The 144,179-nt window shown below is 41.4% G+C and overlaps 2 protein-coding genes across 6 annotated transcripts in view; both read right to left on the bottom strand.

Moving 5' to 3' along the window:
- Positions 1-38,332, bottom strand: part of ARHGAP44 (Rho GTPase activating protein 44) — a 171,424-nt gene extending 133,092 nt beyond the window's left edge. For all 4 annotated transcript variants that reach the window (XM_063112890.1, XM_063112887.1, XM_063112888.1 and 1 more), the window contains exon 1: positions 37,925-38,332. In XM_063112890.1, coding sequence (XP_062968960.1) covers positions 37,925-37,977 — 53 coding nt within the window. In that variant the 5' untranslated portion in view covers positions 37,978-38,332. The remainder of the gene's footprint in view (positions 1-37,924) is intronic.
- A 25,865-nt stretch (positions 38,333-64,197) lies between these two features.
- On the bottom strand, positions 64,198-116,182 carry MYOCD (myocardin). Of its 2 annotated transcripts, XM_063112358.1 has the most exons (13): positions 116,125-116,182; positions 107,083-107,138; positions 105,497-105,572; positions 101,523-101,684; positions 87,701-87,876; positions 84,970-85,095; positions 80,110-80,366; positions 79,127-79,280; positions 72,247-73,182; positions 69,526-69,669; positions 68,398-68,526; positions 66,400-66,457; positions 64,198-64,769 (listed from the first exon to the last, which is right to left on the bottom strand). In XM_063112358.1, exons 3-13 carry the CDS (start codon positions 105,510-105,512, stop codon positions 64,198-64,200), a joined length of 2,730 nt encoding a protein of 909 aa, XP_062968428.1. In that variant the 5' UTR covers positions 105,513-105,572; positions 107,083-107,138; positions 116,125-116,182. The 2 variants fall into 2 exon arrangements, with proteins under 2 accessions (XP_062968428.1, XP_062968429.1); XM_063112359.1 differs by lacking the exon at positions 69,526-69,669.
- Between the last annotated feature and the right edge of the window lie 27,997 nt (positions 116,183-144,179).

Below are 144,179 nucleotides of genomic sequence, written 5' to 3'. Positions count from 1 at the left end.
ACACACACACTATAGGTTCTGTTTCCCTGGAGAACCCTGACTAATATAGTCCCTCATGTCACTAAAAATATAGTAACCAAATTATCCTATAAATGAGTATATATTTGGAAACTAAGATAAGGCTACAAAAAGAAAGAAATCTGGTTCTGTAAGAACAACATGAGAGGATCTGGCCTAAACTGGAGTTAAGTACTACAAGCAACCTTCCCTCAGCCATATTTCAGCCCCAACTCTGGAACAAGAGGAGATAAGTGGTAACAGCGGTCAGAGTGGCAGAGAGCAAGGCAGGCAGAAGGGAGAGCTGCACAGACACAAGAGGAGTGGGAAAGGAGGCTGCAGAGGCCCACCGAGGCCAGACTGTGAAGAACCTCACCTGGACACAGGAAGATTTTTCAGCCATCATCCTCAGAGTGACAGGAAGCACTGAAAGGAATTAGCCTGAGGATGCCATCAGATTCATATTTTGAAGACTACTCTGGCTACTGTTAGAAACAGAGTGCATAATGAGGAACTGGAAGGAGAAAGTGGAGTCAAAGTTTCTTTCTTTCTTTCTTTTTTTTTGTTGTTGTTGGCTGGCCAGCAGGGGGATCTGGACTCCCGACCTTTGTGTTAGCTCTAACCAGCTGAGCTAACCGGCCAGCCCTGGGTCAAGATTTCTGACCCATCCAACTGAATGAATGGTGATGGCAGACACTGCAATAGGGATGTCTGGGCAGAAGATTGTGAATCAGGTCTTGGACAGGTTGAGTTTGAGATACCTTTGAACACCTAACTGGAGATGTCACCCTAGACCAAACCCTCATGATTCTTCCATAGATATTAGCCTCCTAAGAGGTCTCCCTACTTCCAAGTTTGCCCCCTGTTGTTTATTCTACACAAAGCAGGAAGAGAGAGCTTTATAAAAAAAAGTTGTAAATGAAAATCATATCCTTCCTTTGCTCAAAGTTCAAACTCTTCCATGGAGCATAAAGCCCTGTGCATTTACCATCTACAGCTCAAAGGGGGCATAGGAGAAGTAACTTTGTGGGTCATCTGCATAGAATGGTCAGTGAAGCCAAGGGCATGAAGGAAATTGCATAGGAAGAGATTATGGAATGATCCATGAGGAAATCCATTATTTCCTGCAATGGAGACAGATAAGTGGCCAGAAAAACAGGAAGAACCCCAGAAGAATGTGGTATCACTCAAGCCAAGGGGGGGAAAAAGCACTTTGAGAAAAAGTGATCAATGATGCCAAAGGCTGTTTGAAAGTCAAATGAAAAAGACTCAAATACATCCACTGGATTCAGCACTATGGAGTCTGATGACCTTAGTACTTCACTGAGCTTGGGCAGAGGGGGCTGGACAGAGCAATAGGGCTAGAGGCCAGATAGAACAGGATATGCAATGAATGTGAGGCAAAGAATGGAGACAATTTGGCTCTAAAAGGGAGGGGAGAGAAGAAGCAGTGGAAGGAATGTCAGGGGAGCTTTTGTTGTTGAGCTGGAGATTAAACATGTTCAAATGTTGATGGGACAAACTATTTGAAAGATTGTTAAATACACAGGAAACAGAATAAGGTTCAGGAGAAGAAAGAGTTGGGGAAGCAGCGCAAAGATGGAAGGATGGATGGATCTTGGATGTGACCGGTGCCACTGTGCACACAATAAGCACAAAATAGCCACCGGCCTTGCCTCCCACTCCACCACCAAACCCCTTCCCCCTTCCCTTTATGAGAAGCCTAGTGACTTCTGCAAAACAGAAACCTTTTTGCTGCCACAAGGGTGCAGATCTCCACCCTGGTCGCATAGCTTCAGCATTAGCATAATGCTCCTCCTTGACGGTATCAGCCAACCCTTGGCACCCTGTATAAGCTCCTCACCCCCACATCTGGGGCTGTCCTCCACTTTGAGCGCACCCCAGCAGATTTTTTTCTTTAATAACGCTTGATTGGTACCTAGCGTCTCGGCTCACTTTCTTTCATTATGGTGCCAAAACCCGGGAAGGGTCCTGGCCGGACCACCAGATGATCCCTTCTCTTGGGTTGACTGGCCCCTCCCAGTCGCCCTTCCCGGACCTGCTGAACCGGGTACTCTCTCCTTTTGCTGTTTCAGACCAATGCATCCAACATCAGCCTCAATTCAGGGTGAGTCAGTGGGTCAGTCCTCTCTCGCCTTGGATTCCCCTGACTCTCTCTCTCTCATTTCGAAGCCCTGGCACCTGGCCGGAGGAACTCCTCTCGTGCCCCACAGCTACTGGAGGATGCTTCATTAGCTGGTCATGGCTTTTCTCCGGAAAAGAACATGGACAACAAAGAGGATGCTCTTTGTTGCCACCCTTCTTCTACCAGTACCGCCCGTTTCCTTTCTCACCCTCTACACAGGATCCTCACGATCCAAACCTCCACACTCTATGCCTCTGGGCTGTCTCCTGGCCAGTTTACCCCTTGGCCTCCAGGGAGACATTAAACCTAAATGTCTCATTTTCTACTGTACTCCGTGTTCTACGCCTCCAGGCTGTCTCCTGGCCAATTTCTTGGCTTCCAGGGAAATATTAAACCCGAACGCCTCGTTTTACAATGGATCCCAGTGGCCACAAGATGGCACTCTCAATTTAGATACTCACTAAAAGGGAAAAAGCTGGAGAAATTTCTTATGTTCAAGCCTTTTTTTCTACCTCCTACTAGAGTCCTTCTCTCTGTCAAAACTGTCCTACGTCTCAAATTCTCCTAACTCATGCCCAACCTCCCTTTCCAGACACAGATCAATCTTTTGATCTGTCAGACTACTCTACTCCTATACGGGCCACCTCAACTACCTCCTTATGCTCCAGATCCTTCACCAGCCCCTCCACCTTTTCCCTCTCTTCGATCTCAGCCACCCAACCCCCATCTCTTTCTCCCCCTTCATCAGGTGACAACCCCACCTCAGCTCCAGCTCCTTTATATGCCCTCTGTGAAGTGGCTGGGATGGAGGGATTGTCTGAGTTCATGTCCCCTTTTCTCTTTCAGACCTTTCCCAAATCGAAAAATGACTTGGATCCTTCCAGTCCGATCCAGACACATATCTGTCCCCTGAAGACAGGGATCAGGTCTGGATGGCAGACCAACAACAGGCAGATGAGGTACATGCTCAAAATAACAGGTGGCCTGTGGGAGCCCTTGCAGTCCCTTACACGGACCCAAATTGGGACTACCAGGCCCACCATGGGGACCAGGATCTCTGGGATAACATGATCACACACTTGATTTACAGCCTTCAAAAGGCTACTAATTCCTGACCCACCTCTCTGAGGCTTTACGTAAATACACATGTATAGATCCAAACTCCTCTGCAGGCATGGCCCTTTTACACTACCTCCTCAATGCACCTTTCAAGGTTTTTAACAATAGAGCCAAAAAAAATGATCATTACAAAAGAGATCAGAACAAATACCAGCTCCTGGCTAATGCCATCCGAGGCTCACATACTCCTAAGCTGGCTGCCTCTAGGGGCAAGCCACCCGGGAACTGCTTCAAATGCAGTCAACTGGGCCACTGGGCATGGGCCCATTCTAACCCCAGGCATCCTCCCAGGCCCTGTCCTCACTACAAACAGCCAGGTCACTGGGGGGATTGACTGCTCCACTCACCAGAAAGGAAGTGGTCCAGTCCCCAACCCACAGCCTTTGGCTTCATGGTCATCCTTACCAGGGCTGCTTGGCTTTGCCCAGGAGGAGGACTGATGATGCCCAGGGCCCAAGGCCCCCGCAGAGATCACCATGCATGAGCCCAGGGTAAATTGCTTCTTGGCAGGTAAGCCAATCTCTTTTGTCATCAATACAAGGGCCACTTAACTCTACCCTTCCTGAATATGCAGGACCAATAACTCCATCCTCTATCACAATAGTAGGGGTCATGTGATCAGAATACCACCCACGGATCACTCAACCCCTTTCCTGCACCATACATCACACTCAATTCACACACAAATTTTAATAGTGCCTCAATGCCCAGCCCCCTTACTGGGATGGGACATTCTTTTCAAATTCAAAGCTACTCTTACCCTAAACACTTTAACTCCAGCTACAATACTCCTGTTACAGGCCGCACCCAGACCTGGCCCCTGGGGCTTCCACCTTCCCCTCCCCCTCAGACAAGGTCAATCCCTAGTATGGGACGCTTCTTCTCCCTCCATTGCTACACACCATTCCCCATCCTTGTTAAATTCTGGAGCCCCTTTTTGTTCCCTAATTTCCCACAATACCCCATGACTAACAAAAACTTAATAGGCTTAAAACCCATCATACACAAACTCCTTTCTTCTCATCTCTCATGGCCTACCTGCTTGCCTTTCAATATACCCATCCTTCTGGTTATAAAACCTAATGGCTCAGACCATTTAGTACAGGACTAATCCTGACACTCACCGTTCCCAACAATTTACTTGGACAGTTTTGCCCCAGGGATTTCGAGATAGCCCCAGCTTCTTCAGCCAGGTCTTTGCTCAAGACTTATCTGAACTTCCCCCAACCTCTAGCACTTTAATACAACATGTGAATGACCTCCTCCTTTGTAGCCCCTCCTATGAGGATTCACAGGCCCAAATTGTTGCTCTCCTTTAATTTCCTAGCTTCCAGGGGATATTGAGTGTCCCCAGCAAGGCCCAAATTTCTTCTCCTTCAGTCACCTATTTGGGAGTCCACCTCACCCCCCAACACCAGAGAAAAAACGGTGGATCACAAGAGTCTAATTTCTGAACTCCCTCCTCCTACCACAAAGGGTGAAATCCTTTCTTTCTTGGGGCTTGCAGGGTATCTACACCTATGGATTCCTAACTTTGGCGTGCTAGCAAAGCCACTTTATGGGGCAGCCAAAGGGAATCCTGTCTTTCCTTTAGATCGCACAAAGCCCATTCATTCTCCCTTCCAGTGATTAAAAGCCTCTCTCCTTGCAGCCCCAGCTCTATCCCTCCCAAACCTATCTCATCCTTTTATCCTATTTGTCACTGAAACCCACGAATTGGCAGTCAGGGTTTTAGACAAAAGGCAGGAGATATTTTCTCCCCAGTTGCATACCTCTTTCAACAACCAGATACCACAGCCTGGAGATGGACCCCCTGTTTACGGGCCTTGGTGGCAGCCTCCCTTTTAGCACAAGAAAGCTCTAAACTAACTTCTGTACAACAAACAGTCAAGACCTTCTCAGCCATAAGGCCAAGTCAATTCTCTCCCTTCCCACCTACAACTTATTCACCTTACTTTCATTGAAAACTCCCAGTTCTCCTTGAAACTTTGCCCTCCCTTATAATCCAGCCACTCGCATCCCAAAACACTCACTACTCTTTGGACCTCTTTCTCAATCCCTTTCCACACATCTCCCACATCCCATTACACAGCCCCAACATACATGGTTCATAGATGGAAGCGCCATCCCCATGCCCGCCCTGCAAGGCAGGTTATGCCACAGTAAATCTAACACACCTCACCAAGCTGTCCGTGGAATTTCACCTCCCTTGGACCCAGCTTCTCCCTTTAGCACTTGCTTGTGAGCTGCCTCCCCCCTCCGCCCCAGGCCCACAGGCCTCAGCCCCTTTGAACTTATTTATGGCAGACCCTTCACTCTCAGACCTCTCCCTTCCAGCTCATTGCCTTTAGGCCAGTATCTCCCTACTCTTTCACTCATTAGGGATCTTCTTAGGGAACAAGCCAACCTTTTATTACCTTATCCTTTCCCCACGACCTTCTCAGACTTTAAACTGAGCCTGGGACAGCAAGTGTATATCAAGACCCGAATCCCAAAGCCGCTCTCACCATGTATAAGGGCCTTATACAGTACATCTCACCACCCCCATGGCAGTAAAAGTACTAGGAAAGGCCCCTTGGTCTCACTTATCCTTGGTAAAACTAGCACCTGAGACTTTACCCAAAAAAATCTGTTAACACCAAGCCAGAGGGGTCCCTCTGCTCAACCCCCAACCCAACATCTCCTCACACTTCATCCATTTTAGGACCCACAAAACTGAACATCTCCAGGACCTCCGCTCTTCCCCCAATCCCAGAAGAAGGATGATCTTTCCCCCAGCGATTATCCTCTCACTCCTGCAGGCCCACTTCACATCCTTCACACAGGAGCTGCTCCAAGACTGGTCCCAACCTGCTATTGTGGTTTGTCATCATGGCACATGATAAGTATATGCCACCCTGTTTCCCTAACCTTTATTATACTACCTGTTCTAGTACTTGCTACAGGATTGGTCAGTGCTGCCCCAAACGAGTAATATTATGGGAAGATTTCTCCTGGCACTTCTTTACCTCCTATCGGTAGAATGCTTCTTAGCGATGTCCTCGTGACAATGTCACCTTTAAATTCTTTTGGCTCCTAACCCTTTATATCCTTCCCATGTGTTTCCTCCTATCTTAATGCTCCCCCTTACCTGGAACATGGAGGTTCCAGGTCTGCAGGGACAATGCAGTCCTCAGCGAATCAGACTGGTCCCCGAGTGACTCATCTGTCTCCTACTTCAAGAGAAACTTTTTGTGGCCACCCCCCACCGTCAATGCAGCCTGCGATGTTTCCACAAACGTCTCTTCACTTTCCTCTAATCTCACCTCAGTGGGGACTGTCAGCGTTGTGTGGGGCCTGCCCACACTCTGCCTCACTAACACCAAACGCTGCCACTCACTTACCCCCTCCTCATCCATGCCCTAAAACTGGAATATATTCCCTTTTTAAAACTATGTTATCCTGTTGCCTGCCCCCTAACGTGATTTCTTACATATTTGATTGGCTAGTCCCCACATCACCATCCAGACAGTTGGAAGGATAGAGACAGGACTGGGACTAACTTCAGCCCCCCCACCCCAGGAAGTGCCCACCACTCCATAAGGCACTAATTGTACCTTTTTAATTGGAGCAGGGATCCTCTCTGCAACTGGGACTGGTATAGCGGGGCTTGCTACTGCCTCTCAATTCTATCAAAAACTCTCAGAAGAACTAAGTATAGATAGTATCTCCTCCCTCCAGCGACAGGTCACCTCACTCACGACAGTCACTTTACAGAACCGTTGGGCCCTTGACCTCCTTACAACTGAGAAGGAAGGCACCTGCCTCTTCTTGGGGGAGGAATGCTGTTATTATGTAAACGAGTCCGGGGTGATCCAAAACAACTTAAACGATTTAAAGGCAAGCATTGATCACCGATGCAAAGGGTTACAAAACATAAACACACCTTGGGGGTGGCCCCAGTCACCGAATCCTTGGATACCCTGGCTTTTGCCCCTACCAGGACCCCTAACTCTGCTGGGACCCATCCTACTTTTTGCTCCCTGTCTCTTTTTGTGTTTCTCCAATTCCTTGCAGGAATGAACGCAGGCTTTCACCAACCAAAAGGGTGCCAAATTGTTCCTGCAAGGAGGATATCAGCCCCTCAGAACCAGTGACCCTTCCCTGAAAGAATACAGCCTCCCCACACAAAACCAATACTCCACCACCTAATTGTTTTACCTGCTAACATAAATCTTTTACTTTTTCCATATCTTTGCCCATCTCCACCAGGAAGCAGCTTCAGAAGAATGAGACCTTTGCCCCTTTTCCCTTCTCCCTATACTTAAAAGGCAGGAATGATGGATCTTGGACGTGACCAGCACCATTGTGTACACAATAAGCACAAAACAGCCACCAGCCTTGTCTCCCACTCCACCACCAAACCCCTTCCCCTTTCCCTTTACAAGAAGCCGACTGACTTCTGCAAAACAGAAACCTTTTTGCTGCCGTAAGGGCGCAGATCTCCACCGTGGTCGCATAGCTTCAGTATTAGCATAATGCTCCTCCTTGATGGTTATCAGCCAGCCCTTGGTGCCCTATATAAGCTCCTCACCCCCACATCTAGGGCTGTCCTCCATTTTGAGGGCAGCCCAGCAGATTCTTTCCTTTGAATAAAGCTTGATCGGTACCTGGCGTCTCAGCTCACTCTCTTTCAAGGATAGAGAGAGAAAAGGTACCTCCTTTATCAGAACAGGTGGGAAGGAAGAGGGGAATGGTTATAGATACTGTGGTCTTTTGCTTCTGGAGCGAAAAGTTAAGGTTAATCCCATCCGACAGAGGTTCGATTTTCTCTAGGAAGTAGAAGGTGGAGTCGGCCATGAGAGAAAGGGCTGGGGAGGCAGAAATTTGAGGAAAGCAGATAGGGAAGAAATAGTATTGTTTTGGAGAATGAAGGAACAAACTGATCTGACAAAGGGCGACTTGGAGGCAGCAATGGGTGCCCATTTGAGTTGAGTGGTGATGAATTCACAGTGGTACCAACCTGCCTAGTTGGATCACTCCAGCCGGGTTTACCTGTTCAGGTGCAGGCCCAAAGGTCATGGGAAATATTCCAAGAGAGTTTGATAATGAACAAGTTGATTAGAAGTATTAAGAGAACCTGGGACTCTGAAGATTCCTTTTTGGAAACAAGCTGTTGGTGAGATTCACTGTCAAGAGAGATTGCCAGGCAGAACATTACTCCATACTATAGACGCTACACTAAACCAGAGGTTTTACAAAGGCAGATTTCTGAGTTCAGAGCCTCTGCAGACGAAAGAATAGAAAAAACCTATCTGCACAGCACCATGAATAAGGAGCAAAGTCTTCCAAGAACCACTACGGTCTTGATACTTCAACAGAACACAATCTGTCCAACACGTCCTGTTGGCTCTGAGATCAACCTGTGTAGACAGAACAATGGCCCCTTTTACAGACCTAACATTTCATTACCTAAGCCCAGTCTCAGAGCCAGATATGTGCCTTGGGAAGGGGAGGAAGACGCAGGGAGGGCAGCCAGGAGAAGCAACGCTTCCTTATTCAACTTCTCTTCTTCCCACGGTTGCTGGACGCGGCTGTCTCTGTCCAGCTCTCATCACTTCCACTCAAGACCCAAGACAATGAGACAATTCTATCCTGGTTTGCAGATGGCTTGAGTTCTAGACTTCAGTGTCTTTCTGTGAATAACAATAAGGGTTTATTGAATAGAGTATGGGCCTTACTCATGCTGCATAGATCTCCTGGTACTGAACTCCATGAGGCATTGGAGTTTTCACCCAGGAACACAGCAGAAATGCCACCACTCTCCCTTCCCAGCCAAGGGCAGTCAGTGACGATCCATTGTAGGGGATGGAAAATTATGGCCTGCTGGCTAAATCCAGCCTGTTGCCTGTTTTTGTTTGGTCTACACACTAAGAGTAATTTTTACATTTTTATTTTTATTCTTTATTTATTTATTTATTTATTTTGGTCTTTTTCGTGACCGGCACTCAGCCAGTGAGTGCACCGGCCATTCCCATATAGGATCTGAACCCGCGGCGGGAGCGTCGCTGCGCTCCCAGCGCCGCACTCTCCCGAGTGCGCCACGGGCTCGGCCCAACTTTTACATTTTTAAATGGCTCGAGAAAAACTAAAAGAATAACATTTTATGACACGTGAAAATTACATGAAACTCAAATATCTGTCTATAAGTAGTTTTATTGGAACACCACAATGCTCTGTCATTTATGTATTGTCTATGACTGTTCTCACTCTATAACAGTAGAGTAGTTTCCCACAAAGCTTAAAAGATTTGGCCCTGCACAGAAAAGTTTGCTAACCCCTTATTTATTGCAGCCCTCTTTGACAAAATCCAAGCTCAGATTCTCTATACTTTTAAAGACAGTGCCCTAGCAAAGTATCAATTAATTGGAACTGGCACCTAGAGAAAACAAAATCCCAGGGCCACCCCAGGATCAGGACCCCAGGTTTTTACATGTAAGTTGGTAAGGTGGTTTATAAATCTTCTAGTGGTACTGTCAGAAAGATCCTGGAAGGTGTCAATCAAAAACAAAGCAAAACTAGGCTGCACTTTCCTTCCCCTATAGCAAGTCAGTTGATCTATAATACAAAGCTGAGGCATTTGTTTTAATAAGCAGCACTGTAAAAGTGAAGTCAAAAAGGCTGTGATTCATATTGCTCAGAAAACATACTACCTAAAGGAAAGGCAGATAATGCTCCACTTCCTATCTTTTGCTTTTCAATTTTCTCTAGTTGGTGTTTTGGGATCAAAGTTTGAGATCAACGGTCAGAAACCCATTGAGACAGCTCTTTAGTTCATGGTAGGCTAGGGAAAGCTGTTTACCCCATCAAAGTTGTCTGTCCAACTCCTGTGTAACAAGACTGGTTTTCTAATATTGCATTACATACAATGAAATGAACTTTGTTTGCATTAAAAATATTAAGGCTGAGGTGGCTGCATAAATGTAGTTGTGCAACTTACAAGGCTCAAGGCACATTTAGGACTCTTTTTTTTTTTTTTTTTTTTTTTTTGTCGTTTTTTCGTGACCGGCACTCAGCCAGTGAGTGCACCGGTCAGTCCTATATAGGATCCGAACCCGCGGCGGGAGCGTCACCGTGCTGCCAGCGCAGCACTCTACCAAGTGCGCCACGGGCTCGGCCCAGGACTCTTTTTTTTATGAGCAACCTTCTGACCAGGTTATGAACAAAAAACAAAGAAACAAAATAATAGAGTTTTAAAACCTCAGCTGCACTGTGAATGCTGTTACCTATCATTGATATCCAGGTAAATGGAAACACCTGAAGACATAACATCCCTTAGTCATCACTGTACCTACATTTCTTATTTTGTCTTTAATCCTTGTTGGGTTGCACAAATGTCCTGTTTTGATTTGAGTCAGATTCGGCCAGTTCCTTCTGTTAGCTACAACATCATTTCTTCTGACTGAAATGTTTGTTCAAATAAATTCTATATCCTCCAAATTGGTGAGATTGTCATCAATGTCAAACATCTTTCCAACTGCCAAACTAAAATCTAATGGGCACACTTGGAAAGAGCATTAAGATTAGAGCAGTAAACCACAGTTAAAACCTTTGTGATGTCTTCCTCTTCCAGAAAGCCAAGAGACATTTATCCCTTCTAAAGAGCTTTAGACCTAGTCTTCAGAGTCTGACTATCGGAAGAAGTGAAGGAAACAAAGATTCCTCTTCCCTGATTCATACATTCTTAAGTCTTCTATATCTATCACATTGGCATAATATAATATCTGTACCAGTCAATCTTCTTTTCCAAGCTCTATCCTTTAATTCTAATGCTTGATAGCCATATCTGCTTGGAAAACCTGTGACCACCTGATTTGGCACACTGTACACCTCCTCAATGAAGAGCATCCATGTGATGTTGAGACAACACTTACTACATGGTCTCTCTCACTCGTCCATATGTTCCTCAAAGACAGGATCCATCTTACTCATTTTGTATTCCCACGACAGTGCCAGGCACACACTACAGCTCAATGATAGTTTATATCAAATCTATTTCCCAGGTCATAACCTGAAGTAAACCTTCACCTTAATTTTATTTAAACCTGGAAATAAATACTCTTCACCTACCATAACCAGCAACTTTCTTCTTCACATTTTGAGTTGAGGTTTTTAAAATTGTGTTATTAAATACTGAATTAACTACTCAATGTTTATCATTGATGATGATCTCACTGATTTGGAGGATTTGGGATCTATTTGAACAAACAGCTGAGTTAGAAGAGGTGACACTGTAGGCTAACAGAAGGCACTGGCCAAATCAGACTCAAATCAAGACAGGACAGTCGTGCAACTCAACAAGGATTAAAAAGACTATTAAAAACATTTAAAAGATGAGTAAAATGGAACAGAAACACTTGCAGAAACAGACCTATGTATACTGTCAGTTGATCTGTGATAAAGAACAGCATGGGCAAAGGATGGGCTTTTCAATAAATGATGCTGAAATCCAACGGACATTCATCTAGAAAAAAGAGAAAATTGACTCCTATGTTACAACACACTCAAAGACTTATTTGAAGTGGATTCTTCTATGGGTTAGGCAATGATTTCTTCAACAGTATACAAAAACTACTGCCATAAAAGAAAAAGTGATAACTTGAACTTTGTCAAAATTAAAAACTTCTATTTATCAAAAAACATTAAGAAAGTGAAAAGGCAAGCAACACTGGGGAGAAAGCACCAGTAATGATATAACTAGCAAATGACTCATATCCGAAATATATAAAGAACTCCTGCAAATCAATCATGAAGAGATAAAGAAATCCAATTTAGGTATGGGCAAAAGATTGAACAGGCATTTCACCAAAAAAGATATCCAAATGTTCAATAAACTCATAAAAAGGTGTTTAACATAATTAATTGCTAGAGAAATGCAAATTAAAGCCATAATAAAATACCATTACATGCCCACTGGGTGACAAATATCAAAAAGATGAAGAATATCAAGCATTGACAAGGGTATGGAACAATTGAACATAACTGACAGAAGTATAAAAGGATACAAACATCTTGGAAAACTGGCAGTTCCTTATAAAATTGATGCAGCAATTATACTCCAGAGTACTTATCCATATAAAAAGATGTTCACAAAAAGACTTGTTCAGGAATAATTGATAGCATATTTTTTTCAGAAAAGCCAAAACAGGAGACAATCCAAATGTCCACCAACAGGTGAACAGATAAACGAAGTATGGAATATTTGAGAAATGGAATACTAAAGAGGACTGAAAAGAAATACACTACTGATACATGCAACAACGTGAATGACTCTCAAAAATAATATGCTGAGGAAGAAGCTAGACACAAAAGAATACTTGCTATATGATTTGATTTATGTAAAGTCCAATTGTTCCAACACCATTTGTTGAAAAGATAATCCTTTTTCCATTGAATTCCCTTTGCACCTTTGTCCAGAATCAATTAGATATATTTTTGTGGGTCTTTTTCTGGACTCTCTACTCTGTTCAATTGATCAAAATGTAGAAGACATCTTCAAAAAGTTCATGAAAAGATTCATATTATCTTTTCATTCCATATGTCTTTGTCAATACCACACAGTTTTGATTACAGTAACTTTACAGTAATTACTAAAATTGGCCAGATCCCTGTGCCAGCCACCCACAAAGCAACAGCAACAACACAAGCTAAAATTGGGTATGTAGCACAATCCCTCCAACTATATTCTTCTTTTTCAGAATTGTTGTGAGTATACTACCTCCTTTGATTACTGCAGTGGATTGGATTATGTCCCCCCAAAACTCATTGAAACTTGCATTGTGTCCCTTAAGTTTTATGTGTTAGAAACTTAGCCCCTACTGTGACTGTTAAGAGGGTGAGAAATCCTATTATGGTAATCGAAAGGTGGGGCCTTGAAGAGATGATTAGACTATAGGATCATGCCATAGTGAATGGATTAAAAATTGTGGTCAGGGTTGTGGTTCTGAGAGCTTTAAAAGAAGAGGAGAGTCTGTCCCTTTCTCTGCTCTCTCTGCTTCACCATCTTGCAATGTGAGACACTTGGGTTGCTGTCGCCATCACCAGATGGACTTTGGACTTCCCAGCCTCAGAAACTGTAAGCAAATAAATTTCATTTTCTTATAAATAACCCAGTTCCATAATTTTGTTATAAGCAACCAAAATGGGCTAGTACAGAAAATTGGTATCAGAAAAGTGGGGTATTGCTATACAGATACCTGAAAATGTGAAAGCGACTTTGGAACTGGGTGTTAGGCAAAGGTTGGAGGAGTTTGGAGGATTCAGAAGCCAAAAAGACAAGGGAAAGTCTGGACTGTCTTAGACACTGGTTAAATGGTGGTGAGCAGAATGCTGTTATAAATATGGACTGTAAAGACCATTTTAAGGAGGTCTCAGATAGAAATAAGGAGGAGTTTATTGGAAAGTGGGGCAAAGCTCAACCTCGCTATGAACCAGCAAGGAACTTAGCTGCATTGTGTGCATGCCCTAGAACTTTGTGGAAGTTAGAACTTAAGAGTTGTGAACCAGAGTATCGGGCATAAGAAATTTCTAAGCAGCAAAGCATTAAGGAAGCTGCATGGCTACTTGTAACAGTCTATACTGAGTTATGGCAGAAAAGGCATGATGTAAAGCCAGAATTTAAAAGGGAAGCAGGGCATAAAGATTTTAAAAAATTGCAGCCTGGTCATGTGGTGGAGAAGCAGAGAGCATTTTCAGAAGAAAAAGCCAATGGTGCTAAGAAGATTAGTGGGGAAAAAAGGGATTATCAAGAGAAGGGGAAAAGGCCCAAAAGACACAGCAGAAGCCTCTGGGGCCAACCCTTCCATTTCAGGCCCAAAGGCCTAAGGAGACAGAATGGTCTTGGGGAACAGGCCTGAGGTGCCTTCCATGGGCTTGCTGCCCAGGGCCACCTCGAGAAGCTGCTTCCAGCACCAGCACCCCAGCTGCTTTGGCTGCTCCAGCTGTGGCAAAATTGGCCCCAGGTGTGGCTAGACCTTCAGCTTTGGAACACAAGCCGGAAGCCTTGGCAGCATGCACATGGTGTTAGGTCTGCAGGATCGCAGAAGCCAGAGCTGTGGAGGCTTGGGAGCCTCCACCCAGATTTCAGAGGATGTATGGAAAAGTCTGGGGGCCCAGGAAGAGATCTGTCGCAGGGGCAGAGTCACCGCAGACAACCTTTGCTAGAGCAATGCCGAGTAGAAACGTGGGGTCAGAGTTGCAGCAGAGAAACCCCATCAGTGCCATGTTACTAGAGCCATAGGAGCGGGACTGCCATGGAGACCCCAGACCTGTGGGGGTACCAGAGTGGAACCCCAGCCTGCAAGAGCTAAAGCATCACCTGGGACAAGGAAAGCCATAGCAGCAGAACTGCCCAAGGACTTGAGGACCCAACCCCCACACCAGGGAGTAGAGGACATCAAACATGGAGTCAAGGTACCCAATTCACCAGCTTTGAGATTTAATGCCTGCACTGCTGGGTTTCAGACTTGTTTGGGACATGTTACCCCTTTCTTTTGGCCTATTTCTCCCTTTTGGAACAGGAATATGTACCCTATGTTTGTCCTACCATCGTATCTTGGAAGTAGATAACTTGTTTTGTTTTCACAGATGGGACTTTGAGACTTTGAACTTTTAAGTTGAAACAAGACTTTGGGGATGAAATGAATGTATTTGCATGTGAAAAGGACATGAGTTTTGGGGGACCAGAGGCAGAATGTAGTGGATTGAATTATGTTCCCCCAAAATTCACTGAAACTTGAATTGTGTCCCCCAAGTTTCACGTATTAGAAACTTAGCCCCCACTGTGACTGGTAAGAGGGTGGAAATCCTATTATGGTAATTGAGTGGGGGAGCCTTGAAGAGGTGATTGGATTATAGGACCATACCATAGTGAATGGATTAAAAATGGTGGTCAGAGGCATCGTTCTGAGGGCTCTAAAAGGAGAGGAGAGACTGTCTCTCTGCTCTCTCTGCTCTCACCATCTTGCAATGTGAGACACCTGGGTGGCTGTCACCACCACCAGATGGACTTAGGACTTCCCAGCCTCAGAAACTGTAAGCGAATAAATTTCATTTTCTTATGCATTACCCAGTTCCATGAATTTTGTTATAAGCAACAAAAATGGAATAATACACCTATCCATACAAATTTTAGAGACGGCTTCTCTGTACCTACAAAAATATCTTGCTGAAATTTTGATAGAATTGCATTAAACCTATGGATCAATATGGAAGAACTGACATAACTAGATTGAGTCTTGCTTAAAGTATACTATGTTTCTGCACTTAAAAGTCTTTACATACTTTCTTCAATGTTTTGTAGTTTTCAGCATATGAGGGTACTTCAAAAAGTTCATGGAAAAATAGAATCAAAATATAATATGAATCTTTCCATAAACTTTTTGAAGTTCGTGGATCTTGCATGTTTTGCTACATTTATATCTAAATATAGTTTTCTAAATTGTTCACTGCCATTATATAGAAATATAATTGACTTTTATATGCTTCTGCATCTTGAGATTTTGGTAAATTCGTGTATTAGTTCTAGAAGCATTATCATAGATTTCTCAGTACTTTATACACAGGCAATCATGTCATCTATAAATAGGGACAGTTTTATTTATTCCTGTCCAATCTGTGTGTCTATTTATTTTTCTTGACTTATTGCATTGATTAGAATCTCCACTACAAGGTTAAACAGAAGAAGTAAAAGAGAACATCCCTGCCTTGATTTCAATCTTAGGGGAAAGCATTCACTGTCTTTCACTATTAAATATGATATTAGCCATAGTTTTTGTTGTTGTTGTTGTTGTTTTTTATATTCCCCTTAAAGTTCCTAAATTTCTAGTTTGATAAGATATCATATCAAAAATGGATATTAGATTTTGTCATATGCTTTTGCTTTACCAGTTAATAAGAGCATATGGTTTTTCTTGTTCAGTCATTTTTAAATGGGAGATTACATTGATTTGTGAATATTGGACCAACTGTACATTTCTGGGATAAATCCCACTTGGATATAGTGTTTTACTCTTTTTATATATTTACAGCATTTGATTTGCTGATATTTTTGAGGATTTTTGTATCTATGTTCATAAAGGCTATTGGCTATAGTTCTCTTTTTCTGTAATGTCTTTGTCTGGTTTTACTATCAAATACAGGCCTCAGAAAATAGGTGGGAAGTGTTCTCTCCTCTTCTATTTTCTGAAAGAGATTGTGTAGAATTGATGTTATTTCTTTAAATGTTTGGTGGAATTCACTAGCAAAACCACCTAGACCTGGAGTTTTGTTTTCAAAAAGAACTTGATTTATTTATAGATATAAGACTATTCCAGTTATCTCTTTTCAAGATAAGTTGTCTCTTCTTTAGGTAGTTTTGGTAATTCGTGGCTTTCAAGGAATTGGTACATTTTACATAAGTTGTCTGATTTATGTGCAGAGTGGGTTGTAGTATTTTTTAATCCTTTAAATGACTTGTAAGGTCTGTAGTGATATCCCCTTTCATGCCTGATACAATCAACCCTCTGTATCCATGGGTTCTCCATCCATGGACTCAACCAACCATGGATCAAAGGCCATGTTATATAAGGAACTTGAGCATCTGTGGATTTTGGTATCTGTGAAGGATCTTGGAACCAATCCCCTGTGGATACTGAGGGACAACTGTACTATTTGTGTCTTCTCATATTTTTTCTTAGTCAGTCTGATTAGATCAACTTTATTGATCTCTTCAGAACATCAGCTTTTGGTTTCATTTACTCTCTCTAATGTTTTTTCTGTTTTCTATTTCACTGATTTCCAATCATCTATTACTTCTTTCATTTAGCTTGATTTGAGTTTACTTGGTTCTTCTTTTTCTATTTTCTTATGGTAGAAGCTTAGATTATTGGTTTGAGACTATTATTCTTTTTTAACATAAGCATTTAATGCTATTAAATTATCTCTATGCTTTAGCTACATCCCACAAATTGTGTATATTTTCATTTTCATTTAGATCAAAATATTTTTTAATGTCCCACGAAATGTACACTTTGACCTATAGATTACTTATAAGTGTACTGTTTAACATTTGGGCTATCCTAGTCATATTTCTACTGATTCCTAGTTGAATTCCATTATAGGCAAAGAACACACTTCATATGATTTCATATTTTTTAATTTGTTAAGATTTATTTTATGACTAAGAATATGGTCAAACTCTGTGAATGTTTCATGAGTGCTTGATAAGAATATGTACCCTCTTACTGTTGGGTGAAGTGCTCTATAAATGTCAATTAGACCCAGTTGGTTTATGGTGTTGTTCAGCTCCTCCAGGTCCTTGCTGATTTTCTGTGTTCTAAGTCTATCAATAACTAAGAGAGGAGTGTTGAGTCTGCATCTATAACTGTGGATCTGTCTACTTCTCCCTTCAGTTCTATCACTTTCTGCTTCATGTATTGTAAACCTCTGCTCTCAGGTGCATATACATGTAGGATTATTATTTTGTGTGTGTGAATTGAACCTTTTATCATTATGCAATATCTTTCATTCTCCACGTAATTTTCCTTGGTCTGAAGTTTACTATATATGATATTAATATATCCACTCCACCTTTCTTTTGAATTGAGCAAATATGATAAACTCTTAGTAATTCTAATTATTCATTTGCGGGGATTTTCTACATAGACAATCACATCTGAAAATATGGTAATTTAGAGCTTCTTTCCAGTTTTTGTAACTTTTTATCATATTCAAAAACTTTTTATGACTTATTTATTATCCTTAGAATGGTAGATATGAATATATCACATTCCTACCCTATACAATGTCTCAGCACATTCTACTCAAATTAATTTTAAAGCTTCCTCCCCTGTAGCTTAAAACCACATGCAGCAGTTTTAGCAGAGGGGGGTATGGTTACTTTTCTGCCTTCTCAATTGGGGAAGATCATCTTCCTTAATCAGGCTCACAGCTTCAAGATGAATAAAAGAAAAGTGAGAACAAAGAAAACCATTACCTCATCACCCAAATATACCAAAAAATCCAGAGGCTGAACCAGACCTGCCTTCTATTTGACATTTTCTTTGCTGGCTTTCTTCATTCTAGGCTCCCCTTTTTGAATCCACCCAGTATACTGCATATCGAGTATTATTCCGTTTTGTTTTAACCACACCTGTAATCACACTCTCAGCTGCCTTCAGTAACTCCCAGTACCTAACAGATCACATCTCAAGTCCCATGCTCAGCTTCTGCAGCTCTCCAAAGTCCAGTCTCCCCAATATCTGACCTTCCATCAACCTCCACAATACCTACTTCCATCTAAATAGGTCCACCTGTCCCACTGACTGTGAAACACAAAATCTATTCCCACCTCTCTGTACTTGGTTCCCTTCCTACAAACTGCCTGCTCACCTCCTTATTTAACTCTGAACTAATCTTAAAGGGTGACTTTCAAGTTCCCCCTCCTCCATGAAGCTTCTCAAGCAATAAAAGGATAAGAGAGATTTCAAAAATTTTGCAGTGTTATTTGTATCTGGCCCATGGACACACCACCCTCTGGCCAGTTCAGAACTGGGCAGTGCCTAGATTCAACTGCCACTTATTTGCTTTTATTTGGGGCAAATGTATTTTTCTCTCGACTGGTTTACTCTCCTACACGTTGGAGTCATGGGGGCTCTAACTGCATTATGGTTTATACATCTATCATAGTCCTCAGTGACCATTCCATTCCTCCACCCAAAATCCTTCAGATCTTTTACTCATTATCTCTTTGTTATATACTACATTGTCTTGTTCTCTACTCCAACTATTTCTGTATTTCTCCCAGTACTGAACACAATAAACATTTACTGACTATGAGGGGAAACTGCTTATTTCCCTCACAGAATGGGCATAAGGGGGTATGTTTGCAAGGAAATACAATAGGCACCTGTGTATAAGATTACACATTCTAAATGCCGAAAGGATAATTATTAGAGGAACGCTACCTTTCTTCCCTCCTCTATTATATTCTACAGGATCCCAGGAGACTAGGGAGAATCAAAAAAGGCAAAACAAGGATCTTTTTAAAAATCAAAATAACAACTGGTAGCAGAGTCTTTTTGTCCTCTCTTCTCTGTAAAACCAGGAGATATGGAAAATAAAGGCAGGTGAGAGGGGTTTCACTGGAAATGAAACCTGGGTTCCCAACATACTGCATGCGGGTGGGATGGGGTGTGGGGAGTGGGAAGGAAATTGAATGGTTTTCTCATAACAAACTGACCCCAACAGTTAACCATAATTCAGCATATCTACCACTTCAAGATGTGTGAAAAGTAAAGGACATTTTTAACAAAAGGTAAAGAGAAAGAATAAATCAAGCATAAAAATAAGAAGCAAGCAGGAGATAAAAAGGAACAGAGAATAGCGAGAGCAGTACCTGGGGGAAATGTGTCAGGTAGACATGAAGGATTAAAACCATCAAAACTAGTTGTTATATGCATACTGGGGTATAACATATGTAGGCTTGTATATGTGCACATATATATACACGAGGTTACTTCAAAAAGTTCATGGAAAGAGTCGTATTATCTTTTAAGTCTATTTTTCCACAAACTTTTTGAAATAGCCTTGTATGCACATACGCATATGCATACAATACATATATTGTTATATATATTTATATTTGAGTTGCCTTATCATCTTTCATTCTGGCATGAATTCAAGTAAGGAATTAATCTATATCAGCTCAAGGTCCAGAAAAGTTACCAAACAAGCTCCGTAGATGTGTGCACAATGACAGGAATGGGTATGTGACTTGGCATGTCTCCCACCACCCAAGGGAGGGTCAGAATCTGAAAAACCCCAATGAAAAGAACATACATACTTTAGGCTTATCAAAAAGAGGCATTGATTAAGAAAGCCTGAAAAACACTGCTGTAGATAATTACGCTTTTAGCCAGGAATAAAAAGACAAAACATAACCCATAGCCCTGATAGAAAAGGAAGTGACTGCTCTTCTGAATATTAAGAAATCCCCAAATCTGACTCCAAAGGGATAAGGTTAAGGTGGCTGGTGAGCCCCATGGGAGAAAGTTGGAGTAAGTGAGTCCCAACTCTACACTGGTACTTGCCATGGGCCAGGAGAAACATCAGCCTCCCTGCAGCAGACTGGGAGTAACTTGCCCATGGTGGGTCTTGGTGGTGGGTGACCAGACCTCCCGTAACCATGTGTGTGTGCATGCTGAACCATGAAGTTATTTCTGCAGCTCCTTATAGCATGCAAAGCACATTCATAATATAAGACATGGTATGGGCAGGATGGTACAGAGCAGCTCTAAGGAGATTAGCCTGAGTGCAGCCCGGGCCAATAGAGGGAGGTAAGGAAGTCTGGGTAAACCAGGGTCAAATTACCAAGGGCCCTGGCATGTGTGCATGGGACCTGCCACTGTTTAGCGAGCAGATCAATAAAAGCAATACTCCAGATAAGTAAGGGCTTTTACAGAACATAATATGATTGTGATTCTCCAAGTACGAGGCTTTTGTTAAGAGAAATGAGGTATTTCAAAATGCAAAAATAAGTTCAGTTAGAATAGTAACTTGTTTTAAAAGAGCTGAAACTAGCACACCTGTGCAGTGAGAAATGCAGTCTCTCCTCTTCCCTGTTCCCAGTCATCCAGAGGCACTGTTGGCAATTTTTTATTTTCTTCCAGAGATGTTCTATGCATTTACAAGCACACTAACTATATGCGTTTGGAAGACTATTTGCCCCCATACTATTTTACAGAAATTAGGTCAAATACCATATATGATGTTCTGCATCTTGCTCTTTTCACCTGTCAGTATAATTTGGAGATGGCTGCATATTGGTGCATTTAGATCAGATTCAAATCACATTCTATCTATGGATGTCTCATAATCTATTTATGGAGCTAATAATTTTTTGAGGAATAAATCCAATACACATCCAGATCCATATCCTAGGTTTGTATGTTCTGTTTGCTGTAGTGCACTTGGTGATCTTCAAATCCTTACTTATATTTTTCCCTCCTCTCCATCTGTCAAAATCCCATGCTTTTTTTCCAAAATTCCACTTAAATCATCTTTTGTTCTTTGAATCTTGGCTGATTACTGAAGCCATAACTGATTGTTCTGTCCTCCCAATCATTCTAGCATCTCATACCATCTTCGGGCATAAGTAAAAACCAGCCTCAAAATATCTGCAGTGTTTTTATGTCTGATTTTCCTACTGGAGTATAAGCCCCTGAGGGCAAGCTCACTGACTTACTCATTTTTTTTGGCCTCACAGCCCCCACCACTGAGCTTGACATGAAGCAGGCTGAAAAAACAGTTTGTGGAATGAGAAATGTGCATTTCGTGGGTGTTGTGGGTTGAATTGTAACCCCCAGAAGATACGAAGCCCTCAACACAGGAGCCTCAGAATGAGACCGTAGATGGAAACAGGGTTGCCACAGATACAATTAATTAAGAGGAGGCTGTACTAGAGTAGGGTAGACCCTTAATCCAATATGGCTGGTGTCCTTATAAGAAGAGAAGAGACATGGAGACAGAGACACACAGGACCGACACCACTTGATGGAGGCAGAGATTGGAGGGATGTGCCTACAAGCCAAGGAACACTAAGAATTGCTGCCAACACCAGAAGCTAAGAGAAAGGTATGTCTGTTCTGACACTATTCTCTCATACCAACTGGGTGCCCTACAATGCAATGTTGACACTAACTTCCCAGAGTTAACACAGAACCAACAAGTTAAGGACAAAGTACTTCACAAGACTGCCCCCAATTCAGATACCATATACAGGCGTACACAGGCTTCCATGCCCTTCCTTGTGGAATCTGGGTGCATCCCCCTACCAGCACATCAACATGTTCTCCAACTAGGAAGCTCTACTGAGCTTCAGTGTCCAGAGTTTTTATATGGGGTTTCATTACACAGGCTTGAATAACTCACTGGCCACAGGACTAAACTCAATCTCCAGCTCTCTGACCATCCCCAGAGGTTGGGCTGGCCCAGAGTTCCAGTCCTTTATTCACACGGTTGGTGTTTCTGGTGACCAGCCCCCATCTTGAAGCTATCTAGGCAACTACCCCCACCCCACCTCCTGCCATGAGTCACCTCATTAGCATAAGAAAGACACTCCTATCACTCAAGAAATCCCAAGGATTTTTGAAGTTTTGTGCCAGGAACTGGGGACAAGAATAAGATATTCCTTATTATACTAAAGCATGGAACAGATTCTCCCCTAGAGCCTTCAGAGAAAATATGGTCCTGCCAACACCTTGATTTTGGACATGTAGACCCCAGAACTGTGAGAGAACAAATGTCTATTGTTTTAAGCCACCCAGTTTGCAATGATTTGTTATGGCAGCCCTAGCAAACTAATGCAAAAATAATGGTAGAGCAAAAACTTCCCTTATGGGTAACATTCTAAGCTACAATGGGAGCCACCAGTGTATTCCCTTCTCTTCTGCATCACCTAGTATTTTCTAATACCCCTAACAGGCCATTTCTCAGCCCTCCTCTCTTCTCAGCACCCTTCTCACTTCAATGCTCCAACTCCACCCACCTGCTGATGATTCCTACCTCCATCACCTCCAAGACCTTTCTCCCAAGCTCTAGACCCTCATTTCAGCTGCCTGCTGGACTTCTCCCCTTACATTTCCCACCAGCTCCTTCTCAGTGACTAGCACAACAGTCTACCCTTTGCCCAAGCCCAGCTTCAGCTGCAGCTTTATCTCCTGCTACTCAAGTTCCACCAAGGCCCCGTGGTCCAACATCTTATCTCTGGAACCTCTCCATGTCTCCTTTCTTTGTGGCCACAAATCTGATCCAGATGACCATCATCTCACTTTGATTACCTAACTAGTCTCCTGTTGAACACCCTCATATCCTAACTAGTCTCCCTGGCACCAGTTTTGCACCCCTCCATCTGGTTGCCTACTCTGCATCCTGAGTGATCACTCTAAAACCCAGGTCTGACCTTGCTACACCTTTTAAAATAATAACAGCAGCAGCTCACATTCACTGAGGATTTACTCCATCCCAGGAACTATTTTAAGTACTCTGTGTGTATTAATTCATGTAAAATAAGTGTCAAAAATTAGTTGGGAAGCCATTAGGCTGAGATGGCTCCAGCACCTTGGGTTCCTATGTAAGCAAACCAAAAAACCCAACTCAATGTAAATAGTATAATGAAGCTTAAGCTTAACCAATCTGAAACCACCAAGTAGCTTATAACTAGAGACTTTACCAATCAAGAAGCAGCCAACTAATCTCTAACTAGGGACTTTCCACTTTAAACAATCGAATATTTTCTGTCTTGCTTCCTTGAACACCTTATATAAAAGTTTTCTCCTTGGTGGAGCCCTGTACTGCTGACGGTCTGGTGCTGCCCAATTCTTGAATTGCTGAATGCTCAAAAAACTCATCAAAATTTTAATATGCCTAAGTTTATCTTTTAACATGAGACAGGAATTATTGTTATCCCCATTTTGCAGATAGGAAAATTGAGGCTTAGAAAACCTAAGTGACTTGTCCAAGATTTTTACAACTAGTAAGTGATGGAACCAAAATATGCACCTATAGGAATCTGACATCAGAATCCATGCTCATAACCCAAAATCTCTAGGGAGAGGCCAAATAGGCACTCAGTAGTTTACCATTGGTCCTTGGATAGAATCCAAATCTGCTTAATCATGTCCCATAAGTAGAGTGACCATATGCTTTTCCCAGGTTTCCACCTGCTGTTCCCAGAATTATTAATTATGTAACAACTCTTACAAATGTCATGGTCTGGACAATAAATAAGATGGTCATCCTATTTACAAGGTTTACTCCCACTCCCAAGGATATGTCAAACATAAAGGACTTATTTTACTTCCTTAAAAGAGACACACTCTACATCCCTTGGCACTCATGCATGCCATTCCCACTTTCCACAGCCTGCTAACAATGCTTCATCCTTCAGCTCTCAGCTCTCCTGACATCTTCCCAATCCCCACTCCAGCCAAACTCCATTCTCTTCTCCTCACACCAGGAATACCCCATCTGCCATCAAAGATACCACCTCTATTGTAATGGCCTGCTTACCTGCTTTCCTACGCACCCTTGTATTTCTAGCAGAGGACCTGGCACATAGCAGGTGTAGTGGACACCAGATTACCCTTCAGGATGAAGGACTTATTCCCTACCTGCTAGGAATACTGGCCAAATGACCACCCTTGGCTATCAGCCCTTTGGCACTGCTTTGGCTAAAGGTCAGACCATCTTCCAGGGAAAGCCCACATCAATGACTGATCAACGCAGAAGTGTAAAGGCTCAGATGCTTCTCTCTAACTCAGGACAATTCTGAACTCATCCCTAACATGGAACCAACTGAGGCCTTCATGGAGACTGCACCACAGCTCAACTCCCTCTGCCTAGTCCTGCTTCCTTTCACTCCCTTCCACAGGTACTGATGCTAAAAGCACTCCCGAATATACATTCTGCATGTTATTCATAGAATATGCTTTCCAGGGACCCAACCTGTGAAAGTAGATGGTCAATAAATATCTGTTTAATAAACGATGTCTTTACTCTGTAAGCTGTCACGCCTTACACATTCCTCCTGGCATGTATGACTATACAATGGCATAGGTACAGCTAGAGAATGAAGAATCATACCTCGGAGTTAAAGACAATATACTAGGGACTAATTCTAAAGCTATCTCAGATTTTTGCTAGTATGAAAAACCTTGGAGATCATGAAGGCATGATCGTAAGCCTACAGATACAAGGAAAATCTCAATTTAGTGATGATAAAAAATAAAAACTATCTTTGACACTTTGCAGAGAAGCAAATACCACCTCATCTCCATATTTTTGATTAGGATGTGCTCCTGATATTTGCAAAGCACATAACGACACAGACAGGACAAGTGGCAAGGAAGCCCTGATCCCTGCAAACACATACAGCTTCCAGGCTGGTGAGGAAAACAGAACCAACAGAAGTGGAACTCATACCAGTATGAAGTGAGTGATACAAGAGAACAAGCAGAGTGCTGTGGATGCACAAGGAAGGAGAAACCATGGGGAGAGACTAGAAGGGGTGATGCCCAAATTGAATTCTTTGATGTCAATGGTTAGAGAAACTGGTCAGTACCTGGGTGCATTGAATGTCATCATCCCTTCCCCGTCCTTTGGACAAGAGTCTCTGATTTTCCTTTTGCAAATTGCCTCTCCCCATTGCTGTCTTTGTAGACTGTCATCAAGAGAACTTCCTGTCCTCCCACTGTCCCTAAGGGATGGTTAGGTGACATGACCAAAACTTAACCAATCCTCTGTGAATCACCTGAGTGACACAATGACAGAAAACAATAGTGAAGCAACCCTTTTGTTGGTGTCCTCTGAAGAGACCGTCCTGTAACCCTGCAGCACAGTGTCCTGTGGTCACTCTCAGGCTGCACTGTCCAGCTCTTCCTTTGAATTGTGAGCTACCCCCACCCTTCCCAATACCCCTTTTTATGCTTAAATTAGTCAAAGTCTATTTCAGCTGATACAATCAGAGAATTCTAACTGACAATGGGAGAATCACTAGTCCTCAGCTATGTGTCATGCAGACCAAGTTTCAAAATATTATGTCTTTAAGATTAGCAGAAATGACTTAAACGGCTGTTAGCATATCATTTCCTAGTAGCAGACTATTTTATCCTATAAAATGAGATCTGACATCACGTCCTTTTCAGAACATTGAAGATAAGAGGTTTCCCATGTTTGAAACCAAAGCCCAAGAGAATTTCAAACATATTTGTATTTAGACCTTTTAGGACCCCAAAGTTAAAATATCATTATAAGAAATTCTTACTACAGTTTCCCACTTTGTTTTGTATCCTGAGAGCCTTTTCTTTTTTTATTTTTTTAATAAAATGTTTATTTTAAGGAATTTGGAAGTTAAAGAAAAGTACAAGCAGCAGAAATCAAATCACTCATAATCCTACCCAGAGATAAACACTGCATGCTTAACCTTCCAGTCTTTCCTGATTTCCTTCCAGTCTTTTCTATGCAATTTTAAAAAAATACTGTGCAATCTCAACTCCGTATGCACTTCTGCATCCTGTTTTCTTATCTTAAACATTTCTCTCAGCTCTTAAACATTTTTTGAATATTACGAAAACACTAAAATACAAGGGTACTTGAAAAAGTTCACGGAAAGAACTGTATTATCTTTTAATTCCATTTTTCCACCAACTTTTTGAAGTATCCTCATAGTTACAACTGTGTACCAGAATTTATTTAATCATTCCATGAATATTAGACATTTAATTTTTTCCACTTTTTCCTGTACTGCAGAGTCATCAAAGTATAGCCACGAAGAGCATCGACCTTGGAGACAGAAGGTCTGAAAGCAAATCCCAGCTACTTTCCTCACCAACTGCGCAACCAGCAGCCACAGCGCTCACCTGCTCTGAGAGTTGCATAGAAAATGGGGGAAACAGAGTTGTTTTGAGGTCTGTTTGGTACGGCACAAGTGTCTGTCATAGCACACACTAGTAAACGGCATCTATGAAAACAAAGTGTGCACACGTATCTGCACAGGCAACAGTGTGCATGGATTGTTAGTGCTCAAAGCTCTGTCCACCTTTCACATTTTTTTCTTAGCTGGATGTTGTCTGGATCCTGTTAGTAATAGGTTACATAGGAGGTTTTAGGGGCTTTTGCAGATATAGAAACTGCTTTCTTTCAACATAGAGCTGAAAAGAACTTTCAAAGGTTACTGTTCCTGCTCTCTTACCCTTTCTGCTGAAACTGCAAAAAGAAAACAAAGTGAAGAATATTCTATTGGCAGAAATGTCATTTTATGCCCCTTGCGGTTAAGGCTACACACAAAATACTCCATTCTCCTAAATGAATGTGACATTTTTATTTTTATTCAAGTCAGAAGCAGTTAATTAGCATTTCTAAAACCACCTAAACTGAAGTAACTTGAGGGACCCTGAGGCTGCAGAGATAACAATGTTAGAGAGAGCAGTCTGCTGTGCTTGACCTCCTTAGGAGCAGTTCAAATGTGACTCTGCCCTTTTAGCCTCCACTTCTCCATCTGTGAAATGGGGCTGTAAATGGCACCCAATTCATATAGATGTCACAATCAATACATTAAAATAATGCCTGTAAAGTACATAGCCCAGTTCCTGGCAACAGGTGACGCAGATGTGGCTTCTGTGGTTCCCCTCCTGCCAGGCTCAGGGTAGGATTGCATTTCCCTGCCCCATCCGGAGTGGGGTGTGGCCAGGTGGTTTGCTCTGGCCAATGAAATGTGAGTAGAAGTGTCACTTCCAGAAGAAACATTAGGAGCCAGAGTGTGACTCAGCACATCCTCATTTACTGTCCCTGCCACACAAAGGCATGTGTGGAACAGAGACTATGGTAGCCTGGGTCCTGGAAGGGCTGCTCCTACCCCTCCACTAACCAGTGCAGTAAGCCACTGAGATTGGGTTTGTTTCTTTTTTGTTACAGCAACTTAACCTAGACTGACCTGAGTGAGACAGTAACTATTAAGCCATTACAATTGCTAATCCCTTGAGGTATTTCCTTCACTCATGCTCCTGGCTAAAGACAGAAAACTGAGGTTTGATTGGGGAAAAGAAGATAAATGGGTTATCAATGTCAAGTTGTAATTTTCAGGTAGTTAGCAATATAAACAAGGTCAACATAAATGCTGCGTGTCAAAGAGACTTACAGCACAGCAAGAAATGGTGGTAAGAACTGTAATTTATTGAGTGCTTATTATAACCAGGGCTTAAGCTAAGCATATTTCATTATCTTACTTTAACCCCTGCAATAATCCCATAACAATCCCATAAAGTAGGCATTATTCCAGTATAGCAGGATGGGAATTTCTGTTCTCTTCATAACTCTTCTCCCCATTGCAAGAAGGGCTTTGAAAAGAAAAAAAAAATCAAAAATTAATGTTGACATGAGAGGCAGTGGATATTTTAGTAAGAGAGAAGTTGTCCTGAAGATGCTCCCGTCTGAAGGATGTGACCAATTCCTATGGAGGACCCAATTCCTATAGCCACCCTCCCGTGATGGAGACAAAGAACGACCTTCTCATATGTGGACTGAAGGGAAGGGCAGAGCAGGGGGCACTGGAAAGTACTAGAAGGATTTAAAAGATTACAGGCAGTGGAAGAGGAGAGAGAATGCTCCTGCTGATTTAACTGTGGTAGAGGTTCCCTCCTCACCAGCCATATGCTGCGGAGCTTTGTCACTACTACTGGCCGATGAAATGTGAACACAGTGACCTGTGTAAATTCCAGACCATTGCCATCCCTATATTCTCTCTTCACCTTCAGCAGTGACTGAAAGCCACATACTGAGACTGGGTGGAGAAGGAGATGACAGATACAGACGAGATTTCCGAATCACGCGTAGAGGAGGACTGTCCTTGGGAGTCCCCTGACTCACATCACATTTCACATGAGCTTAAAATAAACTTTGGCTATGTTAAGCCATGGAGATTCCAGAGCTCAGCACCATAGCAGAGCCTAACCTATCCTAACACAATACGGAAAACTGAAGACTAGGGGAAAAGAATAAAGTAAACCCAAAGAAATCAGGAGGAAGAAATCTGAAAATTAAAAACATAGAATGTACAAGAAAAAAAATACACTGATCAAGTGCTAATGAGAAAAAAATCCAAATGGAATGGATTACACCTAACAGTTCATTAAAGGGTGGGGGTAAAGAATCAGGGGGAGAACCCTCTGGGGCAAAGCTAGTCAAGGGGAAAAAAGAGAAAGAAATGCAAATTAGAAATGACAAAAGAAATATGACTCTTTATTCACAAAGATTCTATTAAAGTTTAAAATCATAACAAAATGGATGCTTTTCTGTAAAATATATGTTATTCAAAGTGACTCAAGATAGAAAACATAAATAGTCCAATGACCATTTAAAAACTTTGGATAACTGTCAAAAAACTACATCCAAAAAATGTCCTTGAAAAGTTTTTTTCAGCCTTCAAAGAATGCATAATTTCTCATCTCACCATTCCATTTCTCACCAGAAAAAGGACGTAGACCAACTCATTTTACACTGTTATCAAATATGGCAGGTAAGGCAAAAGAAAAAAGCCAAATGCTGTTACTTATGAATATTGAATGCCAAAATCCTAAACAGGACAATAATAAATTAAATCTAGAAGTACAGAAAAAAAATTAATAAACCACAGTCAAACGAAAGCAAGGACAGCTCAATACTAGAACATCTATTGAGATTCAATCACCTAAAACACATGCTCCTTATGGGTAGAGATTCTATCAGCAATATATCTCCAGCTCAGAGAACAATGTCTGGGACATAGCAAGTGCTCAATAAGCACTTATGGAATAAGTTATTGAGTGAATATTAATAAATTAAAGGGATAAAAGCCACATTATGATTATCTGTAAAGGCCAAAAAATAGTTAATCATATTTAACTTCGATGTCAAAGAAAAACTCAAAGCAAAATAATAAAAGTATGCAATAGGCAAGATGATTAAAAAACAAAATCTCTGAAACCAACTATCAAGCATTTTAACTGAGGTTCATGAGAAAATATAGATGCTCACATATTGTCACGATATTTTAACACTGTGCTACAAATTCTAGATAATTTAATTAGACAAGAAAATAAGTATAAACAATGGAGAGAAAGATATAAAATTGTTACTTGCAGAAGATATGACTGTCTACCTGGAAAAGCCCATAGATTCAATTTTTTTTAAAAAAAGGATTTAAAAGTAATAAGATAGTTCTTGAAGGTGACTATTGAGATAATTATATAAAAATTCACAACTTTCCCACCAGCAATAAAGAGTAAGAGAAAATATAACTTAACAAAAGATTCTAATTACTGAGGCTACAGTAACAACAATGACAAATTCCCTAAAGATAAAAGCAAAATTGTGTAGGACCTAAACAGACAAAAACTAATTTATAGGATCATAGATTTGAATAAATGTACTCTATTCCCAGATGGGAAGAATTCCTATTATATTCAATATTGTAAAAACATGAATTTTCCCCATTTTAATATATACATTTTTAAAAATACCAAGGGAAAATAAACAATTGAACATAACCATAAAAAAAGTGATCAACTTTCTTTCATAAGGGAGCAATGTGGAGATTTGCTGTGGTTCAGGCACAGCAAGATCCTTAGGCAAAGGCTGTTGAGTTCTAATTACCAAGCCAAAGAGGGGCCCTGTTTGAAGCTGAGATGAGGGACCCCACCCACCACTACTGCTCCTCCACCCAATGCGAGGGGTCTCACCATAAGGATTAACCTACCACTGCTTATCCGAGCGCATCTCAAATTCCTGCCAGAACCAACAGACCGGTCAAGGAAACACACTAGAAATCCTAGAAATAGATACAAGTAGATAAAATCTTTTAGTGCATGATAATGACGATATTTCAATACAGAGGGTATGAACTGCACTATTCAATTTAATAGCAGGGTAACTAATTTAAAAAAAGAAAAAGAAAAATGAAATGTGATACCTAAAACTTCATGTCATTTGCTGAAATTAATGACTGACAAATTAAAGATTTGATGGTAAAATAAAAGTACTATAAATAGTAATGAAAATGTCTGAACATTTATATAATCTAGGACTGGGAAAAGTGTTCCTAAACATAACATTGAAGCACATACCATAAACTGACAGACTTAAGATCACAAAATATTAGACTTCTATATGGCAAAAAAGAAAAAAAAAACGTAAAACAAAACTTAAAAAGAAAAAAAATTATAAGCTATATGTGGCATATGATAAGGCATGTATATGCTTAATATATTTTAAATTACTTAAAAATCACTAAGAAGTAGTTGTGAACATGACTTTAGAAAAGTGGGCAAAGACAGATGCAGGCAATTTAGAAAAGGCAACAAATGTCCAAGACACATAAAAATGCTCAAGCTCACTACAGATTAAAAGAGGTGAAATCAGAGGTTTCTGTTCAGGCTCAGCAGAAGAAATGGACAATTCTACTGAGGATGAGAAAATAATGTGTGTGTGTCTATATATATATATGTAAAATATACACTCACATAGTTTTTAAAAACTCATATTCTCTTAGACCAGCAATTCCACTTCTAAGACTTCATCCTAGGAAAGTAAATCGGTGAGAACTATTTGCTTACCAATCAGCAAAAGGAAATCAGTTAATCACAGTAGAATATTATATGGTGTAGAGCTCTTTTACCTGCCTGTAATCCCGCACCAACTATGCCAATTGTCAGGCTAGGGCTGGATCTGGAACTCACAGACCCCTCAAGCCCATTCACGGACTGGGTCACAAACCCTTCACATGCCAGGCTAGGTCCCCAGACCCCTCACATGCCGGGCTGGGTCCCCAGATCCCTCACACACAGGTCTATGAGCCAGGTAACTGGCAAAAAGGTCCTTTGAAGCCATAGGTTGGAGAGCATAGCCACACACAGCAGACTCAGCCAAGCCGTGCAGCCGCACAAGCACGCTAACTCCACCCGCACACAACTCGTTTACAAAGAATGCTCCGCACCACCCCCAACTGTCCCTAAGGCGAGGGGGCCTGATTAAATTATTCTATTTTCCCAACATATGGCCTTGAAAAATTATTCTACAGATACATAGTTACAGAGATGGGATTATATTCAAGGTATAATATGAAGAGGAAAAAAACAGATTACAAAATAGTATACATAGTATGAGCTCTACTCTTTTTAAAGAATATATATATACCTATTAAAAACTTAGAAGACTATATCCAAAATATAAACCGTGGTCTCCAGGTAGTGAGATTTTTGGTTACTTTTTTTTTTTTCTTTTTGCCCATCCATAAGTTTATAATTTTCTACAATAAACAATATTACTTACATAACCAAAAAGAAAGTTAAAAAAAGTAAATCGAATTCTGTGGGAAAATAAACATTTATCCTAAAAATAAGCTCTAAAGTTGGAAAATGAAAGCAAAAACATCTGCTTCCTGGACAGAAAGAAGAGTTTTAAATTGCTAGACAGCCACAAGCTTCCCAAAGGCAGTGGGGTTCCAGGTGTCAGCTCACTAGGGTGCCCAGAGCCTGAGAGGAGGGCCCCTCTCCTGCTGTCTCCCCTCCACCTTCTCCCTGACCTACAACTACCTCAACGCAGAGCTGAAGCATAATTTTATTATTTGCCATCTTTATCGAAATAGCATTTGAAATAAGCTGCTCTTGATTATTAATAAAAGGGATACTTACTAATCCTCTCTAAAAGGGCAAGCATAAATGACTGTTGTATTCACATGGCTACTAATTCACTTTTCCTAGAGGAAAAGAAATGGTCTTTATCACCCATCATAAAAAATACCAATTGATGTTGATAAATTTCTTCGGTGGAGACAAAGTGGGAGGGGAAGTGATTAATTGCTGTTTAAGAGAATGGCTTCCTCACAGTGACTTGCAGGTCTGGGAAAACAGAATTCTGCAGGAGATCCAGTCAGCCTCAGGCTGACTGCTGAGAGCAGCCCAGCTGAAAGTGAGACCCACAGACCCACACAGTAAGGGTCTTAGAAGACACAAGCAAAGAATACCCTGTCCAGATTTACTAGCTCAGTTGTCAATGGGTTAGTACATTCTTTTCTCTCTCACACAGATACCACCCCAGGAGGTATGGACTCTGCTCTGAGACCTTAAGCAAGGTGCATAATGCTCCTTGGGGAACAGGTTTGGGTCTGCCCAGCCCTGCTGGGCTTACAGGAAGCCCGAGGCTGTGCCTGTGTTAAACTGACAGGTCCAGCTCACAGTCAGGGAAACAGCAGGGAGAGAACAAAGCGGTTCAATGACTGATTGGGAATTGGTTCTGACTTTTCTCTGATGTCCTATTGGTTAGGTCATGGATCTTAGGAGGCCTGCTAAAGGGCAGGGCCGTGTCTCAGAGAAACCTTCAAGGAAAAAAGCCTCACTAGCTGTGGCTTCTTTGGCCTGGGCAAAAATGCCTGTGGTGCCAGTGCTCCTGGAGGCTGCTGCAGCCTCAGCATCTAGCTCTGAAGCGCCAGCTGATGCCTGGACCTCTGCAGTGGAATTTGGAGAGGCATACAGCAGCAGCCATGCTCAGCAAGGCTGTGCACCAGAAACCAAACCTGCTCAGTGCTGCACGCTGAGCAGTCTAGGAATGGAAAGCAGGGCTCTGCAGACAAAACCTTGCCCTCATCCCGCAACTCAGCCTCTGAAGCACATAATCCATCCCAATCCCACCAACCTTACTTCCTCCCAAGCATCCACAGCTTCTTGCCTACTCTGAGACACCTTGAACATCAGACGTTTTTTTACACAAGAGCACAGACCCCAGGTGTGCTATTACTGGCAGTGCCCATTGGAATCCATTTCTAAGAAGCCCTTTATATTTAGGAGACTAACATTTCTGGAAAAGTGAATGGGCAAGCAGAAGAAGAAAATGGCAGTGAACCACATAAACCATGTGTGGAGCACTTCTGATGGACCAGGCTCCCTTCAACCTGATGACAGCCTCTGACGAGGGGGCTACTGTAACCCCCATTGTGCAGAATAAAAAAAAAAAAAAAAATCCTCCTTGCCAGAGTAAGCTGCCAATTTTACTTCCTCCATTTTCTCTTTCTCTTAGTGCTAAATTTCAGCACAGGGTTTTGTTCCACTCAACATAAACCAAATGTCACTTCCAAGAAAAATACTCTATGCCTTTCGGGATGATTCTCACCACAGCAACCAGTAGACTCTCTTGAAGGTAAAAAGTGGTGCCGTAAAGCAGATATGAACTAAATCCTCACTTAAATCTTGCGCTATCCTTCCCAAGCCCAGTGGTGCAACTGTTCCTCACCCCCTTGAACACCCATTCCCATCACGAAATTGAAGCAGCACTGTGTCAGGAACTTTCCCCATCTGTAAACTACTCCACAAGACTCCCTTATCTGGAACATGCAGATCATCTATCCACTTACTCACTCACTTGCCAAAGAGTTTTAGAGAAACTACTATATACCAAGCATTAGGGCAGCTGTCCCTGCCCCAAGCACCTTAAAGTCTAGAGGAGAAAATGAATGAGAAAAGATAAAAATCACAATACAGTTTAACCTATAACATGCCTTTAGAATGCAGGTTCCTAGAGAACAGGGACTCTGATTGCTCTGTACTGTAATATTCCCTGAACCAGAGCAGTACCTGGCACGCAGCGGGCACCCAATAAATATTTACCAAATCAATGAATGTGTGCATACCATAATGCATGCAATCCAATAACAGTTATGACATTGGCCCAAAGATACTTGCAGCTACCATTTATTAAGCACTTCCTAGTGCTGAGAACAGTGTTAGGCACTTTTCACAGGTAATCCCATGTCATCATGACCACCATGACCACATTACCATGGTGCAATCCTTATTATTTCCATTTTGCAGAGAGGAAATTAATGTGCAGAGAGTTAAGCTCAAGATTCCGTAGTCAGGGAGCAATAAATCAAATCTGTCCACTGAAAAGCCAGTGCTCCTCACCATTAGGCACATGGTGGCCGGGGACTACTTCTCAAGGGATGGATTGAAGTGAAGGGACAGACAGGGAAGGTTCAAAGCAGAAGGAAGATGGGCAAAGCCTGGAGAAGTAGACCAGGGAGAAGATGACACTCTTCCCAGTTAAACATCATGCGTCTTACCAGCTGTTTTCATAGTCACTGAGGCCCTCGCTACTCCTTGGATGTGAGAGCACTTCAAGAGAAAGCACTAGACCCCCAACAGAGGACATTTAAGTAGGGCAATTCCTACATTGTTAAAATGACTTGAGTGAATCTCTAGCAGTTTTCTATTCTGAAGAACTCCAGAAGCTGCAACTTATGGAAGGCAGGCAGGTAAGGCGCCATGAGGGAGAGAAAAATCAAGTCCTCTCTTAGCCTTCCCTCCCAGAGACAGAGGGAAGTCACTACTTCAAAACACCAAGGACAGAATCAAGCCGCCTGCTAAAGCAACTCGATGAAGTGCTTCCAATCCTTTGTGCTTCTACTGATTTAAGATATAAAAAAGCAAATTCTGGCCCTTTTACTCCAACAGACATAGGATCAGGACTCACAACATTCTCAATAAGATTCAGGAAATACTGCTCCTTTCAATTGGCCTCATGGATCTGACAGTACCTCTTTTAATCGTGGCAATAAACATTGATTGAGCATCAGTTGTCTACAAGGCATCATGGCATATACACTAGGCATACGACAGTAATCAGTCCATTCTACTGGAGGCGGACAGACAAGAAAACAGAAATAACAGATAAGAGTATTTCAAACAGTGCTGAGTGCTATGAAAAAATGAACAGGATAATGATGGGTTGGAGAGCCATTGGGGGAGGGAAGGCGTCTTAAAGGCCTCTGGGCTAAGAACTGAAAGGAGGCATGTGAGCAGAGTACATCCTCAGCCAGGCAGGGAAAATGGCGAGATGGAAATGAGCTTGGTGTGCCGGGGCAAGGAGGGGTCATGTGGCTGGAGCTCAGTGAATGAAGAGAGGTTAGAATAGGATGAGTATGGGCAGACAAAGAGAGTCCACATCAGGCCTGATGTTATAGGTCACTGGCAAGACTTAGGATGCTAAGTGCAATGAGATGCCCCCATCAGAGGCTTTTAAGCAGCAAGGTAACATGAACTGATTTGTGCTTTAAAAGGCTCACTCTGGATTTCATCAGAATAGATATAGGTTGGCCCTCCCTTTACCCGATGCATGACACAATAGACGCTCTCTGATAGAGATGGAATTCATCCATTCGCCAACATCCACCAGAGTCCCAAACAAATGGAAAGTACCTTGTGGTGACCAGCTGCTTGGACTTTCAAGAATGTGCTTGCTCTCAATAAGTAAGACCACTTTTTCTGAAACTCAACTTCCTTTCTGTGGATGAGGATGAAAAATAAGGTATGATGTCCATGGCTCAAAAATCTTACCTCTTAAAAACAAGTCCTGAAAAAAGGCAGGAGAGCTGTATGTCAGGAAGGCCCGGGAGAAAGCATAAACATTTTGTCAACATTTAGATTCTAGCACTGAACTGAAACCCCAAGACCAAGAGAAACCAGATATCCAAGTCTAGTGTCAGGGGCCTCCAGATCACTTGGTTGGTCTGATGTGATGACAGATGCCAACCTGCAGGGTAATGCAGAAGCCAAGACACTAAAGACTGGTCAGCTTGACTGTCATCCCTTAAAGGTCGAGTACCAGAAAAACACCATCTCAGCATGCAACATATGAAAAGGCAGTCCACGTGAGGCTATATTTGTGGCAATACCATGCCAGAAATCTGGGCTAATCTGACTCCACTATTCATAAATTCCCCCTCATGTTAAAGCACATGTGTTTGGGAAAGAAAAATGAATCTAAGTCAATTTTAGACATTGTTACTTGGAAACCATCTGGAGTCCCTGGAAGCATAAGAAGCCATCCCATCCCCTGCCCTCGAATGCCCACTGTAACTAGGGCAGTATGCTTAGACGGGAGTTTAGATGTCCCCTATTCCCCAGGGACGTCCCCACCCCCTTCCTACCAGGTGCCAGTTCAGGCTCCACTTCCAACCCAAGAAAGGTATTTGGTTTCTTGATAAACCTGGTGGAGAGTCATCGATGTGTTGAGCTTGCACCTGAATTGCATCCAAGGCTGGGTTCTTTGCTCTCCGATTGCTTAAGAGCTGCATACCTGAAATCCTTTGCCACAGAAGCAAGGGAATTCCCTCCCCAGGAGCAGGAGTTCCACAAAATAAAATCCCCTCTACCTAACAATCCTGTGTTCAGAGAATGTCTAGCTTGGAAGAGACCCACCAGAATCCTTATGTAACCTTAATAGATGTTGGCATCCCGCAGAGCCGCTCCTGGAGACACTAGCCCAGATGTAGCCCATTTTCACCATGATGACAGCAGGCTGGGTCTTGCCCTTTCCTGGGGCCTGGCTCTTCCTGACGGTGGGGCCTCTGTCCCCCTCCCCTACCTGGCTGCGATCCTCTGTTTATCTCATCGTCCAGAGGACTTGGGCCTCCCTTGCTACCGCCTCCCTCCCTCCTGAAATCAGTCCTAGGACCAAGCCGACAGCAGCGCCATTCCACCAGCACCTTCCCGCCCCTCCCACCGCCCACCCTCTCCCCACCACCAAACAAACGCCTTAAGAAACCCGGCCAGGAAAGTGATCCCGAATCTCGTACAGTCACAGTCCCCGAACACAAACACGGCGGGAGGGGCAGGCCGAGCAGGCCCAGCACTTCCCCCGGCCCCCAGAGCAGCCCTCAACTCGGCGCAGGGGAGAGCAGGGGAGGGGTCTCCGGAGAACCGACTGCGGTTCGGCCGCCTCCAGCACGATCGGAGCAAACACCTGTTTCCAAGAAGATACGCGGACCCGGGGAGAGGGGAGTCCCGGGCCAAGGCGGGCAGGACGAGGTGAAGGGGCAGCCGGGGACTCGGGTCAAGGATGCGTCACGCTTCGCGCTTGGCAACCGGAGCCCCGGCGCAGCAGGCAGCCGGCGAGGACGGCTCCGGGGTCTGGGACGTTCAGAGAGGAGGGGTCGCGACCGCGGGCGGCGGCGGGGAGGGCGGCCGGCCAGGTGGCCGGGCGGGCTGCATCACCTGCGCGCCCCAGGGATGCAGCCTCACGGGCGCGCGCCGGTCCCCCGGCCGCCAGCGGGTGACCTACCTGCCCACCGTCTGGTTGGCCAGCTGGCGCATGCGATTGAACTGCTTCTTCATCGTGGCCCCGCTGCCGCGCTAGCCCGGGAGCTGGGGGAGGACGGAGCAGCCCGGAGCCCGCCGCAGGGTTACATGGCTCCCGCGCGGAGCCTCCCGGGCGACGGCGGCGGCACTGCAGAGCCTCCGGGAGCCGCCTGGCCCGCGCGCGGCTGCCTCCCGAGGGCACCACCGCCTACTCCTGCCTCCGCCGCGCCGCCTCCTGCCGCATCCTCCTCACTCGCGTCGCGGCGCCCTCATAGCAACGCCCGGAGCCGCCCTCGTCGCCGGCCCGCTCCGCCGGGCTGCCCGCCCCAGCCCCAGTCCGGCGCGGGGACCCGGGAGTCTCCGCAGGCAGGCTGGCCGGCTGGCCGGGTGGTCCCTGTGCGCCTGTGCGGAGAGCGCCGTGCATGCTGGGACTTGTAGTTTAGCGCCGCGCGCCCACCTCTCCTCGGTCCAAAGTTTGCAGGGACAGTGCGTGAGCAGGTGGGAGAAGGCGGGGTCGCCTGCGGCTTTACACGTTAGCGTTCTAGTAAGGAAAACGATTGCCTGTGTTAAAAATGACCAGGTGGAAGCAAGATACAACAGCAGATAAAGTGAGCATCTGTTGTCTTGTTGTATTTTAGTGAATGTGAGGCACCACTGTTCTGAATTCACAGGAGGAAGATTAATGCTCTCAGGTATGTGGCTCATGAAATTGCATAAGGTCACCTGATTAATGTTAAGCGTGGGGCACAGGAGTTTACGGCAGATTTTGAACCAGGTAGAGCAGGTATTGCAGAAGTCCGATCCTTAATTTTCATCAAACCCAGTAGTTAACCAGAAGCCAATGTAGGAGAAGGATATAATCATAGCAGCATCGTGTCTACCGGCCCGATCTGACTGGGACAACTTTCTTATATGGCTTAGACTCCAATCTCACATCTATTCCCATTTTCCTTCCCCCGCCGGGAACCAAGGGGCATTAGCTGCGGCAGGCCTGGAACACCCTACACAGCAGCATCCCATTGGCATCAGTTGGCTCCTTGAAAGGGGTTGTGGCTTTCTGGTGATTGCAGTTGGGGTTCATCGTTATATATCAAGTAATAGCAGTATTGTTGGGTAGGAGGAGCTTTGGATCAAATAGGTATGCGTTCCTGTATTTCCACAAGGAAAATTGCTTAACCTCTCTAAGCCTCAGTTTCCTCATCTGTAATAAAGAAATAATGCTACCTGATAGATAGCAAAGAAAGATTTGTTAAATTACCAATAATCAAATTACATATAAATTTCTTTGCAATGCATTGCCTTATTCATTTGCCACAAATATGATTTAGTTAGCACAATAGAGAAAATTCTGTTCCTACAACAATTACTAATCTGATAAATGAAAGAACTTTTTTGAAATGGAATATTTTGCATATGGTGATTATAGTTGCAATATGTCCTAAATTTGGCTCTAAGAGTCTTGCCAGCCAGCTGAACAAAAGATGGTTTGAGGCAAGTCTTGCCTGAATGCACATGAAATCTTTAATTAATTGTGAGTTTAGCCTCTGCTTATTAGGTCAGGCAGCTCTAGCCAATTAAAAAGTGAAGGTATTATTTTAACCAACTGGGTTATCCTATGATGTCAATATAATGTTTATGCAAAATGAAATTATTTCCATTTTGAGATTTTTAAAAAATGAGACATAGTATGGCTTTTATAGCTTTTATATGTATAAATAATAGTGAGTTATTAAGGGCACTATATGACTTTTAGCAGCACTATCTCTCGTAACATCTAGAACTGTATTGTCCAATACAGTAGCCCCTAGCCACATGTGGCTATTGAAATTTAAATGAATTAAAATTCAATAAAATTAAAAATTTAGTTCCTCAGTCACCCAAGTCACATTCTAAGTGCTCAATAGCCACACGTGGCTAAGGACTACTATAGCAGACAGCACAGATATAGAATATTCCTATCTTCTCAGGACATTCTATTGGACAGCAGTAATCCTGGAGAACGGTGGTAAACAACTCCAATATTATGCCAGACTTTGCCTTCTATTCCAAGGTATTTCAGTTTCAAAAGGGAAATCCTTGCTTCTCCACAAAAGACCCTGCTAGAATGTAGTCTAATAATATTTTATTAACTGGTGGTTTCGCCACATATTTCCTGTTCCCCTAAGAACACTGCCTCCATTCAGGAAGCAGCAGGTGCATTTTCTGCGTCTACCCCAGGGAAGGGATGACAGTACGGAAATAAGAGCTTTAGAAACACATGTGAAAGAATAGAGTTTTTAAAGAAAAGAGTTTTGAGTTTCAAGACTATGGGCTATGGAGATTTAATAGTCTATGTCATAAGTAGTAGATTAAGAAGAGTATATTATCTCACTTAGTCTAGAAACGGAATCCACAGGCTGTGGGGCATTGAAGATGGTGGTGGGGACTGGGAGAGGAGAGAGAAAGAGAGAAGAAAAGTAGATAATGTATGTGTAGATCCTATTAATTTCCAAAAATTTCACTGCCTGTCCTTATGGGAGGGGATTATACATCACCTTCCCACTGAGGTCAAGATCAGTCATGTGATTTTCTTTGGGCGATGAATGTGCACAGAAGTGACTTATGCCACTTCTGAGTGCAGAAATTTTAAGAGTCATTTTGTGATCTGCTGCCTTCTTTTTTCACTCTATCATAACACCAATGAACTAGTTAGGGCTGCTTTAAAGCAGAGTTGCAGCCATCCAGCTGGAGTGAAAAAGGTACCTTTGCTGTTTTTTAAGTCAGAGGCTCAGGCATTGTTTGTTGCTGCAACCTAATTAAGTCTCAGCTAACTGCTACAGCATGTATCTCTGAGAAAGTGGCTTGCACCTTCCCATGGTCAACACTTAGGCTGGGAGCAGGGAGGCTGGAGGAAGAAACATAACATAGCTTCAAGGGATCTGAGCACAGGAAAGGAATTGGGCACCACTTCTGGAGTGAGGACTAGGAGTGGCAAATATCACAGAGATCCTCTGCCTTCTAAGGCACAGGAGCAGTAAAGACGTCTGCATGGAGGGCCTGAAGTGCCTGCACGGCAGTCTTGCAGCAGCCCCAGAGTTGCCTGCACCCAAGCTGTGTGAAATGATTTGGTGTATGTGTACGTACCATGAGGGTGTTTGTAAACGCACCTGAAAGGGCTGGATGGGAAAGCTGCTGGGATCAAAGAGGGAGAGAAGGAAGCAGCAATGGCCAGGAAGTGGACTGGAGATACGAAATTGCCCAAAATGTAATTTTTTCCACATAGAAAATGGACTTAAAATAAAAATTGAGTTAATTTGCAAGAGAAGAAGAGGAGGCAGGGGAAGGAGAGGAAGAAGGAAAAAGAAGAAAGAAAATTCTATTTCCTCTATACCTGACTTTGACCTATGGGAGGATCACACTCCTTGGCTCCCACTGACCTTCAGTTTGGCCATATGTCTTGCTTTGGCCATCAAAATATGGGCTACTTAGTTGCTTCAACGATGTTGTACTATTTATCTGAGATATGTTTCCTTAGAAATCTGATATTCACCTAAGAGCCCTGAATTAGAATGGTTTTAGTCTGTTCATTCTAAGTGCAAGCTTTCACTAGAGCTACCCTGTCCAACATGAGTCACTAGCCACATGTGGTTATTCATATTTAGTTTTAAATTTGGTTAAAACTAAAAATTCAGTTCTACTACTAGCCTCATTTCAAGTGCCCAATAACCACATGTGGATAGTGGCTACCATATTAGACAGTGTAAAATAGAAAATTTTCATCATCACAGAAAGTTCTATTGAGCTAGCACTGATCTGTAGAACAAAACTCAGAATACAGGGTCCAGCGGAAGAGAGAGAGCTGAACAGGAGGGCACAGGCTCAGGATAATTACGGCCAGTCATTTTACTTGACCTCTCCAGGCTACTCTTTCCTCACCTACTATATGGGGGGGTTATAGTACAAGATCTCTAAGCTACATGTTTTAGAGAATCAACTAATTGACCAGTCCATTTGCTTAATATATTGCTATTGGTGTAGATATGTTGAAGCCTTACTGTATTTAATGTGCCAAAATGAAGTTCAGCGCTACATACAACTGAAGAATATTATGCATCCTTTTCAGATTCCAATCACCTTTACACCTGCAAGTATCAAACTTGTATCGTTAAAACACATCTGTTAGTCAAGGGTATCTTTTAAACAGAACGAGGGATGTCCCCATCTTTAGGCGTGGAAGATTGCATTATCAACTCCAGTTTTTCAGCCCTCCTTGGATCTGTACCTTTATGTTGGCCACATCATGAGCAGAGTGTATTTCCCACCAAATAATGTAGGGCTTGACATTGAGGCTGCTTTGGCCAATGGCATGTGGATGAAAGTGACATGTGCCACCTCCAAGCTATGCAGTAAGAGGCTTTGTACATTTTCCTCTTGTCCTCTTGTATGTCTGTCACCACCATAACAAGAACTTTCCCTAGGTAAACTACTTGCCTCTCATCTTGAGCTCCATATGAATGCTTGTGCAGCAGGCCTAATACAGACCTTGGAATAAATTAAAGGAGTCATTGATCAATTAATTTCAGAACTGGTTATTTTTAAAAGATAGATAAAATAAATACATCTAAAGAAAGGGAAACAGAAGAAAAATGTGAACACAACTTGAGGAATGAGAAAAAACATTTAATCACAGATGGAAAAAAATTAAAAGTTAAGTAAAGAAAAGTTAATTATAAAAAGAATGTCTTTGCAATGTTATGTTTACTTATTTTAAAATAAGCTCTTTAATTCTCTAAGAAAATATAAATTGCTACAGATGTTTCAAAAAAAGGTAGGAAGCAAGAATAGACCACAGATACCAGAGAAATTGGAAAAATTGTCAAAGAACAACACTCCCAGAAGTAGACAGGCCCAGATGGTTTTACGGGGAGCTCTTTCAGAGCTTCAAGGAACAGATAATTCCTCTGCTATTTAAAGTGTTCCAGAGCACAGACATAAAATGAAAGCATCCCAATTCATCCTATGAAATTGGTATAACCCTGTTATCAACCTAATGGACATAGCACAAACCCTAAACAACAAAGCAACAGCACTGCAAGAATAGATATAAAAATTACATAAAATTTACAGACTTTATATAAATAAAATCTGACAGTATATGTGTTTATATGTAAATGTGCATGAATTTTAATGGTGTTGAAGAAAAATTGGAAATTGTAGATAAATTTAAAAAATGAAAACCATTCATATTCTCACTAACCAAGATAACACTGAATTTAAAAATACATTTCAAAAATGGAATCAAACTGTTGTTAGGTCAATATGTTCTTTCTTATTGTTTTAGTCTGTTTTGTGTTGCTGTAAAAGAAATACCTGAGACTGGGTAATTTATAAGGAAAAGAGGTTTATTTGGCTTATGATTCAGGGACAGCTGCATCTGGCACAGGCCTCAGGCTGCTTCTGCTCATGGCGGAAAGTGGCAGGCAGCCGGCAGGTACAAGCAGATCACATGGCGAGAGGAAGCAAGAGAGAGAGAGAGAGAAGTTGCCGGGTCTTTTTAAGCAACGAGCTCTCGCGGGAACTAATAGAGCGAGAACTCACTCATTAATCCCCCCTCCTCCAGGGAGAGCATTAATCCATTCATGAGGGATCCACCCCCATGACTCAATCAGTTGCCAACACTGCCACATTGGAGATCAAATTTCCACATGGGTTTTGGAGGGGACAACACATCCAAACTCCATCACTTATCATCTGTTATTCTTCTGTAAATAGCTCTGTGATCAACATGTTAGTGGTGAACAATTTTCACATATACTTATTTACTTAAGATCAAAATTAAAGAATTTGAATTTCTGCATCAAAGTGTGTTATGTTTTCAGGCTTCTGACATGCACAAGTTATCCTGCAGCCAAAAAATGGACACATTTTCCAGGCCCACCTACCATGTGTAAGTATGTCCTTTTCCCCACACTGAGTATTACCACTTCTAATAATCTTGCCAAATGAATAGATGAGAAATAGCATTATAGTGCTGTTTTAATTTGCTTATATGTTTATCACATTAAATATTTTTTTACAACTTTCATGGCCATTAGTATTTCTTTCTTGGTTAATTAATTCTTCATGTCCTCAGCCTATTTTTCTGTGGTGCATTCCACATTTTCTTATTGATTTTTAAAAGCTCTTTAGTTATATTAATTATACTAATGCTATTGTGTCTTATGGTGAAGGTTTTCTCTAGGTTAGCTTTTCCTTTATAACATCTTTAATGTTGGTTTTCATTTTCCAGGGATTTTACTTTTTTTTTTTTTAATCTTGCATTTTTTAATGTGGTCAAATCAAATCAATCTTTTCCTTTATGTTTTATGTGTTTGTTCGAATGCCTAGAAAACTTTCTTTATCCCCAAAGAATAGAAATATTGGACTATATATTTACTTAAAACATGTGTTAATTCCCTTTATTTGTAGCAAATTTTACATTCAACTTTTGGTACCAAAATGTTAACCAAAGCCAGTATTTTTGCCTCATTTCTCCTTTCAATATTAATTTGAAATAACTGATCAAATATAATAGAAAAATTCTGTGTCACTCATGGAAATTAGAGAAAGGTCCCACTCTCAGTCTTGGCAAAAAATGGTACAGATCATTTCTGAGTGAGGGGAGTACCGGCCAGGCAGAATTTACTACGTGTGGTAACCCTTCGGGGGAAATTAAACTGAGATCTACACCATCTCTGACAGACCACCTCTCCTACCATGTCAGCCACCAAATCTGGACTAACCAGACCTCTTTATATGAGACTAAACAAACAGAAAAGACTCAGTAGTTCAAAATAATAATGATGATGATGAAGATAATAATAAACCATATAACCAAGTACTAGTATAAGTATGTTAACATACATTATCTTATTTAATCTTTAAAAGAACTCTGGGATGAGGGTTTTATTATACCCATCAAATAAATGAAAGCTCAGAAGTTTAGGTAAATAGTCATCCAAATGTCAGAACCAGAATTCAAACCCAGGTTTTTCTAGTTCAAATGTCTGTGCTTTTATTACAAGCTATTACTTCCATAAAACAGGGAGTCTAACCTGAGCATTCAGAGAAGATGGCCTCCAGTGCAAAAGTTATTCAGGAAGGAAGGGAAATATATTTTTTTTTACTCTCATTTGTATTCTTGGTGAGAACCGAGGGAGCATTGCTTTAATATAACAGGAGCTGGTTGCCATGAAAAAGAGCCACATTAAACAAGAAAGAGTTCTTGGATAAGAAACACATGACTTCCAAACTCATGAAACTCAACAGAGGCAGGAAATAGCAGATCTGGCACTGCCCAAGGTGGAATTAGTGCAGTAGAAGATGGGCGGAAGAATGCTACCAAAATTCAGAGGGAAAAAGTAAGTAATGCAATGAAATGAGGAGGAACAGGAAAAGAAACATGAGATCATTTTTCAGAACACCCAAAAAACATGTAATAGAATTTCCAGAGCATATAATGAAGAAGAAATAATTATAAAAATACTAGAAAAACATTTTGCAGAGCTAAAGAAAGGCAAGTCAAAATTAAAATAATTCACCAAGTACCAGGAAATATTACTGTGTGGGGAAAAAAACCAACGGGCATAGCTTGGTTAAACCTCTAAATTCAAAGGTAGGTACAAATATATATAAGTACTATTCAGAGAAAAGAAGTTTGTCTCTGGAAAAGAGAAGCTGATTTGCCTCATGCTTCACATCTGCAACACTCGATGCCAGTAAAATTCGGAGCAACATTTACAGAGCTTCAGTGGAAATAGATTGTAACTCAAGTGCCACTCGAAAAGTCTACATCTGCCCTAACATTCATAAACAAGGGGGAAAGGAAGTTGTTTTTAGACACGTAGTGACTAGAAAAATTTATTAACTACCCATTTCTGAGAAAAAAAAACTACTACTCAATTTTTTTTTTTTACAAAAGAAATAAAAATAAAAAACGGAAGAGAAATATTTCTTTATGACCTTGTGGTAGACAGTGATTTCTTAAACACAACACCAAAAACTGTAACCTTAAAGGAAATATTGATAAATTGGACTACTTAATTAAAAACTTTTGCTCATCAGACAATACCATCAAGAGAATGAGAAAGCAATTCTCAGAGTGGGAGAAGCTATTTGCAATACAAACACATACAACTGTCAAAGAACTCAACTCCAGAGTATATAAAGAATCCTACAAATCAATAGGAAAAAGGAAGAAAACCTAAAAGAAAAATGGGCAAGACACTTGAATAGGTACTTTATGACAGAGACTCTCCAAATGGCCAAAGATCATTTAAAGTGCTCAATCTCATGAATCATCCAATATTCCCCAATTGATATTACAATGAAATACCATCGCACACCGACAGAATGGCTAAAATGTATAGAGACTGTCTAACTCAAGTGTTGGTGAGGATGCAGAGTAACTGGAACTCTCATACATTTTGGTGGGAGGGAAATCAGTACAAACACTATAGAGGACTGTTTTGCAGTATCTGCTAAGGCTGGGCAGTATGTGTATGCCGTGACATAGCAATTTCACATGAACAACAGAAATGTTAATGTATTTGCAACAAAAGGTATGTACTACAATGTTTATATTAGCAATATTTGTAATAGTAAAAAATTGGAAACAATTGAAATGTCCATCAACAGCAGAGTGGATAAATGGTGATATATTCATACATCAGAACACTTTCTGGCAGAAAATGAATGCATCACTGCTTTACCTAACAATGGATGAGTCTTGGAAACAAGGCCAAGCAAAAAAAAGAAAAGCCATATTTAGAAGAGTACAAACTCTATGATTTCACTTACATGAAGTTCAAAAACAAGCTAAACAAATCAATGGTAACAGAAGTCAGAATAGGTCTTACATTGTGGGGTTAGGGAAGAGTGTAGTCATGCCTGAGAAAGGGCACTCAGGGGGATTCTACAGTTCTGTTCATAGAAATGTCCTATTTCAGTCCTGAGGCATGGAGCTCCAGGAAGCTACACAGCCACAACCAGGCACGCTGCTCCCACCACCCTGGGGCCCTGCCAAGGTCCTGAGGCAGGAGCTGGGGGAAGCCCAACCCAACCACAACCAAGTAAAGAGCACACCAAAAACACCATTTCCACGTGGGTAGCCCACCACAGCTACTGCATTTGCCACAGCTGCCACAAAAGTGGTGACTGTGCAGATGGCACGCCAAACATTTGACTGCATTGACACAAGAAGAGTCACCAGGAGAGACCAAAAAAAAAGGAGAGACTCTCTTTTTCCACAAAGCACACTCCACAGTAATAGAAGAAGCATCTGCTATACGATAATAGTAGGAAACCTGATCACACCTGTCTCAGTGCTGGACAGATCACCTAGGCAACAAATCAGCAGAGAAACAGTTAATCCATCAGATGGAGAGAACAAATCTACAGTTTTTTGGGGGGGATGGTGAGAGATTGGATGAGGGGCTTAAAGAATAAATATAATTTATAATAACGAATATGCTAATAAAAATTTTTTTTTAATGTCTCATTCCTTGACTGAAGTGATGGTTACACTGAGTATATTCACTTTGTAAAAATTCATCAAGCTCTACACTTATGATTCATGCACTTTTCTGTATGCACATTTTAAAAATTAGTGTTTATGTATGAATTAACAAATAGAAGCTTAAACACTTGGAAATTGTAGTCTTCTAGTTATCTTTCATATCAATGAGGAAATCAAGACTAAAATCATAGAATATTTACAAATATATTACTACGTGGACATCATATAAAAACCCATAGTTTTATCTCAAAACTGCACTCAGAAGAAAGTTTATAGACCTAAATATTTTCAATATTAGTGGGAAAAAAATGAATTAAGCTTTCATCTCAAGAAGCTCAAAAAGAGGAAACATATTAAATCAATATAAAAAAACATGGAGGAATAACTTAATAAAGGTAATAGAAGAATATGGATAAAGAAGTAAAAATTATTAATAAATATAAAAAGTACTGTTATGATAAAGCAATAAAAGAAACAAATAGATGACACTTCCTAGAGAGAAAACATAAATGCACAACACTAGGATTGAGAAAGGGTAGTAGATTCAGATCTCAATCTGCAAACTCAGGTGTATTTGCTATACTGGGCTTTGTATTTTGAGATCCATTCTAATGAGTAGCAGAAACTTAATTTTAGGCATTTGAGAGTTATTCCCTTTCCCCTAGGTTGGGATTCAGTTATCTCAGGGGCCAGGCGATGTGCCATATGTAGTACCATGGCTGGAGAGTGGAGGAGAGAGAATTGGGCTTCAATTCTGGGTTATACTTCTTTGCCATCATCTGCTCAGAAGGCTGTGTATCCATCCAATTTATGGATGTTAGTTATCCATAATGTTAGTTATAATCATTAGTTATGTAGGTTGCTGTTGACTGTACGAGGGTTACAGACCACGAGGCTTTTTCACGAGTCTCTCTCTGTTCCACCTCACTCCAATTCGTGCTTCACAAGTGCTGGGCTACAGCTTCCATACCACTCTAGGAGATGAGCAATTGATTTGCACCTGTCAGAGATGCTGAAGCAGGTACACTGTCTGTGTGCCCAGAAATCCTCCTATGGTGATTGAACAGACCTCCAAGGCTGGCTCAGGTCTGTCTGTCTACCTGCCTGGACCTAGAATAGCTTTTTCCATTATAAGGGCCCGTGCCTTGCTGGCATGTTAACCTTGGACACCTTTCCTCTCCTTAGGGAATTTTTGTGGTGGAGATAGAGTAGGTGCTTGGGGCAAGGAGCAAAAATACCCAGGAAGTAGAGGAGTAAGGGAATTCATCTGCTGGTTGATCATCCAAATTGTACCTGGCAGAGGGCAGGAAGATAACTAGGAAAATGTTATGGACTCCATTGATGGAGCAAATCTTTATTGATATGTACTGTTGTGGAGGAAAATGAAGGAGAACCCATATTAAAGATGGAGGCACTTTTGCTCTCCAGGACGTAGACTGTGTCAGCAGAAATGCAAAAAGACTGGGTCAGCAAGAATTTGCAAGAATTTGCTTAACTACAAACCACAGACTTCCTATTGAGTTGCCTAGGAGATGAGGAGTTATGGAAAGGGCTCACAGCTGGCTAAAACATATATAATACATGCCTATAGACAATTAAGTTGCTTAGTGTGTGCCCTGAGTCCCAGAACTTTGTGTCTGGTTTCTGGTTGCCCACTTCCCTAGGCGGCAGCCCCTAGCTCAAGGCGTGCCCTGAGCAACTCACCTCGCTGCACTCTCTGGGCAGGGCTATGTGTGGCCCTGCTCCCTGGGGGACTCCTGGCAGAGGCTACGTGTAGTCCTGCCTCCTGAGGATCAAGAGAAACGTGCACTGTTGGGCAGGCTCTGTGGTAGAGGCAGGGGTGCATAGATAAGATAGCCAAGAATCACTCTTGAGTCCTCCCTCTCTTACCTCTTCTCACCCCTCCCCCGACCTCTTCTATCCATGTCTAAGTCCTTTTGTTTCTACTAAGAGCTACTGAGTGTCACTGAATCTGCTCATCTTCCTCCCCTTGTGTGCTCATCACTCTGGTTTTCTGTCTAGACACGGCAGCAGCTCTCCCTGTTCCTCGCCCACCCACCCCATCCCCATCCCAGTCATGCCACCATCTGAAATTCTCCAGCTTCCTACAACGCACTTCATCTCTTTTGCCCATAGGTCTTCACGTGTGTCAATTCCTCTGCTGGGAATACTTTGACTCCTCCTCTTTCATGCACAAAATTAAGTAACTGGGAACCCCCCGCCCTTACCCGCTTCTCCAACTATGATATTGCCCCAGCTATATACTACACTATCACCTTATATTTCTTCTACCATGGCCTTTATCATCTTTTACTGTAAATACAAATAATAAGAGCTAACATTATTGAGCGTTTACCTTTGAAAAACTTTGCAAGTCCTTTGAAAATATGAACCCGTTTCATCCTACCACAGCTTCGAGACATTGGTACTATTATTAATCACTCCATTTGTCTAAGGAGGAAATTGAGGCTTAGAAAGATTTTTTTTTTCATTGTTTTAAGTTGTAGAAGTAGTGGCAGTAGGATTCAAACCCAGGTCTGTCTCATTCCCAGCCTCTGGCTTTGTCTCTCATTCATAGACCGCTCACCTGGACTAGGACTCCCTCAGAAACAATCAATTCAGGCTGTGATTACTTGTTTCTGGAAGGCTCTCCTTCATTAACATCCACTCAGACATCAGTAGGACAATTCTGGCAGCCCTGTGGCTAGGCAAAAACACCATGGCTCATGTCTCTGATGTTTGTGGTTCCTGCCCATGCTGTAAGCTCCAGCAGACCACATGTTATCTCCGGCCCTTTCATCTCCATGCTGCTCTGTGCCCCTCCACTGAGGTCCCAACTCTCACTGCTCCCTTCGGTCCAGACTTCCTCTCTGCACCATGGTCAACCGACATCCCTGCACCCACAACATCCACGCCTGGTTCTCATCACTTCTGCAACACTCTCAAGGGCGGGCTGCTCCATCTTCTCCTCCCCATACTCCTTGGGATTTGGCATTGGGGTTGAAATCCTCCATACCCACATCCTTGCTTCTAGACTATTATTAACCCACCTTCATGCAAGAGCTCCTGCTTGTTAGAGGCTTATGCTCTGAGGCTCTGGGGCTCCACCACTCTCCCTCCTTTCCTGCTGTCATATTCATAGTCCCCAGTTACTTCTCATTCATTGACAAGTTTTGAACTCGGCTTGACCTACTTCTGCACTCCACATCCTGCTGTCATTTTGGATTATGTTGACATCCACGTGGCTTGGCCACCAACACACTGGTTTTTCAGCCTTTTTACCTTGTCCACCCCAATGATTTTCACATCTGCTTCATTTCAGCTGTTCATCCCCAAGGCACCCTTCCTGGAGCTCCTCTTCTGCAGAATCTTAAATTCAGGCATGTTCCTCTGAAACAGCCTTCTGACCTGAAAATATTCTTGCTTATCACCTACCACACCAGTAGAGCATGGGGGAGGCAGAATAGCACATGCACCAGAATCAGGCACACTCAGATTCAAATCCCAGCTCTACCACTACTATTTGCTCCTGGGCAAATCATTTAACTTTCCCCATCTAGAAAATGGAGGTTATAGTAGAATCTAACTCTCAGAATTTAGAGAACTAAATGAGAAAGTGTATGTAGGGTTTTCTTATTTGGCACTGTGAAAGTCACATAGTACACATTAAATAAATGTTAGCTGCTGGAAGAAGGTGCCTCATGACAAGCCTTCCGTGCTAGAACGTTCTGTTTGGGAGAAGATTTTTATTATTATGGAGAGTTCTAACTTTAGTGACCTCATTTAGTTTTGTAGAGGTAAAGCAAATAGGTCCCTTTTGTTCCCAAACCCCCAGATCAATATAGCCTGTTTCTCCAAATACCTATTGTTGTAGGGAATACTGAGGAAGGGTGGGCCAATATGTATATGGATCCCAGAGGCTTTAAGCAGGGAAGAGATAAAGAGGCCAAGGCCTTGACTTAAGATTTAAAGTTAAAAGGACCTTTTAGGGAGTCCTGGTTTTGTAATCTATGTATTTCCTATTAACGAGACACCATCTTTAGCATTTACTATGTTCACTGAGCACAAAATTTATATACATAAATCATTAGCTTTTCTATGTAAATATAACACCCAGTTAGAAAAGATAATAAAATAAAGGATGCTAAAAATAATAATAATAAATACCTCCATTAAACTTAGCAGGAAACATGAACTCTATGTTCCAAATGAATGTATAATTTCCCTCAATCCAAATAAAAGATGTAATTCATCATAGCAATAAAAGTATTTAAGGGTTAATTTTTTTTTTTTAAATGCATAAGATCTCTAAGCATATATTTTATTTTATTTTTCAATTTTTATTATTTTTTATTTTTATTTTTATTATGTTTTTGAATTGAAGTGTAATTGATTATACTTATTTTGGGGGTACAATGTTGATTGCCAGTATTTGTGTATAATATGTGTTAATCAAATCAATATTACTAGCATGTTCATTATTACAAATCATAATTATTCTTTGTGTCCCTTACCCAGTTTCTCCCTAATTCCCCTCCCCCTCGCCCTTTCCCACCTCTAGTAATCATAGGTTTGTTCTCTCCTTCTGAAAGTTCAACATACTATTGTGGCCTTCCTTCCTCCTTTCCTTTCCTTTCCTTTCCTTTCCTTTCCTTTCCTTTCCTTTCCTTTCCTTTCCTTTCCTTTCCTCTTTCCTTTCCTCTTTCCTTTCCTCTTTCCTTTCCTCTTTCCTTTCCTTTCCTTTCCTTTCCTTTCCTTTCCTTTCCTTTCCTTTCCTGTTCCCACCTATTCGTGAGGACATGTGGTATTTCTCTTTCTGTGCCTGGCTTATTTCACTTAATATAATTTTCTCCAAGCTCATCCATGTTACTGCTAGTGGCAGAATTTCATTCTTTTTTATGGCCGAGTAGTGTTTCATTGTGTATATATACCATATTTTCCTAATCCAGTCATCCATTAATGGACTTTTAGGCTGGTTCCTTATCTTGGCTATTGTAAATAGATCTGTGATGAACTTGGAAGTGCAGGTATCCTGCAGCATGATGATTTCCATTCCTTTGGGTATACATCCAGAAGTGGGATTGCTGGACCGTCTGGTAGTTCCATCTGCAGTTGTTTGAGAAACCTCTATAGTGTTTTCCATAATGGTGTACTATTTTACAGTTCCATCAAAAATGTAGAATATCATTTTGGACCCATAGGTCATTCAGGAGCCTGCTGTTTGATTTCCATGTATTTGTATAGTTTCCAGAGTTTCACTTGTTATTGATTTCCCCTTTTAATCCATTGTGGTCTAAAAATATACTGAAAATGATTTCAATTTTTTTACATTTGCTGAGACTTGATTTGTGACCAAACATGTGGTTCATCCTGGAGAATGTTCCATGTGCTGATAAGAGTTTATATTCTGTCTGTAGTTGTTGCATGAAATGTTCTATAGATACCTGCCAGATCCAATTTATCTAAAGTTTAGTTTAAATCCTGTGCTTCTCTGTTGTTTTGTTGCCTGGAAGATCTGTCCAGTGCTGAGTGTGGGGTGTTCAGGTCCCCCACTATTATTGTATTGGAGTCTATCTCTTTCTTAGGTCTAACAGTGTTTGCTTTATATTTCTGGGTGCTCCAGTTTGGAGTGGACATGTGTGCATGATTATTATGTCTTCTTGCTGGATAGATCCCCTTTTCATTATTTAGTGACCTTCTTTGTCTCTTTTTATGGCTTTTGGTTTAAAATCCGTTTTATCTGACATAAGAATAGCTACTCCTGCTTGGTTTTGATTTCCATTTACGTGGCATATCTTTTTCCATCCCTTCACTTTTAGTCTGTGTGTGTCTTTACAGGTGAGGTGATTCTCTTGAAGACATCATATAGTTGGGTCTAGCTCTTTAATCCAGTCTGTCAATCTGTGTCTTTTGAGTGAGGAATTTAATCCATTTACATTTAGGATTGTTATTGACAGGCATTGTCTTATTCCTGGCATTTTACTACTTTTTGTTTAATTGTTTTAAATATCTTTTGTTTCTTTCTTCCCCTTTTATTATTCATCTTCAATGTTTGTTCTTTTATTGAGGTGGCAAGATTTAATTTCTTTCTCTTTCTTATTTGCATTTTTGTTTTACCAGTGGGTTTTGTTATTTCTTGTGTATTCATGACAGTGATTATCATTTTTCAGACTCCAGATGCAGGTTTCCTTTGAGAATTTCTTATAGGGCTGGTCGTGTGGTGGTGAACTCCAGTACTTTTTGTTTTTCAAATAATTGAAACATTATTTCTAAGAATATTTATTAAGAATTATTTTTAAGAATACGTTATTTCTCCCTCATTCCTGAAGGATAGCCTTGCTAAGATATCTTGGATGGCAGGTTTTTTCTTTTAGTATTTTGAATATATCATTCTATTTTCTTTTGGCCTGTATATTTTCAGTTGGGAAGTTAATATAATAGGGGGTCCCTTAGAAGTGACTTGATGATTTTCTCTTGCTGGTTTTAGAATTCTCTCTTTGTCTCTGAGCTTCTCCAGTTTGACAATAATGTGTCTCAGAGAGTATCTTTTTGGGTTGAATCTGTTTGGAGACCCTTGAGACTCCTGAATCTGAAGATCCATGTCTGTCACTGTACCTGGGAAGTTTTCCACTATTATTTCATTGGATCAGTTTTCAATGCCTTTTCCTTTCTCCTCCCTTTCTGGAACATCCATGATTTGGATGTTTGTGCACTTAAGGTTGTCTGCTAGCTCTCTTAGCTTTTCTTCATTTTTAAAACTTCTTTCCTTTTCATGTGCCTGGGTTATTTCTTTCTTTCTTTTTTTTTTTTTTTGTTGCCTCCATTCTTTTTATTTTAAACACATTCTTAACAAGGACCACATAAAGAGCTACTGAGAAATAGACAGAAATCTGGAAAGTCTAGCTAGCCAACACTAGTTTTACCTCTGAACATCCTGGTAGCCCAGGAAAAAAGGAAAATACATGGTACTTTAGGAGTCCTGATTTTGGAGGAGGTTGGTTGGTCTCTTAGAGCCAGAACCAGCAAATCTCAATAACTGTATGTGCAAAAGGGTCACATCTGACTCTCAGCAGAGAGCCCCTCCACACTTAGTCTCCAGACACACGCACCCCACACTTTCACCATCAGCCCACCGTGGATGCAATGGTGCTTATTCCCATCATTTCTCCTGTGATTCTATTGAGTTCACTCATCTCTCAAACATGGATGCTCGGTCCTAGAGATCTTCTGTTTCTTGCCAGGGGAGTCAATGCCCTTAAGATCTCCCAAACCTCCAAACCAGCTGTGCAACTTCGGACAAGTTACCAAATCTCTCTGTGCTTTAGATTCCCCTTCCATGAGACAAGGATGATAACGACGTCTGAAAGAGGGCACCAGCCTCAGATCCACTCTGCAGGGAGCTGCGGGCAGTGATGAGCTGGAGTATTTTAACAATCAGCTCTCTGGTTCCAGGCTCTTCTGAATGTTACTTGCTTATAAAGGGAGATCCTGGCTGTTCCCCAGACACATTTTCCTGGAGAGACCCAGAGGCAAGTTGAGGACAATCAGGCCCTTCTAGAACCTCAGGCGCCAGCAGCTTGGAGGCTTCTTGATACTTCCAAGATTACCCAAATGCTGAGGATCACCTGCCATAATTGCCTGGGTTATTTCAAAAAGACTATGTACAAGATCTGAAATTCTTTCTTCTGCTTGCTCTAACCTGCTGCTTAAGCTCTTGGTTGTGCTTTTTATTTCATTGAATGAATCTATCAGTTCCAGAAGTTCTCCTACATTCTTTTTTAAGGTTTTAATCTCTTTGGAAATTTCCTCCTTCATATCCTGGATATTTTTTCTCATTTCATTGTGTTGTCTAATTGAGTATTCTCTCATCTCTTTGAGTTTTCTTAAGATTGTTCTCAGAATTCCTTTTCAGTCATTTCGAGGTTTTCCTGCTCTGTGGGGTCTGGTATTTGAGAATTACTGTATTCCTTTGGTGGTGTCATATTTTCTTGTTTATTCATATTTCTAATATCTATACATTGATGTGCCAGTCATCATCTGGTAGAGCAGTTGCTGCTTCTGTTACTCTGGAGTGGTCTTTGAGGAGAAAGACTTTCTCCTGTTTTTGCAGGTTCTGCTGGTGACTCTCCTTGTGTCAGTGCAGTCAAGTGTGAAGCAGACTGCCTGCAGGGTGGTCCTGGCTGCTACTTTGGTGGTGGGCTGTCCTTGCAGCAGCAGTAGCTGTGGTGTTGGCTGTGGTGAATCACCTGCATGGAGGAAGTATTTGCAGTGCACTCCTGCCTTCTGTTTGGGGCAGTGGGGGTCTGCCCAGGAGCCTCTGCCTGTATCCCAGGTCACTCTCCTGATGTTAATGTAAAGTGCCACCATTGTGCAGAGGGCATGGTCTCCAGCTAAATCTTCCAGCTCTGCCCAGGCATCCTTTCATGTCTCCTAATCAGTTCTCTCTCCCATTCTGCACAGCTGGTCATGCAACCTTTCTCCATTTTTATTAAAACTTTCACCCCATACTTCTTCTGTCCCCATAGATAAGCATCATCTCTCCATCCTGAGAACTCCTCCGTGTCCTACCACCACACCTGTACAACCTGCACATGTACCTGCATCTCCCCCCACCTTCCTCTTTCTCTCCTGCCACAACCAACAGTTCTCTTCTTCCCAAAGGCAGACCAACCTGGATCTCATTCTCTGCCACTTTCTCTCTTTTCTATACCACCTAATTCTCACTAGCTTTTAAATCAGCTTATAGTTCTCTCCTCTTGAAAAATCGGTCCTTAAAATGTTTGCCTCTCTGCTATGGCCCTGTGTGTCTTGCTCCACACATTGCCATACCTGAAAGGCACACCTGGATTTACCATCTCCACTTCCTCATCTCCTTTTAATTTCTCAGTGTGCACCCACCTGGTCTCACCATTGCACCCAAGTTGCTCTCAGTGTAGTTACCAACCACCTCCTTATTGTAAAATCAAACAAACACTTTTCAGTCCTTAACTTAGTGGCTCACTGTAGCATTAGACAGGATTAAAGACTCCCTCTTTCTTGAGATTTTCTCCCACCTTGGTGATAGGAATACCATCCTCTCCTTTGCCAGTGTCTCCAATGTTGGCATTCGTCAGGACGCTCTTTCCTTCTCACTCCACACATTGTGTAGGCCATAGCTCGTCCTGTGATTTCAGCTAATGTCTGCATGTTGACCACTTACTTTCATATCAATATTTCCATGCAAAGCACTCTGAGCTCCAAAACTCTCTAGTGAAGACATTTGACTTGAGTGTCCCATAGGCACTAGACACTCAAGAACCAAATTCTTCGTTTTTCCTATCAAGTATCTATTCCTTACCCTGGGTCTTTTGTTCATGTAAATGGCACTAACATACACTCAACATCTAATTCTCCTTCCCCCAAATCCAAAGCCTCTTACTTCTCCACCATCTGCATCCAATGATCAAGTCCTACACTTCACATTCCTTTAACATGTTTCAAACCTACCTTCACTTTCCATCCCATTGCCACTTTTTCAGTAGGTGCTACCACCTGCCCCTTGGCTGAGTTACTGCCACAGGCTCTTAAGTCACTTAACCACTCTTGCCCCTGTCCCCAACCCGTCATTCTTCATGTACTAAATCCAGTATGTTGGGTTACTCATCATTCCCCTTTAAGTTCTCATGTCAGTAAGATAAGAAGGCACCAACAATTTATCAAACTAATTCACAAAATATACCAGTTGCCCTTCCCTTCCCCTTGACACTCCAATCCACACCGTAGCCAGAGTCATGTTCTTAAGCGATAACAATAATTACAGCACGTCCTTGCTTAAAAATCTTCAGTGATACCCCAGTGCTTTAAAGATAAGTTTATACTCCTCAACATGTCTTACGAGGCCCTTCGTAATCTGGCCCTTGCTTGTCTCCTGTTACAGGTTGAAGTGTGTTCCCTCGAAATTTATATGATGAAGTCCTAAGCTCCAGCACCTCAGAATATGATCTTATTTAGAGATAGGGCCTTTACAGAGGTGATCATGTTAAAATGGGGTCATTAGGATGAGCTCTAATCCAATATGACTGATGCCTTTACAAAAAGGGGAAATTTGGACACAGAGACAGACTGTGCAGAGGGAAGATGATGCTACGATACAGAGAAAACACCACGTGAACATGAAGACGACCATCTACAAGCCAAGGAGGGAGGCCAGGAACAGACCTTCCCTCAGAGCCCCGAGAAGGAACTAATCCTGCCAACACCTTGATTTCCAACTTCCAGATTCATGAGAAAACAAACTTCTGTTGTTTAAGACACTCAGCTTGTGGTACTTTCGTACAATAGCCCTAGCAAACTAACATAATTCCCAAGTTTTTCTCTTTTCTTTCCTAAATTTCCACCCCCCAACACCCCTACCCCCTTGTTTACTCTCTGGCTATCCTGATCTTCGTACATTCCCGAACATGGCAAATTCTCTTTTATCTTCAGGCCTTTGCACAGGCTGTCCCTCTGCCTGGAATGCTCTATTTCCTCAGCTCTTATCTTGCCTAACTCCTGTGTCATTAATATCTTGACTTAGTGGTCTCTTTCTCTGGAGAGCTCTTCCTGACCATCTCCCCTCAACCCCAGACTTTACTATATGCCCCCCACCCTTTTTTTAGCACAGAGCACACACTCACCAGACAATGTGTCATTCCCTACTCACTTGTTGGTATCCTCACTAAATGGCAAACTTCTTGAAAGCAGGGATTATGTAGTAAAAATCTACTGTCTCTGCCTTCTCAGCAACTCCTCCCCACTTTTGGTAATATCACCAATTTTCCCTTTGAAAAACTCACCTTCTCTATTGCCAGTCCATGAGATTCAAATAAGCCCTCTCCATAGCTCAGGGCTCAGCAGTGGATCTGAGTCCCGTGAATGAATTTGTACCTCCTTCTCATGGCCACAGGGATGGGTTCAAGGATGGTCATGACCTGCGTGGACCACTGAGAGCCTGCTACGAGATGTCTTCTGGCCTTTAGGAATGAGAAACTCTCTTGTCACTGAAATTGCTGCCACTGTGGCTGCGGGAAACCTAAGATCTTCTTGCTTCTATGCAAGGAGAGCCTACGAAAGGGACAATGCAGGGAAGACAGAGCCATGGTATGGAGAAAGACTAATTCTCATCTAAACAAGGTCTTGGGACCCCTATTCCAGGGCCCTTTAAACAATGTCAGAGTTCTCTTTGTGGTTTATATATTCACCGATGAGAAAATGACAGGCAGGAATAAATTTAGGAGAGAAAAGCAAATAAAAATGGGACCTTACTTAAGGAATCTGTACATATCATATAGGTCATTTTGATGTTCAATTTATTCTACATTATTATTCAGTTTGCTCAGTTGTGAAACTAATGAAAACATTGGGTGGGTTAAGTTGTGTGTGTGTGTGTGTGTGTGTGTGTGTGATTTTAGTGAGCATATAGGTAGCTTGAGAATCTGTTTTGCAAAAATTTTCATTTTATTCGTATGACCAGTAAGAAATGTGGGCCAGATGTGCAATACTTAAGATAAAGGACTTTGGATGTGAGCAAATCAAATTTTGACTCTGCTCTGTCATTTTTTTAGCTGGGTAATCATTTTTTTAGTTGTGTAATCTTAGGCAATTTATTTAGCCTCCTGAGCCTCAGTTTCTTCATTTGCAAAGTGGAGATAATACTAGTACCACTTCATATGGCCATTTTTGAGGATAAAAGGAAATCATACATACACAGGGCATAGCACAGGGCCTGGGTACACCACACAGTCACAAAAAAAGGTTTACATCTCTTTTTAAAATAAACATTTTATTTAAAAATATATGCATTTTTCTTAAAAAAAAAAAAAAAACACATGCCAACTTTGGTATTTTAGCCATTGCTTGTTTTTTCTTCCTCGTAAGCCACATTTCTTTCTGATTATGTAGCAAAGAGTTGAGCAAAGGAGACCGATGTGAAAACACCACCACACAGGGTCCCGCAGAGAATATGTGCTCTTATGTTCTTTACAAAGCTTCTTTGTGTTTCACTAAAGGAGGATTTTAAGCACCCAGCAATACATTGCCCCAGGTCCTCATTACGGGGCCACTGGAAGAGCTCTGGGGAGCGTGTGGGTTCTGTTCCTTTGGAAAACATTAGAATAGCTTCCAGGATCCCCACAGTTATACTTTCTATTTCCATAAACACTCAGAAGCTATTAAACCATTTATAGGAAACGCATGCTACCAGTGTCCATGATGGGAGCAGGTGGTTAAAATAAGCATAGGAGATGTTCGGGGCTTTGTTTGTTTTGATCACAGGGAAAATTGCTGAATCCTAGAATCAGAAGAGAACTGACTCATGTGTTATTGAGCCCAATGGGTCCTAGTATAATTTCCCTTGCATATGATAGCAAAATTCTTCCCAGATCCTTTCCTGTCTTGAAATCATCTCCTTATGGATAGTCTCAACCTAGTCTCAAAGTTCTTAGAAGCCTGTCTCTTAAGAGATGGAGGCTCACCATGGACACCTCCCCCTTGGTCCCCCTCTAAGTGTCCCTTTCTTCTAGAGAGCTTATTATGATGATTGAGCATAGGGGTAGTACATAAACAATGTCTCTTCCACTCTTCCTTTATTTTCAAGGAGCTTCTGTATCTGGCAGTCAAAACAAATCCTAAAACTCTCACAGATGTTTTAAATGGTGGGAAATATTAAAAGATCTGCAAGTAATAGACTACTGCTGTTTGACCACAGAAAAATAGACAAGAATCTTGGTATGAGAGATAGCATTTAGCTAACAAGGGCCCTTCATTCTCCCTTCTGCAAAAACTACCACCCCTTTTTATCATAGGTAAAATGTTTCCAGGTTGAGGGTTGGTGAGACTTTCAGTGTTCTTGCTTATAGGAGCTGTAGCTCCGCAGTCATTAAAAATCTGAACAATCAGTGCTGAATCAATTCATTATTGGATATGAGGATTTGTGTGCTTTGAGCATGGGAGGCATCAAATAATTATCCACTGGATGAGTAAATTTTATGTGGGAGTTTTCAGCCCAACCAGAAGCATCTACTGGAAGAGCTGATTTAAAATAAATAATTTTTGAAAAAGACTGTCTGAAATGCTTGGGATAAGTTTTATCGATTTTTATTTATTTTTTTAATTTCAGGTTGGAAATAATGTTTTTGAATGGCAAGAGGCTGCCAGTTCACAGACCCTTGACTATTCAGGTGGAGGTTTTCTTATTTACTGGTGATGTCATTAAGAATGGCTTCTCATTTAAAAGTTTGTGATTGAGCTGAATTGAGAGGCTCATTCATCAGGATGTTGAGCCCTTTTATTCCTTTCCTCCTCCTCTTTCTCTTAGTTCTCTTCCTCCTCTCCTCTTTCCCCCTTTCAACAGACTGTGTGTGTTGCAGTAACGTTGTCAGAAGCAGGGCCACTACCAGTGATCTCTGGCTTCCTGGCTTACTGCGCAATGATTTCTGACCCCCTGGGGAAGCATGGATCTACTGGACTGCAGTGGCACTGGGAATGTCTGCAGTTCTGTGTCACCGTGAGGAGCCCAGCGTTCTCATGAAAACTGCATGTGGTCATCTTCAGGCTCTAAGAGCATTAAGAAACTTGAATGTGGCCATCTCCATTAGTCTCTATCTTTTAGTCATGCCCAGTTTGTCACCATAAAAGACAAGACAACTAAGAGTTTAAAAGAATTTAAAATAATAATCCCCAATAGGAGACAGATGAACTAACATAAGCTATCTTCTCCGCTGGGAGCAGCCAACTTCATCTGTCTTCTGATTATCTCCAGTTTGTTTTCTCCCCAAATCTTGCATCTGAGCATCTGAGCTATGAAGAGAAAGGGCGAACCTGGTGTGTGGAGATGGCAGGTGGAGGTTGACCAGTTATCCAAGGACCTGCTCTTCTAATTATGTTGGTTTACAATAGTCACAGAAGCCACCTTATCTGTTTTGTCCACTGTGAGGCATATATATCAGTTCTGGGTAATATCCTTAAAAGGTCCCATTGGAGAGGCACAGTCTGGCAAAATACAGAGGCCTCCTGAACAGGTCTAGTCCCTCAGATAGAAATACCCAAAGGAAAAAAATAATTAACACTCAGACCAGGGGTCTCAGAGTAGGGACAGCATGTGAGTTTGTTTTCCAAAGGAAGTAAGGGGGAAAAATAATAACATACAAATAGCAAAATGTGGCACCTGAAAAGTGTAACCAGCAAGCTTTGTCAAGACCCAAATAAAATGTCAACATCTAAGGAATAAACAAATGTGTGGAATGTGTCAATAGGGTTTTCTTCCTCATAGCTTTATCTTCAAAGAGAAACTAGCAATGTTCCCCTCTAGATTTTTGGTTCTGATGATGACATAAAAGCCAAACAAAAAATTTACCATGTGGATCTTTTAAAGCACAATGCAGGTCAAGGAATGTAAACCGATGTTCGTGTTCCTTTTACGCTCTTCTCCAAGAGGGAGATGCATTCCCATTTCCAGCTGCACATGGTGAAGCCGTTCTGTCTTTACACATCCATATTCATTGCCAAGATGAGCCTGTTTGTGGTAAGCAAGTGTCTGTGAGTCATTGGGTTGGAGCCATTAGTCATACACAGAGAGGCAATGTGTGGTCTGGTTGATTAGTAAGGAACTCGTAGTGAGAAAGGCCAGGTATCATTCACAGCAGATTGAGGGTTAAAGGCTTTTGGTACAGAACACTGTAACACTGCTTTTCAAGATACACCCAAACACCCCTATATGTGTGTGCATGTAGGTATACATATATGTGTACGATATATGTATATGTCATGTGTGTACACACACACACACACGATATACACATATGTCTATGTCTGTACACGTGTATATATACATACATGCACATGGATGTATATATACATGTATATTCCACCCCCAATAAGATCTGGCAGCTTTCAGAGTAGCAGTCACCAAAAACACTGTGTTCACACATTTTTACAAGTTAACAATGGAATGACTTCTAAATCTTTGGTTTACCAAAAGGAGAAATTCTAAAATCACAACATTTTTGATTATTTCCTCTATAAGTGCACAGTGAACAACATTTTTTACAAAAGAAGAAAACAGTGCCTTAGTGATTTAAATTAAACAACAGCAATAGCTACTTTCTACAGCATGCAACACTCTAACATGGTGAACTGGAGCTACAGTGAGCCTTAGAGAGACCATCCTGCAATCTGAGTTTCTTTTAACTCCCAGCCAAAGCACAAGAGATAACGAGGAAGCGCTTGAGACTACTGTCTTCTTTCCTTTCATCGTTTTCAATGTGCAATTGTGTTTTCTTTCAGAAACCCAGACCTGAAGTACTCTGTCCTGTAAATATCATCCATATTTGTCTTTACAATGCAATGATTTCCAATTTCCCCAGAGCAATACAAATCAATGATTGTATATCAATCAAAGGAGAGTAGGATGAGCTTTGTGACTGATGGGCCAAGTCACCGGTTTCTCCCTAAGAAAATTCTTCTGACTTCCTTTTGCAGCAAACTATGCATATGGAGACTGAGTTCTCCAGGAGAACCTGGATTTTTAACTTTTTTTTTTTTTTTTTTAAATGGCTTCATTAGAAGTATGGCAGCTTGTTAGAGCTGAGAATTCCTCTCCTCCCAATACTGGGGCAGAAAGAGGCAGATGATTAAAAGAGGAGCAAGAAAGGATTGGCATCTTGAAAGAAAAGTGGAGTGGGAGAAAGATAAATTGACACCCCCCCCATAATAAGAAAATAAAAAAAGAAGTTGGACCTCCATAGTAATAGTCTTGTTATAGTAACCCATGGTATTTATTCCCAGGATACGTGAAACGATGTTTCCTAGTTCTGTCTAGATGATCCCTGGTATGGCTTCCTGTGCCTAGACACATCTTTCTGTCTGCCTATGTGGACAGAACTAAAGGGGGTTATGTCGGAAAATGTGAGATATCCCTTCCGTGGCAGGAGATTTTCTTGCTTCAGGGTTCTCACTTATCACACAATGCTTATCAGCACTGAGATGGTGGGAATGATTGAGCTACTGATGGAAAAAAGTTCTGGGTGGAGTTCTCTGGACTCACAGCAGGTTAGTTAATATCCCTGACCACAAAGAGTCCTGGATACACAATCCGAACCACTCCAGCGAGGCAGTCTTGTGGTGAAAGGACACTGAGTTGATTCTGCTCCCCTGGGCATGGGACGGGTTCCGTCCCTCTCCTCTGTCTCAAGAACTCCCTAACTGCAGCTGGGCCTGACTTCTCTTTTGAAAGGCAGGTCATGGAGACACGGGAAGTGGCCTCCACCATGGGTATGTCTTGGAGGGACTGGCTTCCCTGTACTCCCAAAAGACTTTTTGTTTCCTCAGTACCTCTAGTAAATTCATGAGAAAAGCTTACAGTGTGAGCTTATGCTCCAACAATGCCTGAGAAAAATGATGGGCTAGAAAAAATATTGGTATTTGAAGGGGCAGTGAAAGAATGTTTTTTGGCATCCTTCATCTGAGAAAGCACATTTTTGAATGCATTGCTGAAATCATGAACAGTTACTGAATTTTGGTAAATTTTACATTACATATATGTTTTTTTAAATGACTCATTTGTTTTTGTCGATTGTCACGGAAGTCTCCACTGGTTCTTTTTAATTCCCTTCTTCTTTTTTCCTTGGGTCATATCAGTATGTATGGTGTGTGCTTCCTCTATGGAATTCCTACCAGTCTTCCTGAGCACTATTGCATCTGGCATTCTACCACTGTTGCAAGTGAAGGTCCATGGGGGAATTCAAATTGAGATCCGTGACATCCAGGAAATCAATGTTGAAGATGCTGGGGCCGCTCGTGGTGAGGGAGCTAAAACCTGGTGTGGAACTTGGTGGCGTGAGGTCCAGCCACTCCATGGTTTCCCAAGGAGATTCAGTGAAGCTTAACTGCAGCCCATGGCTGTCCACAGAAGAGGGTGAAAACTGTGTCTGCATCGGGGACAGGGGGCCTGGCAAGATCTCGTGAGCACTGAAGAGGTCTTCTGCAGCCTTCCCCGAGAATCCATCCATTATCCCCTCAAAAGGAGGCTCCTCGTTTCCAACTTTTAGAAGGGTGACATCGCTCACCTTTCCTAAGGGGCTCTGGGAATTTAATAAGACTTCCAGATGCTCCTCGTTATCGGTGGCATAATGGTCAAAGGGGAGCTGGCCTCCAGAGGACGCTTGTTCGAAGGAAGCTGAGGGCTTGGCAAGGACAGCAGCAGGGCTTCGGGAAGGCCCAGGTATCTTTGGGACTTTTTGAAGACATGAGTGATCCTCTCTGGCATCAGCTGGCATTTCTGCAGGTAAAACACAATGTGAATTGTTAAATGCCACTCTGTGATGATCAAACTCTCTTCTCCGAAGGTTTCTTTGTCATCCTGTTGCCACTTTCTGATCGTTACTGAGCATCCTTCTTACAACTCCTCTGTGTTTTTGAGGGACACGCTGTTCTGCTCATCCCCTGCCTCCTGGTCACTCCTTTTTATACACCGAGAACTACCCCTACTTCATTGCCTTTTTCCCACTTCAGCACTTCTCACCCTCGGAGACTTCGCATCCCCAGGAACGACCTGGTGTTCATGCTGGCCTCAGTTCCTTGACCGCCCCCTACACTCCAGTTGCCTCCATCCCCACCCTGAATCTTGTCATCCCCAAATACTGTGCCCCTCTGAAAGCTTGATTTCATGCAGAATTGCCCCCCCCTCTGCCCATCCACTGCCATTTATCAAGTACTCCAGGACGATAATTGGACCTTATTCTCTGCTTTTTCTGAGCCTGCCCTGGATCAGGGGACATTGCAAGAGAGAACTTACACAACTAGGCCAACTGGTTTCACTTTAAATTAATGATGTCAAGCCTACAATTGACATTTAATACCGCCTAACAATCCTACTATGTTTCTCCAGAAAACTCTATTCATTCCCGATTAATGCATAACTGCTCTTTCCTTTAGTCTCCCATACCCCTGTCCTGCACCCTTCCTCTCCACTGACCTTGTCACATATTTCATTTAAAAAAGGAAGAGCATCTGATAGGAACTCTCTCATTTTTCTATCACAAAACTTATATACATACAGACACCATACCCATCTCTTTTTCGTCCCTCTTGTTACGATAAAGGAAATGTCTGTTCCCTGGTTTGCTGTCCATCTCCCTTGTCAGACTGTGAACTCCAGAAAGGTGGGCACTTTGTCTGTCTGGTGCGACACTGAGCCTGGCATGATGCCCGGCCTCTCTTTCTCTGGTCCTTTGCTGCCTCCTTCTCTGAAACTTTAAATGCCATTGCTTAAGGGTCAGCCCTGAGCTCTTTTCTTTTTTACCTACACATTTTCCTGAGGGCATCTTACTCATTTGTGTGTTTTCACATTCTAGGCACACACTCCGTAACATTTCTTTAAATCAATAAATGAATGAATTAAAAGGAGGCAAAAAGAACGTGTTGATTATTTTTTATTGCTAGCTTGAATAACATGGAAACATGACTGGACCATATAGTGGAAGATTACGAATTGAGTTTCATTCTGAGTAGGTAGCACAAAACTTTCATTATCTGCTTTGTTCTTTTTCTTAAAATAAAGAAGACAGGGGCATTGAGATTAGATGGTAGAAATAAATGGTGTAGCAAGAGAAAACATTTAGGGAAACAGGGATTAGGTTGAAAAATGAAAACTATTAAAATGATTGGTGAGAACTGTTCCTAGAATGAAGGCAGTGAGACATCACCCACTACGACCTTCTTTCATCTGCTTGAAAAGTGTGCAGGAAGTTCAGAGGAAATGACCTGTGACTATCTGGTGCACTCGATGCACAGTGTGCCCTGGACCTTGGTCCTGGTGCACTCAATGCACAGTGTGCCCTTGACCTTGGTCCTAAGAGTTTGTTCGCTAGAGTGGGTATCGTGATGGACAGGACTCAAGGCAGACTTACCTCCACTTTCAATGAGGACGTCCAGGAGTTCATCCATCTGCTGGCTCCGAGTCATTTGCTATTGCAAATTAACAAAAGGAAAACAGAGAAGTTAGAAGATGGTTACTTTGTAGGAAATTATTAGAAGCAGCATTGCAGGTTTTGGAGTAGGTTTGATTAAGGTGATTTTTTTTTTTTCTAATTGTGGTAAAATACGTACAATATAAAATTTACGATCTTAGCCATTTTCAAGTGTACAGGTCAGTGGTATTAAGTACATTCACACTGTTGTGCTACCATCACCACCATCAGTCTCCAGAACTCTTTCCATTTTGTAAAACTGAGACTCTACCCACTAAACATTAACTCCACATTTCTCCCTCCCTCAGCCTCCACCCGACCTGGCATCTCTATTCAACTTTCTGTCTTTATGAATTTGACTACTCTGGGTACCTTATATAAGTGAAATCATAGTTTTTATCCTTTTGTGACTGGCTTATGTCTCTAAGCATAATGTCCCCAAGGTTCATCTATGTTGTAGCATGTGCCAAAGTCTCCTTCCTTTTTTAAGACTGAGTAATATTCCATTGTATGGATATACCATATTTTGCTTATCTATTCATCTGTTGATAGACACTTGGGTTGTTTCCGCCTTTTGGCTGTAGGTAATAATGCTGCTGTGAGCAAGAAAAAACTGATTGAAGGTTTTTGAACCACGTTTGATTGAATCTCAGTATTAATTTTAGGCAGGTAAACCACTGAATGAAACAATATCCTACAACAAGAGGAGGGGGAAAGAGGGCAGAATCCTTGCCAGCATAGACTACATTAGTATAAGTTCAGTGGTTTGAGAGCTTTCTATCTTGGGAGCAGGGCATCTTAACATACAGAAAATATCTTTTTCTCACTTTAAAATGACCTGAATCTACCTCTTGTTTGGCTGCTGGGGATGTGGCCCAAGACCTTGGCTCATATTTCCTTGGGTCCTCATGGGATTCCTGGAGGAACCTGTAGACACTTGCAGGGTATTCCCTCTCCTCTCGGGCTCATCTGAGTTGTTAAGTAGAGTCTTAAGTCTGGAAGTCCATTTTGCCTGGCCTTTTTTTTTCTTTTTCTTTTGAAACTGTGAAGGACCCGCTGATGTTTATAGATACCAGGGGAAGGGAAGATGCAGAACAAAGCTATGTATCCATGTCACTCCTCTGAGAGCCCTGACCTAGTAATCATCAATCATCAATATGGATGGGAGCACTGCCGAAAGAATAAGTCATTTGCCAGTTCAGAAGGCACCATATGCCTACAGGGTCTGGCAGGTAATACAAATGAGCCAAAAACAGAATTAGAATCAGAGAGGTGGAGTGCAGAGCATAGCTGTGGCTCAGAGAAGCAGTGGATACTTTGCTTTAGGCAATCATTGTCTGGCAGAAATGTGGCTCCCTGGTTGCCAAATCTCCAAATTTTTCAGAAATGAGAAAGCCCACATTTTGCACAAATTTCTCTGATATTTAAAACTGAGCCAAGTGAAACATGTCAAACACAAATGAAAGTAGAGGGTATAATGAACCTCCCTGCATTCAATACCCAGCTTCCATCACTATTTTGCCAGGATCACTGCCTTATAAAGCTAGGAAGAACCTTAGAAAGTATTATCCTGACAATCTCTCTTACATAGTTGAGTACATATCATGTGCCTGACCAAGGTGATAAGTGCTAGATTATCTAGAATCCTTACAAAGTAGATATTGTCTCTGTTTTATATGTGGCAGTGGCAGCTGGTGGGTGGTGGAGGTGGCTGTAAGGCCAGGCGTCTGGGATGTGCCACCAAACGTCTTCTCCCAGCCTCACACGGCTTCTGCACACATGCCGCCCCTTTCCACAATGAGCATCTAGACACTGCTCATTCTAGAGACACTCGAACACTCAACATCAGAATCTACAAACCGCATGAAGTTTAATAATTTAAAACAATGTCCCCTTAGTCACCCCTATCCTTCCATGCAGAACAAATCATGTGGTTACCTGCTTTACGGCATCTTCATATGAGGGAGGCTGTGTTATCTCTGACGCTGCTGAATTTGACTTAGGAAAAGTTGGGGATGGAATTGGAAACTTTGGCCCTGCCTTATCAGCAGGGTGTAAACCAGCCATCTGTGTGGATAAAATACAGAGAAAGACATTCAGTTCATGGGTCAGAAATGGTACTGCTTCTGTTCTAGAAACTACAGACAACATTTTGGAAAAATTAATCAAAGACCAAAAAAAGACCAGGGCTCAGAAAATAACTCCAATATATGAACAATAGCATATACCATTGCTGATTTGTTGCTGGCAGCATCTTAGAGTGGGAACCTCACAGATTTATTTTTCTCTCTAAGATGCACGCTCTTCTGTTAGGAGTAAACAAGACAAGTAAATGAAATAAAGTCAGAGTCCATTCCAATACAAAGAAGTTCATTGGCACAGGAATTTCCAAAGTAATTTATCGCCCGGTCATTTTATTCCAAATGGGGTCTATATGCAGAGATTTGGAGGCATTGCTTGAGTGTCTCTTCATGAAACCGCTTTATTTATTATGTGTTCTCTTGTTGAGTGCTTGGCCCATCTCAGGGTCTCTGTCCATTCCATGATTTGTAGCATGTGGCACTTTTATGTCATGACTATTTTATGTTTGCTTTCTTCCTACCACCTCTTCATCGTTTCTTGATCCTGGATTCTTTACACCCCTGATTTCAGCTGACATGTGTCATCTCTTCCTTTTTCCATGGAGATATTACACTGTGACCCCAACTTTCTGCGCCTTTCCAGCCCTTTCCATGGATCCAAGTACCTCCCTCTTTCTCCAACATTGTTTTCCAATGCACCCCCATTTCAATCTTCAACTTCACAGAAACTGGTTTGTAGTTTTGCAAACATACCATGGTCATTTTACTCATGATTTCTGGAATGACCCTGGGAAATGACTCCCTGGGATACCTCCTAACACATATTTCTACATCCATGTCAATGCATATCAGATGGACTTGTTTCTCTCTGAAATGAAATTTACTTCTGCTTCTGAACCTCATCATTCACTTTGGAGGACAGGGGCCACAGAAGAGAGAAGAGGCAAAGTTAATCCCAGGTTTAAACCTTTTTCCAGGTGCCTACCTTTTGCTGTATACCTGGGCTTTGGGGACAAGGGTTGCCCCCAGCACTGTGACTGCTGTCTGCCTGGGCTCCAGAGAAATGAGGGTGGAGGCTGGAAGACTGCGGAGAGAAGCTTGGAGGATGGCCATTGTGCGCCCCTGAATTCTGTGGAAACAAAGAAGTGACAGGTGAAATGACTTGCAGCAGTGGACTCTGCTGACAATTCTGGTGCTGCCCTGTGTCCCCTGGTGCCTTATCTTTATAAACATTCCTAAATTCTATTACCAGATGGACTTGCCTAAAATTTCGCCTTGTACATATCACCTACTGCTCTCAATCTTCCCCTGGCTCCCACGTACCCACAGCATAGGGTCTCTACTTCTAACCTGGATGTGTATTCAAGACTTTCAACAATAGGGTTCTATGTACTTCTGCAAGCTTAAATTCTACTATTCCTACCATAAACATTCCTCAACGTGCCCTGTGCATTCTACCACCTTATCTTGGTTCTCATGGAATGTTCTTTTCCTGCTTCTTTCTTTATAATGCTACACTTCCCATCAAGTGCAACCCCTTCACAAAACTTTCCTGGATTTTTCTAGCCCTTTATGATCAATCTGTTCCTCCCCCTAGCAATGTTATGCAGCATTTAATGTCATAAGCACAGATCAATCATGTTATCCTATTTTGTTCTTTATCTTTTTATCATAAAATTGTTCATGTTTTCAAAGAGTCTTTGTAAACCATAAACCACTGTACAAACGTTAGTTCTTGATAGTACCGGTATCATCAGGATTGAAAGTTATGGTCCCAAGCTACGTCTCAAGAACTGTTGGGCCGAGCCCGTGGCACACTTGGGAGAGTGCAGTGCTGGGAGTGCAGCGACGCTCCCACCGCGGGTTCGGATCCTATATAGGAATGGCCAGTGCACTCACTGGCTGAGTGCCGGTCACGAAAAAGACAAAAAAAAAAAAAAAGAACTGTTTTTACCTGTGTTGCCTAGGACACTACGTGTGTGTGTGTGTGTGTGTGTGTGTGTGTGCGCGCACGCACGCACTCAATAAGTGTTTGTTAACAATGATGATAATCCATTTAATTCCCAATTCCCCACCACTGCCTAGTGCCACTCAGGAGTGGGCATCATTCATTTGAATGTGTTGTTCTGGTAGGTTTATAAAAATGTGTTCTCATGGTCATCAGCCATACCTCACATTCCCAGTGTAAAGACATTCACTGTGAAAGGGGCATGTACTTTAGGATCAACTAATCCTGGGTTAGTGTGATCCAGGGCAATTGTTTAACCTCCCTGAGCCCTGTTATCCTCAAGGGCAGTTAAAGAATAATAAATTGGAACTCATAGGGTTGTTGTGACAATTAATAAGATTACTTACATGCCTCTTAATACTTGACAATAGGCTAGGTATATAATTAAAGTGAGTTTTCTTCTTATACCCTTTCTAGTCATATAGATTTTAGAAACTATCAATAATGTAATTTTTTTTTAAACCTCAAACAGACTTACGTAGACTTCCCTAATAATTCTTCATCTTTATGAGCAAAAGGAAAGTCTTTGCTGATCACCTTGGTCTAGTCTTTGAATGAGTCACTCTTCTAAGAGGGTCATCTCCTAGGACCCTCCTGTCATTCTGCTCTAGCCACACAGGCCCCCTCTCTGATCCTTGCATGTTCCACATGTATTCCAGCCGCAGGGCCCTTACATCTGCTGTTCCTGCTTTGTCTTTAATGCTTCTACCCCAAATATACACAAGGTTTTCCCCTTCACTTCTTTCAAAGTTTTGCTCAAATGTCCCTGGCCCTTCTATTTAAAGTTGCAAACTTTCAGCCTCCTTGCACATGTACTCCTCTGCTTTTTTTTCACAAGTTGTATCAACACTAGTACATTATATAGTTTGCTTTTTTATCTTGCTTACTGTCTGTCTTCCCACAAGAATAGGGATTTTTTGTTTGGCTAGTTCAGCACTTATCCCCAGATAATAGAACAGAACCTGGCACACAGTAGGTGCTCAGTAAATATTTGTACTATATAGACCATTGCACAAAAAGAAGAGTAAGGTCTGGTAACTTCATGTTCTTTGATACCAAGGAGCCCTGAGAACAGTGGTTGGCAAACTACAGCCCATCAGCCAAATCTTGCTTCCCACCTGTTTTTGTAAATAAAGCTTTATTGGACCACAGCCATGTGCATTAGTATACAAGATGTCTATGGCTGCTTTCCTGACACAAGGGCAAAGTTGAGTAATTAGATTCAGACAGTATGACTCCAAAGCCCCAAATATTTACTATTTGGCCTTTTACAGCACAAGTGTGTCAACTTGTCTTAGAAGATCAGTGAATTTGCCAGAGGAGGGAAAGAGTGTGTGGGGGTGGGGTGGGGGGAGGGGAGTTAGCAAGAAATTGGTAAAGGGTCACAAAATAATGATTAATTGTGTAATGATAAATACAGTAACTATCCTGATGTGAGCATCACATATCGCACACAGGTACTGATATTCAATGCTGTACCCCACAGATACGTACAATCAATTATGTTTCAAAAAAAAAAAAAAATCAGTGAGTTTGGTCTATGGGGAAGTTTGTGGATCATATTGTCAGGGAGTTGCTGCTGGGCTCCTGGTAAATCCTTCACATTGAAATTGCCAACATCAGCTCTTCAGCACTTGGAAATCGCCATCCCACCTGCAGATAGAGGGACGCTCCGTGCAAGGTGCAAAGCGTTCTTACCTGTGTGGTGCACACCTGGCTGCCGGCGGGTGAGGAGACCTTGTGGCCTTCCCCCTGCGCCCCGGAAGAGGCGGGTAGGAAGTAGTGGTTGTTGGGCGACGGGGGCAAACTGATGTGCTGCGGGCTCTTCACAGCCCCAAGGGGCGAATGCTGGGGGGAGCACTGGGGGCTGAGGAACGTGGAAGCAAGGACGTTGCTTTGACCTGCGGACTCCCCGCCGTGAGCTTTTCCAAGGGGCAGGAGCGGAGCAGCCTCGCAGGCCGGGGGCTGACTCTCCGAGCAGCTGTTCTGTCTTTGCACAGATACCTGCTGGGACGCAAAAGGACAGCTGGAGACGGCGTCCTCCTGCTTGATGGGTGCAGCCAAGAAGGGCGGCGGCTTCTTCTCCGCGCAGCTGCTCCTCTTGTGCTTCTGCAGCTGCATCCTCAGCTCCTCCACCTGCCTCTGCTCCTGCTGGAGTTTCCAGGTGAGCTCGTTGATCACCTTCTGCTTCTCCACCAGCATCTTGTCCTTCTCGGAGTCCAGCCCGTCCAGCTCGGAGGGGACAGAGCCCCCGTTGAGGCTGCTCAGGAGACTCTCCTCCGTGCACACGTGCGCCGGGGACGCGTGCAGGCCGAAGGACGGGGACGCGTCGTTGAAGGTGTCCGGCAGGGACCCGGCCACAGACAGGTCGGACGAGGCCGGGGAGATGGGGGGGCTGGAGCTGGTGCTGCCGAAGTGGTAGAAGCCATTGGATAAGGCCCCGGCCGAGGGGGAGGACTGGTAATTGGGCAGCGTGTTGGGTGTCACGGGGAAGGTGACCGTCGTGATGTCCCCGAAGTTCGGCACGGTGGTGCCAGAACAGTCCTGGAAGGGTCGGAGCCGGTCCATGAGGGCCGTTTTGGTGCCTGACACGGGCAAGCCTCGTATTCGAAGCTGTTGTCTTAATTCGGAGACCTACAGAAACCAGCACGTTGTTAGTGTGCTGTCCAGTGACAGTATTTTTTAAAGTATATTTATTATAAAATTAGTTTTAAAACATCACACGTGGAATTTTACAGTTCTCCACTCTCTGTCATACTTCTTCCCAATTTCCTCTGCTACCTCTGGTATAAATCGGTTTTGCACAGCTTTACCAATTCTTTTTAAATTTATGATGCACCATGTTTTCATGGCCTTACAGTCATGGAAATGTAGAGCTCAAGTGAACTGTCGAAGTCACCTAATCTACTGCTCTCCAACCCCCACTGGGGGCCCTGTCCCCATTCTAAAGATGAGAAGACTTCTATCTACCTGGGTTGAGACACAAGCCCTCACATCATAATCCTGAAGTGCACTGAGTCTGCAGGTGTGCTGGCTTCCTAGGTGAGGGCTCTTCCTACCACGTTCTCTTCCTCACACCTGAGCGTGCACCAGAACCACTGGAGGGCCTGCGATGGCAGACTGCTGGATTCCACCTGGAGTTTCTGATTGGGCAGGTCTTGAGTGGGGACCGAGAATGTGCATTTCTAACAAGTGCCCAGGTGATGCTGTCACTGCTGGTCCATGACACACACTTTGAGAACCACAGCTCCGCATTAACATTTGTGTCCTAATGGCTGGATACTAGTTATATATTGAAAGAGAGTATGTGGTGATAAAATCAATCCAAATCCTGGCCCTGCCTGTTCCTAGCTCAGGGATCACTACGTTCCTGAGTTCTGTGCCTCAGTTCCCCTGCTGTGAATGAGAAATAATAATACCTATCTTATATATTGTTGTGGGGATTAAAATGACTTAAAGTTTGTAAAGCACTTGGAATAGTGCCTGGCAAATGGTTGTACAGTGGAAGGGTTTACCATTATTATTACATTGATTTACATGCCATTATTTTATCCTTGCATTTTTTTTAATGTCTGTAAATTGGAAACTATGGAAATCCATAAATACATGAACCGAGTAAGTAAATGATAATGCACGCAAACCCACTACGGAATACTATAGATACATTCTAACTAATGCTATAAATATTTGTTGACATTAGATAATAAATAATTGTTTATGGTATATTATTAGGTGAAAAAAGTTTGAATTGATTCTATTTTGATAAAAATTATATAAATAATATAATACATAAATTAATATAGTATAAAAATTATACAAATATGTATATGTATATTTAAACCTATGCTTGTGTATGAGAATATCTAGAGAAATATACCCTAAAATTTTAACAATGGTTCTCCTTATCTGTATTTTCTAAATATTCCACATAAACCTACTACTTTTATAATTAAAACAGAAAACATATTAAGTACTTAAATTTCAATAATTCCATAGAATAGAATATTATAGGGAAATATTCTTCTGATATTCTGTAGGGAAAGATCTTTTGATCATAAAAGCAAAGGAAGTAATCATAAAAATATTGATGACAAAAATTTTAAAACTTCTGTAAGTCTAAAAACAATAAGCAAAATGCAAACACAAATAGCAACTTTGAAAAATATTGCAGCACAAATAATAAAGTGTTAAAAAGGTGAATGTAGCAAGTGTGCTTACAAATAAAAAAGAAAAAGATTGATACCTAATATAAAAATGGGTAAGGAATATGATCCAGCTGTTCACAAACAAGAATAGAATTTAAAAATGGCCAACAGTGTATGTGCACCATCATTAATAATCCAAGAAATGCAAATAAAATACTTATATTTTTGTATTCATCAAATTGACAAAGAAATGAATAGTACCACTTCATGTTAGTGAAGTAGCCTCAAAAATGAAGCAATAAAAATGTTTTTAAAAAGGAAAAGCTCTGGGGCCGAGCCCCTGGCGCACTCGGGAGAGTGTGGCGCTGGGAGCGCAGTGACGCTCGCGCCGCGGGTTCGGATCCTATATGGGAATGGCAGGTGCACTCACTGGCTGAGTGCCGGTCACGAAAAAGACAAAAAAAAAAAGACAAAAAAAAAGGAAAAGCTCTTTATTATCAAGCATGGTTCTTGGACGAGACCTACTGAATCAGGGTCTGCATTTTTAACAAGAGCCCAGGTGATTGGTTGAACATGTTATTGTTTGAGAAGTTCTGCTCTAACATGCTGCTTCTGGGAATAGACTGGTATAAATGTTTAGGATAGAACTCTGACAATATGTATCAAGAACTTTAAAAAACATTACTATATTTTAGTTCAAGAATTTTGTAGTTAGCCTGGAAAAATAATCAGAGAATTAATAAATATATGTACAATGGTCAATGAAGTTGTATTTTCAATAACAAAAATTTGGCAGCTATGTAAATGTCCAACAGTGGAATGTTAACTAGGTGGTGTAATCATATGCTGCTATTAAAGATAAAAATTTTATTGAATATTAAAAGCAATGAAAAATGTTCATGATGTGTTAAAGAAAGAAACATGGCAGAAAGTTATGTAGACATAATTATTTTAAAACAAAATATGTTCGTATGCATTTTAAGTCTAGAAGGAAATATAATCTGTAATTCTCTCTGTCTTAATTATCTTTTAAAATACTGTTTACTTTTTTATACACTATCATATTTTAGCAGTGAATATATATGACTTCATAATCAGCTAAAAGTTATCAAAAAAGGATTGTATCAACTTACACTAGCAATAAATATGCTATTTCCCCCACAGTCTTGCTGCCATTGTTTTATCATCTTCTTTTAAATTTGCTGGTTTGAAAAAGTGCAAAATGGCAACACATTATTTTTTAAATTTTGAATTACTTTAAATTAATGAGTTCTACATTTATTTTTAGAATTTGTTCTGGTACTGAATAATTTTAAGTACTTTATTAAATAATGCAGCTCATTTCCAAAGTAAAATAAATACTTGTTGAGTTCCATTGACCTTATATTTCAGAATGCCATGCTGTGTGGGTTTGATTGGGACAAAGGTTTATATACACCTCTTTCCTGCATTCACTGATGTTTTCGTCATTGATAATGCTTTAAAGCATCTATTATGGGAAAACGCATATGCTTTCCTGAGTTATTTTGAAGGAAATCATATAATTTCATCTGCAAATGTTTTGATATCTATCTCTAAAAGACAAGTACTTTTTTTCTGAAAAAAAGCATAGATACAATACCATTATCACACCTTAAAAAATGAACAATTATTTCTTAATGTCTATTAAACGTCCTTCCAGTTTTCAAACTTCCCAGTCCATGTCTCTCTCTCTTTCTTTCTCCCTCTCTCTCTCTCTCACTTTTCCTCTCTCCTCCTCCACCCCCCAATCTCTGTTGCTCTCTAGTTATTTACAAACAGGGTGCAAATATATATACACACTGTGCTATAACCATTAATAATTTTTTAATGAGAGATCAAGCTCTTTTCTCAGTGCTCTTTCCCTTTTATTTACACGTAGCAAAACATGAACATTTCTTGCAAACATCACCTTTGTTTTTTGCCTTCCTGATTCATTTTTTAGGGCTCACCTTTCTAAATTCTTATTTTTTCCTCTCTCAAAATGTGGTTGCGTCATGTGCTTTCTAAAGTTCCTCTTCTCTCCTTCCTTCCCTCCCACTCCTTCCATTTTGCTGTCCTTCGATTTCATTTACTCTTCTAGTCTCGACTTCTGAAATTTCTGTTCCGATCCCTGACTGCACAGCTGGGCTGAACTAGTTGGCTTATTTCTTACTGATAGACACTGGAAAGGCTTTTTCTCTCAATGATCCTGCCGGTACCTGCCACTCAACTTTCCCAAACTGAGTGACCTTGCCACCGTCCCTTCAGATCAGCTCCTCATTCTAACCTATTTCTGCCATTGGTATAACTCCCCTGGAACTCAGGTGACACCTCTCCCCCCACACAGTTAGTGGTCAAGCCCAGCCGAGGTTTATCCCTTTCCATTCTCAACTCATGAAAATGGCAAAGCCCTTGAAAGCAGTCACTGAAGTTCAAGCCCCAGTTTTGTCATTGATAAGCTGTTTAACTTGCCTATCATTTACCCTCTGTAAGAGTCTGTTTTCTATTTTCACTTTTTAAATTGGGAAGATGAAATTTACTTTACAGGGTGAAAATAAAAGCAAATCTATAGAGAATGGCTCACTGATAGTTTATACTCAAAAATGGTAGCTGCCCCCACCATCACTGTCATCTCCTTGTACCTATTCTAATTATTACGGTGGTCACTCTCCGATGATTCTGAGCATGTGCATGTACAGAGAACCACCTTTGGGACTCTGACAGATGGCACCTCCATATTTATAACCATGTTTCACTGGGGCTAAGGCATCTCCAGTCCTACCTGACTCAGGGCACCCATCCAGAAATAGCCTACTTAATTTTTTTTATTATGGTAAAATAAACATAACATAAAGTTATGCTGAGTGCATAGTTCAGTGGTATTAGGTACATTTACAATGTCATGCAATCATCGTAACCATTCATCTCCATCTCAGACTAAAACTCTGCTAAGTGAAGTATAATGTTTTCAAGGTGAGATGGCCTGCTTTGATCTCTGTGGATTTACGATTTGGGGAGTGGAGGGTGGGTGACCCATGGCTCCAGAGACCATTATCATAAGCTTGGCATCCTTTTCTAGGTTTATGGATGCCAAATTGAAACAAGCCTAATAAAACCTAAGCATTTTAAGTCCAAATGGAAGAAATAGAGGAACATTTGAAATCAGGACCAACGATACATTTTATTTACTGGTGTTGGCAGTGGCAGCCGTGGAATTTTCTTAATTTGAAATAATCCCAACCCTACCTTCTGCCCCAAGAAAATGATGACTGAGGACTGAGAATGGGACTGAGGGTGATGAGGACTGAGGGCTGAGGAAGGGCCATAAGTTGGTACCATGAAGACTATGGGGAAAAATTATAAGGTCCTTTGTGGAAGATCATAGGTGTGGGTAGAAACCAGGTAAAAAGGTGTCATCACTGAAAACGTGGTGAAGAATTGAATTGTTTCCGTACCTTGGAGAAGCTGAAGAGCAGTACATTCATCTTTTTTTGTTATATTGTGAATAATGGATGACTATGCCAACCCTGAAAATTGCTTTGAAATATACCAACCCTGAAAATTGCTTTGAAATATACCAGCCCTGAAAGTTGTTTTGAAACATATCAGGTTCAACTTAAAGTTCAATGTCATTTCTGTGAACTGAGTTCCACCTGGACTGTGATCCAGAGTAAGTTGCTAGCACGCAGGTATCATTTAACAAGGTGCTGCTACGCCTCAGGGTAGAAGTTCCCAGATTTGGGGATTTCACAAAACAGTATGTTGTTTTAAATCATGTTATTGACATCAGGTTATCAACATTTTATCTTGTTCAATAAGGACTAAGATCCTTATGTAATAATACCCTTATTCAATAAAGAGGGAAACTAAAACCCAACCCAAACCACTCAACTTCCATCCACTACCGTCATTTCCTAAAGGAAAGGGTGTTTTAAAACTCAGAGCATTGGGAGGAAATATATATCGAATGAAGGTTAGTCAGACATGTGGAACACACTTTGATTTATAAAAAAGCTCTTTACATGGTTCTTATTTTTCTCATTTCACCAGAGATTTGTAAAAAGTTCATCATGGAATTGACCACTGGTTTAGAACATTCTGGAAGCTTATATCGATCTCACACCTACTCCCTGTACTATCACATATGCTATACTTTTAACTCTCACAACTCATTTATGCAAATGAGGAATCTGAGAAGCAGAGAAATGTAGCAACCAGCCGAGGTCACATGGCCTGTGAAAGCTAAGCTGAGTCTTCTGCTGCACTGGGGTGTTCAAACACAGCAGCACACGTTCTCTCACCACCTTGAGTCTCTTCTATACTCCTCTCCCCTTCCACTTTTTTACTGAAGAAATCAATGGGCAAAGATGCTCTTAACAATACATTGCTGTACTTGTAAAAAAGAAAAAAGAAAATCATGTCAAATCCTATACCTTCAGATCATCCAGGTTAGGTGGGAGTGGGCCTGGTTTGAGAGAAGAGACACCAGTTTGTCCAGAAAAAGTGTTTTTGACGGGAGACAAAGGGGTATTGCTCAGCGGTGTTGAAGAAGAGTTTGGATTTCTGACCATCTGTTCGTTTGGTTCTCTAAAAAGCAAACAAAGAGGCCCTTAAAATATGATCAGATATAGCTGGGGTATCTTGCATTTTGATCAGATCACAAAGTCATTGCCTGTAAGGATCAGGCAGGTAGCAAGTCAGCAGACATACCACAGTATGTCGGGGGGAGACAACAATCCCGGTTGGACAACAAGTGACAAGCAAACCTCAAGCTTCATTTTGGGGCAACAGGAGGGAGTGGTAGAGACTTTGGCATTTGGGAAAGTGCACGCCCACCTATGATTCAGCAGATGCACTGCCCTGGGGAGGCATGAGCATGCCCTGTGAAGCTCGAATGTGTTCAGCAGTCAGCATAATTGCCAGCATAATCTGAGGGTGACCAGAGATAGGTGAGGGAACCCACATCTCAACTTGACAGGTGAGGATCTTGACCATTGAAAAGGTGGCCTAGCCATGTGGTCACAAAACCTAGGCTCAGGAGTCAGTCTTTAAGGCTGTCATTCAACTCTTCAGCTCTGTTGTTTCCCAAAGCAGAGGTGTATTGGAACTGTGAGCCATTCCGATATTACATTCTTACACATTCCACAATTCAGTTTAGAAGTGCCAACCTTTTCCTTTTTCCCAAAGGGGCCTCTTATCAAGGGCATGGATTTACTTGCTTTCTCCCAGCCTTAGGGTCCTGAAAAGGTGTGCATGGTTTCTAAATAAAGTCATATTCCAAACATACCGGGTGAGGATAACCATGGTGCAATGCGGGACTTGCTGGGTCCCCAGGTGCTGGACCCACGTGCCTCAGACAGAGAGAAGACATTCCCAACTTCTGCCCACAGCACCCCCCTGGGCTCCCCTGACTTACTTCAGCTGAGCTTGGTGCATCCCGGGGTAGCTGAATCGGTGCTGCTGCTGCTGCTGCTGCTGCTGGCTGAGGATCTGGAGCTGCAGGAACAGCTGCTGCTGCTGGAGCAGCCGGGCGTAGGCGGAGTCCATGGGCGGAGGGGACTTCTCTGCCTTCTGGTCTGGGGGAATGTACTGGTGGTATTTGAGCTTCTTCACCTTCGGCTTGGGGTCCTTGGGCTTTTTGTGGCGGTTCTTACTGTCAGCCAAGGACTTGGCCTGCAAAGAAGGTGAGGAAACAGTATGTGCATTAAGTGATGGGTGAGAATGACTTGGCATCCTGGATGCACTGTGAGGAGGTTTTCTCCTGATGGACGTTCTTGAATTCCAGAAACGCAGTATAGCAAAGGCACGATGCACCAAGATCTCCTAGGACATTAATGTAGCTAATGAACAAATCTACTGCAAACACAGCACACTGGAAGGACATGCCTCAGTCAGGGAATCTTGAATCTTAGAAGTAGCTCTGGGATTTTTCCATCCCTGGAGTAGAGTGAGATGTGAGCCTGAGTTTCAATGAGTGCATTTTCCTAATGTAAAATCAAACGATTGCCTAAGAAAGGATGCATTTTGATTTGGGGATTATTCATAAGAAAGTTCTTTCATACGTACGTGGGCAATCACCTCTAGTAAAGCACTTAATAAGCTATCTTATTGATGACATAAACTTAGATGAAATTAAGACTGTCTTTGAAAATCCAGAATGTGGTTCTTTATTGCTCTGGGCTGAAAGTAAGATAGACTCTCCTTACCTGCCTGCTCATACCCACTCCCCTCACCCCAGATACTGCTATAATATCAAGAAGTGACCCCCTCTGAAATAATAACTTATTATGGGATGGGTTAGCCACCTACTGGAACCCTTCCCAGAAGCTACCCATTGTAGAGCATGATTTGGACACGTGGAAGAAAGTTAAGGGTACAGGCTTGGAAGTTAAGACAAAGTTTTGAACATGATGCAATTACTTCATTGTACTACATCTTAGTTCCCTCATCTGAAAACTGTAAAAAACATTCTCTACTTTCTATCTCAGTGATCAACATAAAGACTATAAAATACAATATTGAAATAATAGGTGCCCATGTACAGTGTAATTATATCTGTAACCTGCTCCTGACATCAAAAGGCTTCCATATATTAGGAAGCAATGGGACTGTTAAAACAATACTGTTATTAGTTAAGACAATTTTCAAAACTTGACTTTATGACAGAAGATGAAGAATATGGATGTCACACCGAAGATTATTAAGGGTCTGGGGAAAAGTTGGAGGAAAAGTGTGGTACCAGCAGTGTCCAGAAGAGGGGGCTCCCGAACAGCTGGCAGGCATAGTCTGACTTGGCAGCACCCCCTCCTTAACCACAAAGTACACATCTGAACATGACCTTACCCAAAGGAGCCTACTACTCGCTTTTCTCTGACTCAGCGCATCCCACCAACGAAGGCTTTTTTGTTTTCTCAAAGAGATTTCATCCTGGAGACTAATGACTAATGAGCACAAGTATTTCAACGTGCTTGGTGGTTCCATGTCTCCCTGCTCATGAATCAATTAGCATTCTAGTTAATTAACCAGTCTTCGGAGCCTGGAGAGTTTTTGCGGGTCTCCCGAAGCCAGCTGTGCCCTGCCTTGTTCCAGCTCAGCTGCTGTTCCCACCTCTTCCTGGGTTTGCCTTGTCTGGGGAGGACGGGAGCTGCAGCCCTGGGCCTGGTGGCTAAGGCAGGCTTAAGGAGTATTCTTCAAGTATTCTTAGCACGGGGACTGTGAGCATTCCAGAAGATACTGAAATCAGATCATTTTCTCCGGATAGTGTGGGGCAAATACTACTAAATCTATGGAAATGTGTAGTTTCATTCTCTTTTTCAGCCCAGGAGATACTTAGGTTGTGTTTTTCTCTTTACAGCCGTGTGGTCAATGGAGGGAGAGCACATTCATCTTCCTGAAGATGGATCTGAAGTGGATCCACTCCAGTGCTTGAAGACCCAGGCAAAAAGGTGTGGACGAGGTTAGTGTAAAGCAAGAGGGAAGGGTGCAGCCTGTGGCTAGAAAGTGCGTGATTTCCTAAAGCCATTCTGATTCAAACATGCACACACACACATGAGGCTTTGCCAAACCATACACCACCCCAGCAGCCTGCAATCAATTTGCTGGTCCAGTTCTGCACGATGAAGTCCAAACTCTGTAGTCTGCAGAGAAAGACAGTTCACCAAATGGCCTGGACCTCTCTTCTCCAACAACATACACCTCCTGCCTTTTTTTCTTGCAGTTTTCTGCTGTCTGCAACAACCTACTCCCCTTGCTATCTGACCCTGGCTCATTCTTTAAGGTTGGCTCACAAGGCTTGCTAAACCCCAGCTCACCTGGGAAGACTTTTCTAACTCACAGCGATGTCCCCTGTCTGCACTCCTCATGTGGCATTTTGAGGCTGCCTGATAATGGTCACATCAGTGTATACTCTGCTGAGGGGGTGAGGGAGACTGAAATCCAGCCCACATTCTCCTTCCTAGGCTACCTTGTAGGGGCTGTGGCTGCCTGGGGAAGGAGAATCTCTTTTATTATCATCATAAAATACAAGTAATGCAAAATTCATCATTGTAACCATTTTGGTACATTCACAATGTCGCACAACCATCACCACTATCTAGTTCCAGAACATTTTTATTGCCCCAAAGGGAAACCACTTACCCATGAACAGTTACTCTCATTTCCCCCTCCTCCAGCCCCTGGCAACCACTAATCTACTTTTTGTCTCTATAGATTTGCCTGTTTTGGATATTAAATATAAATTGAATCAGACAATATGTGGCCTTTTGAATCTGGCTTCTTTCACCCAGAATAATATTTTCAAGATTCATTCATGTTATAGCATGTACAGTACTTCATTCCTTTCATGGCTGAATAACTTCACATTGTATGGGCTACCACATTTTATTTATTCATTCATCAGTCGATGGATATTTGGATTAGTTCCAACTCTTAACTATTGTGAATAGTTCTGCTATGAATATTCACACACATATTTTTGTTTGAACACCTGTTTCCTTTTGGGTATAGACCCAGGAGTGGAATTGCTGGGTCATATGGTAATTCTGTGTTTAAATTATTAAGGAACTGCCAAACTGCTTTCCACAGAAGCAGCACCATTTTACATTCCCACCAGCAGTATATGAGGGTTCCGATTTCTCTACATCCTCATCAACACTTATTTTCTCTATTTTTTATTAAAGCCATCCTAGTGGATATAAAGTGGTATTTCATCTACGGCCATACCACCCTGAACGCGCCCGATCTCGTCTAAAGTGGTATTTCATTGTAGTTTTGATTGGCATTTCCCTAGTGACTAATGAAGTGGAGAACCCTTTTATGTGCTTGTTGGCAATTTATATATCTTTGGAGAAGTATCTATTCAAGTCTTGGGGCGCGTCTTTCTTTTTTGTGCAAAACACTGTTTGGACTAGTGGTGGCCCTGATAACCCAAGTGAAACATAGGCTCCTTGAGGTCAGGAATCATGTTGTATTCAACTCTGATACACACCCTCCCAGAGTATTTGTAGAGTACCTTTCTCTAGAGTATTTGTATGCATTCTCTCACTGGCCTTATAGGAGTCTTATAATGTCAATAGGATAGTGATGTTTTCCCTAGCTTGGTTGCCTCCTTCTCTGGGAAACCCTCTAGTATCCTCTTAACTTAGGGATGATGAATATTTAGCAGCTAGGAATGCATAGGCATCGACCATTCAGAAGGATGATGGCTCGTACAGATACAACCAGCCCTCCTGGACCAGCTGGGCACTAGTATCGATCTTGTTCATTGAAAGTGATCTGCCCTTCCTGTGGGCTCCTATCACACTTCCTTAGTACAGTGAGGTTGAAGGCTTTGCTAATTTGAATTATGTGAAATTCAAATATCGTGATAGAAATATTAATACAATTTCTGTTTATATACAACATTAGAAATAATCTAAATCCTCTCCTCCTTCCCCTGCAATGAACAAAATTCATCAATAGTCACAAGTTCAAAGCTGTTGAGCTGAGTGAATTATAAGCTGCGTTTAAGCTGTCGTGGTTTGGTGGGGGAGCTTTACTGGGAAACTAGAATGCCTACCACCCATTTATAGCATAAAACTCTTTGTCATTGATTCTTACTTCAATTTACGATCTTTTTTAATCTCATAAGTCGTCTCAGCATTCATTAAGTGGTGGCACTAGAGCTGAGAAAACATGCCCCCAAATCAATTGGAAGTAAGTGGAATAAAATATTATAAAGATAGCCAATTGACTACCTGGAAGTTAATTGAGGAGAGAGAACTCTGTGAAGTATGAGATACAATGCTGAGAAAATTAAATAAAAAATATGCTGTGAATACAGCTATTTGTCTACTGTGAATATAACCCCCACTGTCTTTATTTCCATGGTGAGACTGGCTTGAATGGTATAGATTGTACATTGTGCGAGATCTTCAGAGTCTGTTTGCACAAAATTCAACTGCGCTATACCTATTTTATCGCACTTGTGACGCCTGTGTGCAATGCAATCAGCCGTGTCCATCTCAAGGGTGAGCTGATGATATCTTTTAGGTCAGGAGCATGCTGACTGAGCTGTGATCCCAAAGAAATGCAAACACACGGGCTTCTCACTGCAGAGAACACTCATACTGTGCTGCATGGATAGTAGAATCTTGGTGCATATACGCGGATGGCCCACCTCCCAACTCCTGTTTTGTGACCTTCCTAGTGCACTGAACCTATCATACCTAACTCTGCTCCAAGCTGGCTCTGTGAGCTGGGTGCTCAGGCAGGGGCTTGGAGGCTGGCCTGTCCTTACCTTGACAGCAGCATGCACGGGGGTGGGGCCACTGAGAGCACCGAGCCCCTGCTTCCCTGTGTCTGACTGGTTGCCGGGCTGTGAGGCTGAGTCACTCCTCTCATTTTCTGAGCCAGAAGCAAGATCCTGAAATCCAAATCTTAGCATTACTAGAATGCAAAAATAAAAGTTGTGAGACATAGAAATGTTGAAGCAGAGCCCCCTACATACAGCTCTGCTGCTTTGATCCTAGCTTCTATCCAAGTAAATATCAAATTACTTCCCTCGAGGGGAGGATTTACATATACATGTACATATATATATGATACGTAAATATATGCATAGAAAATTGTCATCTAATTGAGGACGCTTTCGAGAGACAAAGAGGGCACTCTTAATAATGATTCCAGAAGACAGGTATAAAACTGGTCTGTTCTAGGCAAGCTGGGACATCTGGTCATCCTGCATGAGAGTTTCACCTGTCTGTATGACAAGATCCACCTGTTGGACTTGATAATGAAATTGAAAAGAAAGGAAGAGGGGAGAGTGGGGTGTAGAGATTTGGGGGAAAAGTAGGACAACAGAGAAGGTGGAGGAAAAGGGTGTTAGCAGGTGGAGGGAAAATGTGCATGTGTGTGTGTGAGTCTGTATGTGTGTGTATGTGTACAAGGGTACTTCAAAAAGTTCATGGAAAAATAGAATGAAAAGGTACTATGAATCTATGAAACTTCTGAAGACCCCTCATATGTGTGTGTATATGTATGTGTTGGGTATGTAGATATGTATGTATATATGTGCATGTGTGTGTGTAAATGTATTATGTATGTGTGTGTCTGTGTGTATATGTATTATGTATGTGTGTGTCTGTATGTGTTGTCTGTGTGTATACCTATGTGGCCTTATGTGTGTGTGTGTGTGTGTGTGTGTGTGTGTGTGTGTGTGTGTGTGTGTGTAGAGTCATGAAAAACCTTTATAAGAGGCATATTTCTGTCTGCAGAGGACCTGAAAAAGGAATAATTCTCTTGTCTTCCTTGCCTACACTCCTATGCTGTGACAGAAAGGGCAGGGGATGTACATGACCTCCCCCTGGGGGCTCAGGTCTGAGTTTCTCCATTCTACCCCTGATCTGGCACCCATCAAAGGCCTGTGGGATCTTTTCTCTTGGAGCCTCAGTGTCCTCAGCTGTCCAACCTGGCTGCTGGGTAGATGACACAAAGGGGTTTTGCACTGCGCCTGGCACTGTTCAGTGCTGTTCCTCTCTCTTCAGGGCTAAGCAGAAAAGAACTCTCCTTCTCCTCAAACCATTCTTAAATCAGAAGCTGAGGAATTTACTGTCAGAATAATACGTACACATGGTCTGATATACCGTTTGATGTTATCAAAGAATGTTGGCTGCAAAGACCAGCTGGGGCATCAGGGGAAGGGAAAATCCTTTGATTATAAACTCTTGCACGATGAACGTCTGAATATTCTAGCTCTGCTTTCCATGCCTCTCTCTTTCCTCCCCTTGCACATCTTCTCCTTGGCAGCTTTGGTTTGGTCCAGTGGAGTGACAATTGACATGACAATGAGCAGTAACTAGCATGGTTTTGGGAAGTAGGGTCCTGGAAGATAATTACTGTAACTGCTCCGATATCTGTATGGTGCTTTTCAGTGAAATAAATGTTTCAAATGTATCTAATGTAAGCTCAATGAAGAATCCCGGTGAGTCCAGGAAGAGTGAGCTCTTCCTAAAGAGAAGGGGCTATGAGCTGGAGGGCTCTCCAGGCAGGATGAGGGCTGTGGAGCTTGCCCCTCGCTTCCACACTAGTGCCTCTTCTCCCCTGTGTGTGGACGCCACGCACCTCTCCTCTTAGGGGCTTCATAGCATCATGCTAAGCTGAAAAAATTCCCATCAAGCCTGCGTGTGGCTTCTACAGGTGGGTTTTCCAGAGGCTGGTGACACTCTGCAGTGTTCCTGGAGACCACACAGTTACTCAGCCTCACGGGGCCTTAGTTCCTCCTCTGTTTCAATCAGCATCCATGTACCTACCTGGAGGTCACAGTGATCTCAAATGAGACATGTTTGCAAGGTGCCCAGTGCTGCCCAGGCCCAGAGGAAGCACTTAACACATGGCAGTAACTGTTGTTCATAATCATCATTAGTCTTTATAAATGTGTGTGAAAAGGTGTGTTTTCAGTATATATTCATCACTCTCAAGGGTTTGTGGATTTGTTCCGAGAGAGGTGAGTGCTGTGCTGGGGTTGAGGCTGGAAGTCGATTTTGTAGCTGCTTGGTAGGTAGAAATCTGCTATGTTAGAACCACCGTGGGCCTCCCCGCTTTGCAGATGGTCAGCACTTCCTTCTCCCCACTTCCCGGAACCCTATAGTGACTCCTCAGTGTGTGGAAAGCCTGTGGACTTCCCAATCAGTCCCACCCTGGCACTTGCTAGCTGGGAGATGGCTGGCGAGTCATCCGATCTCACTGAGCCAGTTACTGTGCCCATGAAAATGGACAAAAAAGGTATCTACTTGGCAGAGTAGATGCTTCAAAGATAAATCAAAGGGTATATAGTTCTGGGGATTCTCTTTCAGTGTGTCCTGGAAGATTTTGCCATGACACACAGATCCCCAGGCTCAGTAAAGTGATAAGAAGCATCAGATGACATGCCCTTGAGGGACATCTCTGGGGTCTGTAAGCAAAACCAGCTGTGGCACTGTTCACTTTAAGACTGAAGAGATGACCGACTGAGATGCAGTTGTTTTCCTTACCTGGATTGTCCCCAGAGGGCCTGCCAAAGGGGTCTCTGAGGCTTTGGCATCTGGGGGGGATCCCGCTGAGCCCTGCGGGTCTTCGTTTCTGGTCTGATCTGGAGAAAGCCCATCGCTGCTGCTCTCCTCTTCAAAGGCGAATGCATCCGCCGATTTGGAGAAACTCACCTGGTTACCTGAGGAAGGGAAACCCAAGGACTGAGTCAGTGGCTCAGGAGCATCGAAGGGCCTTTGTGGAAAAGCTTCCGTGTGTCATCCCTAGGAGAAGCACCCATCTCTCTCCCCAAATTTGTTTCAAGTTCAGGTAAGAGTAAAGATCTGTTTTAGATGACTTCGTTTCCCATATGGAAAACTGTGTTTCTAAAAGTGGTCTGTTTGGTCTGGAAGAATGAGCGATATGTTAAATGTCTGCCATCATTTCTTAAAATGTATTGTTAGGTTTTTGCATTTCTTCACGTTTGCTGTGGGAACCCACATCTTTTTGGAACTAAAGTGGGGCAGACGGAGCAGGGAACAGGGGATGCTGGCTGCAGAACAAGGCCAAAGGAGCATGCAGGAGGACAGTGCTCCCACCTCCCTCGGGTTTTAGGACAAGGTACAGAATTGAGATGACAGCATGCCACCTGTGTCACCTTCAAACACAGAGCAGGACACGCAGCACAAGATTTTTAGCAAGCTTTGCTCATAAGGATAAGGTAGGACGGCTACTAAGTTTTAATTCCTAAATGTCCGAATTAGCTAATGTCACCAGAGTATCTCGAAGAGCCATTTGACCAATGCATAACTGTTTCTAAAAGCCATGAATGTGTCTTAGAAGCTTCAGCCTGATACGTATTATTTTTATTTTTCGCGTTTTATTTTTATACCTTATATCTTTGTGTCTAGTTTGGAAATCCTCAATGGCTCACACACGCGGAGACTCTTCCTCAGCAGCCTGCGTGGTCTTTGTAGAGGATGGATTGGCTTGAGGAGAGGGTTTATAAGACCAGATGGGACTAGAATGTCATCTTTATATGTCCTTTATGTCTTTTTATTGCCAAATTTCATCTGGTTTACGATCCAACTGCACAGTACACAATGTGCCAAAGCCACATAGCTCTCCTGACCCGATTCCAGGCACTGCTCTTCTAAAGGAATTTAGGTATTATCAGGAGGTTTTCCTGCCTGGTATTTGCAATCACACTGACAAGAACTTTTGACTCTTGCTTTGTGCAGATAAGAGAAAGGAGCTCTCACTGCTGCGATTGGAAAGGCAACAAGGAGCTGGAAGTAATGGAACAAATGTGGCTTTGGGCTTGTCATCGCCACCCCTGCTGGCATCTGTCATGGGCCCTCATGCAGACATCCAAGTATCAAATCAGGAAAGAGGCCAGGCAAGGACAGGGCCAGTGGACACTCCAGTGGTGGCCCGCAAGCCTGGAAGGGTTGGTGACCAGCGTTTCTGCTCCACAGGTCATTTATTGAAGTCATCATTGCTTTGCTATAATTATAAAAGTGATATATGCTTGTCATAAAAATTCATACCACATGAAAAAGCCTAAGGTACATATTCACCTCCTGCTAATGACTTGTATCTTCTAGATTAAATCTTATGCATGTCACGAGACAGCTACACACACATTTAGAAAGTATTTCATACAGATAGGACTGGGTGAAATATATTGTACTGAAACTTGCCTTTATTTCACTCTACAATGTTTCTTGGAGGTCTTTCCACGTGAGAACAAAGATCTTCCTCACTTTTTTCTCAGCAGCTGCATAGTATTCCATTGCATTGATGGGAACTTTTATTTTCAATTTCGTTTTGCATTTTTTAACCATAAAAATTGAGATAATAGAAGAGTGCAAAGAATAATATAAAACATCTGTTTACCTAGAACCTGAAATAAATATTAGCATTTTCTCATATTTGTGTCAGAAACCTATTCATCTCTGAACAGGGAGGCTTCACTGGGTATTTAACAAATGCCAGCATTTTCTTTGAGGTCGGGGTCACTCTGCTTCCTCTTAGTAGTCTGGTCCCAAACACCTCCCTTTCTATTTTAAGAGTCCAGAGTTGGCTCGTACCCTTTCTTTTTTCTTTTTTCTTTTCTCACAGCAAACACAGGCTCTACATATAGTGTCTATATGTTATTTTCACATAACATAAAATAATTTATGTACCATTTTTTGCCTAAGATCTTTCAAGGAAGGAAGGTCCTTCCAGTTATCTCAATGCATATACTTCCATCGTCTACTTAACTCATACATTCCTTTACTTTAGAAACTATGTTTTCATTGACATTTTAAGCCCTACTTTATTTGTGGAATTGAAGGCTTTGTTCCCGTTAAAAGGATTACATGTATTGCTGAGGGCCAGACAAGAGGAGGAGCAGGTGGGTGGTTGGGTGTTCAGCGTTCCCCACCCCAGAAATCATGATCAAGTACACCATTGGGATCTACCTGGCATATCCTGAGCCAACATCACTCACATTCTTGGAGGACCCTGCCTGTGCCCGTGGTAGCCCCTAGGGCCACAGGACTCTCCAGCTGAGAGATCTTCATCGGCTACCTCTCCCCACTTCCTGAAGTCTAAATGGGATGCATCTTCCCTGTGTGGTCTGATACTTCGTGGACAAAGACTCCCAACCATCTCCACACACAGTATCACAGCCTAAATGAGTACAGATTAGAGGCAATTAGCCAAATTGCAAAGTTGTCTTCGTATGCTAACATGTGGGTAGAAATGTTAAAAGAAGACAGAAGGAACAGAGTAATGGCTTCTCCTCTTATCCCCCAACAACTCCACTTTAATTGTTTCAAATGGAGGGATAGTGGATGATAAAAATAGCAGATTGTCTCAATAATGTATCTAGCAGTGGCAACAGTAACAAAAACAGTCAGCTTTTGTCAGGCCTCACAATGGTTCAGGAGGTCAGAACAGGGACACGTTTTCTCATCTGTTTGGTGGATGAGGCCGCTGCCAGGTCCACCCAGTTACTTAGGGACCGCACTTAGACTGCAGCCCCAGCCTTTGGGCTCTCCGTGCCTCCTGGCAGAGGGGGTGGCAAACTCAGGAGGCCATCGTGCTGTTTAGGGAACACTGTCAACCTGCTCAGTCAGTTGGAGGTGGGAGGGTAGGGGTAGCATAGAAAATGACCCCCCTCTGCACTTTTTTCTGCATACATCATGTACTAAGGACATCTCCATAATTCCACAAAATCATTTACTTGAGTTTTTGAGATCTGAGGGACTGAATGTGACATCTTGATTTTGAGAGACAAAGGAAGGCAGGAAATTCTGGGAAGGGAGATCATGATGAATTTTATTTGGACTTGCCTCAGAAAAGGGGCAGAAGGTGTAATCAGCATACCCTTTCCACTTTGACACCTGGCATTTGGTGACCTCAGTTTGAGGCATGTGGAAGTCTAGAAGTAAAGTATCTGGCATAAAGGAACAGGTAATCAGACCCCTTTTCCCCAGGGCTGGATGGAGCCTTCCTCCCACGTTTTCATTCATTTCTAGCTTTCACACATTAGCAGGAGTAGAGATAAGATGCAGCATAATCAGATAAGATATGGCGAGGAAAAGAGACAGAAAACCATGACAGAGAGGTTATCCATGTATCTCCATGTGACACGATCAGAGAATTTGTCAAGGACTAGACAGCTTGGTGAGTGCTGGCGGCGAGACACAGGAGATAGCGAGGTGGAGTTGTCCAAGAAGTCTCCTGGAGGAGGTGAGAGTGTATGCAGCTGGTCAGCTGTGGACAAGATGGCAGAGAGGGACGGGGGGCATTTGACGACGATGGGGAGACTGGAAGAGAAACCACAGAGTGAGAACTGGCAGAGTTGGGGTAGGAAGGGAGAGGAAGAAATTCTCCCAGCCAGGAGAGAGTAGTATTTTAGGGGTCCACTCCTGGAGAGATGCAGCCTCTGGGAATCTACTTTATCAAGTGATATCAACCATGTAAAGAGGCTCCCCTGCTTAAGTCAAGGAAATGAAGAAGCCACAAGAACCTGCAACCATATACACCTGAATAAACAAACAGGGTGAGCACCAAGGCTCCAGCGAGGGTTCCTATCTGCTGCCTGAAAAGCATGCTGTGTGGGGCAGAGTATGCCCACAGAGGCACTGAGGACCGCTTCAAGGCTGCCCAGGCCCAACGACCTTGCCCCAACAGCCCTTGCCAATCACCAGTCCTTCAGGGCTGCACATGGTTTGGATTTGCCACTGCCAGCAGAAGACGAGGGAAAGACAGGGAGCCCACACACAGCTACACGCTGGGCTCAGTCCCCATGGATAAGCAACCATAACAGTGGAGGGGTCCCTGAGAGCACATGGCAGTGGCTTCCTTTGGACATGATATACGTGGTATTCAGTGTGGTCTGTAAGGACTTGGCTTCTGGTGCCAGACACACTTGGGTTTATTTCTGGGTTCTACCACTTCAGTGGCAGTGTGACTATTGGCCAGTTAGTTAACCTCTCTGAGCCTCAGTTTCCTCATCTATAAAATGGGAGTAATAATAATGACCATAACAGCTACGTCTCAGAGTTCTGAGGATTAAATACCATAGTGTAAGGAAAGCATTGAGCCCAGTCTGTGATGGGTAAGTGTTCAATGATTTGTAGCTGCTATTATTGTTGTTATTATTTTTGTTCAAAGTATCTGCTTGTCTCAAGTATAACCTTATCAGAAATAAAAAGACCACCCGGGAGGCAGTTTATCCTGTGGTCAGCTTTGCAAAGGTCAGCACAAGTCCAGAGCCAGAAGAACGGGTTTGTCCTGAGAGGTTCATTCTGGGAAAGCAGACAGACCTTCCCAGAGTAGGAAGAGTGTCACTGGAGAAGCTAGCGCGCTCTTCCCTCTCCATCCTGGTTCAAGCCACACTCATGCAGAGAGGGACAAAGGTCACCTTATCTGACTGCCTCTAGAACAACTAAGTCTATCGGCTTCGTGTTGTGACCCTGGGCCTCTGCCCCAATCTCCCACGGTGCGAGGCTGGCGGGGAGCTGCTGGAGAGCAGTGTGCTGGCTATTGTCCCTGCAGACACGTCCAGCGGTGTGATGACAAGGACCTGCTTTGGGAGGCCCTGACATCATCCCCCGGCTATGCCCACAGGGCTGGCTGTAGGCACTGGCCCCTTGGGGATCTTGGGCTGGCCACTCTGAGTTTTCCCTTTCCCTCTTGGAAATGGTTAGATGCATGAGTCAGTTGTTCTTTCCTCTGCATAAACATTTTAAATGCCAAGATTAAGGGGAGATAACGAGTCCTACTTACCTTTCTGCTAAGACCTACACTGAGGGCTGGAAACTATGGAGAGGAATGTGAAAACACACCTCATTGCTTACCTACTTGCAGATTTGCACAGTGTACTACATGAGAGCTGTTCTAACTCACGGACAGACCACCTCCTAACGGCCTCCTGCAAGAGACCAAAACAAAATCCCTTCCCTAAAGGAGAAAGTCATATGTGTAAATGTGTAAACGTAGCTGTCCTTTAAACATGGCTCTTGCCTAAAGATATTTGAATAATTTTAAGTGTCAGAGTCCACAGCCTGATTGGATTATCTGATCAAAGTCAGAACCCACTGCTCTCGAAGGTGATCAGATGCCTTTATTGGGGAAATGCATGTTGGCATGAACAAAGATTCCTTTTTCCTCAGATCCCTGGCACTTTAGAAATTGGCCTTAAGTTTTTTGATACACCTGATTCTAGGATCACACAAGTCAGGAAAAACAGTTAACCAGAGTAAGTATTTGTCCTGCATCAGTTCTTGAGGCTGATTCTCTAGGGACAAGGACATCAACAGGAGTGAGTGTAAACAAACTTTACCCTGTTCCTCCTTCCTCTTTTATAGGATCCTACTCGGCCCCTCCCAGTGCCTCAGGCTGCCTCTCAGGTTTCTAGAAACCTCTCCCCAACTTCAGCCCCCACTTGGGCATGCTCTGCCCACATCTCAATAGTGCCTGAGGTTACCTCGACAGGGGCAAGGCCTTTCACTTCACTGGTTAGCAAAGGCAGTAAACCACCCCTCTCTCAGGGCTCACCCCTTCCTCTCCCCTCATGCCCACATGCCCCAAAGCTCCCAGCTCCCTGATTCTCTAGTCCACCTCTTTCCCAGAACTGACCTCAAGAAAGGATTTGTGATGTATGCCTTAGTGTGTTTCTTTCCCCCAAGAATCATTTGCAGTTGGGAAATGATTTCTTTTTATGGAATGACAGATTTCATCCATGAGAAAGTTATGCCAAAGCAAACGACCCTACCATGTGGCTTAGGGTCATGGTTATTGTCTATCTCCCTTTAAAATAAATGATCAGAGAACGTCAGGACTTATAGAGTATTTGAAGAATGACTAGACCCTCAGTGAATAGGAGGGCTTTGTTATGAAGCTTAAGCCTGGGGGACATAGAGGAGCAAAGGCTAGTATCGAAGCTTCTACAAATGTTAAGTGACGGCTGGATGGCTTCTGGACCGGCTCTGGTGCGTCAGAAGTGTTGCTTTCTACGTTAAAAGGTTATGGTGATCAAAAGAAACAACTTATCTTTGGCAGTGGGGCTATATGTTCTAAATCACAGGTTAAAGTTTTAAACAGTAGCTGAAAACCTGACTTGGGTGGGAAGCCTGGCCCAGTCCCGAACATAAGAACATTTTAGGAGGAGGTGCTTTTCTATTTGAGCTGAAAACCAGGGCCCTTCTACTATTTGAAGAGTTGGGAAAGGCAGCCTGAGTTCTAGTGCACTCAAGCCAGAAGTCAGGCCTCTGGACAATATACAGCTTCCTTGGGACTTAAGGGATGTTCATGTCAAGTGAAGAAAATACTGTCATGACCAGTGAGAGAACTGACAAGCTGGGAATAAGTCCCCACAGTCACAAAACCGGAGTATTTAAGTAATAATGACCACTTATAAGCTGAACAAGGAAGGCCATGCTAACCTCCAGGACATAATTTCTGTTCTCATCAATCACCGCTCCCATGTAGCATCATGTTTGTTGTATTCAGTGTTCTGGCCTGATGAGTGGTTATCTACCAAGAGGAAGCGGGCAGTCAGGTGTGCACTCTGAGATGTGGCCACGAGGAGACCCAAGTCCCATATTCCTTCACAGAATTACATTCTAGTGTGACGAGCCTAGGTTTCCTCCAGCTGGAAATCTGTAGAACTCTACTGACTCGGAAAGTGAACTTGCAGGTTGGAAGTGGGACCAGTAACTGGCTACCCAAAGGAGAGAGGAAAAGACCTGGGGCAGTTATTCAGCCGACTGCTGCAGGGTAATGTCTGAAAATTAGAAGAAAAGTCCCAGGGTGGGAGGTGGTTCTCTGTAAAAATGTCCTGCCCTGTGTTTGGAGAGGCTCTAGGTTATTCTATTGAGGGTTGAAGAATTGTTGGAGAAAGGGAGACAGTAGTCCTCTTGGAGCTTGTCAGAAACGTAGAAACACAGTTGCAGAGAGAGCTGGAAAATCTAAACACATATGAAAAGGCACGTGCATGAATGAGAGGAAATACACAGAGGCCAGGACCCAAGTCACCGTCTCACCAGAGGAGGTGATAAGGTCACAAGACGCGATCAGTGGAAAAGTGGGCTGGGTCATCTTCACCTCTGGAAGGGCTACTCAAAGTGCTCTCTCTGCAGATGGTCTCCAAGCAGCTCCCTCTGCCTTTATGACATTTCATATTACGTAATCACCTTGCCCATAAAAACTCATATGTACATTTGGAAAATCATTGCTAAAGAGGTTACAGGTGCTCAGTTGCCCATGACTGGTGTTCACTGCTGGATTTTTCTTGGATTGGGTCAACATATATCCTCCACTTCTTTCTCTACTATTTCCTCTGTTTATTCCTCACAGATTCCCGGCCTCTATCTTAAGTGCTTCTGCATGAGAGTCTCATGCTTAACCCTCTTCCCTTTTGATATATCTCCATTCCCTCAATTACCTTCCTCCGCTGGGCACTCATGATTCTTTGTGCTCTGCACTAGTGCTATTTTTACAGTACTTATCACCTCTTATTATGATATGTAATTTACTTATTTGTTGTGTTTTTGTTTATTATCCGTGTCTGCCCCACTAGAATGTTAGCTTGTTAGAGCAGAAATCATGGCATGTTTTGCTCACTGTTATGTCCCAAGCACTTAGAATAGTGTCAGGCATATAGAAGATACTCAGTAAATATTAGATAAAGACATAAATGAATGAAAGGGCAATCTTATCTAGCCCATCATCTCGAATTACCAGATATACTGAAGTCCCCCAAGTCTACAGCTCTAGACTAGCCCTCTCTTCTGAACTCTGCTTCCATAGAACTCACTGCCTACTTCATCTCTGCCCTTAGATTTCCTATGGGTCCTTCAAATTCAACATTATGAAACAATTCATCACCTCTCCCCAAATCTGTTCTTCCGCTATCTTGATAAAGGGTACCACCATATACCCTGATGCCCAAGAGAGAGACCTGGGTGTCACTTTGTCGAAACTGACATGTTCTGTTGATCTACCATATAATCATGCAAAACCAATGCTCGTTCAGATCCTCTTTTTTCCATGCCCATCGCCATGACTCTTGTTCAGGCTCTCATTGCCTCTCACCCCATGAGCCTAACAGCCTTGGTGGAGCTCTGGCTCCATGCTGCCTCTCTGAGTCCACACCACACTGCAGCCAGCAAAGCCTTATCCACATGCAAAACCCCTCACCCTGTTCACATCCAAACAGCCCTGAATCCCACTGGAAACCTTTCCAAGGGCTTTCCATCACTTTATTAATTATTATTATTGTTATGTGTGGGAAATTAGAAAAGTGCTTATATTTATTCCCTTAAAGTATGAGCGCTTCTCTGAAGTTTGCACCTCTCTACTGCTTTTCAGATACAATTTAAACTGCCTTCATAACCTAACCAGTGCTTAGCTCTCCATTGTGATTTCTCCTGTCTACGCCTCTCCTTTCAGGGCTCAGCTGAGAAGTCATCTCTTCCAGGAAGCCTTGGATACGTTCACACGTATATACTCCCATGGGGACTTTTATCAAGAATTATCACAATATAAGAAGTTATAAGAACGATCACAAGGAAGGACCGTTCTCTTGTTCTGTGCCTCTTTTCCTGCGAAAGTGTAAAAACTCCTTGAGGTCAGAAATGGAAACTAATTCACTAATGTGTCTCTGGTGCCTAGCTAATTCTTTATATGAATTATTTAATTGACTCTGCTTGAAACAAAGCCCCATGGGATAGCCATTATTATGATGGCTGTGTACAAATAAGGCTACTGAGGCACAGTGTGACATGACCCAGAGTCACCGGAGTCCAGGTTTGAAAACACAGCAGGTGGATTCCAGAGCTCCTGCTTTAATGCCTTCAGGCAACTTTCCACCTTGTCCATAGTGTTCTAAAAAATCTTTCATATTTATGGTTTTCTCTTCGTTTCTATTGACAGCACTCCTGCTCACACCCTCCTTTCTCCTCGCTGAAATGGGTGCACATTTTTTTAACCATTCCTTGCACGTCCTTCCTCTCCCCAGCGCCTGCAGCCAAATTAATATTTCTGTACCTTAGCTCTCAAGATTTTCCTGATCAGCAACCTTGACTAAAAGCAAAATTAAATGAATTTTAAAAAGATATGAAACCAATGAAATTTACAACTAAAACTGTGAACTGCTTCTTTGTGATAATCAATTAAGAAGAAGTTTTTGTAGCTACTATAATGAAAAGAGAGGGGGGAAGGGAGAGAATACATACATATATAGCATTTAGAATGAAAAATGAAGTCTCGCACCAGGTTCAGAGAAACACAGAACAATTTTAAACCCATACTGCACACAACTTGAAGCTAATAACTTTGATATTCAGGTAGATATGTGAATTTTTAGGAAAAGGTATATTGCATAAATTAACTTAAGGAGAGAACATGAATGCACAAATAACTGTGGAAAAAACTGAAGAAAAGTTATCAAAGAACTACTCCTAAGAAAGGTACTGGTCCCTTGTGATTTTAACAAGGAATATTTTCAAGCAACTGGTCATTGTGATCATATTTAAATGTTTTCAGAACATGGAAAGATATAAAAAAGTAATTATAACTTTATTTTTTGAAGCATGTATAGTTTTGACATTTAAATCTGAGAATTATCAAACAACAATAACAACATAGACCAGTACCATTTAGGAACAGGCAGAAAGGGCTAGCTGTTAATCAAAATCTATGATCCTTCTTTCCTAGTATAGAGATACTGCTGGACAATGACTGTTCAGACAAGAAATACATTTTCCCAGCCATACGTACCGTTCTCACAATGGAATGGAATGTGAATGCAAGTGATTTTGCTCATTTCCAGGTTCAGACTTTCTAAATAAGTGAGCGGGCATTCTGATTCTTTCTTTCCACCTCACTGGCTACATTCAGAGGATGACAAAGCTCTAGGGCAGGGGTTGGCAAACTATGGCCTGCATGCCTGCTGCCTGTTTTTGTAAATAAAGTTTTATTGGAACACAGCCATGCCCATGTGTTTACTTATTGCCTATGGCTACTTTCCCACGACAAAGGCAGAGCCAAGTAGTTGTAACCTAGACAGAGTAAAGTATGTATTATCTGGTCCTTTAAGAAAAAGTGCCACCTTGCACTAGGGAATGGTGAAGCAACAAGACGGAAGGCGCCTGCCATGGAGGGAAACCCTCCCTGGAATGTTTACGAGCAAGAAATAAACTTCTCTTGTTAAGCTGTCAAAGTTCTGTGGTTTGTTTCACAGGTTTTGTGGTTTGTTTTAGCGTTATCCCAACTAATAACAAAATAGATGTAAAATCCCAAATAAAAAATAAGCAATTTCCGAAAAAGTCATGAAAGATGTTTTTTTCAGAAATTCGAGAATGATTAGGAAGGTAGCAATATCAATTACTAGGTCAAAGAAGAAAATCTGTGTCATCGCCTTTGTATGCATTTTGAAAGCATTTTTAAAAACTCAGCATCTATCTTGCAAACTACTCTTAATGGAATAGGAATAAAGAAATAATTCCTTAGAAGTATTTGGTATAGTACCTCCACATTATACCATAAGCTAATAACATATATAGAGGTGAATGACTAAAGAAATTCCTATTTTAGAGAGAAACAAAACAAAAATCTCATCAATATAACATAACATCGTAACATATAAAACAGAAGACAACATGGTATAATATTGCCTTTGAAGCATATGCAATGTAACAATAATAATATTATTCTATGTTCTATGTCAATAATTATTAAATTATATATTCACATATTATTTATTGCATAGTATAAATTATATTTGTGTATTATGCTTTATATAATTCATACATGTAATTTTATATAAAATAAACATTTATATATGATATATTTTATATATAATAAAATATATATTATTTAATTTGTATAACATAGTATGTGGCACTTTATAATATATGTAAATGAAATTATAAAATTCATATAATGTACAAATATAAATATATGATATAATTTATAAATAAAATACATAAAATTATATATAGTGTATGTTGTTAATATACTACACATGCGTTTAAAAAATGATATTAATTATATGATGTGCCAATAATGTGGTGCTGCTTTTCAGTACTAGCCTGTTCACCAAGGCAAAAAATTAATAAAGGAGGAAACAAACTTCCATTATTTGTAGATACGTGATTATGCACCTAGACAACTTAAGATAAACTGAGAAACTATTGGAACTCTTAAGAAAATCTTCAAAGATGCCCAGTTACAAAATAAAAGTAAAAAAACCAATAGGTTTCTCATATGTCAGCTATAATTGATGTGACTGTACTTAAAAAATAACAACAAATTTTGTTAAGGGAAATAAAAGAAGACTTGAATAAATGGAGAGAAATACTATATTTCTGCCTTGGAAGAATTGGTATATTTTAAACAAATGAACTCACCATAAAGTAACCTATAAATTCACTGCAATCCCAAACAAACTTCTAATAGAACTGAAGTTGGCATGCAAAAAAAAGATTCTGTTTTACACCTCAAATACATTTGTGAGAGAAGCCAAGAAACATTAGAAAGATCAGACCAATGTAAAGAGACTTGTAAGGGCAGATATTAAGACAAATTGTAGCATACATCATAAAATTGTGGAAAAAATAAAATTAGACCTGTCTCTTAAACTAAGCGCTTAAATAATTTCAGATGCACTAAGGATTTAAATGTATAAATGAAGTACATAAATATAAGAAGACAGTTTAGGTGAATAAACTCTATATTCTTGAGCTGGGAAATATTTCCAACAAAAACAAGTTTGGAAACTACAAAGAAAAAGACAACTAGATTTACTTTACAGAAATTAAAAATTGCTACAGGTAAAATTCACTGTACAAAAAATCAAAAGGCAAAGGACAGACTGGTGAAAGGATGTGCGATACCTGTGGCAGATGGAGGATTAGCATTTTTTCCTCCCTGACATAAATAGCATATACGAAGCAGTAAGGGGCGGGGACCATGCCCAGCAGGAAAAATGGGGAAAGGTCATGCACAGCCAGTGACGCACAATCACATGAAAAAATATAATCTCACTATAAACCAAAGAATGCAAATTAAAAGGAAGACTTTTGCCTATCGTACAAAAATAAACAATAAATTTACATTCATGGAATAGAATGTTTTGAAACGATAAGAGATGCCCCATGGAGACTTTTCCAGTCTGAGGTCTTATCAGAGTAGAGACTGAGATAGCACACTGTTTGAGTATCTAGGCCAAGTTCAAAGGTACAGGGTATTTAGCAAGGAGAGAGACAGTGAAGAAGAGTGAAAAGCACAATGGGATATTTAAGTGGGCACCGACGAATGAGTACATTGCTTTTCCTGGAGTTGATATTTTTATATTTACAAGTTCCAAAGACAGCACTCAAGTGGCCTCAGAATGGGTGGGTGAGAGCAAAATTTCAAGATGTGGATAAACTTGATGGTAAGTCTCATAATAAACTTCGTTTTGGATAAAATTCCCTTATACATCCTTTTTGACAATGTGTCAAATTATTTAAATATATATTGCTTGTCAATATCTATAACAGTTCTCAGAGCTGTCTGTGGGTATAACCAGAAGAAAGTAAGTTTACCCATAGAAATAGCAAGCTTCCCTTTCATCCTTCTGGCAGTTTTTCCAGGTTCCACCCCAAACCCTACATGAATGAATTCAGTACTTGCAAGCTGTTTGGATCCATTTGGTGTGGATTGTTCAAAAAGTCTGTAAAATGATTTTTTACAGTTTACAACAGAATTAATGCTTATGCCTCCTCCTTGGGAATTTGCACTTTGACCTCCTAGAACCCATGAGATTGGTCAAAGTTCTCCCATGTGATGTATGACATGACCCTCACTTCCAAGAGCCTATGAGCTGGGTGGGGTGGGGATTGCCACCTCCATCTCAGAGAGGAAAAGTGGATTGGGTAGGCCCCAGAGCACAGGAGCCAAACTGGGCTTGGAGTCCAGGTCTTCCAGTCCAGGGCTAATGCTCTTTCCACTCTACCGGTCCACCCCTCTTTGGAAGAGGAAGGCCATAGGGTGCCTTCCACAGCCAAGGAGCACCATGACTTCTAAGCGAAGGGACCCTGTAGGGGAGATGATTTGAGGTTCTCAAGCTGCCTGACTAGAGCAAAATTGGACTGTGTCAATCTGACTTTGGAGGGTGAGTGAACGGGAGTTTCTTCCTCATCCCAGGACCACTGGTTATAAGGGAGATGCAGGGACAGCAACCTGTGGAGTGGCTCTTGTCTAGCAAGAGGCCTCATCCTGAAAGTGACTGGTATGTCGGGACTCCAGCTGCCCTCGGATCTCGGGAGCACTGGGGAGAGGCATGTCATATGTTCTAAGTACCTTTTATGGCCTCTTTCACAGCAGAATCCACAGGGAGTATGTTCTTCTCCACCAGCTCCAGCGGCCCTGGTCGGAGAGCAATTTTTTCATTGAGGTCATCTGCGAGTCGGGCTCTTTTCAGCTTCATCTGAGTGGTTGGAATGGACTTCTCTGCAGTGGAGGCTAAAGGGTCGAAATGAAAAGGATCAGTTCTAGAATTTGATGACTTTTTTTTTTTTTTGGCTTGTGGTTACAAAGCATTGTGTCACATCGTGCTCTACCATCCTAATAATTTCTCAATGCAATCATCATCACTTCACAGGGATTAGCACCAGACTAGACACTTCCAAATAAAGGCAAACAGAGAGGCACAGAGAAAAGTTAGAGAAACTTGCTATGTGAGGATTTATAAAAAAAATGTGCAGTTTGGCGATTTTGTAAGCAGGCAGTCCATGCGGCCTGTGTAGCTTGTCTGACCCTAAGCTACAGCATTCGGATGCACATTCAGTCTGTATAGTGCCTGGCACAGGCTGAACCTGCAGTAAATATTATCTGCTGATCTAGTTAGTAGCAATAGTATGACTTTTTAAAGGTTTTGGACTTAATGCTGTGATACTGACTGAGTCAAATGTCCAGGTCATTCGTAAAAGAAAAAAAAAATTCTTTGAAACGGCTATTTAATTAAAAAGAGGGATTTTTTTGAAATTGAATTTATTCAACAGGCAGTTTCTCATCATGTGGGGGTGAGAAAGGTCACATATAGAGTCCCCAAACCACCCCCATATGGCTAACACCAAACTTCTTCTTTAGGTTGGGCCCTGACTTATTTTTGTGGAAGGACTTGGGGTAGAACATAGGCAACCTGTCGCTCTAATGGAGAACTATAAGTTAAGATCTGTTAAGGGTTTTCAGTTTTGCTCTCAACTTTGCAAATTTAGAAGGTGAGATGTTTACAGACAAGCCTCCCAGCCCCGTTATTCTATCATTATCAACCTACTAACCCAAACCTTGTATCTGGCACTGATCTAGAATTTTCCATACAAGAGACTTCTGGGGATGTCTAATTGGTTGCAACAGGTCGGGCGTATCTAGGAGTTGTGCGTGCCAAGCGCTTCCCAGTAGTGCAAACCAAAGAATGGGGCCCCTAAGCCTAAATCCTCTCCAAACCATCCCTCAGAGGTCATTGCAAGGACTTCTTGCTGGACCCCCTACCCCAGAGATCTTTGTGATCCATCCTACACACTAACACAGGACTAATCTTTAGAAAGTATACTGTTTTCTTGCGTCTCCCTACAAGATACGCCTCTCCGTCCAAATCTCACAGTCTGCTTTTCCAAGCATGCCTCAGACCGAACTCGCGTCCGTTCAAGACCTGTGGCTCTCCATCCCAGACCTCCCACTCCAGGGAGCCTGGTCTTACCTCTTCTGTACCCCACCTCTTACCGAGTACACCTTAGTCTCTGTGCTTACTTCATTTCCCCACCTTGAAATGCTTGCCACCTACTCCCAACCACCAACATCCCACTCCTCTTTAGGTCTCAGCATAAAGCCTTCCTAACTCTTTCTGTTCTTACAGATCCCCTTCGCTTTGCCTGGCCCTGCATCTCGCTGCTTCTGAAATTAGGTGATGATGAACTCCTGGGGGGCCGGGTCATTTTCTTTCTAGCAGACCCTTGGTGCTCCAGGGGGCTAGTTCTCAATTTCTGTTGGGGAGAAGAGGAGATTTCATGAGAGACAGCATAGACATGGAACGGAACCAAGGACTGCTCTGCTTCACACCCTGATATTTTAATTCAAGACCACAATGATATAAGGAACAATATTTCTTATGCTTTTCTGATTATAGCATTACTATGTATTCATGGTCTTAAGTGTGAAAACTGCTAAAAAAAAAAAAAAAAAGTATGTTAAAGAAAAGCCTCAGGAAACTCCCCACTTAGAGTCAGCTATTTTTAATACTTGGGTGTCTTTCTTGTTTATTTATATTTATTGTTAGGTCTATATTTTTTTCTTCCTAGAATCTGACTGTAAATACAGTTTATGCTTAAGTATATATTTTCTCCCCCATAATTTGGCTGTAAATATAGTTTTGTTTTCTACTCTTTTCTTTAACCATTGTCTTGTAAACCTTTTCTCATTAAATCATTATTCTTTCAAAGCCTTGTGTGTAGTGGCTACACAGTATTCAATAAAACAATGATCCATAATTTATTCAGCCAATTCTCTTCTGTTGGACATTTCACCATTCTCAATGTTCCACCCTCTAAAATAATTCCATGATAAACATCATTGTACGTAAGTCTTTGTATGTCTGATTATTTTTCTGAATAAAATACTAGAAATTATATTACCAGGCTAAAGGGTGGGCACATTTTTAAGGAGTTTGATAGACTTTGCCAAATTGCCCTCTAGAAATGTTGACCCAGTGGCACTCCCACCAGCAGCAAATGGGAAGGCACGTAGTTCCCATATCCTTGCCACACACAGTATTTATTTCTATTTGCTAACTCCATCTTAGAAAAGTCTGTATCTCATTTGAAATGGCATTTCTTGGATTATTTGTGCAGCTGTGATTTTGTGCTGACACAGCAGCTGCTTCTAGGTTCTTAGACACCATTGCAAAGGAGGTAAGAATTTTGTCACCTTCCCTGGAGAGCTGCTCCCCTGTTCCTAAGACACTTGGCATCCTTTGGCTGCCTCATCTGGGTCAAAGTCTCCCATCCAACATAACACTTCCCTTGAGTTCTACATTATCCTCCTGTCTCTTCCCTACCCTGAAAACAGTTTTCCGTCAGATAAAATCCCACCTATTCCAGGGCTGGAAAAGGGTCAGCCTTCGGAAGCAAGAATGAGTCAGAAATGATTTTGATCAAAGAAGCAAGATTCACCATTTCCATGATATTTCAAGACCATTCATGCTACTTAAAGTCATTGTACATTCTTGCAATGAAATCTACATTCTGGAGAACATACATACAAAGACATACATTCTTTGTGTGTGTGTTCCCTCAGCTCACAACACTCTTCTGTCTTTCTCTCCCTGGCCCAGCCTTCACATTCTAGCTCACAACCATGCTCTCTCCCTGTCTGTTCTGATTCAGATGCCTCTTTTCTCCGATCCGATCCTCCTTCATGTACCCACAACACCATGCACTTCCTCTCTTTTCATGCTGGATTATAAATGCCCATTCTCATATTTCCTCTTCTGCAACACTGTAAGAATCCTCTGAGGGCAGATACCTGTGTCCTATTCGTCATTGTCCCCACATGGTCTGACACAGCAACCAAACCCCAGCAGACATCCCATGTAGTGTGTGTTCAATGAATAAATATTTATAGCTAAAATGTCAAAGTAGGAGTTGGACCTCTTTGAAGGTGGGCATGAGTGGTCTGGAAGATTCCAGGGAGGGCAACTCAAAGAGCAGGCGTGCAAGTCTCTCTCAGATGTCAGAATATGGAAGCAGATTAGGTGTTCACCCTGTTCCACTCTCCTTGACATAGAGGAGGCTCTCCCAGTTAGAACTGGGCTTTGACCTGCACCAGGTTGCACAGATGGCCATCCCCTGCACACCAGAACTTAAAGGCATTGGCAAAGCGGAATCAAAGAGTTACCTATCGGATATGGAAGCAGCCATGAAGCCCCGATCCCATTCCAGAGTGAATGATGATCCAAGTGAATAATAATTGGCAGCATGTGCTGGACATTTTCTACCCTCTCTGAGAGGTTGTGTGATTTGCTCAGGCCTTGGAGTTAGGAAATGGCACAGCTGAGATTGGAACCCAAGTCTCAATCAAACCTTTGTAACCATGACAGGGCTTCCCACGTTGAATTTCTTCACGGTCTAAATGATAAGATGACTGCTTGAAACTACCTCTTTGTAATGACAGGCGGGACTTTTTAAGAGGGCTTGGCAACCATACAGAGAGAAAGAACTCCGGGAAAATGGCCCACTCTTCAACGGGCATCTCCTGGTTTATGATGCCGTGCGCCTTACCTTGGAGTATGTGCATATTAACCAAGTCGGCTCGGCTGGACCTGTTTCTGGCCTTGCGCTTCAGGGAATCTTCAGTCTGTGGAAGGAGAATCACCTAGTTTTAACTTAAAAAAAAATCCCCCAAAACTCAGTTTCTCTCAAAGGAAAAAGTACTCTTTTTTATGGCTAATGGAGCATGCAAATATCTCTGGTTTCCCACGTTTTGATGAAGGAACTCTCACAAATACCCCTTCGGTAATCTGAGGATGGGAAATTAAGATAAAGTGGTAAAAAAACTGGGGTCCACCTCAGGTCTACAAACTTAAAGACTTCAAGGGTCGGCCAGGTACACATTAACAAAATATTAATAAAACAGTGATGATACAAAGCTGCTTGTATTATAATCAGTCCTATTCTATTTCGTCTTAAAACAATCGCAGAATTATCCAAGGTCAGAGATCAAATGTTGCCTAAATCCAGCTGATGCAACGTGACAACTTATGCTCCTCTCCAGTTATTTGCCTGACTTCTCTTTTAGGACATGTGAAATTACTCACCATGAGTTGAAAGGGCATTTAGAGATAGATCATTTCCCAAGTCTCATCGTCTTTATGGTAGAGCTGTCTGCAGGGACGATATAGTTTGTGGCACAGCCGACTCGGGACCCCAGGTCCCTGATTTTTAGTTTTGGGTTTTTATGTACTATACAGCTCTCCTATTGGGCCCCTGAGAAGGGTCTGGGATTACTCTAGTTCTCATAGAGGTATTCTGCTATTTTTTGGTATCCTCCAGGTAGCAGGGATCACAGCCATTCATGAGCTACTGTGAAGAGTTACAGAGACTTGTTCTTTCTTTCTACCCACAGACAAGTCGCAAGGCTAGAGCTAGAGCTCTTAGGTAAAGAAACCCCAGTAGACAGACAACCCCTTCACCCTCCCTTCTCACTGAAAGTGCTATGCTTGCTAAATAGTATGAGGGTATTTCAAAAAGTTCATAGAAAGAGTCATATTATCTTTTAATTCTATTCTTCCACAAACTTTTTGAAGTTCCCTTGTATTTACATTATGGATAAATTCAGGTTGCAGAGATTTGCTATGAGGGTGCAGAATATATGCCCATTTTATACCACAAATGTTTAAAAAAAAAAAAAGAAAAGAAAAGAAACATAATTCTTTGCCTTTAAGAAGCTGCAATTAAGCTCTGTATCCACAGACCCTGCTTTATCATAAATTGGATTTAAGAAAATCTGATCGTTGCTAAGAAAGGACTGTAACAAAAGGTAAGGCAGCTTGCAAACCAACTTTTACTCCCCCCTTTAAAGTCTTTTTGACCTCTAGTGTATCCTTGCTGTGATTTTCCCCAACATCAGAAAGACTGGGGACTTTTTTAAAAAAGCTGAAAGTATTTAGCGATTTCAAAGCTAATGTAGTTGATCCCATTTCCACAGTTTTCAGTTAACAGGAGTAAGATTCCATATGGTGTGGGGGCAGGGAACTGGCAAATAGATTGAGTTTATTGTAGAAATTCTACATGCCTTAGCAAAGCTTAGCATTCAGAGATCCATAACCTGTGGTCTAAGTTCAGAAAAGGCAGTTTGCGAAAGTTACCTTGTCACTATCCAAATTTTTTCTTTGCTCATGGAATTCAGTCGGACTTTTCAGTGCTGAAACAGAAAGACAGAGACATGAGCGGAAGCTGTGTTAAGGGCACTGGACAGTATCACAGAAGTTGCTGGTGCACTTGCTGAGCTATGCACAGCATGGAAGTGATTGCTTTTATTAGGACTCAAGCAATGACAGAGGAAAGGCCTGGAGAATGCCAGCTGCCCTGAAGCCATAGGAGGCACAGGAAGGTAGAATTTTGGCCTAAAACAGGAGGAACAGCAGAGGAAGAATGTGCAACAGGAGGAGACGTGGTGGAGGCAGGGCATTCCAAGTTCCCGAGCAAATAGAGGGGCTGATGGAAAACAGTGGGCAAAAGAAACTCTGGTTTGGGGGAGAGGAGTAAGTTGGGGTAACTAAGACCCTCGTTGACTTTGATCTGCTCTTAGTGCAAAAAGCTGGGTGGATGGTTGTGGTCTGAGTGTGTGTGTTTGGGTATGGGGCCCGTATTGTAGGAGGGACTGTACTTTGAATGAAGTAGGTCGCTGCTTGCTCAGGAACATGCAACTAAGGTGTTGAGTGAGAAGCAGAGAATCAGACTTTGAGGGCTGGAAGGGCCCATGAAGACAGTGAAATCCAACTCCAACCCTGAACGGAATGGGGAAACTGAGGTCACAGAAATGGGTTGACTTGCCCAGGTTCACACAGTTTAGGCTAGGAGAGTAGGTATTCTGACAGCCCTAACCTCTTCCAAGGTGTGATATTTAAATGTGAACAACCAGTAGACATAGGCACTGGTCGGGCATACATAACGCACAGCAGCCATAAACAACGGGACGGAACACCGGCCTCTGCTCTCTTCTACACGCTCCTCATCACTATTTCCGTCTTCATGATGATATACTAAATTCTTTTGACCGAGCAAAGAAGCAGAATATCTTTCAGCAAAATTCTACATTTTGCATTGGTTTCAGAAGCCACCTGAATAAGGAGCCACAAACAATCACGTTTCATGACAAGCGATGAATTGCCTTGATTTTCCCCCCTTGAATTATAAATCTGGACAAGTGGATGAATCACAAGACCCAGAGTTTTAATATTACTCTAGCAGATGTCCACTTTTAAGCTGCAGACAATGAACCTATCAAATTTGGGTCAGCATAAAAATTAGGTTTCTGGCCAGATTGGCGTTGTGTGTGTGTGTGTGTGTGTGTGTGTGTGTTCCTCATTCAGCCCTTAAAACCATGCTAAATCTGAGCACAGTTTTCAGCAGGACTTGTTGGACATCAAGAGGACACGGTTGTAGTCACGGTGCTACCATAAAAGGGGTTGACTGTATTCTCCTCTGTTCAGGACACTGCTCGAGAAGTGACTTAGGCATGCTCTCGATAAATCTGCCTGCCTCACCTCAACATTAACCGCGTTGACCAAAGGAACCTGCCGAAGAGTCCCAGCTGCCTGCACTGTACCGGGGTTGACAAACACCCTTCTCCTCACTGTGATCAGAGACTGCAGCTTCTCTTATAGGTGGAAAAAAGGAATGTGTTGTTTGACTATCACATTTCCCACTGATCTGGAGACTGACTTGCCAATTTCTCCTTGATCACTGCCTTTCATTCCTAAAATGGCCTTGTCTGCCAAACTTGCCCCTTGTAAATGACCCCTTCCCCCACCTCTCCCTACTCAGTGATTCTGAGAAATAAATATGCAGCTCTACTGTGCGGCTCATGTATTGTCTTTGATTTGGGTCTGGTCACATCTTTAATAAGGAGCCCTGTCTTTTCGGCATTTGATCACAGTTAGAATTTATGTTGTGTGTTCTGAAAAGCAGCTTCCATTTCCCCCAGACAACCAGATCACGCAAAGTCTGAAGCCCAGTGGGCCCTTGTGAATCTGTGCAATTTGTTCCAGTAGGTCTTTACTTCTATCCTATTGCCTGCTAGTCATTTAGTTGGGTCTTATATTGGTGCAGATTAATTACCGACATAATCCAGAAAATAAATTGATCTTAGGGTGGCCTTATTAGGCGGTTAAAAAGAAAAACTTACCCTTTTTCTCAAGAAGCTCCCTGAGGAACAGTATGAATACATCTTGAGACATCTCTGACATTCCTCACACAATTGGTTCTAATTGGCCTTGGGACTTAGGAGGAATTTATCTGGTTCTCTTGTCCCTCAGGCTCTCCTATTAGTGGAGCTTACTAATTGTTCTAAGAAACATTGCATGTCCTATATCTCAGCTTTGCAGAGCTACAATTCATCACTTCTTGGTGTGAATAATTCCCCTGTAAAATGATTCACACAGTCCATTCTCTGATGCCAGGAGGACAAAGGTCTTCTGGAACCTTCTACCATAGGGTGGGAGAAGCTATGTCCATTTAACAAGGACTTGGGAAGAAAGCCAAAGAGGTCCACGCACTGCATTGTACCACATGCTTTTTGCTTCAGGGTTTAAGGGGTGTTAGAGTCTTGGCTTGAGGTCACACTATGGAAAACTACTCTGAGATAGCCCTGGGGATGGGACTTGCCTTTTCTGTGACTCCAGAGAATGTGTTTTTACCACCTCCCCTGAGAACGAGCAAAAGCCATGATGCCCCTCAGCCCCCAGTTGACTTTTTGGAAAATACACAAAGAACCTCTTTTGCTGCCAGCCCCCTGGGCGTATCAAATGGCAAAATTTTGTATTTAAAGGACATTGACATTTAAGATTGAAAAGGAATTTGGACTTCTAAATTAAAAAATAAGTCCATGTGATTTCAAATTGAAATACAGTTGTAAATTCAGTCAGCCACATATCCAACTTGTCCCCCCTGGAGGAAGATTAATCTGGGGGGAAGATTAATCGCTTGTCACAGGGGAACTCATGTTCTCGCCTCAGCGTTTAGTTGCGGGCTCTTATCATTTCTGTCCCCACAGCTCTGACTAATTTGGGTCAGCTGTGTGTATAGACATTTGCTTACTTGGAACTCAGAAAAAGATCCTGGGATAAGAACAGGCCTCCTGCAGTCCCTGCTCTCCACTCAAACTTCAGGCCTTCAACAAGATTCCAGAGAACGGAAAAAATAGGCCATGGGGCTCCTGAGAACTCCATTAAGGCAGGGGCCTGAGTCTTCAGAGTGGGGTAGGGTGGCCGTGTTGGGCAGCAGCTCTGGCAGCTGAGGTGGGGCTGTGCCTGTAGCAGGGCCTGGGTTTTCTCAAGGGGACCATTCACTACCGGCTCAGAGGAAATCCAGCTCCATTGTTCTTAAGAATAAGGACCGAGGGGCAGAATCAAAGAGCCAGAGGCCTGGGGTGGCAACGAGAGCCCTGTTCTCCAAGTGTGGTCCCTGGACCAGAATCCTCAGCATCAACTGGGAACTTGTTAGAAATTCCAATTCTTGGGCCCCACCCCCAGACCTGCAGAATCAGGAACTCTGGGGGGTGGGACCCAGGGATCCATGTTTTAACAAACCTTCCTGATGATTCTGATGCAGGAGTTTGAGAACCACTGCTATGGAGTTTATAAGGCCTGTTGCAAGATCCTGATGTAGGGCTGCTGAGAATCCAGGTGTTCACAGAGGGAGCAATGGATTGCCAGTGTTTTAAAAAAGCTGAAAAAGAAGGGTACGTCTACCCAGAGAAGGGCTACTCAGGCCAAGGAAATGATCACTTTTCGTTGCTGCTACCTAGAATCTTAGCAACTTGGTTAATAATTAATATATATATAGGGTTCTCTGTGGGGAAGACAAAACTATTTCAAACATAAGACCTAAGGCAGTGATGGGTATAACTAAAGAAGTCTTGGGCACTGTGCCTTTGAGCTCTGACCTTGCTTCGCTGTCTATTTTTGGTATAACCTTGAACAAGCCTGACAGTCCTCCTCTGCTATCTGTTCCCCACTTACACAACGGGTTTAAGGAAAGCTTGTCCTCACTTTGCCTTGCTTTTGAATACGGATTGGATCAAGAACACTTTTCTTCTGAGCTAATGGAATGAGTACACGCTATGTATAAGTGAGAAAGCTTTGGAAGTTATATTCTCTCATTAGGCTGGTAATAAATTGCTGATTCACTACCCAAATAATCATCTTAGGGGTCTGCAAACAGTGCATTTTTTTCATTGTAGCTTTGTAATATTTAAGACCTGGCTCGCCCAATTGGAGAATTGGATGCAACCTCCGTGAATACTTTGGGATTTCTCAAAAGGGTAGAAAAACAAATTCAAAGTGTGCCTGTAATGACTGGTTTTCTAAATTCTAAGGAATAAGGAACTGAAAAATTGAAGGAGAGATGGGGGAAGAGAAAGAAGTTAGGATTGTTGACCCACATGGGCTTGGCATAAAAATCCAGGGCACTTCTTTCTATCTCTGAATTGCAGATGTTAGAAGAAAGGGAAGAGACAAGACAGATTAATCCCCTGTGCCGTGTTCTGCTCAAACAGCCAACAGTGTGTGGTAGAGTGCTGTAGGGAAAAGCCAAGTCAAATGAATGCACTGAGAAAAGAGAGAGAGACTCTGCCCAGTCAACTTCTCAAGACTATCATGAAGCTGCATGTGGTGTGGGTGCAGGGACTGCCCCAGTCATTCGTCTTGCTACTCAGAAGGATCACAGAATTCAAGGATTTACCAAGGCTTTGCAGTAAGTATGTGGCTGCTGTAGCTTGGATTAGTCTGCAAAAAAAATAAAGGCAGCACCATTCATAGACAGATCGTTGTACCTTTAAACCCATTCACATTGATCAGATCATGGAGCCAAGCTGCCCAGACATTTCATTCTGGCCAGCTGTGGCTTCCTCTGAGACTTTGTGGACCAGTAGCAGCCTCTCGGCACCCCAGGGCCTCTATAATCCATTTTACTTCTCTAATCTTGTCATCTGTATTGCAGGAGAATGAGAGAAGCTTTCCTTCCCTCACCTCTAGGTTCAACCCCATTAGACTCACTTTTTAGTAGCAAAGGGAGAGGGAGAGAAAAAGTAATTTCTTTCAGTCTTCCCAGATACCCACTCTCATGTAGTGGGGTGAAGTTGTCCAAAACTGTTAATGGGGACAATTCAATGGGGGTGATTTGGGACCCCTTCTCAACTGTAAGCACTTAGAAACAGAAATCGTGTCTGACTCGTCTCTGTGTGTTCCTCAGATCCTTTCTCATAGCAGACAGTTAATAATTATTTGATAAAGTGCTATTACCATGAGAAATGATGACAAGCCCCAAGCCTCATAGGTCTATGAAGGGGGGAGGTTGGCTCTGTCCTAAAGCCATGAGAAAGTAGAGTAACCTGATGTCCTTCTGCAGCTCTGAGCCCCAAAGAGAGAGACGATGCAGACGTTCCCTTTGAATCCTGGTTGATGGTGGCAAAGTCAACCATTTGAAATCTCCATTTTGAGAATTGGAGGTGGGATTGTGGAGATAAGTCCAAACAATAAGTCCTTAAAGTTTTGAAATTTTGAATTTTGAAATTGTGAATTTCAAAATTGATATTATAAATGTGAATGCAATCTTAGGATCTGGCTTGGGTCCACAGTTGGCCCGAGAACCTTTTCCCCACCGTTTAAAGTCATTTTAGGGGTTCTATGCTGGCCTCAGAACCCTACCTTTCTTGACTAGAAGTCAAGAGATGATGGCTTTAAATTTGTTCAAAGCACCTGAACAGGGAAAATCCTAAAACCATAATGCGCGCAAATGAGACCAAAGCAAATGCTTAAGAGAAGTGATTCAGGGGGACCTATTATAAAGAAGACTTCTTGTTGGTTGCTGTGGACTGTTCGTTACTCAGCAGCAACCTCAAAACTCACACAATTCATGCCCAGGAAGAGGGAGGGAAGAAATTCAAGGGATTTCCAAAATCCGTTTGGAAAATTCAACCCATTTGACCCAACCAACTAAAAATTACACATCATTCAGCTCATTAGAGCCAATGGGAGAAAAATCTTATAATTGAATCAATAATTTGAAGTGATATCTGCCATATAGCTAAGTCAGTGGCATTTTTCATTTAATGTTGCTCAGGGTGATGCATAGAGTATGATGTAGAACCTGAAGCCATCTCATTAAAATCCTTGGGTTATCCTTGGCATTTTCACACGTTTTTATTTAATTTTTTTAATTTCCCAAATTCCAACTGAATTTTTTGGCCACAAAATGCTTTATGATAGAAATGTAACTGCTTTTAAAGGTCAAGTGATTTCTTTTGAGCATTCGAGAAAAGGGGCCTAGGTGGGAATCAGGTTCTGGCCTGGCTCCACCACTAGGAGGGGGTTGCATTCTTGCAATACACAAGCCCTGGAGAATTAACCTGATGTTAAACTCAAGACTAATTCTGCCAAAGGATGGCAGGTGTTTCTGTTACCAGTTAAACATACTCCTGCTTTTGATAGTAATTGAGGACAATTTAACTCACTTGGCCATCCGCTTTGAATTTAGGCAATTTATAACGAGTTCTAAAATTTTGGGTGGGGGATTGTGATTATTTCAAATTTTATGAATAAAGCGAGATTTTTATGAGGAGTTTTCTCTTACATGCATTTAAATTCTCATAAATAAAAACCTGTAGAAAATGGGACGGCCTTAGACCTAGCTTTGGGAATTTGAAAAATCTCTTAGCCTTTCTCAACCTCAGTTTCATGAACGTAAAAGACAATGGGAGATTGGACCAGGTCAGGAGTTTTCAAAATCTATTCCGAGGAGGACTGGCATTCTAGAGAGGATTCTCAGGGGGCTTCTGGAGGGCATGAGGAGGCCCCTGACACTGTTTCAGCCAGCCTGTATGTGAGTGTGTGTGTGTGTGTGTGTGTGTCACCTCTTTAACAATTAGAACAAAGTAGGGAGTCACAGAATTAGATGATTTAAGAGAACTAATAACTTTTCTTCCTTCCTTTCTCCCTCCTTTGCTTCCTGCTTTCCTCTTTCCTTCTGTTTCAAAAAATTCAAATAATAGAATGAAGGAATAAAAAAATCCTCTTGTGGAACATAATGATTTCCACATTTAATTATACTTATGTTTGTTTCTTATCACCTTTTCCCCTATAATCTTGAATCTCTCTGAAGGACCATCTTACTCATTTTTGTTGCCCCTAGAGGGCCTGGCACAGTACCCTGCACATAGACTGGTTTATAATAAAATATGTTGAATTCTATTGAACTGAAAAGACCCTGAGACCCCTGGCTTCTCTTTCCCTCTCCCGATCATCTATATTTACACAGACTCCCTTAGGTATCTGAGTAAATGCGCTGCTCTGCACTGCATGAAGGTTGCACATTTAATCTTGAGGAGGCTAAATCATCATCACGTGAACAGATTCATCCTGGGTCTAACTTCTGAGAAGAGCTAAGTAGAAAAGTTCTGCCCAGGCAGAACCTGCAGTGTGTGCCTGGAATGGCTTGGACACTTTTCCACTGAACAATCTGCACCCTTGGAAAGCCTGGTTGAGGGGAGCTGAAGACCAGGGAATGCCTTTATCATTTTGTTGAATTAAAAACTAAAATCATTTTATTATTAGCAGAACTTTTTCCCCAGAAGTTATCTTAATGATGCAGTGGACTATGAATGCAAAATTTCTGTTAAGCAGTATTTTGTTAATATCTACACTATTTGATTCTGGAAAGCCTTGAGAACAAGATATTGTATCTCCATTGGCCTCTACTACACAAATGGATATTTGATTTACACCATGTACATGAGAGGTGTTATTTAAAGATGTTATCATAGGGTTATTTTCTATCTTTATTGGGTGTCTTTACTGATTCCCCAAAATTCAATCCCATAAACCTAAGAAAAAACGTTTATTCTCATCCAAATGCCAGCTGTAAGACCCAGGCTCAGAATATTTAAGCATATGGGTTGAACTTTAAATGAGTTGTGAGCAACTTGGGCTGAACAAAAGTTCATAGGTCTATCTGCTCCATTTACCTTTCCAGAATTAAGGAGAAAGATACAGCAGTGAGGGGATGGATATACTATCAGCTTTGAGTGGAACTGTATTTACCTGACCTGACATGTGCAGGCCTTTGGTTTCTCTCTGCCTTCAGCACCTCCACAGGAGGGTGAAGATGAAACAGTCACACACAGACTTACTCCTTTGGTTTCTCATATAGCTGTAAATGTTGCTTGGGCATCCTTGAAAATACAGGGTGAGCTGTTTCTTTTGTGCTTAGCAAAGCTTTAAAAAAGTTGTTCCTCTATGAGGTCACTTACTGTTTACTGTTTGTAGGGCTCAGACATTAACAAAGAGTTACTTTTGAGTTACAAAAGAAAAGGCCTGAGATTTCTAGACCAAGGGCTCCCATATCACTAACCACAAGACCGTTTGTCAAGGGCAAACTTCTGCTTGTTGCTTAACTCTGAAGCAATAGTCATAACAGTATTATATCGGGACTTGGATTTCTGCACGAGTCATTATGGATCTTAATTTTTAAATTTTTGGGAGGAGGAAGTTAGGATGTATGACCTGAAGAAGCTTAAAATGTGAGTTCATTCATCCAGGGCACACTTATTCTTATTTCTATAGATAATCAAGAGTTAGCTTTAACTTCTGAATGGGTGGGAAATTTCTAAAAGATATGATAATCCTTCTTTGACTCAGATTATGGCCAGTGATTCAATATTATACCATTTATGCTTGAATGGTACTGCTACTCAATCTTTCAGAAAGGAAACTCTTAACAATATTTAATTAATTGTGGACTCAAATACCTCAAACAAAACTGAAACCTAAGAGGTGAGAAAAAGATAATGTGATGGATGCTTCTGGAAAAAATAGTAATTATATCCAATTTTAAAAGTAGGAGAAGGGTAAGGGATGCTCATAGTGAATTGTGTTTACCCTAAGAGTAAACCCACCACATTGGCATTTTAGGCATAACCTGTATCATTAGAGGGAAGCCCCCTGCACTTGAGTAGGTGACAGTCGGGGCAGAGCATCCAAGGTCTGGGATCTCTATTGACACGGATTCTGTGAGGATCTTGGGAGACCAATACTTTGGCTTGGACTAAATGACCTCTTTGGCACTTTCCAGTTCCCAAATAGCATGAACTTACTGTACCATATCAGTAAATAAGAGATGCAGGTACTCACGTGGTATTATGCCTTGGTTAGCCAGCTGTTCCTGGGTCCTTCTCTGTTGAAGTCGTAACTGTAAAACTTAGAAAAGGAAGTGTTAGTTTGTGAGTTGGGCTAGATATGATTATAATCATTTATATTTTCATCACACTGTCATAGCTTTTCTCATTTTATTTCTAGAACAGTTCTGAAAATTACTGTGAGGTACATTTTTATTTCTGTTATAGACACAGAGAAAGAAGGTGGAGAGAGGTAAGGGGCTGTGGGGTTTTGCAGCAATTCAGTGACAAACTGGGATTAGAATATTTGTTTCCTCTTTGAAATGAATGCTATTTTCACAGCACCACTCTCCCGCTCTCCCTACTCTACCATTTTCGAGATGAATTTCATCAAATTCTGCTTGGGTGGCAGACTGTGACTTCAAAAGGGAAGACACAGGCTTTCAGGAGAGCATAGGCTTTGGAGTTCCACCTGGATTCAAATCCCATCTCTACGCCTTTAATAGGTGCGTAACCCTGGGCAAGTTGCTTAACCTCTCTGACCTCAGTTTCCTCATGTGCAAATAAATGGAAACAATGCATACCCTGCAGCATTGCTATAAAGTTTGATGAAACAATATATGCAGTTGCTTAGCAGAGTGCCTGGCACACAGAATGTCATCAATAAATGGCAGTGTTATGAGAATCTGGAATCTTTTGGGGAATTCAAAGAAGGGCCTTTGGAGTCATGCTTTGCTAAGAAAAATTAAAACACTGTAAAATAGTCCTAACTGTATTCTATATTATAAATAAACATATACACGTTCCATATATATTATATATCCATAGCACAAATAGATTATATATGATACATCGTGTACGTATAAATAGTAGAAATTCAATAGTATTAAATTATTAAATTATGAATGCCTTATTTGCAATTTTCTCCTTCCCCCCTCCCCTCTTGCCCAAACACATTCTATCTTTGGACAGTCAGTCTCCCCATCACGGACATTTCATTTTCTCAGGGAAATTCTGAGTTTTCCATCTTGGTTCCTGGGTTTAAGCAGCTCAGAATAAGGAAGCAAAGAGCAGAAGTCTGCAAAGAGAAAGATTAGTTAATTCAGCTTACAAAGGGAGAGCAAAAATTGCTTTTATGAAGAAAGAATTGGAATGGGGGAAGAGGAACAAAAGCGAAAAGACTATGTGGGCTGAGTTTTGAGTTTATTTAGTATTTCAGAGTGAGGCTTCAGAGCAAATGCAGTCATAGCATAAATGGAAAGAGTAGCAGAGAAAGACAATCATAGAAAGTGTTGCCATAGGTTTCGAATTGGATGCTAATCAACCTTCTTTGGGAGAGACCAATATTGTTTGAATTGATTTTAATTAATTTTGGTTGCTAGACTGTGTTTCATTGAATAAGCCTCATAAGACTCCATGTTAGAACTGGACCACAAAGAGAACTGAATTGTTTTAATTTGCGGATAAATAAAAAGGAAAAGAGAATTTTGTTGTTTAAGCTCTGCTTCAGACCAACCTTCCCACTAATGAGAACTGTAACTCTAGACAAAATATAAAAAATAACTCTCTTGAGGATTCTGAATAGTAAGCAAAATCAGGCAGATTGTAGAGGAGAGTTCAAATTTGGAGAAGAGACATATAATGAGAGGGAGTTTCTCACTTTTTGAGGGGCTTTGCCCTGAGAATGGCCTATAGTCACAAAGTGGCAGATCACAGACAACTAAAATGCCAATTAAGAAAAAAACTGCTTATCTTTCTGGCCAGAGGAATCAGGAAGAGGTGCCAGACAACCATGCCTGACCACCAGAGAATGATGGGCACATCATGCGGGGGAGACAGCTGGAGAAAGAGGGGATCCCCTGGTTCTGTGTATGAATTCCTACAAGTATCAGGTTGATCCCTTAATGACATTTCCATGGAACAGATGCACAGCAGCATAACAAAGGCGAAAAATTAAACTGAGATTTAAACCTCCATACATGTAGACGAGAGAGCTTAAAGTTTGAATCTACCTGGACTAATCATCGGCTAAAACAGAAACATCAATGTTTTCCAGAGGATTGTAATTAACATAAGACTCACAATGTCCAGGATACAATAAAAAATTACTCTACAAACAGAGAGCTAGGGGAATGTGACCCATTCTAAATGGAAAAAAAAAAAAAAAAACCCAAAAAACAGAAAACAATAAACGGATGGTAAACTTGAGATGAGTCAGATGTTGGGATTATCAGACAGGGACTTTTAAGTAGTTATTTTCAACTATGTTTAATGAAGTAAAGGAAAACATACTTTATATAAATGAAAAGATAGAAAATCTTAGCAGCAACATAGAACACATAAAAAGAAACCAATGGAAACATTAAAACTTAACAGTAGAATATCTAAAGTAAAAAAAAAAGTATTGAATGGGCTTAATAGAAGAATATCAGAATAATGTGTCAGTAAACTTGAAGATAATCAAACTGAAGAAGAGAGAGTGAAAATATAGGAAAAAATGGACAGAGCCTTAGGGACCTCTGTGACAATATCTAAAAGTCTAACAAGGTAATTAGGGACCCACAAGGAGGGTGGAGTGAGAAATAATAGCCAAACACTCCCCAAATTTGGTGAAAGAAATTTACAGACAAAAAGTTCAACAAATCCCAAACCAGACATTTCTTTCCATGAAGAAAACTACATTTAGATGACTGAAAACAAAAGAAAAAGAGATAATCTTAAAAGTAGGTGAGGAAAAACAACACATTGTATACAAGGGAATGTTGACTTAAATAACTACAGACTTCTCTTCAGAAACCATGAAAGCCAGAAGATAAAAAAATATAAACAAAAGAACAAAACAAAACAAAAATATCAACTAAGAATAGAAAATGTCCTCTAGGAATGAAGGTGAAATAAAGATATTTTCAGGTAAATGAGAAATAAGATAATCTACTGCCAGCAGACTCTTATGGTAAGAAATGCTTAAGGAAATTCCTCAGGCTAAAGGAAAATGGTACCAGAAGGAAACCTGGATATTCAATAATGAATGAAGAGTATGAAAAATGGTAACTATCTAGATAAATATTAAAGATTTTTTTCATCTTATTTAAAAAAAATACATACAACTCTTTAGAGGAAAAATTGAACCTTGTCTTGTGATGTGGTTGAGATACTTAGATATAATACAGATGACAGCTATAATGTAAAGGGCCCTTGATAACTACAAAGTTTCTACACTTTACATATAGTGGTATAATATCAACTGTAAGTAGACTGTGCAAGATTAGTAATTATATTGTAATCCCTACAGCATCTAATAAATAAATGAAAAAACAAATAAGCTAAAAAAAACCATTAAAATTAAATGCTAAAAAATATTCAAATAATTCAAAAGAAGGTAAGAAAGGGGGAATATAGGAACAAAAAGTGAAAGGACACACAGAAAACAAATAATAAAATGGTAGATCTAAATCCCACCACATAGATAACTACACTAAATTTTAGTGGTTGAAATGCTCAAATTAAAAGATAGAGATTATTTAAAAAGATAAAAAAGCAATACTCAATTATTTGTTGTCTACAAGAGACACTTCATATATACAGACTTAGATTTGTTAAAAGTAAAAAGATATACCATACTAACAGTAAGCATAAGAAAGATGGAGTTACTGTATTAATATCAGTTAAAATAGACTTCAGGTCACAGTATTACAAGAGATTTTAAAAAATGGATATTTTATAACTATAATAGGGACAATTCATCCAGAATACATAGAAACTGTAGAGGGATATGTGTTTAGTAACAGAGCCTCAGAATACATGAAACAATAATGGACAGAATTAAAGGGATAAATAGACAATTTCAAAATTGTAGGAGGAGATTTTAAGACTCTTCTCTCAATATTTGATGGAACTAGATTTAAAAAATCACTAATGACATAGACGATGAACAATATCATACATCTTGATTTGTGTGCACATGGTATATTCACCTACATATCCTAGGCCATAAAACAAGTTTCAATAAATTTGAAAGGACTGAACTCTATATACAGAGTATGTTCTCTGATCATGTGGGAATTAATTAGAAATAAAAAGCAAAATGCTATTAAGGAAAATGTTTAGTAATATATTTTATATGATTATATATATAAAATCTAAGTAATTTATAAGAAAAATAAAAAAACACATGGGAAATTAAAAATATTTTGGACTGAATGATAGTTAATAATAACATATTACAATTTGTGCAATACAGCTGAGGCAGTGATTAGAGAGAAACTTGGTGTTTCAAATACTTATATTAGAAAAGGAGAAAGATTTAAAATCAATAGTTCAAAATCAAAGATTTAAGATCAATTCTATCTTAAGAAGATAAAAAGATATGTCCGAAGTAAGTAGAAGTAAAAAATTAAAGATTAGAGCAGAAATCTTCAAAATAGAAAAGAGACAAGTAGTACAGAGAGTTAACAATGCCAAAGCTGGTTTCCTGCAAAGATCAACAAAATTGACAAACCCCTGACTAGCCTGATCAAGACAAAAAGAGAAAAAATAAAATTTACTGATATCAGAAATAAAAAATAGGTTACAACTATATGCCCTATACATTAAAAGGGTAATCAGAGGATACCATTAGCAATTTTGTGTCAATAAATGGAAAAACTTACATAAAATGGACAAATTTCTTGAAAACTACAACATACCAGAATTGATACAAGAACAAAAAGTCTGAATAGCATTAAATATGTTGCATTAATTATCAAAAACCTTCCCCACCTCACATAAAAAAACTCCTGGCCCAAATGGTTTTATTGGTGAATTTCATTAATATGTGATGGAAGTAAGTTATTTTCCAAGTCCTCCCTCAGATAATCTCCACAACTGTACATATGAATCTCCAGTCGTTTTCTCTCTCATTTTCATAGATCTTAACCCAACAACAACAACAAAAAGCTTATAGAGATCTCGCATTGTTATAATCAGCCAATTTGAAGGCTGTTCAGTTCCTTATACATTAAGCTGTTTGACTAAGATTGAGCTGGGTGAAGGCAGTTGAAATGGAAATGAAAGAGAAAAATATGAAAAACATTTTGATGAAAAAGAATCGGAAGAATTTGGTGTTATAAGTGAGGAGAGGAACATATATTACTACCGGTCAAAGGAGTTGTTAATCTGGGATCTTTGGATATGTTGTAGGAAATTCAAGAACTCCTTGATGTAGGCAACTATGTCTTCATATATGCATTTAGGGGTGGGGGAACGTGGGTCCATAACATTCATCAGATTCCTAAGGACAGACAAGGCTTCCAAAATTTAAGCAACTTTAACCCAGAAGTTGGAATATTTTAGGATTCTGAGTTATATGCATTAGAGTTAAGTTATAATGAAGTTGACAAAGGAGTCTGAAAAAATGCTAAGCTTAATTTTAGATAATCTAAATTTTTGGAATCTTGGTAGAAATGATAATGTGACTGATAAGCAATTGAGATATGGGGCTGAAGAAAGGCTGAGAGATCAGGGCTGGGACATTACTTTGGGATATCATTTTTAAACAGGTGGCTACAAAAATGTTTTAGCAGCATACCCAAGGAAGAGAGATACACAGTCAGAGGAAGGGAAAATAAGATAACAGGGATAAAAATTACATTACAAACAGAGAAAGAAACATTGAATAGGAACTGGTAGAGGACATTTATTCTGTGCATCTATAGGGAGAAATCATTGTGATATTTGACATCACTAATTTCTATACTTTTTAAATTTTTGGTTAGACATTTGCAGATTTTTCACAGTTATAAATGAATGCATTCATTCATTACATCCATTCAATCATTCAATAAATACTTGATTGACTACCATGTGAAAAACATTGCTTGCTGTTGGTGTACAGTTGTGAATAGGATGGGCAGTTACTATTCTCGTGGCCATACAAACTCATTGGGGAAATAGACTTGATTTTCCCTGAATACAAAATCTTTTTAGTCCTTTTTGGTTTTTTTTTCCTGCTTTCTTTTGCCTTATCTAAATACCATACTTCCTTTGAAATAACTTTTTTTTCCGTAAAGAACAAGGTCTTGAAGAACTCTGGTAATTCCCTGAAACTGTGTGCAAAATTTTGCTTTGAATGTGTGTATGCACATATTTCTGTAGACTGGATTATGACTTTTATCAGATTTTAGAAAGTCTCTGGGACCTACAAAAGTTAGAATCAGCAATTCAGATCTAGATTAGATCATCTTATATTTTTGTTAACTGGTTCTCTCCTTTGGGTATATTGTACACAGCATTACCAGACTAATTTCCCTAAAATTCTACTTTAATAAGATTACTTTTTGCAGTATCCCACAGTGCCTTCTTATTATGGCATTTGAGGTCTTCTACACAAGCTCTATTTTCCACACAGATGCTCTTCTCCAGTTCATTCTCTCTCCTCCTAAGCCTAATACTTATGATATATGTGTCTACATCCTTCACCTTTGATTATGAAATCCCCATCTGCCCAATTTGCTGTTTGGTATGATGCATGGCTGTAACTTTAATTTATTACAAATAGTTGGCAAACTATATATGGCTACCATTTACTAAAGAATTTTCCTTTGCTCACTGATTTGTAATGTCATCTTGCTCATTTACCAACTTTCTAATATAAGCCATGATCTGTTTCTAGGTGCTAACTTTTAATTTTTACTAATTTTTACTTCCTATCTTTTTTTTTTTAAGGAGTAAAGTCACTAAATGTTTTCTGTTTCAAAATGGCAAACTGAATACACTCCTGATTCCTATGAGTAACAGAAATGATAGTTTAAAAAATCCATACCAGCATTGTGTTGATAACACTAAGGTCAAGGGTTTGGATCCTTGTACCAGCTGGCACCCCCCCAAAACCAAACAAAGAAGAAATCTACGCCTACACTAGAAAAGAAGAAGGAAATTCCCCAGTGGACTGAAACTGTAAGTAATCTACGAGACACAAAAAGAATATGGTATAGGATTGAGAACTACATCTCAAGACATGCAAGTGAATAATTGAAAGGTATGTCAAGAGTCCTCCAAGCCTAAGAGCAGGAGGGGGTCTAGGCTTAACCTAACAGGGCTGTTAGTTGAGTACTAAAGTGGGAGGTCAACTTCTACAATGTCCAGTACCCCTCCCCACGCTGGATCAGGCATTGGTTATGGGGGATGGGACTGTCTGTCTCCCGGTGGAAGCACAAATCTAGCATCTTGGGAAGCTCAAGGGTGGGCCTCAGATGGTTGACAATACCAAAGAGGGTTAAAAATCCTTCACTGTCTGAAACTAGCCACTGGCTCATCCTGTCCCTCCCTTATGATCCCGGAAATCATCAAAACACAAGTGTCAGTGACATGTCTTTTCTCTGCAGGCTGTGCTCACCTGTGCATCAGACAACCTGACAGATATCTGCAACGGAACCAGGTGAAGGTACAATGGAGAATCACCTTGCCTACAAGGAATACCTGCACCATGAGAGTAAAACTCCAAACTTACTAAAGGAAAGAACGTATATTCAAGGTAAAAGTGAGAACAAAAGAACAGGTCTTTCTCATAGTCAAGCAAGAGAGTTTTAATGACAGAAGAATAATAAACTAACTACCTCACACCCATTAGGATGGCTACTGTCAATAAAACAGAAAATGAGTGATAGGAAGGATGTGGAGAAATTGGAACCCTTGTGTACTGTTGGTTGGAAAGTGGAATGGTACATCCACTGTGGAAAACAGTATGGTGGCTCCTCAAAAAATGAAGCATAGAATTAATAAATGATCCAGCAATCCCACTTCTAGGTATATACACAAAAGATTGAAAGTAGGGACTCAAAGAAATACATGTATACCCATGTCCACAGCAGCATTATTCACAATATCCAAAAGGTGGTATCAACACAAAGTTGATGTTGGTGTTGCTTCAACATCAATGTTGATTCAACATCAATGGATGAATGGATAAACAAAATATGGTATACATACAATGGAATATTATTCAGCCTTAAAAAGAAAGAAAATTCTGGCACATGATACAACATGGACCAACCTTAAGGACATTATGCGTGGTGAAATAAGCCAGTTACAAAAGTACAAACACATATGATTGCACTGATATGACATATCTAGAGTAGTAAAATTCATACAGACAGAAAGTAGAATGGTGGTTTCCAAGGGCTCATGGGAGAGAGTATGGGGATTTAGTGTTTAATGGGTACAGAGTTTCAGTTTTGCAAGATGACAAGAGTTCTGGGGATGGATCTTAGTGATGGCTGCACAATAATGTGAACCTACTTAAGATCACTGAGCTGCACACTTAAAAATAGTTAAGATAGTAAATTTTAGGTTATATGTATTTTACTACAATTTAAAAAGAAAAAAATACTAAACTGAAGATCAAAGTAAAACTTAGCTCATTAAATAAACTCATATGGATGGCTGAATATCAGAATGAATACAGCTACAAGTGAATGAGGAAGCTAAGATTGAGATGTACTATCCTCTAAAATGTATCACAAAGGGAATAAAGAGGTGGAAAGTAAAAACAATACACATTCAATGCAGAAACACTGCAAAACACAGAAAAGCTTCTAGGGAAAAAATAATGTGAGTCCTTATCTGCTACTGTACGCTTACGGCTAATGTTTGTGTCACCCGTACCCTCCGACATTCACATGCTGAGATCCTAACCCCCAAGGTGATGATATAGGAGGTGGGGCCTTTTGGGAGGCGATTAGGTCATGAGACTAAACCCTCATAAATGGGATTGGTGCCCTTATAAAACAGGCCCAAGACAGGTACCTTGCCCCTTTCACCATGTGAGGAAGCTGCGAAAAGATGCCATCTGTGAATTAGGAAAGGAGCCCTCACCAGATACTAAATCTGCCTATGCCTTGATCTTGGACTTTCCAGCCTCCAGAACTGTGACTAGTAAATTCCTGTGGCTTACAAGTTATACGGTTTAAGGTATTTTTTTTATAGCAGCATGAATGGACTAAAACTTTATCTTGAACTAGAGAAATAACTCTTGTTCACATTTGATTCATGAAGTTGAGGTCCTTTTTCCTATATGTTTATGTGAAATTACATTGCAAGTTTTCCTTCATTAGCTGATTTTTACTAGTGTAAAAATCATCTCTCCTTCAAGAGATTCTTTTTAGTAGCTTCCTAGTATTTAATTTGGAGGGGGGGGGGGGTTATTCCACAAGTCACTGAACCAGATGGCCATTACTGGATATTTATTTTGTTTCCAACTTTTTACCATTAAAATCAGCAGTGGCCATTGTTCCTTGTTAATTTTTGGCCATATCTTTGAATTACTTTAAGATACACTCCTGGAAGTGGAATAATTTGGTGACAGGAAATGCCAGATTTGAAGGTTTGGGGTACATATGACAAATAGCTCTCCTGAAAGGCTGTTCTGATTTTCTTCCCTCCAGCAGTGTGTGGCTGGAATGCCAATTTCCCTTGGCCTCATTGCTCTCATCATGTGGAAGCTGCTGTAATTGTTCTCTCACCCAGGTGGAAGTCTGGCTGCTGGTTCAGTGCTCCAAACCTAAGTGGAGTGGCCAGAGAGCCAAGTCCAGGATGCTCTTGGCAGTGAAATTTGTCCCGGGGTGGCTTCTTCTCCAGGTCTGGCAAAGCTCCGATGCTAGAGGTCAAGCTTGAGCAACCACCCCCGTGCCTGCCTCCTGCTGTAAGTGGGAGAGCCCTGATGCTTCAGGCAGAAACCTGGCTGCCACTGGCCTCATGCTCCAGGACACCGCTTTTCCTCTTGGGCACAGATGCCCTCACTGTTGCCAGGCCCCTTCCTGGGCGCCTTCCCGTGCTTTGCTGAGTAGCACCTACCGTCCTGCTTTCAGCTTGCTGTGGCTATTCGTGTCCCCAGAGCTCTGAGCAAACCTCTACTGATCCACCATAGCTAAAAATACTCAGAGCAGAGGAGGGCTACGTTTTGGCCCATGCCTTCTCCCCACTCCCAGTTATAGTCACCCACCGATGACGGGTATTCATGGAGCTTTCCCTTCGCTTCCTTTGTGGCCATATTGTTCTATTTGGGAGGTGAAAGAGAGTTCTTGACGTCTTTTTCGTGTCATCCCAATGTTTTATCAACAGCAGTTCTGACATTTGAGTTTCAGTCTTTTCTAACTTCTAGAACCAAAGCTTTTTTTTTTTTCTACTCGTGCATTCATTTGGTCATTGTCATTAGAACTGGGAGTCGCAGGTTTGTGCTCAAGTTGTTTCTTTACTCAAAAGTCTCAGGCTCTCAGTTCTGATTTCCTCGTCTGTCTGACCATTCTTGTCCCAGTGTTATACTATTTAAATTATTCTAGACTAATGATATACTTTTTTTTTCTTTAATAAATGTTTCTTGACAACTCTACCCTGTGTTTTTTCTCCAAATGAACTTCAGGAACAGAGTAGTGAGTTCTACCATCGCCCTAAACACCTACTTCCCCAAAGAAAGGGGAATATGTTCCTTTAATATTCTACAGTCATGGAATAGGTGTATACCCTATTCAGTTAGAGAAGCAGCCCCCTGTGTGACGATTATTTAAAACTGCATAGAAACTTGTGGGTCAAGTATAGCGGAGGACCAGGACTAGACTGGGTACCCAACTTGAGAATGGAAGCTAAATATCTCTGCACACCACTAGGGTTGCAACTGGAGAGAGGTCACTTGCTTGTGCCCAGAAGAGGAAGCAGCTATACCTGTGCAGGTCTCTTATGAGTTTCAGGTTGAAGAGGAGAGAAATGTCAGGACTAATGGACATTGTGACATTTCTCGAACCCAGCCCTGGCGGGCAGGACTTTCTTGATGGCAAAGGGAGGCAACACGATGAAGCAAGAACTTTGAGAATGAAGAATGTAGACCCAGCTTGGACTCTGCCAACCGGTGTAACCTTAGGTAAGTCACTATGTCTATGAGTTGTAATATTAATATTAACAATAAATAATAATTACCTACTTTACAGGATTACTGGGATGCAGTTCAGGAGTTAACCACTTTCTAAACCATTCAAGGTTCTCAAATACCTTTCTTTTTGAACTGATGATGGTTGCTTCAGCAGAAAGCCCACTCGTTCATTTCTGGTTACAGAATGTGAAGAAAAGGGAGCTTTAGGTTGCAGTGGGAACACGAATGTGTAACTTTTCAAAAGTCCTTGCTGCCCTAAACACTGGCCATGTCCAGGGCCATTGATCCCTGGGGGGAGGTTACACCATTCCCAGGAAGAGGGGACTGAAGGCACAGGGGGCAGCACAACACACAGCGTGAGGTGGGAAAGGCAGCAGATGGGCTGGAAAGAAGAAGCAGAATCAATAACTCATCACGGATCAGTTCTTGTGTCTTCCTGTTCCCTTCGTTTATTTCTTCTCCCTGTCTTTCTGGTGTTGATAGTTCCTGATAAGAAAGGTGAAGGGGACTAATTGCTCCCAAGAATTGAAAAGTGCCAGTCTCTGGAATTGAAGCTCTTATATAAATCATCCCATTGAAATCTGCCAATAATCCTGTCGTGTCATCCTCACGTTGTAGCTCCTCACGCCCCGAGGGCATAAATCGCTCATCCAAGGCCTCACGGTCATAAAGCCAGGCCGCATATTTCTAACACGTGCTTTTAGATCCTAAAGTTCTGCCTCATGGGTGCAAGTTCCAAATGGAACTATGTGGATAAGAAGACAACTTTTGCCATGGTATACCTTGTGTTTCAATGTATTTCCCTATTGGTTGGCGTTGGGGGGGAGGATTCTTTTTAAATGAAGAATCAGGAGCCAGTAGAACATGAGACGTGGTTTATGCTACCTGTCCCCTAGGTAACTCAACACAAGGGACACAGCTCAGAATCACTGCCCACAGCATCTCCCATGGCAACAGTTCTGGAGGGTACCATTCTCTCTCTGGAGCCAACAGGCAGCTGGGTGCCTATTCCAATCAGCGTAGGTGATGGCCCCAGCACAGTCTCCAAGTAGAATGAGGTTCCTGAATGATCCCAGGCTCTGGCGGCACCACACAGCGTTGTTGCCATGGTTTTGGTGAGAAGTATTGCTTTCCTGAGAATTGAAAAACACTTTATGTTCCAACCCCATGCTCGCTCATTCCTGACAGAGTGGAAAATGTGTCTCCTTGGCTGAAATGTTCCTCTTGAGTCCAGCCCAAAGATGACATTTTTAGGAAAGTTTGAGAAGAATCCTGTGGCTGTTACTGAGTCACGATAGATGGAAATGGATCTTTTCTATTTAAAGAGTTTTGTGCTACTGTTTGAAAATGTCACATTGCTAGGGAACGGTAGAAATGGAAAACTTTCTGCTTGCTATCAACAAAGAAAGGTCGTTACTGAATGTGAGACAATGGGGTTGAGGAGCTCTGTTACCTGTCTGACAGAGAAAACAGGAGGCTGCTGGAGGTTTAATCTAAGAGTATTGGTCTGAATAAGCTTGCTGCTCTCTAAAAGGATTGCTCATCTGGAGTACAATTTAGCTATTACCTTGGACAGGTACCAGAGCCTTCCTGAACTTCAGTTTCAATAGGCATTGAAGGAGGAGATCAGATCAGCATTTTCTCCAATTTACCCGATATAAGAATCATCTGGAACTCTGATTTAAAAAAAAAACAAACAAACATGAATTTCCCTGATCCCCTTCCTGGAGACTATAGTAGATCTGGGGTCAACTGGGAATACATTTTATCAAGTATCCCAGGAAATTCTGAAGAAAGGCAGGTTTGAGAAATATAAATATGTGAATATGTTCTGTGCAAAAATGAGACCACTTTTAAGATTGTTTTGTGCTTTGCTTTTTCACTTGCAAAATATTGTTACTTTTGCTGTGGGTATGTATATGTAGAATCTCATTTTTAATGGTTACATAGTATTTCATTACGTTCTAATGTCTATTTAATTAATCCCTTTTTACTGTAGATTTATTTTTCTCCTTCAGTAAAGATTTATCATTTTGCATACCTGCTAGGACTATAGTTGTGTCCCCGTTTTGCTATATTCTTATTACCATTGGATGATGCTGTTAAGGCACAGAAAAAAAAAACCTTTGCTAGTTTTATAAGTAATAATAGTATCTCATTATACTTTCTAATGAGCCAAACATGTTTTCATAGATTTATTGACTGTTAGTATCTTTTCTTTTGTGGATTGCCTGATAACATTCCTTGGCAAATTTTCCATTGGGATTTTTTTCCATTGGCAAAGCTATTTATCTTTGAAACACATTAAATATAATCAGTCATCTATGTTGTAAATTTCTCCTGGTTTTTAGTTTGCCTTTCAACTTTGTTTGTTATGATTTTTGGCATTTAACGTTTCTATGTGCAATCCTTCAAAAAATTCTTTTATGATTTCTATCTTTGGTGTATGTTTAGAGAGATCTTCTCTATCTCCAGATTAAATATCACTTAAATGTTCTTATATTTTTGTGTTTTTGGTTTTTGCGTTTGACTTTGCAATGCTTCTGGGATTAATTTTTAGTATATGGTGTTACAAAAGGCTCTAATTATTTTTTCATAGTGTCATCTAATGGTTCTAATATTATTTATTCGTATATCAAATGGAGTTTAGATAACATTTTTGTCATATAAAATAGACTTATATAAACCTTGAATCTGTTTCTACTCTTTGTATTCTGACCTCGATATTCTGCTTTGTTTGGTGGCAGGCTGGGTTTATACCTGACTTAAATATATACTTCATAGGACATGGAAGTCTAATTTGGGATAGCCTGAACTCCCCAGTTATACAACCCTAGTTTAGATTCCCTAAACCAAGACTTCAGGATGGTTTCCAAGCAATTACAAGATTTCAAAGGACCAAAAAGTCGGAAGTAGTTTATACCCACACCAGCAACAGAAGCAACATGTCAGATTAAGACAGTAGTGCTATGTCTTTACATACATGTTTACATACAACAGGTAGAAATATTTTATTCTGCTTAAATCTGAATATAAATCAATTCTGAAGGTACTGAGATTTTAGACAAAAGGGAGGCAGACAAAAGAAGAGGAAGAAAGGATGGGGGAAGGTAGAAAGAGGAAGTAATAGGAGGATGAGGATAGAAAAAAAGGTTTAATATTTTTATTATAAGATTGTGTGTGTGTGTGTGTGTGTGTGTGTGTGTGTGTGTGAGAGAGAGAGAGAGAGAGAGAGAGAGAGAGAGAGAGAGTATCTATTCCACTGATGGCTATTAATTCATGTGCATTTTATAGAAAATGAAAGATGGATTAAACCAGGGGCACACTAGGTCCTGTCCCAGGAAGGAAATAAGAGAGTGGCCTAGTGCCCTGGCAGAACTCCAGATTTGTCCACATTGTGAACAGTCTCCCTGGGCCCAACAGGGAGGTAGGTGCTGATTCAGATGGAAGGAAGGAAGGCAGGAAGAAAAAAAGAAATAAAATTTACTTTTACATGAAAGATTTCCTATAAGAATTTCAGAACAAATCTGGTTATTTGCTCAACTGTTTGGATGATTTGGAGGCAGCAAACTGGGGCCAGAATTATTCATATAAGCTATTTATTCTGCTCTAACAAGCAGGATGACCCCCTGTCCGTTCTTGGGTTTGGGTTGTGCTGACAAAGCTGGGCGGTCTGACTGAAATCCAGAAGTCTCCTTTGTCATTCGAGGTAGAGAACAGCTGCCTCTTCCTTCACTGGGTGTAGGAGACTTTCCAGTGCTTTCAGCAATATTGTTGTCCCCAAGCAATAAGACCAGGCATCTCAGTGTTTCCCAGCTCATCTGCAATTGCTAGTTCTTATCCATTTTGCATTCAGTATACTACATGGGCTCATGAAGTTTTATCATTCAAAGAATTACGAAGAAGTTACTGGAATCTTTGTGTTACGTTTCTATTTTACCCATACAAATAAATCATTGCCAAGAGCACCGTCCTCACCCATTCCTTCTCCCATGTTGCCATGGATACACTGCTTTCTTTCTTTTTTTTTTGAAGGAGCCTAACTAAGAGGTTCCAGTACTATATTTTTAAAAAAGAAAAAGAAAAGATTTCTACCTCTTGAAGGGCATGGGCTTTATCAACAGTGCTGGGTTGATCTGGTTACAAGGAATTCTATAGAAAGTATAATCTTTTTTTTTTTTTATTGAACCGTGGTTGACTGTGCATCTCCGTGGGGTACACAGTTGTATATCAACACCTGTGTGCAATACGTGATGCTCAAATCAGGATAACTAGTGTATTCAACATTACACAACGTAATCACTTTTTGTGGGCCTTTACCAATTCTTCCCTTACCCCCCACCCCTTCCCCTGTCCTACCTCTGCTAACCTCAGTTCTATTCTCTCCTTTGAAAGTTCAGTGTATTATTGTGATTGTTGTGTCTTTCTTTCTTTTTTATTTATTCGTATATCTTTTTATTTTTATTTTAAATTAGATTCAGGGGGTTAAGTAACTTGTCCATCTCCACACAGCTAGTAAAAGTGGTGGCATGTCTGTCATTGGTTGAGAACTAGTAAGAGTTATGGTGATCAGTTTCCTTTGCAAATGTCATCTGCATGGCATGTCGTGTAACCTCGTAGATCATGAAGAAGTGGTCTTAATCCTGGAACTATGTGGCTGGAACCTTTGCCAGTTCTCAAATGTGCCAAGGTCTCCATTGTCCCTCAACACCTTGTAGAAAAAGAAAACTAAGGGGTGATTTTAAAAATATAGTAAATGACAGGGCTTCTCAACTATCAGCTGGATCTCTAGGATTACAGCTATAGGACATACCATAGCCAAAAATTACAGGATTTGAATACATAAAGCCATCATCTTTCCCCTGGATTGTTGCAATATCCTCCTAATTGGTTTCCTTGCTTCTAGTTTTGTCCCCCCATAATCTAATTGATTGAGCCTTTAAAATGATTGTCTTTTTTTCCCCTGCAAATGTATTTATTTATTTATATTATTTATTTATTTATTTTTAAATTTTGTCAATATGCAATATGGTTGATTATTGTGGCCAAAGATATTTATTTGTATATCTTTTTAGCTCCCATTTATGAGTGAAGATGTGGTGTTTCTCTTTCTGTGCCTGGCTTATTTCACTTAACATAATTTTCTCTAAGTTTATCCATATTGCTGCAAATGGCAGAATTTCATTATTTGTTTATGGCTGAATATTATTCCATTGCATAAACATACCCCATTTTCCTTATCCAGTCATCTGTTGATGAACATTTAGGTTGGTTCCATATCTTGGTTATTATAAATAGAGCTGTGATAAACATGAGAGTGCAGGTAATGCATTCACTGCTTTCTTAACATCATTATATTTAGTTGATTTATTTCTACCTTACCTCCACTCAACTCTTTCTTTGTTTCCTACCCAACTCCTCTATTTATCTTAAGTAAATTCTTAGCCTTGACTGGCTTCCTTGTGTAGTCCACTTGCCACAACTTCTACAGCCTCTAAGAATGGTCATATTTTCTAAAGGAACATTAGAGTGCATATTCTGACAATATATATTTTTTCTGACTTATAAGTTATTGTGTATTTAAACCTTTCCAAAGTCATAAAATAATATATATTTGTTATATATGTAATAAGTAATCTTTAGGGGAAAAATGTGAAATTACAAAAAAAGAGTAACTTATAAAGAAAATAAAAGATGTGCACTCACTGTACCAACCAGACATCTGTCATCTACAAAGCCACCATTGTCTCTTTCTTCTCAGAATTCCATGAATTCTAGTCCCTCTAGGAATGGCTCTGCTTTGATTATGTGGGAAAACAAAAATAACTCCCCCGATTTTATTGAGTAAACCCACGTGTCTTCTTCTAACAACACTTTAAATAATTATACAAGAAATTCATCTCTTTGGGCTCCAGTCTCCTTACCCATGAAAGGAAAGACTAGGTTAGAATTAGGTGCTTTTAAACTTACTATAAAGCACTGAAAAAATATATTTTTAAAACTAAAATCTTACATGGAAGGAAAAAAAAATCAGCACAGAGGTAAACAATAAAAGCAGAACTTCTCATGAAATATCAAAGCTTTGTGGAGCAAAGTTTTAAAATTATTGTGTTGGCTGACCCCCTAAATCCTTTCCAACTTAAATATGCTATTTTTATTATTTGGTTCAAAAATTTCAGACCTCCTAAGAGATATTGCTTTGGAACAGATGAGTAATTTTATTCAGGAGCAAAGAGTGGGGTAGGTTACAGTGCCATTGCACCAACATAACTCTGTCCCCCAACCCATCTTGGTGCTTTGAACCTTCCTTGCAGAAGAGGGAAGGCTCCAGAGCCCTGGAAAGCTCCCAGTCCCAGGAGAGAGCCAGCTCCCTTAGCGACAGCAGCAGAGATAAGCCTCCTTTCACACGAGCAGGTGCTGGTGAGCTTTCTCTACTGCAGCAGCACCTTCCTCCTGTGGGCTCCTGGCTGCGGCAAGACTCTTCTCTACCCTGCTTAGCAACCGGCACCCCTTGGCAACCGCAGGAGCCATCGTTCCATCAGACCCAGAATGCTGCCTGCATTCTCGTCACTATATGCTTTTCTGTGTCCTGCATCTATGACAAGCCCTATGTCTAAATGTAAACTGCTTCTACAATTTGAATGTTGGATGGTTACATGCCAAATTCCAGAATTTTGTAGAAAATCACAGTGAATTGTATATATATTTTTAAAAAGATAAGCTGCATCTATATTCAATTTCTGCTTTGCACACAAGGCAAAATACTTATGAGCGGTGATGAGAAGGTCCCCAAAGTTCTGACTGACCTAATTTATCAGTGGGATGTGCTTTGCACATCACACAACAGCTTGGAAGACCAGGCTCCGTTGCTGCCACTAAAACAGCTGTGACCTTGGTCAAGACACATCGTCTCTCCAGCGTCATTCTCCTCCATAAAGCAAACGAGACGAGCTGATGATTTCAAAGGCTCCTTGGAGGGCTGACATTTCATGACACTTGGCTTTATTTTTGACCAAGGTCTTTCTTTGTAAGCCTCCAAATTCAGGACTCTGGGATTTCTCTTAATATCCAGAGTTTTCCCCGGTGAGATGACCATTTCTCATAATAATTCTTAGTGTTGGGTTCAAAGTACAGGAAAGGGCTGCAAGATTGTAAAGCCCCAGCAAGGGTTCTAAGAGGTCAAATGTGAAATGCAGGATCTCAAAGTGACCTGGTGATATGCATTCATGCATGTATTTACCAATTCAGCTTCTCGAGGAAAAGTATTTAACAACTCCCTGCTATTTGCTGAGGCATCTCTAGACACTGAGATTGATACCAAGTAACTTAAGGCACTAATAGTCTAGTGGGGAAGAGAAGACACACACACTTGGGCTAGATAAATAACGCGCTAGGCAGCGCCTGATTACAGAATACATACACATAGAAGGCTACGGAGGTCAAAAGAACTGGACCTTTGAACTTTCAAGTGAGAATCTTATGCATAAAATGATAAAAGGCATTCTTGACCAGTGGAATAATGTGCATAAAAACTTGAATCTGGAATAAACATGGCATGTCTTGGCCAGGGCTGGCTTGATCAGCATATGGCCTGTGCTGTCACAGATCCCCATTTTTAGAAGGGCCCTGTGCTCGGTTTAATGCTGTGCTGGCACCAGCTTGAAATTCTTAATTGTTTTTGGACAAGGGGCCCTGCATTGTCATTTTGCATTGGGCTCCACAAAATAGGTAGCGTGCTCCAGGACACTGTCTTGTTCAAGAAAAGGGAGCGTTGTGGAGTGTTAGGAGATAATACTGGGCAAAGTGGTGGGGATTCGTGTACAGGACCTCAATGATATACTGAAGTGTTGTGGACTGTATCTTGTAGAGAGAGGGCAGTACTGTCATTTTCTGAGCAGCAGAGGAATACGGAAACATCCACATTTTTAGGATGGCTAATTTGTTGCTGATGTGCCTGGGAGAGACAGGGCTGATTTGTAGACTGCCATCATGATCCATGGAAAAGGCAAGAAGGTCCACTTGGGGATGAGGAGAGAACAGGTTTGAGAAATAAGTGGAAAAGAAGTATTACTATGTCTTAATAATAAATGAAGGAAAGATGGAGAGAGAGAAGGAGAGACAGAAAAAGAGAAAGACAGACGTGAATCAAGCTGATGTGGCAATCTCTTTGATCAGCCTTTAGAAAAAAAATAAGGAACTGTTACTCTGATTACTGGTAGCAAAATTGGTAGGGCTGCCAGGAGCCTGTGAAGTCATGCTTTCATTTGGGAACTCGAAAGGCAGGTGAACACACTAACATCATTCATCCACTTGTTCATGCATTTCATTCATTTACTGTGTATTGATCACTCGCTCTATGTCCAGATGCTGTTTTAGACACAAGGGATCCAGCTGTGAATAAAGCTGTCAAGGCTCTGCCTGTGCAAGGCTCACAGTCACGGGAGAAGGAAAAGACGTTAAACAAATAATCACGATTGTGAGATGCTGTAAAAGGGAAGCTTCACATAATGTGGGAATTAGAAAGGTTGTTTCTGGTCTTTTCTCCAGGGAACTTAAACAAAGCAATAAATGGTGTTGTTAAGCCCACAGCACTTAATTTGCTTTCTCCCAGTTCCACTTAACAACTCGTGTGTGTGTGTACTTGCACGTGCACGTGTAGGAGTAATTTTCACTTCCTAAAGACTTGGCACGCCTGACAAGGAGAAGGAGAGAGGGAGATACTGACAGTAAAGTTACTGGCAGAGTGAGGCATAAAAGAAAAGCTGGAAGCAAGTGATATCTCCCTTTGATTCTCTGCTGAAATGGTTTTCCACTGGGTTTCCTAGAAATGCCTTTCTCTTCGGCTATCTGCGTGGTTTTTGTGTAAATGACGTGTTCCCATGGGGTGGGCTCTCTCTTCCCACTTACAATTTTTGTTCTGAGAATGGGCATCCACCCAGCCAGATTGGGCCTTTCCCTGGGAATTGTGCAAATGAGACTGAGAGAGAGCAAATGCAGCAGTGGTTGGGGGTGGCCACTTTCAACCCAGTGGACTGAACAGCAAAGCTGGTAAGTATTAAGGAAAAGATGGAGCACAGATGAAAGTGGCCCGAAGGTGTCCAAATCTTCCATTCCAACTTATTTTCCCCCAAGTCCCAACCACATTCCTGTTGCTGAGTTCTATGAGACACCCCCAGATCTTTACCAAAAGTGTTTATTTCTGTTTAAAGCTTGTTTGAGATTTCTATTATTTGAGTCTCTATTATTTGCAAAGAGGTTCCCTATGATTAGAGGGGCATCCGGTGGTGGCAGAAAACTATCAGCACAACCAAGATCTACTTTCAAATCTGTTCTACCAGTCAAAGACTCCGAGGTCTGTGGAAGACTCCTAGAGTTTGTAAAGGTGGCCAAAACGTACACACCTGACATGACACACATAGCATTGGCACACTTAGGAGCCTGGGATAAGCAGGTCACAGAAAGCAACTTGGATGGCTGTTTATGTTGTGTCCTCTCCCTACAGTGCCAGATAAAGATCACAAGTCCTGGACACACTATAGAATTAGCCAACTGAAGACTCTCTCTTTAGTAAAGGCAGTAGTACCTGTCCATAACCCTTCCCCTTTTTGTTGAATCCTACCCTGGATTTAGCTAAATGCAGCTTCATATACAACGCCGGACCTTGACATTATTGCCTTCAAGGGCACTTTCAGGCACAGGACTTTAGGAAAGCTGTTGGCTGATGGATGGATGCTTTCCCTGAAAGTAACGAGCAGGACCACCACTGGAGCCTTCAGTGATATTGCAGGACACATATCATAGATATAACTCTCCTTTTCTCACCCTATGGGTGATCCACCTTTCCTCTACCCGGTGTAATCTGACTCTGGGACAAAGCCACTGTTCCATACCAGCAGCGTGTGTCACTTGTGGGTCTGACGTGTTCTTCTTTGTGGTACAGAGGCATTGAGTCGCCTGGTAAAAAGAAGATGGGGTGGGTGATATAAAGCTGGGAGGATGTAAGACGACAGGCCATGTTACCTGTGCTGCTCCTGCCCCAATTCTGACCATGTTTCCCAAACAATCCTGAAGCCAGGGATTACTTTTGTGTGTAGCATTGATGCCCGAGCACACTCTGCTCCTTCTCATCTGATTCTTGGTACCAGTAATAACTGTTCCCTGGCCAAATGTTGCCCTGCATGCTGTTGTATGGCCAAGCACTCAGTGACCAAGAAAGACATAGGCCTGATTGACTACCCTGTATTGCTGGGAGTACTCAGAGAACAGGAGGTGAAAATAGTGACCAGCTCACGAGTATAGCCCTCGATGGTCTCAAGGGACGAGGCAAGCCTGGGGGTGCTAGGCTGGCATAGTTGCCCTCACAGACAAGCACGTGTGCAGGCAGAGGCAGAGACCAGGCATGCTTTCTTTATCTTGGGGATGTCCTGACTCTGCTTCTTTTAAGGAGATTGAGAGACATTAATTCAGGGCAGTTTCTAGAGTCAGGCATCTGGAGGGTCAGAACCAGGAGGATACCGAAAGCCAGAGAGCTGGGACTCAGAGTGGACATGCAGTTATTTCAATGATCAAGCCTCACGCAGGGGCTCAAGTTGTTTGAGAAAGATGTCTGTTCACACAAACACTGTGAAGCTATTCTTTCCCTAAGCACCACACTCTCAGTTTGTCAAAACATTTGAAGAAGACGAATTCATGCCTCAAAAGGAATTCTACATCACTCACAAAGCTGCCAGGTTTGTGAGCTTAAGCCTTTCATGTCAAAATTTCTCAAGACACTAGAGGGACAAGGAGCAAGAGCCTCAAGTGGAAGTGCCTTGGGACTTACAATGTCACCGGGGGCAGAGTCACCATGTGCATGCTCTCTGGTAGGGCTGGATGGATGGTCAGACGGCTCCAGCCAGCGCTGGCCAGTTGAGGTGCCCGTGAGTAGCTGTACAGGGTAGTTAGTAGTTGAAAGCATAGGCTCCAGCCAAGGGGGCATGAGTTCGAGTCCCAGCTTTTCCATTTACTGGACATGGATCTTGCGATGGTTCCTTAACTGCTGGGCACACCAGCTTCTTCATCTATGAAATGGGGGCTGTGACAATAGTACCGCCTCACAGCATTGAGGTGAGGTGAAATCAGTTAGCCCATGTCACATGCTCAGAGCAGCCACCAGCACCGAGTGAGCACCAGACAACTTTTGGATATGCTTTTGGGGCTGTGGTGAACCTCCTCAAATGCCTCCCTACGGGGAGGACGAGCGAGCAGCAGGTCACCCTGTGACCAGAATTGTTCAACGAGGATGGCCGTTCAGCTGCAGGGAATTTTTTCTTCCATCACAAACAGGTCCCTGAAGTACAGAACAGAAACTCGGCAACTGACATAAACAATTTCAAACAATATTTTCAGAAGACAAATTGCTCCATTTGGGCACTAAGATTCCTCTCCGAGGCTTTCCCAGCTTGTTTATGTGTTCGGTGGCCGACAGCCACGAGTGAATTAAGCAGACAGCGTGCGCACGCCCGGCCTGAGGGGAAGGGCTGCAGGGCAGGGCTGCCATCTGACCTGTTTTCCTTGAAAGCTATTGCTGGGGGAGGTTCTTGAGAAAAAGGGACTCTGATTTATGCCTCCCGTGTCCTCCCATTCACTGAGAGAGGACACAGGATCTGGTGCCAGGAAATCTGAGTTCAAGTCCTGCTCTACCACGTTCTGTGTGTATGAATTTGGGCAGCCCATTAACCCTTTCTGTACTTCCTCTTCCCATCCCTGTAAGGCAGACATCACTATACCCACCTCAGAGGGTAATTATGATGGTCCAACGAAGTCCACCTAGGCAGTGATAAATCACTGCACGAATGTTTACGAGGTTAACATAGGCACCCACGGAAGAACTGTATGAGAACTGGAAATGAAGGGGAATTAGAGTTTGAAACATAGGATGTGTTTTAAGAGGGTGAAGTTCTCCCCAGATTAAGAGATTCTTCATTGCATGTGGCTGTAGGCCGTGAATATAGATTTAAGTTCTTTTGAAATCCCAAGTTAAGCTTGTGGTATATACCAGACTAGCATTTAGAGCATATTGGGATATTGCCTTTTCCGAATATAAAACAAATACATGTTTATTATAGAAACTTTGAAAAATGTGTAACAGTTTCAGGATGGAAAGTGAAATTAGTGGTAATACAGGCCTTCGGGGATAAGCAGCATCTGCTAATACTTGGCCTTCTTTTCTTCTGATTCACCTGCATGTACATGTGTATAAAAAGGTATCTACCTTACAATTTCTCAAGAACTGGGATTGCATCATATGCTCAATTTTGAGATCTTCCTCTTGCATAAGCATCTTTGTGTCTTTGAAAGCATCATACTTAATGTATATTTGATATGGAATTTTCAATGTATTTAAGCAGTTTCTTTTTTTGTACATTTCAGATTTCCCGCTCAATTTTTCTGTAGCATATGTAACACTGCAAAGAGAATCCTCAAACATGACTTTAAGCTGGCTGGTTAGCCCAGTTGGTTAGACCGAGGTGCCAGTAAGACCAAGGTCTGAGGTTTGATCCCTGTACCAGCCATCAAAACAAAAACAAAAACAAAAAAACCTTTAACCTCTTCATATTATATATATTTAAATACATATATGTCATATGTATATATGCATATATATATATATATATATATAAATATTTTTAAACATTAGAAAATAATCTTGGCCCTACTCTTAGACACACGGTTTTGAAGCATCCAAGTAAAACACTGAAGAACATTTTCTGTCTCTGGGACTTTCTGTAGTGTCAGGTTCTAATCTATGTGCTAAGCACAGTATCCTCCGCAAAGGATGGCATTTCTACCCAGCAAAGGGTGCCTTTTCTATCTCTATGCCATTTTATGCTCTCCCCCTCCAGCCAATACTGAGTTAGACTTGCTGAATGTCCACCTCTTCTAATCAAGGTCTTCCACACTTGAAGCCGGTGTGGATGTGTGGATGGCTCCTATGTGTGGAGAAGAAAGCTTTACGCAGAGGAACAATTTTGTTGAGAGAGCCACTGGGTTAAATGCCAGGCATGTGCCTCTCTTAAAGCACTGTTTGTGCTTCTCCTGGGTTGCACAGTTCTTTGGGGCACCGTGTGGCGAGCTTGGTTCTGAAAGCCCAGACACCAGAGTTCTAGTTCCAAATAATGCTGGGTAATCTCAGGCCAATTTCTTTATATCTCTGACCCTGTTTCCTCATCTGTACTACCAGATTTGTAACTGCACAGAGTTGGTAGGACAGTAAAAACATATTAACTGATGTATTTTTTTTTTTTTGGTGGCTGAGGGGGAGTTTAATACACCATGGAAATATAAGATGTTATAATGTAGCAGACTGCTGTACTAGCTGTCTATTCCCAAAACTTTGTTCTCTCTGCAGAGAGCTCTTCTCTTTAGTTTTATTATTAGATAAAACGGTGTTTTCAATTAGAAGAGGATTTGGACCTTCAGGAGTGCCTGAAAAACAGCCACGGGTCTTTGCTAATCTTTACAGCCAGAGGTAACCTTGCTGGGGTCCAGACAAGGCCTGGCATGCTCTTCAGAAGCACAAAAAGACCAGATCTAGAATAAAAACCACCCTTCTCTGGAGTATGAGAATGATAATAATGCCTTCCTCAAGCATGTTTTTGAGAGGGAATAAATTAGTGATGATGTGTATACATAAAGCTCTTTATAGAATACAGTATAAATTCTATAGTGACAGTAATCCTCTTCATGATTCTTGGATGCAATCTGAATTAAACAGAAATAATAACAGCTAGGCAGAAAAATCTTAAGACAGAATCACGAGAACCTGGTTGTTGTTAATTTAGAATCAAATATAAATTATTTTATATTTTATAAATATAACATAAATATATATAAATAAATATAAAATAAATATATATGAATATAAAATATTTATAAATATAAATATATAAATAAAATAAAAATATAAATATATATAAATATAAAAATATATTATATATTTTATATTTTTATAAAATATAAATTATTTTAACCCCTTGTAAATTAACATATCATAGCATATTAATATAAACATGGTATGAGAGTTACTATATGATGAATATTTACGTGTGAATAAAATAGCTACCATTTATTGAGTACATAAGCGCATCCCCACACTATGTCAAACTTTTTATATGCTTTTCTACTAAAGCCCAACAAAATTTCCAACGAGGGATGCATTTTTGTTCCTACATTTCCAAACGGAGCAGTAGAGGTTTGAGAGATTAAAGCACCCTGATGTCCATTCACCTGGTGAGGGTGGAGTCAGGATTTGAACCCAAGTCAACCAGACGTCAGGACCTTTACCATAATATACAAATTTAGATTTTCCAACATAAATTAATAGTAGGGGTTGCAGGCTTCCAGTCTCTTAGCTGAGGAGCAATCTTTTTAGTTGTAGTTCTGAGTGTGAGTGTGCTCTAGGATTGGTGGGAATTTGAGATTAACATCAATCTTCCAGGTCCTCTGCCAACTCCTGATTTAGCTGCTCCTCAGACATAGAATCTCCCCCGTTGCCCCCATTTCTCCCTGACTTAAAAATAAACAAATAACACTAACTGCCAATTGTTTTATTACCAACATTTTTCCTGTTTATTACAGAAGATATAGGGGACATCAGATAAATAATCAAAATAAAGACTACAAAAATATAAGAAAGAACACAAGAAAAATTAAAAATTACCCATAATCTTACCACCCAGAGCTAATCACTTTGGGAATGGGTCTTCCCCAGCTTTTTTCTATGCATATGCTTTAGCACTTTTGGTGTGTCTGGCGGTATGTTTGTGCTGTGTTTTGATTTCCAACTTGTTGGGTTTAAAATATTTGAACTTTTAAAAGAACTTTCTGTTTTTACTGTCTATGGTCAAGAAATAAACCTGATATTTAGAATTTATTGACATTTCCATGTGTGTGTGTGTGTGTGTGTGTGTGTGTGTGTGTGTGTGTGTGGGCGCGTGCATGGGTGTGCTGGGGGAGGGTGCTAAATTTAAAATTGTCATCTAATATTCTATGTCAGGTAAAAGATTTAATACATCTAATCAAATTAACATTAGTAGTAATGTCTTCTAAACCCTCATTTGAATTTTTCTCTGCTTGGTTAAAGACTTACAGAAATGTGTTATTTCTCACCACTACCATGATATTGTCAATTTCTTTTTATACTTTCAGCATATTTAAAAATTACATAGATCCCAATACATTCTTATTTGAAATGATTCAAATGGTTAAAAAAGATTACGTCTTGTCTTTTCTGCACCCCTGGGTATCATTGAGAAGTCTGACATATCCTTGAAGTTTTTTCTGTGTATTTATGTATAAATATTTAAAATAAGTAAATAAAAATGTTGCCTGATTGTTTCATAATCTGCATTTTTTTAATGTGTATCTTGGAGATTTTTTCATATCAGTTCATGTAAAATTTTAATCATTTCTTTTCTGCTTTGCATTGTATTTTATTGTATTTCATAAAATGAATGTATTATAATTGAATTAACCATGCCCCTATAGATGGATGTTTGTGTTGTTTCCATCTTGTTTAGATGAGGCATTTTAAACTATGATGTAAGTAAAATATCTGAAAGTACAGTCCTTTTTTAGATAGGACGCCTTGAGGTATCTAGGTTCATGGTGCACTCATTTAAATGTCAATAGAGATGGTCAAATCGTGTCCTTGAAAAGTACACAGATATAGTTGCTTACGAACAGGATATGACTATGTCTCCACACTTATTCAGTACTTGGTGTTATCAATTTTTTATTTTATTTATTTTTATTTTTTAATTAATTCATTTTTTAATTGACATGTAATAATGTTATCAATATTTAAAATTTTTGCTGATCTGAGGTTTGAAAATCAATGGTCTCTTGGTCTTTCAATCTGCACTTTCTTGAATAAGTTGAATGTATTTCATGTGTTTATTGACCATTTTCCCCCTTGAATTGTTGTCTTCTTAGATTGTTTGCTTTTAACTTTATTATTTATAGAAGTCCTTTTAATAAAATTTTGTCTCACATACATTTTCAAGCATTTTCTTTCAATGTACTTTTGACTTTTAAATTTCTTTTGGTGATTTTTTTTTTCATGTAGAGTTTTAAATTTTTTAAGTGGCCAAATATGTCCATTTTTACTTCTACTCTGGCCTTTTCAACATGCTTGGGAAAGCTTGTCCCATGCCAAAATTATAAAATTGTTCTCTCCTGTTTCCTTCTAATATTTTATAAATTTCCTCAGCTCTTTAATCCATATAAAATTTAATTTAAAGTATATTATAAAATATCTGGGTTTATTTATTTCCGAATAAGTAGCCACTTTTCCCAACAAACTTTTATTCTATGTTTTATTTTGGATTTGAAAAGCCACCATTATCAGAGGTTAAATATATACATAAATGTGTATGTGTGTATAATGTATATTTTGATCCACTGATAATATTTATCTGTTTTACTCCTAATATTAATTAGTAGATATTTCTTATGTAACTATGTTTAGTGTCAGGGCAAACTTTTATTGTTGTTTTTGGTTTTCAAAAATTTCTTGAATATTTTCCTTCTCAAGTAAACTGAGATTTAAGTATTTAAGTTTTATTTAAAATCCTGTGATTTAGGGGGGTGGATAGCATATATAATTTATATATTATTTACTACAAAAAATAAGTGGCTTGATAAATCACTATTAGGAAATCAAGAACAATAATGGTAATTGGGTATAAGCCTGGAGTTGTAGTCCAAAAAGAGATATATTAAATCCACTGGGCCTGATGTATCTGTATGGGGGGGGTGGGGGGGGAGAAATGGAGAGGGGGAAACATGAGGATATAGAGAGAATCATCATAGTACAGTGGAACAAACAGGTTCATGTTGGCCTCCAAGCCATTTAACAACTTCGAGCCTCAGTTTGTTCATCTATAAAATGGGTATAATCATACCTGTCTTATAGCATTTTTGTAAGGATGAAATGAGATAATAGAAGAGCCCAAAGATAATAGGTTCAATAATTTGTAGTCCTCCTCTCTTCTCCTTTGATGAGGCATCAGTCATATTTGGTAACAGGTGGTTCCCCAAATAAACCACATGGAAATTTCCAAAGGTGTTAGGTAATTGTTGCTAATTTTCCTTTTCATTCTCTGCTGAAAAAGTGTGAAAGGCTCACTGAA

The sequence above is a fragment of the Cynocephalus volans genome, chromosome 10 (genome assembly GCF_027409185.1).
Source record: "Cynocephalus volans isolate mCynVol1 chromosome 10, mCynVol1.pri, whole genome shotgun sequence".
NCBI classification, from domain to species: domain Eukaryota; kingdom Metazoa; phylum Chordata; class Mammalia; order Dermoptera; family Cynocephalidae; genus Cynocephalus; species Cynocephalus volans.
This window is presented reverse-complemented; position numbering and strand designations above follow the sequence as displayed.

Coding starts and splice junctions, on each gene's coding strand:
- MYOCD (XM_063112358.1), bottom strand. Junction 80,367..84,969: donor CCGTGCATGCTGCTGTCAAG/GTAAGGACAGGC, acceptor CCTTCTTTGCAG/GCCAAGTCCTTGGCTGACAG. Junction 68,527..69,525: donor GCCCAGGTATACAGCAAAAG/GTAGGCACCTGG, acceptor TTATCCACACAG/ATGGCTGGTTTACACCCTGC.